Source organism: Phocoena sinus, chromosome 12, assembly GCF_008692025.1.
Source record: "Phocoena sinus isolate mPhoSin1 chromosome 12, mPhoSin1.pri, whole genome shotgun sequence".
Classification (NCBI taxonomy): domain Eukaryota; kingdom Metazoa; phylum Chordata; class Mammalia; order Artiodactyla; family Phocoenidae; genus Phocoena; species Phocoena sinus.
The window spans coordinates 66,368,213-66,512,391 of record NC_045774.1 but is presented as its reverse complement, the minus strand read 5'-3'; positions in this window follow the sequence as shown (position 1 = coordinate 66,512,391).

The following is a 144,179-nucleotide window of genomic DNA, read 5'->3' as shown; positions in this document are numbered from 1 at the left end:
CTATGATTATGTTACTGTCAATATCTCCTTTTATGGCTGTTAGCATTTGCCTTATGTATTGAGGTGCTCCTATGTTGGGTGCATAAATATTTACAATTGTTATATCTTCTTCTTGGATTGATCCCTTGATCATTATGCAGTGTCCTTCTTTGTCTTGTATAATAGTCTTTGTTTTAAAGTCTGTCTCATCTGATATGAGAATTGCAACTCCAGCTTTCTTTTGATTTCCATTAGCATGGAATATCTTTTTCCATCTCCTCACTTTCAGTCTGTATGTGTCCCTAGGTCTGAAGTGGGTCGCTTGTAGACAGCATATATATGGGTCTTGTTTTTGTATCCATTCAGCGAGTCTATGTGTTTTCGTTGGAGAATTTACTCCATTTACATTTTAGGTAGTTATCGATATGTATGTTCCTATTACCCTTTTTTTATTGTTTTGGGTTTGTTATTGTAGGTCTTTTCCTCTCTTGTCTTTCCTGCCTAGAGAAGGTCCTTTAGCATTTGTTGTAAAGCTGGCTTGGTGTTGCTGAATTCTCTTAGTTTTTGCTTGTCTGTAAAGGTTTTAATTTCTCCGTCAAATCTGAATGAGATCCTTGCTGCGTAGAGTAATCTTGGTTGTAGTTTTTCCCTTTCATCACTTTAAATATGTCCTGCCACTGCCTTCTGGCTTGCAGAGTTTCTGCTGAAAGATCAGTTTTTAACCTTATGGGGATTCCCTTGTGTGTTATTTGTAGTTTTTCCCTTGCTGCTTTTAATATTTTTTCTTTGTATTTAATTTTTGATAGTTTGATTAATATGTGTCTTGGTGTGTTTCTCCTTGGATTTATCCTGTATGGGACTCTGTACTTCCTGGACTTTATTGACTCTTTTCTTTCCTCTATTAAGAAAGTTTTCAACTATGACCTCTTCCAATATTTTCTCACTCCCTATCTTTTTCTCTTCTTCTTCTGGGACCCCTATAATTCGAATGTTGGTGTGTTTAATGTTGTCCCATCGGTCTCTGAGACTGTCCTTAATTCTTTTCATTCTTTTTTCTTTATTCTACTCAGCAGTAATTTCCACTATTTTATCTTCCAGGTCACTTATCTGTTCTTCTGCCTCAGTTATTCTGCTATTGATTTTTTCTAGAGAATTTTAAATTTCATTTATTGTGTTGTTCATCATTGTTTGCTCTTTAATTCTTCTAGGTCCTTGTTAAACATTTCTTATATTTTCTCCATTCTGTCCAAGATTTTCGATCATCTTTACTATCATTACTCTGAATTCTTTTTCAGGTAGACTGCCTATTTCCTCTTCATTTGTTAGGTCTGGTGGGTTTTTACCTTGCTCCCCTCTGCTGCATATTTTTCTGTCTTCCCTTTTGGCTTAACTTACTGTGTTTGGGGTCTCCTTTTCGCAAGCTGTATGTTCATAGTTCCCGTTGTTTTTGGTGTCTGCTCCCAGTGCGTACGTTGGTTCAGTGGCTTGTGTAGGCTTCCTGGTGGAGGGGACTGATGCCTGTGTTCTGGTGGGTGGTGCTGGATCTTGTGTTTCTGATGGGCAGGGCTGCGTCTGCTGGTGTGTTTTGGAGTGCCTGTGAGCTTAGTACAGTTTTAGCCAGCCTGTTTGCTAATGCGTGAGGCTGTGTTCCTCTCTGGCTAGTTGTTTGGAATGGGGCATCCAGCACTGGAGCTTGCTGGCCATTGGATGGATCTGGGTCTTTGCATTGAGATGGAGATCTCTGGAAGAGCTCTAGCTGATTGATATTATGTGTGGCCAGGAGGTCTCTGATGGTCCAATGTCCTGAACTCGGCTCTCCCGCCTCAGAGGCTCTGGCCTGACACCAGGCCAGAGCACCAAGACCCTGTCAGCCACAGGGCTCAGAAGAAAAGGTAGAAAAATAGAAAGAATAAATAAATAAATAAAATAATTTAAAAAATTAAAAAGTAATAAAAAAAAGAAAAGAGGAAACAAACCAATAAACAAATCCACCAGTGATAACAAGTGCTAAAAATTATACTAAGATAAACATAAAAATCAGAAACAAGTCAGTTGCAGACAGCACACCCCAAGTCTACAGTTGCTCCCAAAGTCCACCGCCTCAATTTTGGGTTGATTCATTGTCTATTCAGGTATTCCACAGATGCAGCGCACCTCAATTTGATGGGGGGATTTAATGCACTGCTCCTGTGGCTGCACAGAGGAATTTCCCTCTCTCTTCTTTGTTTGCATAGCTCCTGGGGTTCAGCTTTGGTTTTGGCTTCACCTCTGCGTGTAGGTTGCCCTCAGGCTTCTGTTCCCATCCAGACAGGACAGCATTAAAGCAGCAGCTAATTAGGGGGCTCTGGTTCACTGAGGCCAGGGGGTGGGAGGGGTATGGTAGTTATAATTGGAATGTGGGTGAGCCTGCGGCGGCAGAAGACATAACATTGTAACAGACAATAAAAAAAGTTTTTAAAATATAATCTATTTAGATAATACTTAAACTAGATTATAAGCTCTTTAAGGACAACCTTCTTTCCTTGTACATTTCATAAATTGTATCACATTGATATGGCAGGTACCCAATACATACTTTTTGGGGAAATGAATGAACACATACTTTCTCAGTACATCCTGAGTGATGTATCATAGAAATTCATATCTAGAGACTATTTTGAAAGTGAGTTTTAAATCCATAAATGAAACTGACTTAGCCTTAATGGCCTCTCATTTCAAAGAGTTTTAGTACTTAGTGACCATTTAATGTATGGATTATTGACCTATTCATTCATATTGCAGATGCTTTGAGCTGTCCAAGTCTGCCAACAGAAATCTGTTTTACAGACTTCAAGATAAATGACTTAGTAGTCTTTAATGATTGCTGTTATGGATGGCTGTGCCCTTAATTGATAGTTTAGCAGATTAACAGCTCGCTGGGTGGATTATTTCACACTTCTGTGCTTTTTATGGAATGAATGTATCGCTAATGGTTCAAGTCAAGTCAAACAAACATTTGCTGAACTTCCACTAGGGCAAAACCCTTTGTTTAATACCTAGACAATGGGGGTAGGGTGGAGGTGGGAATTAACTTTAAAAACACACATCAACAGCAACAAAATGTATGCAACAAAAAGGTCAAAATAACATGGTAGGCATCTATAATGGATGCTTTCCATGAAGATTGGCCAGTTTATATCAATGCAGTACTAATAAGAAATGATATCAAAATTATTATTCTAAGAATTTCTAAAACATATTCAGAGTGTGTAGGCACATTTGATTGTGCTAAGAGTTTCTTATTGAATATTATTGTTTATAAAACATGAAATTAAGAGAACATTAACAGCATTTGAGTAATTAAGAGATGTGTTAACAGCAGCAACAGTGGCAGTGGTAATCATGGCCATGGTTAAAACAAAAACAAAATACTTGTTAAATATCATCCTGGGTATGATTTCTTCCTGGCTAGTAATGTCAAGTCAAAGTAAGGATTTGTTGATAATAAGAAGAGGTGGACTCCTGGCTATTCATGAGATAGTGTGTAATGTTTAATAGTATGGGTATTTTTACAAAACAGATCCTATTTTGCATCTCTAATTTTTTGGTTAATCACAATATGAAGCTATGTAAGTAATTGAACCTGTCTGCAGTTTGGTCATTTATGAAATTGGTGTAATAATTACTTTGCCATGTAGTTACTTCAGCATGTAGTCTTAAATGCCTGGCATATACTTTGAGTAGCTTTGCATACTCAGTGTTCAATAAATAGTAATAATTATTATTCTAGTTATTTTATTAGTTGCAAATTTATGTGTCTGCCATGACTGTAAAAATCTAGCAATGCCATTTACCATTAGGGAAAAAGTGTTGGAAAAGTCAATGTAAACTGATGACAAAGTGGACTTAGGATGCATCTAGGAAATTAGACTGGGGAAAGACAGGCTGTCTGTATGACAAGTTGGTGAAAACAAGAGATAGAAAACTGTGGTTGTAGAAATTCCATGTTGGTAATTGTGGAAAGAAAGGGAGGCTTATCACTGTGGTGTTCTCCATTGAGCTCATGAAGACTGCTTGTTAAATCTAATTTAAAAGAGAGAAATATTACCAGAAAGCACACTAGAATTTGCTCTTTTCAGCTTGACATTTCCTATAGAAATAATTACAACTGCATTATTTTATTTTTATTTTTTAAATTTTTATTGGAATATAGTTGATTTACAATGCTGTGTTAGTTTCTGCTGTACAGCAAAGTGAATCAGTCATACATACACATATATCCACTCTTTTTTAGATTTTTTCCCCATGTAGGTCATCACAGAATATTGAGTAGAGTTCCCTGTGCTATACAGTAAGTCCTTATTAGTTATCTATTTTATATATAGTAGTGTATATATGTCAATCCCAATCTTCCAATTTATCCCCACCACACCTTTTCCCCCGGTAACCATAAGTTTGTTTCCTACACCTCTGACTCTATTTCTGTTTTGTAAATAAGTTCATTTGTATCTTTTTTTTAGATTCCACATAGAACGATATATGATCTTTGTCTGACTTACTTCACTTAGTATGATCATCTCTAGGTCCATCCTTGTTGCTGCAAATGGCATTATTTCATTCTTTTTTACAGCACAACTGCATTTTAATATCTGAAAAATATTTCAGGTAAGAAAGGGTGATGCTTGCACTGAGAAGGATAATAGATGTGAAGTTTCTCTGGAAAAATTAAGAAACACTATGCAAGCATATAATATGATTATTGTCCTTCCTAGCACCTGTGTGGACATGTATATGTGTGTATATGTGTGTGTGTGTGTGTGTGTATATATATATATATATATATATATATGTATGGCTTCCCAATCAAGACTTAGTTTTCTTGACTCTTTGGCCTTCCTGAATGTTACGGCAATTTACTGGAAGTTCAGAGGTCAGAGAAATTCATCTGGTGCAGAAAGCAAAATGAAGAAAGACTTTATTTCCTTATTAATGCATTTGCTCACATAAAATGGAAATGCTTGATAAATACAAATAAATCTTGGAGGGAGAGTTAGCAAAGTGACATAAACAAGTTTTCCTCATGTTTGTTAAAGGTGCATTTTGGCTGCAGCCATTTACAGGCTCTGGGCTTCACTGCCTCTCACCCAAAGCGGGAGCTATGAGTCCAGGTTGGCTCTAAGATTTCAACTCCAGTGTCAGCTTACATTTCCCAATAGACAGGGTAGCCTGTGATTCATTGCCAGTAGCCTGCCCCTGGAGGCATGGTTAATGAGGTTTGAAGTTTCATTTAAATTTTCTTTTCAAAATCCTTTTCTTTTCATGAGGATGAAAGTTAAGAGTTTCCAGATAGGCTTAGCCGGAGTGCATTCCACTTCTCTGAGAAGTTTAAGAGTGGTGAAGGAAATGTGGGTAGGAAGGTAGGAACCACATCTGACTTAACTGCCCCATTGCTACCTGCTGAGATGTTTCTTGGGCAGGTACCAATTTGCCTCAGGCATTTAGAGGGCTTATTTCTTCAGGTGGGCTGGCCCATTATCTCCTCAGGCACAAGCCTACTTTCCATTAGTGCTGATGTGAAGGGTGTGCTCTCTGAAACCTGCTTTTTGATCCTTCCTCCCCTTGTCCTTCTTTCCCCTCTAGATGGCTCCAGGAATTTATATCAACTTTGTGGCGACCACCTTTCTGATCCATGATTTCCGATTTAAGCCACCGGCAGTGTACTCATCCTATTTAAAACACTGGAGATGGACTTCCCTGGTGGCGCAGTGGTTGAGAGTCCGCCTGCTGATGCAGGGGACACGGGTTCGTGGCCCGGTCCGGGAAGATCCCACATGCCGCGGAGCGGCTGGGCCCGTGCGCCATGGCCGCTGAGCCTGTGCGTTTGGAGCCTCTACTCCGCAACGGGAGAGGCCACAACAGTGAGAGGCCCGCGTACCGCAAAAAACATTGGAGATAATTAAAGGTACCATTTGTTTCTTAATTAAAAGCATCTTCTTTGCCTGACTTAGCCCTTCCCGTAAACTTGGAGATGTATGCTTCCTACTGTGTCCCTGCTCTCAACATGGCCAGTTGGGAAAGAGAAGATAAATGTGAGAAATCCCTTTTCAGAAAGTATATGGACTCCATTTCCTTTTTGTCCCAAATGGGAAAAAGGTAATATCCATGTTTCCCTTTTGAGAAAATGAATGAAGCTATATCCTCTCATCAGTGTAATTGCAGAGTTTTGAGCAAAGATTTTAACTAGACTTAAGGACACCTTTGCTTATCTCTTGTGCTGACATTGTTGCTACCCCAGGTTAAATATCTCTGCCCTTGCATTAATTACCCAGAATCTTCTAATTGAACAGCTTAGATTACAAGGGTTTCGAGAGAGAGCGTTATATATCACCCTTTACCTTCATGTATATAATCATATGTAATCACAAAAGAGCCCCCAAGAGGCATAGAGAGGCCATGCTTCTTTTCTGGTACAATCCTTGCTTAGTTTACCAAAGATTTCTCTCTCTTCACTGTTACACAAATATTTGTGAAAGTTACCATTTATTTTTAGGAGTGATTTTGAAGTGTTCCTGAGTTACAATTTTAAATCCAGAGTATAGGTCACTGGCAGAATGCTATTTATATAGCTATAGCTATATCTATATTATAAATAATTTTAGCCCCATTTCTGGTGCTCCTTTAAAATCTCTTAATTTTGTAGACCAGAGCTGCCCAGATCACAGATCTTGAAGCACATCCATCTCTTTCACAGGCAGCCTTTGCTCTTCAAGATCTCTAATTTATGTATTGGAAAAATCCTATTAAACCAGCCTTGACAGGGCAAACAATAGTAATTTGCTTTTTCTGTTGATTGCAAATGTGGCTTCTGGGTTACCTGAGTACTAATAGTTTCTTTTCTTCAGTTTGAGGTGCACTGGGATTTTAAATTTAAAAGACAATTTAATTTGCAGTGCCGTTTGTTTTGAAAAGAAAAAATATAATAATCCAGGGAAGTTGGGGATCTCTGAGGTCTTTACACTTGATCTGAATGTGAAGTTACAGTTTGTGGCCAGTATGACTTTTAAAATTAATTTAGAAACAAAGTTAACATCAATGAAGAAACGAAAGAAACACAGTGGAAGGGACCCAGAACAGAAGAAGGATTCTGATTTTGATGTCGGTTTTGTACTGAGCTAATCTTGGGGTTCCAAATTTTTACCAGAAGTCAACTGAGGTGCAAAATCACTCATAAAGCTCACGATTTGGGTGTGGGCTAGTAGAAATTGATGCTCAGAGAATATGGTTAAATGACAATGATTCCCTGAATTTCATATGCTGTGGGATGGTTACTTTTAAAGACTACTGCCCCTAAGGTCAATAATGAGCTCAATAATTTGGTGGAAATTTGGGGTATCAACAGCTTCTGGGTGGTGTAAGTCTGTCTGCCACAACTTAAGCTTGGTGCACTGCTTAAATCAGATCAACACTTGAGTGATGTCAGCCTCAGGGAATGGGAGTCTTGGTCTAGGGGTAGAGGGAGTGAGTTGAGGGAAAGACATATTACCCAGAAGAGGAAGGAAGGAGAGGAAGGAGGAGGATGCAAACACTACTGATATTTGAATAGAAAAATTTAAAGTAGTGATTGTCTACCTAAGAGTAACTTGAGTAAATATTAATAAGTACAGAAGTCTGTAATAGGTACTTTACACTAATAAATGTGATTTTTTTTTTAAAGAAGATGTTGGGGGTAGGAGTTTATTAATTAATTTATTTATTTTGGCTGTGTTGGGTCTTCGTTTCTGTGCGAGGGCTTTCTCTAGTTGTGGCTAGCAGGGGCCACTCTTCATCGCGGTGTGCGGGGCCTCTCACTTTCGCGGCCTCTCTTGTTGTGGAGCACAGGCTCCAGACGTGCAGGCTCAGTAGTTGTGGCTCACAGGCCTAGTTGCTCTGCGGCATGTGGGATCCTCCCAGACCAGGGCTCGAACCCATGTCCCCTGCATTAGCAGGCATATTCTCAACCACTGCGCCACCAGGGAAGCCCAAATTTGATTATTTATTGGTCCTTTTGTCACAATACTTCTGTTGACAATCATAGGAGAATTTCCTCACAGTAATCCTGAATCTTCAAAAATTATATTCAAAGTCATCTTGGCTTAGAAATCCATCGTTTCTATTTGTTTCTTCCTTGACTCTTGGTCTAACCTCCACTTCATGTTTTTGCTAACCAAATTCTGAAAACCATAAAGTGACTCCATCATTTAAGCTCATTATTATTTCCCCACTGCCTGGTCTAGTATCAGGCATATATAGTTGGTTGTTGAAATTATTGAATCATTTTGTTTTCAAAGATAAAATAAAAAAGCTCTTGGAACACTTCCCTGGTGGCTGAGAGTCCGCCTGCCGATGCAGGGGACACGGGTTCGTGCCCTGGTCCGGGAAGATCCCACATGCCGTGGAGCGGCTGGGCCTGTGAGCCATGGCCGCTGAGCCTGCGCGTCTGGAGCCTGTGCTCTGCAACAGGAGAGGCCAGGGCAGTGAGAGGCCCGCGTACCACAAAAAAAAAAAAAAAAAAAAGCTCTTGGAGTACTACCCATCTTTCCATACACGGATGGAATGTCTTGACCTCTTTTTCAGTAAGGACTCAGGTTTGTTGCTCTGTATATATGGCACTGTGTGCATACCTCTTGCTCTTTGATGGGAGACTATCCCCCCCCCCCCATTACTCTATACCTCTTTAATCTTAGCCTGGCCAGTGCTACTCCATGAATGATAATGTGTGAAAGATTAAATAGAGTGGAGGAAACAAAGGGAGCTCATGGGCCATTTCATTTGGTGTTTCCCAGTGCCGTCCCTTTACTATGGGTACCAGGGGATGCTTTTACTCAAGGGGACTGCTAGCAACTGCCTGGGGCTCAAGTGTTTCTCTGAATTTTATGTAGGTTTAATGCAGATGTTAAGACTGTTCTCTAGAATCTAACAGTGCTGGTCTTACTGCATCTAACCCTAGGAGGAGTGTTCACATGGTAATAAATAACTTTGCTAGAGAAGAGAGCTGGGAGTTGAGTCCAGAGGATGCTGTTTCCATTCCAGGTCAAATTGTTTTCCTAAAGTAGGGGAAATGTTGTACTGGGAATAAAGTGTCCTCTTAAGTGTTCTCACCTCTGACAGGAAAAATTCAATTTCCCTGAAAGATATGTCACCTCTTTTCCCTTCCTGAGACTTTAATCTCTGTATCGCAATGGAAAAAGTGCTGAGGATCAAAGATGCAATACAAATGACTGGGTTACGTTTTGAACCCTACTTGTGTGGTCATCAGAATGTCTGAGACCGCAGGTGGCTGTTGGCAGATGGAGAGCTGTGGGAGTGTTGGAGGAACAGCAGGGAAGCCTGGTGAAATTATCTGAACACAGAATGGTGATTCTGATACTGTGTTCTGCCACCAAGCACAGGTTATTAGCTGTAAAAAAAAAAATCAACTTTCTTTGATAGTGTCTCTATGTCCCTTACCTCTTCTCTGAAATTTAGGTGATGACCAAAGTAACTTCAGACAGAATACTGTGTGGCACATTATGTGTTTGTGGCATTTAGTTGCTCTGGGCATTATAAAATCAATATATTATGATGCTGAAGCCAAATTTCAAACTAGATACTGTATTTTTCCTATCTCCTTTGTAATTTCAATCAGATAAGGTTTTTCATTTCTTGTCCAGCACTGTTTGGTGAGCATTCAGTTTCTTGCAGAAAGCTAAATGTAATATGTGGATATGCTTCAATCTAATCACAACATATTTATTTAGTTCATAATATGCGCCAAGTGCCTACAAAATGTTGTGAAAGGAGCAAACTTTGTTTTAGACACAGCGCTTTTCCTCTCTTACGGAGTTTACTCCTGTATGTTATAATGTTTTTACTCCTTTTTCAATATATGAGCTTATCTTTTTAATGATAAAATTAATATGACTACCTTACCAACAAATTGGAAACAAGAGAAAAAAATATTGTCCACACTAAGTTATCACCCTAACAAAAAAACTGCTAGCATTTTGGTGTTTTCTTCCAGCCTTTTTTTCTGGGCATCTGGGTTTTCCCTATAGTTGTTACAGTGTATATATATGCTTATAGCTTCTTTACATTTTACAATATTATGAACATTGTCCAAAATCTTCGCATCTTATTTGTGAAGGGTCTTAATACTCTGAAAAACACATGAGAGATATTCGTTTAAATAGTCCGTGGTTTTCATAGTTTTAGTGGCAGTGTGAGATGTGAAGAGAACATGGGCTTGCCCAGAAATTGGGCTTGAATGCAAGCTCAAATATTTTTCTCTGTGATCAGAGACAAGCAATTTCTCCTTTCTGAGCCTCAGTTTTCATGTCTATAAATTCTGCCACGTATTTAGTGAATATGTGATCTGTAAATGGTAGCTATTACCATTTAGGCTCTCTCCAATTTTTGTCATTATAAATAATGAAATATGGAGCATCTTTACATATACAGTATAACACTTCCATATTTTGTATTATTTTCTTTGGCTGTAACTCCAAAACAGAATTTCTGGGTTGATCCATTTAAAGATTCTTGACTTGCTTTATCACACTGCTTTCCAAAAGAATTTACTAATTAAAATCACAGTGTCAAGGTATGAGAAAGCCTGGTCTCACTTTCTATTTTTCAGATGGACTTTAAAGTCATCTTTTTAAGTCCCTGAAAATCCAAGTGAGAGTTTGATTGTAATATTCAGCCTTTCATTTAGGAATGCCATATGTCTGATCATTTATTAAAATATCTTCTATTTTCATAAATGTTTGTATTTTTTCATATAGCCCACTTTTCTCATCCAGAACATGCATTTATGTGTCTTATTGCTACTGAGAATATACAAGTATTGTAATAATTATAGATTAAATAATTGTAGATCATTATATTATGTGATATGATTATATCATATGATCTATATTTTCACATTCTTTAATAGTCATAACCCTATTTTGTTCTGCTTATATATTGTTCTTTTTTTTACATTGAATTATAGTTGATTTACAATACTGTGTTAGTTTCAGGTGTACAGCAAAGTGATTCAGTTTTTTGCAGGTTATACTCCATTATAGATTATCACAAGATAATGGCTAGAATTCCCTTGTTTATAAAATTTATTCTTTTTTTTTTTTTTTTTTTTTTTTTTTTTTTGCGGTACGCAGGCCTCTCACTGTTGTGGCCTCTCCCGTTGCGGAGCACAGGCTCCGGACGCGCAGGCTCAGCAGCCATGGCTCACGGGCCCAGCCGCTCCGCGGCATGTGGGATCTTCCCGGACCGGGGCATGAACCCGTGTCCCCTGGATCGGCAGGCAGACTCTCAACCACTGCGCCACCAGGGAAGCCCTACAATATATTCCTGTTGTTTATCTATTTTTATACATAGTACAGTAGTTTGTATCTGTTAATCCAATACTCTTAATCTGTCCCTCCCCATCCCCTTTGGTAGCCATGAGTTTGTTTTTTATGTCTGTGAGTCTGTTTCTGTTTTGTATATACATTCATTTGTATTATTTTTTAGATTCCACATGTAAGTGATATCATACAGTATTTGTCTTTCTCTAATTCTTCATCATTCTTCTTTTACCAGTCAGAGTTTCTAAATCAATATAAGTTGTGATAGAGATAATCCTACGTATTTTGTTTGAATATGAAAGGAAACCCTCTAGGATAACATTTCCCAAACTGGGTTCTGAGGGGACTAGTGCTTTGAACAAAAGAAGGTTGCAATCCATTGAGATCTGTAATTCACACTACCATACTAATGTTTCCAAGACATCCTGTAGTTAGAAATATGTTTAAATTTTGTTCAATTCAGCATTTCCTACACTTATTTGGACAACGAATCCTTATACCTACCCCATCCCCGCCCCCATTTTTTTAGAACTGCACATTAACATTTTAGACGACAGTATTTCTGAGGGACTTCCATTTGGGAAAAGATACTATAAAACATATACATGAAATATAATGTTGGGATCAATTTGGAAAAGATTTTGTTAATAATGTTAATGAAGTAGCCATTTAGTCCTTTTTAAAAATATCATTAACAGGAATGAATATTAAGTGTCTTTTAAGTATCTATTGAACAATTTAGTTTTTGTTATTTAGCCTACTAATATGATATAATAAAAAGTTCCTCGATATTGAAACTTCTTTAAAATCCTAGGATAATAACTACTTGGAATTGGTGGATTATTTTTTTAATATACATTGGATTCTCTTTGCTAATATTTTATAGCATTTAGGATTTTTACTTCTATATTCATAAGTGAAATTGGTCTGTGATTTTAATTTTTGTGTTAACTTCAGGGATATACATTCACTCCATTGAATAATGTGAGTACTTTTCTTTTTCTCAATACAGTAACTGTTTATGTTCAACGTGGGAGTTCTTTGCTCCTTGAATGTTTGAAATAATTCCCTGGTTAATGGACTGAAGCCTTTTATGGGGGTTGTTCTTTAATAACTCTATCAATAATTTCACCAGCATCGCTCTTGTCAGGTTCTCTTTTGTTGTTAAGTCAGTTTTGGTAATTTATATTTTTCTTCCAGAAAATTGTCTATTTTGCTGAGACTGCCTAATTTATTTCCTTATCATTATCCATAGTGTACTTTATAATTTTCAAGTATTTTCTGTAACTGTTTTTTTTTTACCTGTTTTTCTCTTTACCTGTGCTGTTTCTGCCTTTCTTCTTTAAGAGATATGCTTGACTTCATTAATTAACTCTACTATGTTTCTTTTTTTTAATTTCTGATTTTATGAGGATTATGTCTTTCTGTTTTCTGAAGCTCCTTGTATTTTTTTCTTAAATTGTTAATTTGATTATTTTTCCCTTTCCCTTTTAAATAATAAGAACCCTTGACTATAAATTTGCCTATGAGAAGACCTATGAATTCCATAAAGTTTAATGTGTTTTATTACCATTTTGTTGTATCTAGCTGGCCTATTGAGGATCTCAGGAAAAATGCCCTAAATGCGCCTGCTCTGTCATGCATTACGTTTTCTTTCTCATTTTAACTGCTAGGTCTCATAGGCTTAGATGACTGCTCAGAAGCTAGGTCTACTAAAGTCACTGTGCCTCACATACAAGTTTGACCTCTTATCTACTCAGAGATGGAAGTGTTACAGCCTTCAAAGTGTCTGTTTAAAGCCACTTTAAATTTATTTAACAAATATTAATAAGAACATTATTATGTACCAAGCATCATTTTAAGCATTTTGTGAATATTAATTTAATTGATCTCATGACAACCTTGTGCGACAGATATTATTCACCCCTTCAGAGATGGGTGAGAGAGGCTAGTGAGAGCTAGGGCTTGAACCCAGTAGATCTAGCTCCAGAGGCTGCAGTCTGAACCATCAGGTTAAACTGCTCTTCTCTTTTGAAATTCTGCCTGCTTATTCCTACCATACAAATATCTCCATAACTAAGAGAAAAATGTCTCCCTCCATACCTGGTTTAAGATTTTTTAAAAGGTTATAACTGCATGTCACTATAGATTTCAATACCTGTCCCAGGAAAGTAATGAAAAGTGTGAAGAAAATCAGGATGTGCCACCCCAAAATGTGACATCTTGGCATATTGGATATTTTAAGCTAAAGGAATTTGAAAAAGGGCAGAAGCAAGATCTCTCTGACCTTCCGCTTCTGCCCCGAAGCAGATCACAAGATCCTCACATGAGAGGTCCTTCCCTATGCCCGGAGGAAAGGAGCATCTTTACCTCAGAGGACAGAGAGACGCTGAGAGGAAGCTCAACGAACAGACCTTGCTGATTCCCCCCACTTAGCTACCCGTAACTCATACCCTTTGTCCTTCCTTGCATGTTCTCCCACGACTTTCCACTCTTCATCAAACCTAGCACAAAACAGCTCAGGCTTAATCATTTTTTCGGAGCTTCCTTAGGACGGCCCCTGTGTCACCTAAAATTTATATCGAATAAATTTGTATGCTTTTCTCCCATTAATCTGTTTATCAATTAGTTTTTAGGTATAGTCAGGGACCCTAAGAGGTCTGAAGGAAGAGTTTTCCTGTCCTCAAAGGAGTCAAAACACACCCCTCTACTCCTCACTGGAATCGCCTTCCCATCATTTCCCTCCGAGCCTTAGCTGCAGTCTACAGGCAAAACCTCTCTGTGTCCATGCCCACGGCCAAGCCAATCTGAACAGCTACAGAGCCTAGAATGTTCAGATCATCAGAGTACCCCACCACTGACAGAGGGTTGAAAGCATGATAGATAATACTGAGAAAGTCCTTGGCGTTACAGCCGGGAGGAATAAAAGATGAGGAAAGACGGACTGGTCTGTATTCTTGGTATTCTGTAGTTTCCATCTCAAACCTATCAAAGAAATGAAAGCAAACTGTGGTCCAGGAGAACAAGTGGTCCCAAGTTTGGAGTGTGAGACTAGGCACCGCTTAAGCGGCTTAGAACAAACAATGGAAACACCGCTGCTGGTCTTGGATCACTCCGCACAGGGGGCCACTGGAAGCGAGTTACACCTGGCAGATCAGCTCCTGTGATTCAGAGAGTCGTCCATAGGTATTGTTTTTGAGGTTTATGTTTACAAGCTGTTTTCTCTGACCAAGACATCAAAGTACACAAAAAACAGCTCTCTCTTCTGCCTTTTCATTTTTCTTTTGTTTCAGTGGCTCTGAAGGAAATAGTTTATTTCAAAAAGGTAATTCCTAGCATCCCCGCCCCCCCAAGTAAATTTTATATACACCTTACAATGTATATTTTACTTCAGAGCATGCCAATATAGCCTTTTAATTCTATAATAAACATACAGAAAATTACCTTTATTTATACAGATTGATTTCCTCCTTGACTCAATTGTTTTCCAGAAGATAGTTCTATTTTTTTCCCCAGTGAATGGAGTTTTCATTTAAGCATATCATTAGTTTTAGTGTGTTGTGGTCAGAGATCATGTTCTATTTTCCCCTGTGTGTTTCCATACACATATCTTTTGTTTTTAGTGCAAGTATTTGATTTAGCAAACACAGACGGCTTTTTTATGAATGGGGCAGTGATCAGAATATCACCCAGATTCAATGGCAGTATATGACATGACATATGTTCACTGTTTCCTATTCAGCTAGTGAAGTTCTGCATCCATTGTGGAGCTGCTATGAGCACACAGATCAGATTTAGACCATAGTGTCTTATCTGTTCCCCAAACAGTTTCATTTTCAGCAGGTCATTTGTTTAATCTGAGGATTTACCTAGTTACAGTATCACCTAGTTACACATCAGCTGTAACATATGGAAACTCATATTTCATAAGGAAAGCATCATATATTAATTGTAAATCATGTCACAATTCTTCGTGTCTTTTTTGTATCTTCATAATAAAGTCACAGAGAAACATTCATCCATTTCAATCATTCAGCCATTTCAGTTGCCTCCTTTGGTTCCTCATGACACCTAATTTCTGAACCAGAGTATTCTATTATAATGGACTAGAATGAGTAAATTTTCCTCCTACGATTCTTCTGGCTCAGGATGAGGACCGACGTGATTCCAGAAACGCTTCAGTGCCATTACCCTAGATTAGAGGGTCTCAAACTTTAGCAGGCATTAGAATCACCTAGAAGGCTTGTTAAAACAGTGATTGTTCCGTTCCGTTCCCAGTTTCTGGTCTGGCAGATCAGGGTGTGGCCCAAGAATTCGTATTTCTAACAAATTCCCAAGCGATTTTGAAACTGTTGGTCCCAGTCTACGCTTTGAAAGTCTTAATCTGGGGGGTTATCATTCTCTGACTTGGAAGCATGATTATGTATAGCCAATGCTTTGGCATGCTTTATTCCTGTGGCAGGCATCATTTGAAATACACAGACTCTTGTTCTCTCGAGCACCTGAAAAGAACTTTTCTATACTTAAATCTGTTTCCTTGCTTACAAGAGTGAGATGGACAAAAGGAATGCAGAAATGGCACAGCAAAGACCGGTGCTCCAGAGAAGCCAAACAGAACAAGTAAGAGCATTTAGGGCTGTCCAGGCTTTTGCAGAATTCCTTTGAATCTCTATTGCCTCTGGGTGTGAAACTTTTCTGATGCTCAGATTATATGATTTTTTTTCTATTCTAGACAAGAGAGAAGAATTAAGATTCTTTTGGGAGTCTTCTTGCTTCATTACATGCCAATCATATTTCTTGAACTTCATGGAGAATTAGGAAGGGTTCTCCATAGTAATCAATTCTATGTTATCGAGGAGAGACTTTCAGTTTGTATGATTAAGACCCTCATTAAACATGTTTAGAAACAGATCTTCCAATCATCCTAGGTAGCCTGTTTTAGTGTTTATTTATCTTTATATTGATGATGTTCTTTTCCTTATTTTGTACAAAGCCTTAAAATTTAAGCCTATTTTTTTTTTCTGATTCCACTTTTCCATAGAGATGGAGATCAGGTTAGTTGTCTCCTTGTGGTAATAGAAGCAACAATTAAATTACACTTTTTAAGGCAAAACAAATTAAGATTCTTCAGTTTTTTTAATGAGTCCAGCTGTTAATCCCATGAATTTTTTTCTTTTTAGTCTTCGTCATCTCCTTAAATATTTGTAAGTTGAAAACAACTTTTTAAAATAATAACATGTTCTCTTACTTGCTATGTGTCAGGCACTGTGCTAAGCACTTTACATGTACATAATGATATGTACATAATTACATGCTTTACCAAATTAGTAGATTTGCATTATTGAAACTTCATGGGTTTCTAAAAATTTATTTTGCCTAAAGATTCAGACATTTCTCTGAAGCAAATGGAAATAGTTTTTCCTGGTCATTATTTATTGTTTTCCTATCTTGTAAGGGTTCTCTGGAAATTTATTTTGTTTGCACATTTGTTTTAATATTCTAGTGTTTTCCAATTCTGTCAGTTGTTAGTAGCTTCAATGAATCCTGCAATTTACTCTTACATTCAGGGAAGCTCAATGTGCTAATTAAAAGATCCTGATCAGGAGATGTTAAATTTTTTTTAGGATCTCAGTTAAATATAACACAAAGATTTCTGACAGAAAAGAACTGGATGATAACAAATATAGAAGCAGGTGGCAGAAATTGTTTAAAAAGATCGCTAGATGTCATTCTAGAAGATTAAGCAAAATAATACTCTCTTGGGCTTCCCTGGTGGCGCAGTGGTTGAGAGTCCCCCTGCCGATGCAGGGGACACAGGTTCCTGCCCCGGTCCGGGAAGCGGCTGGGCCCGTGAGCCATGGCCGCTGAGCCTGTGCGTCCGGAGCCTGTGCTCCGCAACGGGAGAGGCCACAACAGTGAGAGGCCCGCGTACTGCAAAAAAAAATAAATAAATAAAATAATAATAATAATACTCTCTTGAACAGAAAAGTTTAACCCTTGATAATGATTGGAACTTTTTGTGCCTAACATAGGAGTTTGTTTGTTCATTTGGTCATTCAAGCAATAAACATGAGTAGTCTTTTATTGTTGCAGGTGGTTCTGTGTTGAGGTTGGGGTATAGAGACCCAGTCCTGGTTCTTGTCCTTGAGGGAGAAGGTCCCAAAGGGCAGAGGGAACAGGCAACTCTCACCTCACCCCTGCGCCTCCTGTTCTGAGAAGAATGGCAACACTTGTAGACTCTTAAAACCCGGAGAAGGGCATTTTTACTCAGGGGTTGTAACTGAGGACAAAAGGGAAATGTCCTCAGGGCAAGATGCTTTTTCCCTAGGGGGCTCACGAGAGGACAGAGTGTGAGGAATCTTGGGAGTTGTGGAGACGAGTGACTGCTGTGTGACCCAGGACCCTTCAGAAGTTCTGTCAGTGCCTTTGGAGGCTCAGAAGGGACCCCTCCCCCAAGCTGGAGCAGGTCCAGGTTTGAGAGCTTAAGAGGCTGACCCAGTCCTAAGTGTGGAGGCAGAATGTGGTCCTGCGCAAACAAGGCTGCGGGCTCGTTGTTGCTTTCTCTTAACAAAACCTCTTTCTACAACCTTTTCCTACTGTGTTTGTTGGGATTACTTTGAAGGATAGAATTTATCAGGTTGGGCAACAGCCTCGTGCTCTGGCAAATAAAGCAACTCAAGGTCTTCTGCTACAGACGACTTTGGCAATAGGTTCATGTAAATACCCAGTAAATTACCATAGTGTTTTCAGTGATGATACTGTTAAATTTTGAGTAGGAATTCCATTAATTGAACTTCATTGCACTATATAACACAACATAATAAACACAGGATAACATATCATCCCTGTTAAATCTTTGTCAATAAATGGTAAGATTAGAAGAAAAAAACTCTTTATTTTCTCAGTAATATCAAAGTATAAGATTTAAGCATATCTGCATCATTAAGGCTCAGTCATAATACATTTCAGGCCTCCCTCTCTCTTTCTGCAATTCTCTTTTGACCGCGTTTGACTGAATGCTATTTATAATATTAGGAGTAGACACCTGCTATGTGCCTCTTACATGTGCTCTTATGTATATTACTGCTGACATTCAAAGAAACTTTGCCAAAGTAGATATTAGTATCTCTTTTTTACACTGAAATCATAGACATTTGTCGGAGGGGCAGAGGTGGGATTCAAACCCAGGCCCGACAGGTGCCAGAGCCGGGCTCTACCAGGTGCACAGCCCCTCTGGGGAAGTGCTTTCTGCACATGTTCACGACACATCTAATTAGGGTCATTGTAAACCATCTTTGACAACTGATGAGATTTCGGATATGGTTGTAAGAATCAAAGGAGTCATTTTATCAGAAAATAAAGCACTTAGAAGGGAGAACAATGTATTAAAAGGGGCAGTATTTTCCAGGTATTGAGATTTAAATAACCGTTACTCCTGTGTGGCTGTATTTGAGATAGGGTTAGCAGGAATTCAGTAGTGCCAGGAATCAAATTTGACATTTACTTCGGAACCAAAGTATATATGATTCAGTTCCCTTGCCCAAACAGATCAGAATGACAAGTTTTCATGTCCAGCCTAAAGATCGTTTGCCTGCTATCAGCAAAGATTTGTCCAGAATGAGTAGTCTGGGAGATCTAACCTTGCCCCTGCTCGGCAGGCTCCACAGCTCATCGTGTCTCTAAATTCCAAATGCGGCTCAGTTTTTGGCCTTTAGATCCCCCTATGTTGAGTCAGAGGGGTCAGGGAAGTCATTTGGAATGTTTTGTTCCAAATCCCTGCTGCTGTTACTCAGAATAGATGCAAACACAGTGAAGCCACCGTGTGGGAGCTGGCCTCGATGCTTGCACGATGGTGGATGGGGCAGGTAGGATAATGCCAAGGATGGTTACCTACCCATGACTTTCCTGGAGACCTGGAATCAGAGTCATGGTCCCCCATGCTCCATCTTATTGCCACCTGGGAGTGCTCTGGACCAAGTGTCATCTGAGCCCAGAGAGAGCATGCCCACATCTTTATAAGCCTACCCTTTCTTTGTGTTTTTATGTGGGCCAGCCCTTGCACTGATGAGCTAATACTCCTGAGGTAAGGACATCTTGGGAGTCAAGTCACTGCTCTTCAGGTGCACAGATGACTTGGTGGAGGTAACCCTTGAAATAGGACCGTTAATTTTTTTTTTTTTCAAGGAAGAAAAACAGCATGATAAGGGCTAATAGAACACATATCTGAAGATGTTTTGTCTTGTAATATGTGTGCATCACACAAGGTGGCAGAACAAGCATACGGCGATCCTCCAGCTGGAGGTGGGAAGCTGCGTTGTCTGCAAGGCAGGACCCGGTCACCAGCCCCTACCTTTGCGGGCTGAGCTGCAGCTGCTTCTCTCTGTGTGTGTTCACACGTCTGTGTTTGAGTAGAGTATGGCACATAGTTTAATAACTTGCCGGCACTCAAATCCTTAGCTTCTGTGAGAAACTCTGTTAAATGATTAGACCTCATTGGTTTCTTGAAAATAGGCACCGACTCCCGGCTCCGATTTATATGCCTTCTTTTTGATTGAAAACACAAGCTTACTCTCCATTAGCATTCTAGTTTAACTCAAGGGCGTCGTAAAAGCTAAGCCATAAAACAGTTTTATAACCTATGATATCAAATTTTCACTTTTTTCTTCTCCATATAGGATGTGAATATGACGTTAAATATTTATTAAATATTTGTCAAGCTTATTAACTCTGTTTGTTTTTCTCCATAAGGAGAATTAAAAATCCCTGGATTTATTTTTAAATTTAATTGAATGGTTAATACTTAATTTTAATCATTATTAATTCAATTTTTTATGTAGGCATCTTTATGGCTGAATAAAATATTTTACCCCACTCAGGCTTGTGAACAAGGCCATTAGCAATAGACTACATGGGACTGTCACACCATGCATCAGAAGTGCTAGAGAACAAATTTATTTGTACTCTTGACCTATTCAGTACAAAGAAATGGGACATCTCTCAAAGTCATGGGGAGAACATTTGATCTCTAGAATAAAAAACAAAAGCTATGCATATGCCTCATTTCTCACATAAAATTTACATCTTAGCCTCAGAAGTTTTAACGGATACAGTTTATTTTCCCCAGTTCTTTAGACTATATTAGGATGGACTTTGGGAGGGTAAAACGCTCATTCTCAATACAGTGGTCAGGTAATTTAGGAAGCTATACCACCAGGGAGACAGGTGACCATGGCTGGTCATCTTTGGTCACTTCTTTCTTCTTCTCTTCCGCTCTGATTACCTTTCCAAGGGCTTTCAGTACTTCCGGGAAGTGCTGTTGGTTCTTGCATCTGTGTCTCTCCTTTCCCTTAGCCTAAATTATCATCCTTATCTCTGGGCCTTTGTACTTGGCTGCGTCTCATCACTTCCTCCTCCACCTACCAGCTCTGTGCTGGAGCTAGCTCACACTGGCTTGTGAGAGTCGATTTTGCATGTTTTCCCCCCAACTTCAAGGTCAGCAATGTCAGGTTGATAGCTTGGGATTGGCCATGATATAAATATATGCACACCACAGAAATCAGTGAACACTACAAAAAAGTCCAAGCTTTCCCCTTCTCCCCCTGAGCTAGTTTACCTGCACACCGCAGTGTAAGACCATGGATTCAAACGAATAACTCCAAATTGGTTCTGCCAGTCCACCCCCCAACCCCCGAGAATTTGTTGTCAAAGACACATTGTATGAATGTGGTAACTTCCATTAAGAGGGAAATAAATGTATTTATTTACGGAACTGATGGCATTCTTGTCCATGTTCAGGAATGACAGATGTTATGCAGCTGGTGTGTCACTGAAACCATTGTACATGCAGCAGCTAGGAAGAGATTTAAATGGAAAGTGTCTCCACCTTTAGACCATGCCAAAAATGAACTCCCGCGGAAGGAGCAGGTGTAGGGAGGCGTCCCCCGATTAAGACTGATCGCCGAACAGGGGCACAGCGTAGAAGGTCCAGCACCAGGAACATCCGTGGAGAGAAGCACAGTGTGGCTAAGATGAAGTTCCTGCTAAACCCAGACCTGTGAATGTGAAGAGAAAGCAAAAGGTGAGTCAACAGGAAACTGTGAGCAATGCTCTGGTGAGAGAAGAAAGTTAGGGAGTCAGAAGGTGGAAGAGTCATTTCAAATCAGTGGTGCAGCTTAGCAGGCTGGGCAGGTAAGAGCGATGGAGAATGAGGACCCCTGGTGTCCTCTGGTGAGTCCAGAAAGCCAGGCACTTGGGGGCTGGGGATGAAGGACTCCAAACATTTAGATGACCCTGAAAGAGGCACAAAAGAGCACTGCGTTTGGGGCTGGAAGAGTCTTCAGTGGAAGAATGCTGGAAATGCATGTGGTAAACCTTACATGCTAATCTTCCCCAGTGGCAGTGCACACTGATTTTGCCCCTTTGCCAAGTAGCACCCCGGACACCTGGGACCACTACCAATTCTGGTCTGAGCCACCATCATCCCCTGCTTGGATTACTTAACAGCTTCTTTTAAAAAAAAAAAAAAAAAATTATTGACGAATAGTTGCTTTACAATACTGTGTTAGTTTCTACTGTACAGCAAAGTGAATTAGCAATACATATACATATTTCCCCTCTTTTTTGGATTTCCTTCCTATTTAGGTCACCACAGAGCACTGAGTAGAGTTCCCTGTGCTATACAGGAGGTTCTCATTAGTTATCTATTTTATATATAGCATCAATAGTGTATATATGTCAATCCCAATTTCCCAATTCATCCCACTTCCTACTTCCCTCCCTTGGTATCTATATGTTTATTCTCTACATCTGTGTCTCTATTTCTGCATTGTAAGTAAGATTGTCTATATTACTCATCCATAAAACGGAATGAAATTGGGTCATTTGTAGAGATGTGGATGGACCTAGAGACTGTCATACAGAGTGAAGTAAGTCAGAAAGAGAAAAACAAATATTCTATTAACTCATATATGTGGAATCTGAAAAAATTGGTACTTAACAGCTTCTTAATTGGTCTTTCAGCTTCTATCCTTATCCTCTAAAGTCTGTTTTCAATAGAGCAAACCAGATTGATCTGCTTGAAACTGTAAATCAGATCTTAGTTCTCTTTTGCATAAAACCCTGTGACGCCTTCCCATATCACCCAGAGTAAAAGCCAAAGTTCCTACAAGGATTTACAAGGCCTTGTATGATCTGCCCCCTCCCCAGCCCTAGTCCTACCATGACTCCACTTCCTATGACTCATCCTCTTATTCACTCTGCTCTGGTTCACTGTTCCCCTTGCTATTCCTCAAATAGGCCAGATGTGCTACCTTCTGAGGGTCTTTGCTCTGGCTGCTTTCTCTGCCTGCAATGTTTTTCCCCCCAGATACCTACACAGATAACTCTGTCGCTTCCCTGGAATATTTGCTCAAATGTCCCCTTCTCAGGAAGACCTATATTGACAACCTTATTTAAAATTATAACCTACATACTCTCTCTTCTGCATCCTCTCCCCCTTTCATTCCTACCTTTCTCTACCTTTCCCTTATTTCCATAGCCCTTATTATTCTCTAATATACTATTTAATCTAGTTATTAGGTGTGCACTGTTTTCAGTCCCCCCACTGGACTGTGAACTCCACAAGGGCAGGGATTAATGGATTGTTCACAAATGTACCCTGAGTGACTAGACCAGCGCCTTGTCACACAGTAAATACTCAATTATTTTGACTGAATGAATGAATGAATGAATGAAAAATAAGAATGAACTAAATAAGGGTAGTGGAGAAAGGCCACAGAAGGAGAGAGTATTCAGAGGAACATGTGCATGTGTGTGGAGAAGGAAGCTTGGCATACTCAAGCATGAAAAACTTAACTTAGGTACTGGAAATAGCAAGTGATATGGAAGGGGTAAGACTGGAAAGGTAGGTGAAGGCCCTGACCATGTGGGTCTCATAGGTTGTGTTAAGAATTTTGGTTCAGGGACAATGAGAAGCCATTTAATTATTTTAAGTGGTGGTGATGGTGACACAATTAGACTTGTATCTTTCAAAAAAAAAGATCAATAGGTGAAGGGGGAAAACCAATGAAATTGCTGTTGCAGAAGACCAAGCAAGAGATGGTGGCGGCTTGGACTAGGAAGATGTTGATATAGAAGAAAGCAGTGGATGGATTCTAGAAATATTCAGACATTCCAGGATATAACACTGAACAAAGTTTGCAGGGGATAATGGAACAAAGCAGGAGATGGCCAGCTTGGCTCACAGCTACCTGGCTGGATGGTAGAGTGTCATTCATTGTGATGAGGAATGCTGGGAAATGATCAGGTTTGGGAGGAGAGGTCCTGAGATCAACTGCAGACAGGGTAAATGTGAGATCTTTTTGTGAGTTGAATTGCGTTTCCTCAAATTTATATGTTGAGGTCCTAACCCTCAGGGACCTCATTTGGAAATAGGGTTTTTGCAAGCATAATTAGTTAAGATGAGGTCCTACTGGAGTAGGGTGGGTCTCCAATCCAATATGACTAATGTCTTTATAAAAAGGGGAAATTTGGGGACAGAGAAAGACATACACAGAAGGAAGATGATGTGAAAAGACGCAGGGAAAAGACCACTATCCATAAGCCAAGAAGAGAGGCCTGGAGTAATAGATCCTTCCCTCACAGCCCTTGGGAGGAACCGATCCTTCCAGCACCTTGATCTTGGACTTCTAGTCTCCAGAATTGTGAGACAACCATTTTTTGTTGTTCTGCCACCCAGTTTGTGGCACTTTGTTACAGCACCTCTAGCAAACTAATACAGATCCCTTTTGGCCATTTGAGTAGAGAGATTGAATAAGTAAATAGACATACATATCTGCAGCTCAGAGGAGAGGTCAGGCCTGGAGGTACACCTTTGAAGTCATCTGTAGAGATAGTAATTGAACTAGCCTGCTATCCTGGGGGTGAATGGCAGGACTACTAAGACCTTCTGCAATGTCCACACCACCATACCCATGGAAACTCACTTTTCCTTGCCATCTAAAGTGATGAGAATATAGTCCACCCAATCCCCTCATCCTGCCTACCACTTCCTCTCTCAGCTCTGCCATTTCTATTTTGCTCCTGTCTCCAAACTCCAGCCAGAGTTCTGCATCATCAAACCTTCCTGTTTGGATTTTAGAGGACATATGTAGGGAGTAGATAATCACCAGTCCCTGGCTTAGTGGATGTGAAACCAGATGAAGATTCCCTGATCTTGATGGAGGAAGAGCACATTTGGAACACTCTTCTACTGCTTGATACAGGGAGGGTTGTTCCTTCTCAACTCTACTCCTCCCTGTGCCCCACAAAAGACCTCGTGTACCCCTTTTAGCCCTCCTTTATATCAATACTGGCAGCTGTTGCTGCAGTGCCAGATCTGATGGCATGAGGCTCCTGTCTACTAGCCTTGAGGAAGACGAGGGGAGAGGGGCTATTCTGAGCTCTGAATGTGGGAAGAGGTGAAGGGAAGGAGGGAAGAAGCTCCCAGGTTGTTTTGTGCTTTTTGTTTTCAGCAGTAGGCTCTACTTTTCAATTCTGGGAAAAAAGGAGAGATCCCACTTGGTACCTCACTCTTGACAAAATTGACCTGACAGAGAGGGACAGAGTGATATAGCCAAATGGACCTAATAGGTCATAGAGGGTTGAGGCGGGATGGTCAGAGTGGCCATGGGAGGAGGGGAGGAAACCCTGATTTTGGGGTAGGTAGAATATGAGATTATAAACACTGACTGTTCTGGAGATATAAGGAAGTCCATTCTACTTTCCTCCTGGGCACACAGCTAGATGACATTTCCGAGCTTTTCCTGGAATTAGTTGTGGCCATGAAATGGAGTTCCGTTCAACAGACTGCGGGCAGAAGTGATATATGCCTCTTCCAAGTCTGGTCACCCAAACCTCCCATCTAACCTTCTACCCTATATCTTTCCCCAGCTGGCCAAGCCACAAGAAGGAAAGAACTGAAGTTCTTAAATGTCCACATGGAAGGTTCTCTACTAACTACGAATATATATATATTGGAAATATTTCATGAGAAACAAGCTTCTATTAGCTAAAGCCCTGAGATTTGGAGCAGCTAGCCTTATTCTAATGAGTATACCTTGTTTGTGGTTTCTTCTTCTTCCTGCCCTATACTTTTGGTGTTCCCGAAGTTTCTAATTCCAACCGTGTTTTCACTCTATGTACTCCTGCTGGGTGATCCCATTCATTCTCCCACCTTTATGTCGATGAGCCCTAAGTCTACTTCTCTCCACTAGACAACTCCTCTGAGTTCCAGAGCCTGTATCCAGTAGCCTAACAGACAACTTTACCTGCTCATTGATTCCTCGGGCTCAAAGTTTCCAAAATTGACCACAATATCTTTCCCCAAACTGATTTCCCTTCTTTAATCTTAGTCTCTGTAATAGTACCGCCATCCAAACAATTTCCCAGCCAGAAATCTAGAAGTCACCCTAGATTCCAGGCTTCTCCTCCACCTCCTGCAACCAATTAGTCCAAAAGTCATATTAAATCAAATTCCTAGATATCTTGCTTCTACCTCCTTCGATCCAGTATCGCTGTTCCAAGGCAATGATAATGAGGATGAATAAAAGGAAAGATTCAGGATGAGACATTTTTTCTTTCTAAAAAATTATGTGTTATGTTGTGTAGCAGAAGAAGGGGTTGGGCTCTGTGCACATCACTAGAAGAGAAAAATGAAGAAATTGGAAATCTCTGTCCTTTCACTTCTAGGTTAGTACTTAACTAGACTCTGTCCTCCCTACCCCCTTCACCCTACACACACCGTCATTCTACCTCAACCCTGAGGAGGAAGTAATCAGATTGGTGAATATCTAGGTGTAGACCTCAGTTGCAGGGAAAGTCAAAGGTAACCTAAGAGAAGGATCATGTAATGAATAGAATATTCTTGGGGTTTTTGTTTGTTTGTTTTTGTTTTGGATTAACCTATGGCTATCTGAAGACATAAAGACCTTGTGGAGCCTTGGATTAATCCAGAAGATCTGGGTTCACTCCATATAGATATGAAAAGATCTTGCAGAGATGTGGGTTTAACGTGATGTCTTGCCCCTGAAGTCCAAGCAGAGCTAGTGGGGTGGGATCACTGACTGGCGGGATGTCCCTCCGGGAGTCCGTGGTGAGTGGAAGCATACTGGCAGCTGCTGGTAACCAGATCCCAGAGTAGAAGTCTAGTTCTCTGGTCTCTTTCTCATAATCTATAGTTCCTGAAAGAAAGAAATAGGAGAAAGCATTTGTTGAACTCCTTGAAAGCAGCTCTATTTGCAAACTAAAGAAGGCTGCCAGAGTCATGCTTTGTTTGACGTCCCAGCCACACTTCAAGCTGGTGAGACTGTTTGTCACTCTCTCCAGGCAGTGAAGGAGCAGTTTTCTCCTGGGCACGATCAGTGTGTGAAGGATATTTCTCTGGGGGAGTTGAAATCTCTCTTTTTTCACTTACTTTGTGAGCACTCCCCTGGGATTATAATTATCCAGTGAGGTGGTCAGAGGGCTCTGTCCCTGGGCAGTGTCTGCAGGGCCAGATTGCAGCATCAGCCCTATTTGAGATTCGCCACATGACAATGAGGAGTGGCCTGTCTGCAGAAATAGTAAGGTTTGCTTCAGAGCCTTTTCTAGAATTTTCAGGGGCTATTTAACCTACTTTGTACCGACTCTCTATGGCTTTCTGGTCTGAAGAGCAATTCTATTCCATTTTAGCATTCTAAATCCCAAATAAAATCCAAGAAGTGCAGTTATGCAGAGACAAAACTGTTTCAGCTATAGGAGGGGAATAAATATAAGTTTTCGCTCCTCCAAGTGGAGTCTCGATTAACATCTCCTTTAATTATGGTTTACAACACGCTAGACTTTCTATTCCTTGTCTTAGACTTTCCTTTGTTGCAAAAGATGAATCGCACAAGTCTTGTCTGTGTTCCTTTTAAAAACCATCTAGCCATCCCTTCGTCCCTCCAATTTCAAGTTCTTTCATGGGTAGAACTTTCAACAAGCCTGAAGGCTGACTGGAAAACTCTGCCATCTCGTTACTCTGTGCTTCAGTGGCTGATGATAGTTTCAGAGTGGATATCAAACTATCCACTCCATCAGTGCTTTTAGAAAAAGGGAAAAAGATTACAGTCCGTCTAAATCAACATGACACCTCTCTGACAGGTGTGTCTTGATCGCTTTCTCCCAATGTATCCATTCCTTTTGACTCCCTCCACTTCTCAATGGTTATCTAAGTCCAACAGGGCTTGTCATTTCATGAAAATTACTCCCCACTTTGCTTAGGTTGCTCTTAATTTTGTGTCCTTCTGTATTTACCTCAGGGCCAAGGATTCACCCATGGGCTTTACTTCCAACCGACACGGGCTGGAATTTCACAAGGCAGACGGAACCTTGGTTTTTCTTCTCAGTAGAATTCTATTTGCGGCACACGCCTCTCCTTCTCTGCTGAATTCCCAGCCACAGTTCTCAGGGAGGGCAGCTGCTGCTCTGAGCCTCTTTGGATTTTTCTTTCATACTCTCTTCACATATCGAACTCTTTCTGTCTTGAAAGGTTCTCAGTCTCCACTGGCCGGGGGAAGGTGGAACATATCAGAAGTTGGCAGAGTTGCAGTGCTCTGTGCTTTGAACTTGTAAAATTCTTTTTAAAAGTCTAAATCTTTAAAAGAAAGAAAAGAAGCTTCTGGTACATTTAGACAATGCAGTAACAGGGATGACCTGAGTTTAAAGATAAGGGTTAATGCTGTGATGTCAGTTCCTGGGCATAACTTCCAGGGAACCTTTAGCTTCGTCCAAGCTCTCTGATTTTAAATGTCTTTCAAGGTAATCTTTTTGTGTCTGAAAAAATAAGAAAATACAAAGCACAGGATTTATGACTCTTCAGTAATTTATCCTAAAGCATGCAAACATAATATTTTGTTGTACTCCTAGAAGCCTCTCTTCACAGATAAAATTCAGCATCATGCACTGCTACTGTTACTACCGCCCTTGCACTCTGACAACCTCATTAGAAAAAGGAAGTGCAGTGAAGATGTCCACTCTCTTCCCTCTCAATGACGCTGTTTCTGTTAAGATGCACAAACGGTTAGCACAGGCAGATTCCTCGTCCGGCTGTGATCGTAGGATCACCTCTTGACTGCTTGTGACTTAACTCAACAACCAGGGAATATAAATGCTGCCCTGCCAATGATTCACAGAGTGCCTGGGCAGAAGCCCTTTCTTCAGCTCAATGTCATCATCTGAAAAATAAGTATACAAATAATGTCATAGGGGTTTGGGATTAACAGATACACACTACTATAAATAAATAGATAGACAACAAGGACCTACTATATACCACAGGGCACTATATTCAATACCATGTAGTAACCTGTAATGGAGAAGAATCTGAAAAAGAATATATATGTGTATATACACATATATATACACACACATTATATATATACATATATGTATAACTGAATATATAGCTGTATATATATACATTATATATGTATATATACACATTATGTATAAACATATATGTATAACTGAATCGCTTTGCTGTACACCTGAAACATTGTAAATCAACAATACTTCAATGAAAAAAATAATGTCATAGTAATCATGACAACAGAACTTTTTTAAAAGCACATTACACATGTGACCAGTTGGTTCTAAGATATGTATGAAGTAGAGTTTCTTTTTTGCCCATCTGTCCTCCTGAAAACCTGTCCTTTGCTCCGTACGTGCTCAGGGACCTCATTCCACCATCACCACCCCCGTTCCCCCCACCTGTCTTCTCTGTCAATGTGTTTATCTCAGTTACATACTGAGAGAAAATATCTGATTACGTCAGCTGACACTGGAGTTGGGTCTCTTAACCTGGGGTTTATGAACCCCTAAAATTACATGCAAGATTCTCTATTTGGGGATCTACGTCCCTTATTCGGTAGAAAAGAGCCGCCACTTTCATTTGATTCTCAAAATATTCTAGGATCCCTAAGTGATTGAAATCACTGAAAAAATATTTTCATTAGGAGAATTTGCTAATTTAAATTCTCACGTGTTTAATGGTGGCATTTCAGGAAGTTTAAGGAAGATGGTTTGAGGCTTGTGGGGGGGGGGCAGGCCTCCAGTTCCCCTAGTAGCTGTATCATAATTCTGTACATTCATAGTGCTTTAGCATCTTCAACTTGCTCCATTTTAGAGCACTTTACTTTCTGAGCGATTTTGTTTGGCCCACGCCCTGTTAAATGTACATGTAGCTCTTGGGTGCTGAGTCTGTCCCTCATGGACTCAGCGGTGTGCACTGCGGGTCTGGGAACACTGCTGTTCTGCTACGAACTTCAGATTATTTAGGAAGTGGAGGCTTGGGGGAGTCGCAAGTCAATTTTTATTCCACTCCTTTGTTAATTTGGGAAAAAGGAATTTTGCCTAAATGACCCAAATGGCTAAAAAAAAAAAAAATCAATATTTATCCTTCGAATAAGGAAAAGAAAAACAAAAATTTGCTGTTTATATTTTGTAGGTTTTAGAGTCAGCAAGTCAGTACAGATTACTGAGAATCAACACTCTAAAACTTAGCCCTTAGTTTGATGTAAGGAATGGGTATGAATTAAGGTCCAGAGGCTGGGGCAATTGATGCAGCTGTACCAACATAGGCTTGGGGAGATTTCACAATGATGTGCTGTTCACACTAGCTTCTTTCATGGCAACTCCTAAGACAGAATGCTTTGCCTGAAAAACATATATTTTTAAAAAAGCATATCTTGATCCCATTTGTAGAAGAATTCTCTCTGGGATCTTCATGAAGCCCCTTGGAAGGAATCACCATTGTCTGAAGAAAAGAAAGTAGTCAGGTCTGACTTTTAATAGAGAAGGGCTGCCTGCCAATACTCAATTCCTCTTTATCTGTCTCAAATCTGCGAGGGTAGCTGGTTGAGGAGTTTGTCCTCGGACAAATTAATCTGAAGCCAAAGAATTGGGGGAGGATTGAATTTTGAGTCAAAGATCTGAAATAGTTTTTCCTTGAGTTAATTAGAACACTTATTCTAGGAAAAGTAAACTGTATCGGGCTTCCCTGGTGGCGCAGTTGTGGAGAGTCCGCCTGCCAATGCAGGGGATACGGGTTCGTGCCCCGGTCCGGGAAGATCCCACAGGCCGCGGAGCGGCTGGGCCCGTGAGCCATGGCCGCTGAGCCTGCGAGTCCGGAGCCTGTGCTTCGCAACGGGAGAGGCCGCAACCGTGAGAGGCCCGCGTACCGCAAAAAAAAAAAAAAAAAAAAAAAGTAAACTGTATCAAGAACATTCCTCCTCAATCATCAAATAATGACTGCTTGTCAGAGAGACAGCTTTCCTTACCTGGCTTTTGCACAGACTCGGAGTTTAGAGACAGATCTCACAAAAGCTTTTGTTGTGTGATTTATTTAAAAGAAAGAAATAAAAAAAAAAACTTGTCTGTTCATAACTGACCAAGAAAAGGGAATTCAGAAGAGATGGAAAATTCTGTCATATGCTTTACAGACATTCCAGACAAGGCTGGAACAACAGCCCATTTAAATAACCACTCTATAGATCCATCAAACCGAGTGGAGACATGCCTCAGCAACCTCTCTCTGTCTCAAAACCCAGCTCTTGGGGCAAAGAAGGGTCTGCAGTCAATTCATACCTGGGAACTCATCTGAAATGAGGAGGCTGGAAAGGGAATTGAACAGAGCAGGCTGCGACAGAGTTGAATTTTATCTCTGCTGTTACACAGAAGCATATGGTTTCCGCCAACAGGAAAAATCTGCTTCTCTTCTGGCTGCCACACTAATGCATGCATGAAGGGGAGAGACTTTGCTATCAAATGCATCGCCAGAGTTCGCATCTGTGATTAAGGCTTTCTGCTTGCCCCGCATCCACTCCCCCAGGAGGTTTAAGGGAACTGCCAAAACTTGTGCCTGTTTTGCTCAGATAGTGGGCAGTTGGGTGCTTGTTATTTAACAGTTTATAACATATCCATAGGTTGGGTCAGTGTCCTAACTTCATTCATCCTTTAATTCTGCTTTTGTGCTAACGAAATAATTACAGGACAGACTTAGAACTTGGAGTTTAATAGAGAAGTCTTTTATGGTAACTACTGGTGGCAACGAATCTGGTTTTATTGACCACAGATAAGGAAATTCTTGGCTTCCTCTGTTATTTACCATGAGGTAGTGATCTTAGTGCTAGGGGCTAGATGGAAATTCTGCTTTCTCCATTTTACACATGGGGAACATGGAGGCTGTGTTACGGGACATAAAATGTCTCAGTAGTTGTTGTTGAGGGTGAGTGTTAGCGTGCCCATGGAAGAAAATATGATGGAGGCTTTCAGGTAATGGAAGGAAAACTCTTTTAGTTGAACTCGGAGCAGAATTTGCTCTCTTCCTTGAAACAGCCAGAAAGGCTCATTTCAGCCGCCCTCCTAGTAGACAGGCGCAAGGGAGGGTTGGCATTTGCAGCAGGCGCATTTCATATTGAACTTTTAGGGCAAGAGTTATGTGCTCTGACTTCCTAGCATTTGCACGAATCCTTTCATTAGCATAGCACAAATAGCTAACGTTTTAGAAATGCAGTTGATTTAAACTTTTATCTCCATGTTGGATCTTGGAACAATTGTCCAGAGAGAAACCAAGAGTTTTCTGCTATCATCAGCACCAGTGCAAGGAAGGGACCTGTCACCTGGATGACATGGGATGCCTATCATTTCTGAGGCAGTGATGCAGCATGGGACACAGAATGGACTGCAGGCAGCTCTCATTTGAGAACTGGAAGCCTGCTGGAAAGGGACGTGAACACTTCCCCTCCTATAAGTCTTTTCTTGACTAGGGAATTCACCAATGGCCCCCTGAGGAAGGCATGCAGATAGTCCCAGAATTACCTTATAGATTTGCAAGATACTTCTGTTTTGTTTTTTTTTTAACATCTTTATGGGAGTATAATTGCTTTACAATGGTGTGTTAGTTTCTGTTTCTGCTTTTCTGGTGTGTTTTTGTACAAGTTAATTCTTTGGTAAACTCTATGGGGTTCATTTCAGAGTTTTCTCAGTTAATTTTCTTGGCTGCCTTTATAAGTTGCCAAATTAGCAACTTGGTTGTGAAGGAGAAGGGTCTGTACCAGTTGGGTCCCACACTGACATTCAAGTTAAAAATTTGTAGAGTGGGCCAGGTAAGTCGCATTCCATACGGATGGGAGGCAGAACAAAGGCTGAAATTATGATCATGTGGTGTGTCAAGTGAAGAACCGGCACTTACTCTGTTGCTGGAATTTTTCAGAGAGTCAAATTCTAAATACATGTTCTTTCTGCCACTGTCAGCAGCAGCCTTCTAATAGTTCTTCTGTCTCAACCTTGCCCCACTGGGACCTAAGGGATTGTGCTAATTTCTTTGCATGATACGAAAGGCTCTTGGTGGTCTGGCTCCTCTCTCACTTCCAGCCACATCTCCCTCAGGTCTCTAACCATGACACTCTCTGGCCCATCAATCCTGAAGCACTTGGAGTTTTCCCAGCATGCCCTGCTGTGCCTTGTCCCTTTGCAGATGCTCTTCTCCCTGCCTGGAATCCTTCCCCCTTTCCCACTGGCCACCTGGCAGGTGCCTACTTGATCTTAAAGCGGCAGCTCAGGCATTTGTCTCTCTGTGGACCTTCTAAACACATGCGCTTGCTCAAAATATGAATGAACAAGAAAATGAGTGAATTAGTGAACAAGAGTGAATGGATGGGCTGACTGTTGTGCTCCTCTTTCCTAAGAAAGGTCCTGCAGAAGTCCCAAAGGCAGTGCTGCCCAGAGAAGCATTATGATACACTTGTAATTTTTGAGTCAATGCTTTAAGGGTTGGAGGAAATGTGGCACTTACTGGACCAACTTGACAAACTGCATTTCCCATTCTGCTTCAGAATGACTTTAAGATTGATTTCTTCATCCTCTCTAATATCACTATCAGCATCTGACATCTAACCTTTACAAAATCAAAAATGATGAAAACTAAATAATTCAGCATGGAGAGCTCCCCGGGAGACAAATAGACTGTGTGCAGTAGAAGTGTGGTTGTGTGGATGTCATCTCTCTGTTATTAAGTATTTGTGTTCCTGAATAGGCTCTAACATCTCTGAAGACCAGGCCTTCAGAGCTCAAGTCAGAGATACTTTTTTTTATTTCCTACATGAAGAATATATGCCCTAATCATTTCTTTTTTCTTCTTTGAAAGATGCTCAGTTAGTGAAACTTTAGCCTGTTAACTGCACCGGTGCATGTGTCACAGAGCAGTGGAGCACCAGATATACCGAAGAGGCAGAGGGAGGGAGAGGGTGAGTCCACCTGTGATGAGGAAAGATGTTTTAAGACCTGGGGTGTGCAGTGCACAGCTGAGGCTGCATCTTTGTCCTCTTCCTCTCATCCTTTAGTTCAGTGTGATGCCCCTAAGATAGGTTGCCACGTTTTTTTACAGGGATCTTCCATATGGTCAAATTGTGATCTCCCTTCCTCACATGGCATTTTGCACATTTGGGATTATCTGTGGAACGTTAAGTCCTCAATCGATGTTCTTCCTTAACACAGCAGGCTCCCTGGGTGGGAGTGGGGACAAGGTGTTGTCTCTGGAATTTAGAATATTTGCTACAAATGAATTTTAACTCAGCCCAAGTAAATCACATGTGAGGGGTGTGGATAACCACCGTCTCTCTTCATGGTGTCCCGGAATAGGTGCACCATCCCACCCCGTTAGGCATTTGGGCTCCAAGCCCTTCTCTTAGGCTATGGGATGTTAAGAGCTGGTAGCACTTGGCTCAGAGCGAGTGAGACAGGGAATGAGCCATGTCCAGGGCACATGGAGGCATCACTCCTGTCGGGCAGTGCCACACCAGGAGCTGCTGCTCACGAGGGGCCATCCTTTGCCCTTCATGCAGGAAGGACCCTGCACAGTCACTACTCTCTGGGCCTCTGTGAAGGGTGGTGCTCCCTCCAATGAAGAGTGAGCATCTGTGGATGACTATTCTGCTCCCACTTGGCTCTTGGGCACTGGAAGCCTTTTGCTAAGATGTGGCTTGTCCTTGTCTGCATAGCTCCTGAGATCTTGCCCCTTCCCCAAGAACCCCAAACCCTTTTTTTTTTCTTTTCCTCCTAGTATCCAACCCAGTTGAAATATTCTTCTAGTTTTCACACCTAATATAGTCTCTTAACTGGATTTAGGCTTCTGGAAACCAAATCATATTTTTGAATGAATCATATTTGAATGAATCATATTTTGAATCATATTTGAATGAATCATATTTGAATGAATCATATTTTGAATGTCCCCTCCCCTGAGGCAGGAGACACAGAATTAAAAAGTTGTTTTAATAGGCAAGTTGGTGGGGGAGAAAATATTTTATTAATATTTTACAATATTATCCCAGCTTATAAAATCATGAATTTAATTCTGATATAAATGTACATCAGAATATGTAAGCATCTATGTATAATATCATAGAGTCCTGGTTAAATAGTTTGGGCTTAAATTTTGTTTTAGATGATTAGCACCTGTGTCTTTAATTCATTGAGAGGCAGCTATGTGTCTCCTTAAACAGAAGAAAAGAATCTGATTTTTATTCTTTGTATGGTTCTCCCATGTTTCAGTTTTACTTGATGGGTAGGCAATGCAAGGGCCGAGATGTGCTCATGGTCTCCAACATACATTCTGTATGCAGAAAATTTCTCATACAATTTCTAAGGCAATTTTAATTGGTAGACCCAAACAGACCTAGTTTTGAAGAAGCAGGGCATTTGAATCCCAGAGATTTATCTGTCTGAGAAACTCTACCATCCTTTAGTCACTGTGAAGGTGTGTGTTGAGTAAGAAAGAGAGATTTTCTGTGTGATGAGATTTTCTACGTATTTCTGCAGAGGGAAAATATATAGTTCCTTAGAAGAGAAAAATCCATGAATACATTTAACAAATATACATTCCCCACCTGTGAAATAAATCATGCTATTTAGTAAACTACCACCAAATATGTCTCAACATGTTAAAATATGAAAACTAATGACTATTCATAAAAATTGAAAGGAAAATATTTTGAGCAAAAGATCTATAAAGAAAAGATTTCACTTAAATTTAATAAATGGGACTTGGAAGATGAGTTATGCTCATATGCACTTTCTTGCATTTATAAAATAATAGGCTTATGAATCTTCTTTTGCCTGACAGGGTCAAGTAGCGCACAGATTTCCTTTCCTCTTTATTCCAACTATTTAGACACAGCAGTTGAGGTTCACTTGAAATGTCCTGGTTGCTGTGATGGAGAGTTATATCTCATGCCTGGTGGAAACATGAAAACCATAATACCCTTAACAACTGCATTCTAGAATTTGTCCCAAATGAGTCCTCAAGATAGTCTCCCTTAGGAGACTTAAATATACTATAGTTTTGAGGTTGTTTTTTTTTTTCATGAGGCCAAACAGTTGATTTTGAACTATACCATTTACACTCTGGTTGATTTTTAAAAAGTGTCCATCTTTAGTAACATAATAAAACCCTAGCCACAAAAAATTGCTATTTAAAACAAACACATAAAAATTCCTTTGTTTTAATCTATAAATCAAAAAAGAAAAGTATTTCTCTTTAGAAAAGATTATCTTGGGAGTTATTAAAACTAGAATGATAAAGTAATATGAGAATTATAATGACTCAAGGAGAGTCAAAACGTTTGCCTTTACAGCATATTGAGAAATCCAAACACATCATTAATTGCTGCATACAATTGCCAAGTAAAGAGAGGAAGATTTTTTTATTATTATTTTTGATGAAACCCCTTTTAATGATTTTTTTTGAATTTTATTTTATTTTTTTATACAGCAGGTTCTTATTAGTTATCTATTTTATACATATTTGTGTGTATATGTCAATCCCAATCTCCCAGTTCATCCCACTACCACCCTTTTAATTATTAAGATTCACTTTTTCCTAGCCATATTATCATCCCATACCCGGAAAGTAGTATAGCATCAAACTCAATTCTGCTGATCCTGCAGGGAATGTGGAATGTTGCAATACTATAGTATTGATTTTTTTTTTAAGATCCCATGCATAACTGTGTAGTGTTTTTTTTTTTTTTTTTAAGATGGAAAAGATGCAAGTGTTTAGTTCTCCTTCAGCATGAAAACGCCCTTCCCCCTGTCCCGCAGTGGCCTTTGCTCCCTTGTTTAGCTCAAATCCATTCCTGTCACTTTGAAATATTTTGTTGAGCTCATCAGTTTATTTTCTTCTGGACTAGTTGGGAGACTACTCTATTCCTTGCCAGCTTCAGGCCTTTCCACAGCCATATTTGTTTGCATCTCTGTGAAAAACAGGATTAGTCTTCTCAATTTTCCTGTAAAAAAGTGTCATGAATATATAACACACACACCTTGGGCTCTGCACTATATTTTATCATTCCCTGAATGCTCTCTTTGAGCCCAGCCACTGCATAGGTGTGTTCTTAGCCTCTAACTCATTGTCCCTGAATACTGCCTGAGTTCTCAGTGTGAGTCACTTAGGGAAGCTGTGGCAGACCATACCTATCTCATGGCTCTTGCTCTGCATATGAATTTCTGTGGTAGAAAGGCTCAGATCTTGAGGCGGTGTTTCTCTTCACAATGTGATGGGGTTTTTCTGTTCCTAACAATTTTAGTAGGGGGTAGAAAAAAAAGTAAAATAACTAGGAAATGAGAGTTATATTTTGAACCAGTAGGGGCTTTAAAAATCAAAAAGCATCTGATGTCATTTTAAAATTGAGGAACCAAACGTACTTATATAATATAGGTCATTCAGTAAATAGGATATTCTTAGTTCTAAGCATCTTGCTATTAGTCTGATCCACAACTGTATAGAACACTAAACCTTAGATAAAATACATATTCAAATATACTGGCTCCGAGGACTATTTCTTTCCCAATCTCAGAATATTCCAAGACTGTTCTCTCTCAGAAGTTGTTGGGCCTTTTCAAGTTCTCTTTTTCTTCTTTCCAGTCCCACTTAAGTGTATAAAATCTATATAATTAATCATCCAATACCATTTCCATTACTGTAAGATGAACATGATAAATGATGATAATCGCCAATGGTTTTATAAACATTCACGGCTTTGGGTGGATTTAGCAAGTTTGAAAATGGATCTGCCTACCCAAACTTGCTTCATCTGTTTAATTCCTTACGAGAGAGTGACTAGGAATGGTGTTTTTTGTTTTTGTTTTTTTCCAGCAGGCTGATAAATCTGGGCACCTGCTTACAAGTGTCAAGTCATGGGTCCTAGGTACCAAACGATTTGTGTTAAAGTTCATTACGCTAAAAAGTTAAGAACCCGCTACAAGTAGGGATTGAATTCTTCAATTATACCTATTTAAAGTAAATTAGTTATAGAATTGTTTTAAAATAGATTATTTGTTGCCTCGGGCTTTAATTAAATGAAGTGAACAGCAGTGAAGTAAAATGTGAGCAGTGTTAGGTGACCTTGTATGAAGGCAGAAATGGCCTCTATCACAGCTGGCGCCTCTGGCCGGGCAAATCACATTTCATCGTGGTCATACCGCCATAAGTGAGCAATACTCTTTAAAAAGACCCATGAATTTTAATAATACTTCTTAAGGATACTTTTAACTTAAGACGCGTCAGAACTTCCAGTCAACCGTTTAAAATGAAGTCGAAAACTAAAGGTTGAAAGTTCGTGTGCGCCACAGGCTTCTCACGGTGAGGGGATACTTCTTAGGTTTATGAATGGCAAATGCAGTTGCTGCTTTCTTCCGTCTCAGTTTTCTTCCTCACCGTTCACCTTCACTGCTTTGAAGGGTTTCATGTTTTAATGCCTTGTCTAATTTATTATCGATTCTGGAAAGTGGTCATCTGTGTGAATATTATGGGAGACTTATTCTTGGAGACACACAGAGCTTCAGGCCTGGGTTTTGAAAGATGGCGCTATTGCCTCCAGAAACTGCCAACGAATCTGCCATCGTGAGAATGAACTGGCCTGCGTTATGAAATGAAGCTGCTTGATTTTAAGCCTCTTCAGGGCGAGGATCACTTCTTGTTTGGAGGAGAAGTTCTATATTCTACGTTAACCTTGTGGTGACACCATAGCGGTGGTGCAGAATGAATGAGTTGGTTCTTGCCTCCAGCATTTCTTTTCACTGTTTTCTCTCTTAACGTGGGTCATTAATGAGCCAATGACTGACATTAAAGTTTTTGAAGCCCAGTATTTGACTTTTTTTCTATACTGGCTAATTAAAAGTATTTAACCATCTCTGAGAAATAGGATCCCATTGATTTAAGCTTTCCATTGTTAGACGAGAGCCTAATTTTTATAGTGGTGTACACTTGAACCTCTAGGATAGAGAGAGAAGTGAGTGGAAACACATGCTGGGTTTGAGATGGAGTAGTCTGGTTCCTCAACATGGTCAAATATTATGGTCTGATTTCCTTAGACTTTTCAGAGGATTATAGAGACTCATGGGCTTGAAGAATTTCAAGTTACTTCCAAGGGCACCCAAATGTACCCAAGTCATCCAGTATCTTAGGGTCCAAATGTTTTACTAAATGTCCAATTAAAATAATTGGAGTCCCTGTTCCACATACAGCGGTAGCGGGTATAACACTATTTTTAAAAATCTGAGGACTTCGGGTAAGGCAGGCCAGGGAGACGGGGTGGGAAATGTCAGTTATGTTCCTGTGGTGGCCACTTTTCTTCTCATACCACGTCTCCAACCTCAAATCATGACCCGTCTTCATCTTATATTTTCTGTTGCAGCCAGTTCCACTTAAGGGTGATCTCAATCTTTTCTCATTCCTCAAGGCAGTATAATACAAGGCTGATGTTTGAAGAGACTTTGAATGAAGGCTTGTTAAACTGAAAATACTGCTTATCTCTAATAACCAATACTACTCAATCGATTGGAAGGAAGATGCGCTCTGAAACATACACATCAGGGTGTGAATCCTGGCTCTACCTCTTCCTGGATGTGAGACCCTTCTTTCAAGTCTCAGTTTACTTTTCTCTAAAATGGTACTGCAGATATATATATATATATATATATATATATATAAAACAACAGATATTATATATGTTATATATTCATAACAACTGTAAAGTTGTTAGGTAAATTCCGTGGCATATAGGAGCCATTTGATGAATGTTTCCTGACACCTTTTCAAAGTTTAGACTTCAGACTCCTCCTTTCACCCAGGCAGACATTTTGTCTTTGTTCTTGCGGTGTGCATGCCTCTGTGTGCCCATGCTTGTGTGTTTTTTGTGTAGCTGAGGAAAGCGTGGGAGAGGGCAGAAAACAGTTGAGCTCATTTTAAAAGATTTAGTTCAAAAACTCTTGATATCCTTATTAAGTACTTGATTACATATTATGTGACTCTTCTATTTTTTATGTATTAGCATCTCTTGTCCAGTGGATTCCCTGAGGGCAACTCTGGTCAAAGTCTCCTAATGAAGCTATAGATTTTAGCATATCTTTTTCACTTGGCCGGAAGCTGCTCTTTGGGACATTGATAAACATTAAAGAATTTCACTTACCTGGGCAGGTTATGAAGCCTGTTACATAGCCCTCTTCTGAGAATATCAACTCCAAAGGTTCTCTTCTGCACAGGGGCTATGGCTCAGATCTTATCGTTTTAGCAATCTCAGTCTTGCCATGCTAGTCACAGCTGATTGCACCCAAGGTCTGGGCACTGTTGAAGGCAGCCGTGTAGGAGGTGGCCATCTCAGATGCCTGCCTCTGAATGGGTTTCACGTGAACTCTTCCTGAAGTGATATTCCATTATAGGATGGCGGGAATCTATGCATTTCCAAACCTCTCTAAGCCTCAGACTCCTTGTCTCCTAAATATGCATAATATCTTTCTCAAGGCATGTTGTAAGAGTTAAGTGAATGGGTTAGTGTAGGAAAAGACCAATCACAGTACTGGCTCATGGTATATATTTGATAATATTAAAGAGGTAGATGAAATTATCGGCCCCAAATGTCTTTACCCCTCTTTTCGTCCACACCCTGTTTTGACCCCAACCTGGAGATAGTGCACAGCCCACTCCTTAAATTTAGGTGTGGCCGCATGATTCAGTCTGGCCAATGGCATATGGGTGAAATTGACTATGGTTAGCTCTGACCTTTGGCATTGGAAGTTTTGTGTGTTTCTGCCTTCCCTCTGGACCACCACTGTGGAAGGAAGAGGTGCCAACTAGCCCCCTTGTCCAAGGAGGAAGAGAGGCACAAAGAGCCGAGTCGCCCAGGCCCGTAATGGGAAGTGGGGCCACCTCAGACCCTGCAGCCTGAAACAGAGCCACCCAGAGAACCCAGCCCAGATCAGCCGAACTTGAGCCAACGCACAGATGGATGAGTGCTAGTAAGTGATCACTGTTTAAAGGCCCTGAAGTTTTTGTGGTTTGTTATGCAGCAATAGCTAACCAGTGGAATTAGCTATTATTGTTATTATTTTTTGGAAAACAGGAGTGCTATTAGGTGGACAAAGAGCAAACAGACTCCTTGAGCCAGGTGATGGCTGTGACTCCTGCTGTGCTTCCATCCCCAGGTCCCTTGCAGTCAGAAGCCCTGACACCCCTAATGCTCCTGCAGCAGATGAGACAGTTCCCCAGGCCGCCTCCCTCTTTCCAGTGTTCCTGCAATCACCTCTCACCACTGTGGCGTCCTTTTCTTGTGAATCCAAGAATCTTGACTCATACACTCATGATAAACAGCAAAGGGAAGATAAAATACTTACAGGATAATTTGCATCCCCTTCTTTTTTAGTATTTGTTCTATATCACCATCCTGCTGTAGCGGATGCTTTTGTCCTATGAGTCGAAGCATTTCATTCTTGAACCTTTGCAGCACATAGTTGGGTTTCTTTGTGCTCCTGCTTCTCTAACTACAGTGGCCTAATAATACTTGCCAACACCCAACTTCCTCTCAGGGAGTGGGAGCGGATTAATGAGACAGTGTTTGCAAAGCACTCTGAGTCTCTCAGAGGAAAAGGCACAGTAGTCATATAAATGTGGATATCTGGAGTCGGCACTCATTTGTCTCTGTGTATCTATTTCAGATAGTTTGGTATCTTTGAGGCAATAATTTGGAAGGCACAACCTCATGCCCTTCTCTTAGTAAAGGACAGTGTTTTGCTTGGAGCCGAGATATTTTTTCCACCCTTTTGGCCTTGCCAAGCTTTTTAACGATCACTTCCATGCTGCCTGTCTCTAATCTGCTGAGAGATGCTGTCGGTACAAACTGTACTGTGAGACTGTGAGAAAATTACACCACAGCCCACATGGAAGCCCTGCTTTTGGTTCCAGGATGTCTGTTGGGACTGCTGTTAAGAATATGTGTCTAGAGAAGGAGCTCATTCTAATTCTTGGTGCACAGGTGAGTTAATAAGTGTGTGCATTGAGACCAAGAGCTGATGGATCAAAGATGTGGCTCTCCATCACCTCAGGGGTGTTCTTAATAGTGGTGCCGGTTTTTTTCCCCTTTCATTTTCGTCAAAAATGTATCAAGGGCTGTCACTGCTTCTCAAAGAAAGCATTTATTAATATGTATAAGGCAAGACTGCTCCTTTCTAAGAATTAACTTTACTCACAATCATTACATCCAACTGTAATGCATATGGAGAAAAAAAGAAACACACACATACACACACACACACGTGCGCACGCACGCAAGCATGAAGCCTAAAAATAAAACAACACCATAGCTCTGAACTTTCCCGAGGCAGAAAATGTCACATATTAATGCAAAATAAAGTGCAGTGCCTTGCTTCTTATTTTCCTCTCTGAGGTTTTAGCATTTGCTAGATAATGAGATATATATATATATATATATATATATATATATTTATATTTATATATATATTTATGTATATAATTATATATATATTTATTTTTATAAATAAATATATATATTGTTGTTGTTTCTGAGTCTAAACGTGCTCTACTTTATATGATATCTTGAGTACGTATCAGTAGCTAAATAATGGTATGTGAACGTTGTTAGAGCCCCATTTCCATTTATTTTAAATGAATGACTCCTCTTTGTCTTAGACTATGACCTGTATTTTATTCGTACTTGTTTTAACAGCTGGTTGGTCAGTGATTCAAAACATCAACTTTTCAGGCAGCTATGTGAACCTACTATTTTTCATGAATATTATGTTTTAGTTTCTCTTTTGTTGAAACTGTTCATCACGGGAATGTTTATTCCTTTATTTATTGGGAATTTACCAAATGTGGGTGCCTTTTGAGGAGTCACAAGAAGGTTGAAGGTCTGGTCTTCATTCTGAGTCATAATTATAGCAAACAATCCTTAAGTGCTTGCTCTGTCGGTGGTTCTTTATATTCATTATCTTGATTAATTCTCATAACAACACTTGGGGTTAAGTATTCATTATTATTATCCATATTTTATGGATGAAGAAATGGAGACACAGAAGGGCAAAGCCACTTGTTGAAGGGTCTCTCTTAACCTAAGGCCTGGGTTGACCATCTGCTTGGAAGGAAGGCTCAAAGTTCCTTTCCTTGGGGCTTGTATTGGTTTTTTAGGGTTGCCATAACAAAGCCACCAGAGGCCAAGTGCCTTAACAACAAAAATTTATTTTCTCACAGTTCTAGAGGCTAGCAGTCTGAGAACAAAGTGTCAGCAGGATTGGTTTTTCCACCCTTTTGGCCTTGCCAAGCTTTTGGTTTCTGAGGCTTCTTTCCTTGGTTTGTAGATGGCTGTCTTCTCCCTGTTTCTTTGCATTGTCTTTCCCCTGTGTGTGCCTGTGTTTTGAATCTCCTCTTTTATAAGGACACCAGTCAGATTGGATTAGGACCCACCCCAGTGAACTCATTTGACTTTAATCACCTCTTTAAAGACCCTGTCTCCAAATGCATCCACGTTCTAAAGTACTGGGGTTTAGGATTTTAACATGTGAATTTGGAGGGTGAGGCACAATTAGCCAATAATAGGACTCATCAAAGCTGAGTTTTTACAGGTTCTTCTCTGCTCTTTTCTCTTACTTCAGGGGCAAGAGACTCTGCTAGACTTAGAAGGGTAAGGAGAACTCCCCATCCTTCTGTGGAGCTCGAACTCTGAAAATTCAGCAGGCAGAGAGAGACTTGGAATCTACTTGCTTTCCGCACTGACATATCCTTCCACCGAGACCTAGTGGCATGTGTGAGGGAAAGGGTAAGGCCAGAGGACTGTATAGTGGCTGCACTCCTCTGCTGTGCAATCCGAGAGCACAGAATGACCTTGCTCCTCAAGGGACGAAAGGGAGAAGTTGTGAATGTGATGAGACACTGAGTCCTTCAGAAAAAGAACTCCTAGACAAATGAATAAGCAAGATCAGTATACCAGTTAATAATCAAAAGTGCCTTACTCTGGACTAACCCTGCTCCATTTGGGCTTTATCCTGTGCCACGTCACTTCTGCCTCATGTACTGTTGCATGGTCAATTGTCACTTCCAAGTCTACCTGCAGAAAAGGCCCATCCCAAATGGCGTTTATAATATTGGCACAGAGGAGGTGGCTCTAGCCTCCAGCTTTTTTCCTTTTTCATTATTATTTTTATTTGAGGCTAAAATAACATAAAGCAAAATAATGTAAAAATTAGAGCCATAAGGAGTTGGATATTCAACTTATGCCCTTGCTTTCATTGCTCGTAGGGAATATTACATGTTGCGGATGTCTCTGATGGGTTGATAATGTACTAGCAGAGAGAGAGGCTGGGCAGAGTCATCGGTGATCTAGGTTCTGATGTCATCTCTGTCACTAGGAAGCTGGATGACCTTGGGCAACTCACTTATGTTTTCCATGCCTCATTTTTCATACCTGAGAAATGGGACTTGTAATCCATGCCACACAGGTATGAGACCTGCCTTTGAGTGTTGTGCTGGGGATTAAATGGGATAACAAATAGGAAGACGTTTCTAGACTTTGACAGAGTGCCATTCAAATGAAAGAACTCTTAGAAAACTTTGCATTAGGACCACAAAAGTTTTGTCTCTTTCCTATTCTAGCGTCACAAAAATTGTTTCCCATGACTGGGGATCACTTAGGATTAAGGTTAGAGGTAGAAGTGAAGTTAGCATACAGCCAGGTGAGTCCTTGGGATCAAGATGAAGATAAGCATCTGTGCTGTCAGACAGCCAGCGTTTCTAGTGGCCAGTTATCTGTGTGGCATGCAAAGAGCTTTGCTCTAGGCAATCACATCCCTCTCTGCATATCTCAGAACATTTGACCCAGCTCCAGACTAAACATTTGAGCAATACATTTCTATCATTTCTATCTGGGCATGCAAATTGAGATCCTTTCCCCATTCGTTGGTTTTCTCTGGAGGACACATTCACATCTTAATTTCTTTCTGTTCCTATTCAAGGCATCTGGGGCAGGGGGTAGGTTACAGGCCTTGGTCATCTTTCCAGTCTCTCCGCCTCCTCCCCCGTAGTTAGTGGGCAGATCTTTTTCTGCCCTTTATCCTATTTGTGTGTGTGTGTGTGTGTGTGTGAGCAGCCAGGGGGCCTATTCTTCCAGAGGAGGTGAATCTAACACTGCCAATTTCATCAATTTACTCCATGGTCATTCAGAAGAAGGCTTGGCAGGCTCCTTGGCAAGGAAGCCTTCCCTGACACTGAGTGCATTTCAGAAACGAATCTCTGTTTGTTGGTGCCAAGTACCCAGCTGTTTGAGGAGACCCCTCTGTTCTCTTCCTTTCTGCCCTGACCAGGGAGCTGTTACTCTGGCCCTGGGCCTCTCCAGAGATGCAGTTCAGAGTGGAGCACACTGAGGATGCTCTTCCTTTCTGGAGAAGCCACGAGAGCCTGGGCTGCGCCCCGTGAGGATTTTGCCTTGTTGCATGAGTGCCTGGGATGCCCCGAGAGCCCCAGAACCCAGGGCAGCCTATGCTCTGCTCTAGCTCTCCCCTGGCTTTTCCAGAGCAGACACCTCACTGACCAAGGGCGGGCCAACCCCTGACCTTCCAGGAGCTCTTCTATTTGCGGCCCACACCAGGTTTTAAAAGTGTCCAAACTGAAGCCAGAACTTCGCCAGTGGGTCTGGTCTCCTTTTCAGACACCTAAAGTATTTTATTCAGGATTTGTGAGGGTTAAGGGGTGATGTGACCACTGCTCTATCCTGTTGGTCAAATGTCTATTGATGTGGTGAAATGAGCAGCTCTCTAGGTAATCCAGCCAGTTCAGTGATTGGATTGCCTTCATGACCCCTGATTTCCTGTGGCTTGCCTGTGTCCCACTCCCCAAAACACATTTCAAGGCTTGGGGTGAAACATGAGAAACACAGTCATCTAATATTTTCTCAACTTCAAAAATAATGATGTCGAATGATTACTTGGGATAGAGTTTCTCAGTGCCTAAAGAGCCATAAATTTGTCCATTTGTGGAACTGAGGCCACCAGAGAATACGTCTGGTAGTTTGTAAATTCAACATTCCTATGATGATCAGAAATTCATTTATGACTTCTCCCTTTGGGCACACCACCATACAGAAACGATTACTCAACGGGAGAGATATTTAATATTCTCCACTCTCAACTGTCAATGGCATCGCATTGTCTGTGGCTTCCTGTTCCAGAACTTCTTCATTTAGTTGAAAGGGAAACCTACCCACCTACTACTGAGCACCTGGTGGGAGAGCTCCCCATGCCTGGGCCCTTGTCCCCGAATCAGTTGGAGAGAAATATTTCCTCTGATGGAAAAGGCTTTGAAATCAATGGTGAAGGGACTCCGAAGAGTAAGATTTTTCTTTTCATGCTTTTTGGAAACTTTTTTTTTTTTTTGGTGTTTATTTCAAAGACTTAAGTGTACTTTGGGGGGCCCCTAATCATCATAAGCCCTGGGAATTTACTTCTCTGCAGCTGCTCCCCCTCCCCAAGCAGCCCTGCATGGAGCAAAATAATTGTCTGTTTCTGCAAGCAGCCTCCTGCGCAGATGGAGCCTGATTAGCATGCGTGCTTGCAGCAGTCCACTGCTCTAACCACATCTGGAAACCCAGCCACAGAGAGAAACGTGGGCTTGACACTCATTAACATTCCCTGGCTCCCTGGGAAATACACATAATAGGGTAAAATTGCCATTAAGGAGAGCAACACTTGAGGGAAATATCTGCTCAATAAAGACAGAGATTCTTCTCATCAACAGCTGAGGAAAAATCCAGTTGCCATAAAGGGCAAAAGAGACAGCCTCTTAATATTAGTGGAGACGACCGGGGTTCAGCTCGTCTACAGCCCTAACGAGTCCCATTGTCCTGCACTGGATCGCAACTGGCTTATTGGTATGCAGATGTTTCTCAGGCATATTTTGGTCTCGGCAGATCCCAGAAACAGCTTAATGATTTCTGTCTCTCCAGGGTTGTCTGTATTAATCTTAAGAAAAGGCAGACATGGAAGGAGCAATTCTAAACACTGCCGTGGAGCCCTTAGGTTGAAACTTCTGTTTTTCCTCGGTTGGGGGGATGATATTCTTGAATATTCTCTTTGCTTGGAACTTGGGGTTCTTAGCAGAATACGATGAGGTAAGCTGTGCCATGGATAATTCCCAAGTCAGACCCAGGTTCGCTTTTACATCCCTAGGGTGCTTTGATTTGACACTTTGGTCACCACAGCCCTTTGAATTGGAGTGATACTCTCATAACACTAGAGGATTGTGTGTTGAATGTGCTGAAACTGATAAAAGGAGTTATTAACATTTGGGAAGACTGTCCAAAGAGCAGCACTGAAGGGTGTTTAGACCAATCTAGATTCCTGGACATTTTAAACTTCCCTTTGAGGAGACTTGAAATGATATCTGAGTTAAGTTCTTATTATTGACTTGGACTCAGGTGTAGGTCTCTGACACAAAACCTTAAACCCCATTTTTATTTTATCCTCGCCTGACCAATGAAATGCTCCGTTTAGTAGTTCTTACAACAACTATCCTTGACGATTGGCTGGGAGGAGCGAGGCTCCTTGCTGAGTCCATGTCTTGCATAAAGTTATTGATGTATTGAATAAGTTATCTAAAGCAGCAGGTTTCTTAATGTCTGGTTGAGCAGTTTTAAATTCCTTCCTGGGATATAACACCAATTTGTGCACATACCATTTTGATTGTTTTATCTCCAAATGGCCTTAATCTGATGTTAGACATCTGCACTGCTTTTCAATTTCATAGGAAGCAGCACCCTGTGCTCCTTATTAATAACAACAATACCTCATATTTGCATAGCAGGTTAGGATGTGCGGTACTTTTTCATGCATATTCTCAATTCTCACAGTGTGCCTGTGTGACAGTGGGCATTGCTCTCATTTTTTAGATGAGGAAACTGAGGCTCAGGGAATACATTGCTACGTTTTTGCAGCAATTTATTTTGCAAAAACAGAATTTGGACTTGAAGCTCCAAGCCCTTTGTGTAATACAGAGCTACGTCTCATTGTTGGAGAATTTCTTTTGTTATAAACATTAATTTGTTAATGCAAAATCCAAGATATTGCCTTAGATATCTGTAGCTAGATTTGGCTGCAGTTAGGTGAATTTAACATGTTTGCTGAACATGAGATTGTGGGGGTAGGAGTTAATTAATTTATTAAGTTATTTTTGCTGTGTTGGGTCTTCATTTCTGTGCGAGGGCTTTCTCTAGTTGTGGCAAGCGGGGGCCACTCTTCATCGCGGTGCGCGGGCCTCTCACTATCGCGGCCTCTCTTGTTGCGGAGCACAGGCTCCAGACGTGCAGGCTCAGTAGTTGTGGATCATGGGCCTAGTTGCTCCGCGGCATGTGGGATCCTCCCAGACCAGGGCACGAACCCGTGTCCCCCGTATTAGCAGGCAGATTCTCAACCAGTACACAACCAAGGAAGCCCCCAGTGTTTCTTTAGTGGGCTGCAGTGCTAGTACTTCTTGGACTGGAGTGGCTAGTACTCTTAAATGCTTACACCTGCATCATTCTGCCTTTAGGTTTAGTGATGTATAGGATGTATCAATATTTCCTTCTCTTCAGGTCTAATGACACGACTTGATTCTGTAGTGAAAAATAGTCATCGTAATAATATTGTATCAATGCATGTTGTTTTTATTGGATTTCACTTTTTAGGATTAACCTATAGACAAAATATTGAACACTAAATTATAGTTAGAGAGCAAAAGGTGACTGCTATAAACCCTGACAATGTGAAAGTAATGGTAGAGGTGGCAGATGTCAGGAGGTAGGGATGGGTGGTGGGAAGATATGGAGGGAGGAGAGGGTTCTAATTTCTTCATCTAGCAAAATGGAAGGTCAATATATATAATTTAAAGTAGATGGAACAATATATGGAGTGTTAGCTAAATTATCTAAAGTTATAAAGTTAAGCAGTAGAAGGACTACACATAATCTAACTGATAAAACCTGATGGGAACAGAAAGAAGCGAAAGTATAATTGAGCTACTTTTCTCAGCTTTAATATTACTGAGTCAAAAACTAATGTCTATAATTAAGAAATCATGAAAGAGATGTTTAACATATTTATGACCTCCAACGACTGACTAAACTATAATTCCAAAGGGTAGTGGAACTCAGAGTGGAGAGTGGAGCAGAAAACTTTCCCTTTTTTTTTTTAATATTCTATACAATTTGATTTTTAAATAATGCACAGATAACACTTTAAAATTTTTTAATCAAGGAGGACTTGCCATTGTGTTTCTGCCGTAGATTGGTTGTGGTATCTGTGTGAAAGCCATAGTGACTGTCTAAGGGGACAGATGGACAAGGCAGGTCAGACTTTGAATGGACTAATGAGTTATGGCACAGCCCTACACAGCCTGTTCTGAGGTAGCAGACTCAGCAGAGCCCTGGACCGTCAGGTGCTGGCCTGAGCCTTGTGGCAGCAACAAGGTGACACAGCCACAGCCTGGACCAAGTGCCAGCAGATCACTTGTTAGTTGTGATTTTACCAATTACTGGCTCTGTTACTCGGCCAAGTTTGAGGTCTCAGTCTCCTCGTCTATGAAAAGTAGGGGTTCAACTCTAGACTCCCTACTAACTTGGACTTTCTGTTTTATTTTTATTATTTCTATAGTTCTGTTTTATTTTTATTTGCAAGATGTGCAAAGTTATAAATCTCTTGAACCTGGCATCACAACCTTAGCCAGATGATCAAAGAGGCTACTTTAGAATCACATGTTCTCTCTAGGAAAGATCCTTGTATGTTACCAAACAGTTATCAATCATACTTACGTCCTAAACAGTGTTAATCAGACTCGAGAATGTGTTAGTTTATCACCACTAGATTTCTTAATTAACTCACTGAAATGGTTTAAAAGAGTTTGGGTTTTGGGAATAGAATTCAAAATACATTCTCTTTCATCATTTTTTTTGGAGTTTGAGCTACTTATTACTCATTTAAGGTGTTTTTTGAATACGTTGTCAAATTGCCTTAAGGCAGGCAAGAACCTAAACATTACAGAAAGCTTGGTTTCATTGGTTGATCGTGTCTAACAAAGCAGCTTTGCTCTGTCCCATATGGGAATTAACCCAATCACGTTTTTCTCAAACCGTTTTACTTGTTATATTTCCACTATTTCAGTTATGAGACTTTCAGTAATAAATTTAATATGGAAGAAGATGACAAAAATGAGTTAATATTTTTTTCATGTTTTTTTCTTTGCTTCTAGGTAATTAAGTCTTAGATCAATTCTTTGAGAGTTTGAATTAAGATGAGGAAAGCAAAGCTGAATGAGAAGAATGCTATGTATATCAGACAATTTTTTTTTCCCTTCAAGTTTATTAGGGACTTTTGAAGTTTCCATTCATTTGTGCCATTGTTCACTGCAGTGACTTGGGAGATATAAGCTAGCCAGAGTAGCTTTCCAAATAATAAAGGACTACGTTTCTGGTTTTCTGGCCATTACTCAGGAAGCTGAAAATTGCCCTGTTCATCACTGGGTGTCGTTGGTTCCATCCCAGCAATTCTGGTTAAATGGACATTGCTATTTATGTCATTTCATTGTTCTCTTTCTCTTGGTGTTTTGTCTCCATTGATATTTAACTTCCCCAGGGAGCCAGATATCCATAGATCTTCAGGCTGAAATGTGAACTAAGACCTAAGTATGGGAGGCTGCGTGTATAACCCCACACCACCCAGGGTGGGGCTGAGGAAGACAGAGGTCAGGGCCACGAGGGGCTGGCTGAGGCAGGGTATTGGTTTTTGGGGGGAGCTGAGAATGCATTAGGGTGAAGGAGAGGATGGGAACTGGCTTCAATAACTGTGTGCCAAGCTTTTTACTTATGTTAGTCCTCTAAGCAACTAAGGTAGATATTAAAAGTGCTAAGTCTAGGTCTGGGAAGTTAAGTAACCTGCCCAAGGTCACATAATAATTATTGGACCCAGTATTTGAACTAAGTTCTCTCTGAGTACAAAGCCCTTACCTAAGACTGCACTATCATCCCTCCTCCCATCAGAGAGACAGGCAGCTGGGTGTTGAGGGCCGGCAAAACGCTCCTGTGTACTGAGGTGGAGGTTGCACATATGAGCTGGTTCTTTCGAAGCCACTAGATCTCACTCATGCTTGCTTGGCTGCTTGCACAAGCTGCAGTTGCAAGCCTCCATTTACAAGCAAGAAACACAGTCTGTGTTGAAAGGCTGGATGGGGTTGGGAAGTAGGTGGGCAGGGATGACTCCATTTCCCTCCTACCCCGTTACAAAGCTTATCTTAATAGCACAAGAAATACTTGCTTCTCTGGAGCCTAAGCAAGTTAAGGAAGCTTTGTTACTTATTTTTTTTGAATGAAATTAAAATCTTCTTTCATTTCAACTATTGAATGCTATGCTACTTAATTCCAGCTTGTTAAATTCAGGGTCTTGAAACAAATCCCACACACAAATGTTCTTGGGGCTCATGGCATTTCCATTTGATTGTGAATTGGATTAACTTTCATTTATCTTAAGCTCTTGCCTCTCATTCCTTTTTGTTTTTAGATACTTAAGCAAATGTTGACAGTTATGGTTGACTTAATATGCTGCCTCAGTTATGTAAATGATTTCTGTCAGTTATGTTATTGCTAGCTGAAGATAGCCTTACATTTTCTGGCATATTTTTAGGCCTTACTAGTAAAGCATTCCTGATAACTTTTAACATTTTTTTGCTTCTTCAAGCATCAAGTTGACCTTTTTTCTAGCTCCCTTTAGCCCTACACTTCCGTTTTGAATCTACTGTTTGCTTGCCACGAAAAATGAACTTATACAATTATAGACGCGTGGCCTTTTTTCGTCCTTATTCTTCTTGGCTGCTCTCTGCTACAATTGACACAGCTGCCTCCCCCTCTTTCTGGAAATGTCCTTCTCCTTTGGCCTCCATGACACTCGATTTTCCTGGTTCTTTCTTTCCTCTCTGACTGCTCTTTCTGCTCTTCATCCCCTCCACAATCTTTACTCTAGATCGGTGCTTTCCAATTTTTTGTTTCACTTTGTGACACTTGCAGAAGATGATAATAATGGTGCAGCTCATGGAGTTTCCAGATGAGGCTGCTGAAGTTTGAAGGTGACTAGAGAGTGGGCTGAGGACATCAATTTCTTGGTTTACTTGTAACCCAGTTGAGTACGCCAGTGTCCTTCTGCATACCAGTTGGGAGTTTTGTTACCAGTATTTGGAGAGTTGTGTTATTCACCTCCATACCGTAGGAGATAGAGGTTAATAGAATCGAGGTACAGGTAAATAGTGGGAAAACCCGGATTCTCAGTAATGAAGTACCAGAAATAGAAATGGGCAAAAAGTCCAGAAAGTTTAAGGAGGAGTCAAGGAGAGGGCATTCTACAGGTGGGAGAAACAGCAAGGATCGAACACCAGGAGTTTTAACATGGGCCCAGGAACATCTGTGGCAGCTGTCAGATATCAGGAACATAAATTAGTAACCCAAACTCTGAGTTGAGTTTGGCTGGAGTCCAGGGAGATACCAAGACACGGCTGAGCATCAGAAATCAGAGCACAGGGGACTGTTCGTTAAGAATTGGCCTCAGGTTTCTGTGAGAGCTGGTCTGAGCAGCAGAAGGGAACGGGGTGATGGACCATGGAGTTTTGAATGCAGGTAAGACTCATTCTGGGTGAAACAAACTTGGGGGCCGTGGCTGCAGCGAGGACGGGAAGCTCTTTTACTGCCACGTAACCTCCTGGAGTCATCATTTACTTCCGACTCTAAAGTGATGATTTCCTGTCCTGTCTTCTTACCTAAACTCTGGTTGGATAGAAACTAAACGTTTCCACCTAGAGATCTTGTCCCTTTGAGCTTGTGCTTTTCATATCTGAACACTGGCTCCACTTCCTACTTCTTGGTTTCTTCATTAATCTCTTAAGGGTACAATCTTCTCACCGCTGCCCAACCACCGTGCTGCTCAGAACAGTCTTCTCACTAGTTCATGGGTGTACTCACTCACACACTCACTCACCCACCAACCCACCAGAAAAACAGCCCCCAGAGGTTCTACATCTAATCCCCAGAACCTGTGAATATGTATGTTATATGGCAAGGGGGAACTAAGGTTGCTGATGCAACTGAAGTTGCTAATCAGCTGACCTTGAGATGGGGAAATTATTCTGGATTATCCAGGTGGACCTAAAATAATCTCCAGGGTCCTTAAAAGTGGAAGAGTTAGGCTGAAGAGAGTCAAAAAAGAGGTGACAGAAGCAGGGTCAGAGTGAGATGGACTTGACCTGCCATTGCTGGCTTTGAAGGCAGAGAGAGGGGGCCACCGGCCAAGGGACACAGTGACCTCTAGAAGCTGGAAAAGGCAGGGAAACAGATCTAACTCAGAGCCTACAGGAAAAAATGCAGCTCTATCAGAACCTTGATTTTAGCCTGTGTCAGACTTCTGATCTACAGAATTATGAGATAATAAATTTGTATTAAGTCACTGAGTTTACAGTAATTTGTTACAATGATAATAGGAAACCAATACACCACCCACCCCCAAAATAGTTACTGAGTTACTGAATGCTTTTTGGGAGCCAGGCACTCTGCTACCTGTTCCCCAGGAGCTCATAGTTGGAGTTCACATTGGGAGGTGAGGGGATAGAGACTCTTATTGACCTAACAGCTGTTCTATCTCATTCATCCATTCATTCATTTAACAAGTATTTAGTAAGTGTCTATTATATGCCAGTCACTCTTAGGCACTCTGGGCACTCACCATTCTGGAACTTACAAGCTAGTTGAGGACACATAATAAACACAAGAAATATAAAAATGTCAGTGAGAGATGAGTGCTTTGAGGAAAAGTAAAACAGGTTACAGGAAGTAAGATTGAAGGAAGGAGCTACTTTGGTGGTCAAGGACGGCCTCTCCAAAAAAGTGATACTGTAAAAATGCAAACGAATAGCTCTGATCATGTTAATGTTACCGTATACATTACAAATGATATTCAATATAAACTACAAATTAAATATCTGACATAAATATGTGCTTTATGAGTTTCCACTCTTTTTGAGCTTCTTCATTTTACATGTGCTGACAATCTAGGTCTTGGGCATGTGGGGATGGGTGACCCTCGTTTTTCCTATCTCTTGCTACAACCAGAGACATTACTGGAGTTTGGTTCAGAGTATTGTAACTTAATCATGTTTCTTCTGACCAAAAGTGTTCCTTATGTGGCTTTCTCTTCAATACATTTGGCAGTCTCTTTAGTGAGAAAACCTTCGTTTTCAACTCCATCCTCCGTGCAGTCACCAGGATAGATGGACAGCTAAGGAATTAACCTTCAGAATTTAATTCAGTTTCCTGTTTTGACCTCGTGTTGGAAGAGCTGTGAGAACACAATTTGCTGTACACAGTCATGACTAATAACAACATTAATCTACTGTAAATTCCTTAAAGTTGGTCTTTGGGACAAAACTTTTATGTTATGATGAAGTGTGTTGTATAATGGAGGATCTTGAGTACAGATACCTTTTTATTAAAATTGGTTTTTATAGTTAAAGGACCTTTTAGAGAAGGAAAAGGGTTGACTTCAAAATTATCTATGCTGTATTGACTTTATTGCACCCTGGGGTGCTCTTGAAATGCAAATGTGGGTGTTCATTAAGCAGAAATGGTTTCAAAGCTATTATGCTCTGGTATGTTAATGCAGGTAGAAATTTGAAAGCTTCCTGCCTTTATTATTTTTCCTCTTACTTTTTTTGGGGAGGGAGGTATTGGCTGGAGACTATGTATGGGTCAAGCTAAATACTAGAAAATCCCTCAAGGAAATGCATTTATATTTAAAAGTAAGGATTTGCTTTGACTCCCTGGCCCTGCTAGCATAGAAGCCACACCCCACTCCTTTCCTGCTCTCCCACACATGGAAGAGCACAGACATGTATTTTCAATTGCGTCAATTTCAACGGCTGCTAAGCTATTGTACAATAGGTAAAACAACTAACCCACCACATGTATAATCCACTATCTCTTCCCAATGCACATAGCACGTATTTTACAGGACTAGAGGAATTTCAGCTCTGATTCTTCCTGATTTTCATGTTCATTCTTACTGCTTCAGTTGGTTACAAATGTTTTAACTAGACCTACCTGGCCATTGGCTTGATATTGACTTTTAACATGCTTCAGCATGCATGCAATCACACAGATATGGTCCTTGATGTTTGCTAGTTTACAACTAGAGCAATGCTGAGGTGAGTAGAAAGTATTGCGGGGTCATACATTAATGGACTGCATGTTTAGTCCTCAGATTTATACCTTAATGAAAACAAAATACTCACCCACTTGGGATGTGAATGATGAGTCATCTGGAGATGCCTAGGTCATTGACGTCCTAGGGCACATGCTTCATTACCCATCATCACTATTACTGTCAGGGTCATGTCATATTTGGACATGCCCTTTGGACTCTGACTTGGCATGTTTTGCTATGAGATGGTGCATCATAGCGCTGTCAGAAGCATTAATGTGGGTACATGGAAGAAGCAGATCTGGCTGTTGCTTTGACACTGGGTAAAAAATGTTTTTCCCTGCCTGCTTACTTATTCCATGTTAAGAGAGCTCATGTCTTCTTCTTATTTAAAAGACATGTTACTATATAAAGTAGTGTCACTTGTACTTATAGAGCAAGGGCTGTACAAAATTACCTATGGAAAAACATTTCTAGCTGTAGAAATCATAGAACTTGTTAGTCAGTGATTGTCAGAAACTAATATGTAGAATGGTGTATTTGGGGAGCATTAGTCTTATGACTTCTGGAAAATGGATTCAGTTAGAGGCACACCCTGCCCTTCTCCACTTGGTCGTTCATTTGTATCTCTATGTTGCATCTGTTTATATGATCACTGCTTTATAATAAAAACACATTAACAGCAAATATATTTTTTATGTGAGGAGCTAGGAACAAAAAGAAAAGGAGACTAAGGAAACCTAAGATATAACCGGAAATGAGGGAGGTACACAAAATAAATGCCAGGGGTCCTCGCTCTGAGCCTTGATTTTGAACATCACAATAACCAAGGCAAAGAGAGAATGTCTTGCTAGCTATTCTTTGACTATATGAGATTTGTGAGTTCCTTTCCAGTCTTCCCCTAAGAAGCAGGTTAGGGGCCTCACAGCAGCCAACTTAAGCTTCCCAGTCTACTTTCTGATCGGCAGATCCACTGGACAACGGGCCACACAACTAGCCCTAGTGTGATGGGCTCTCCATGATCATGCCCAGCCTTTTGGGCTTCACTCTCACATTGCTTTCAGATTCCGGTTGAATGGAATTGTTCACCTTTCCACGATTGCACTCTGTGGCTCTGCCTTTTCACACACTGTCTCTCCTATCAAGGATATTCTCTGTCTCCATCCTCCAAGGCTAAATGCCACTTCCTCCATGAAGTCTTCCAGAATCCCCACAGCCAAAATTGATTTTTTCCCAACTTCTCACACTCCTGCTTGTTTTTCTCTTAGGATATTTAGCTTATTATAGTTTCTTATTATAGTTTAGTGACAAATGTACAGGTCTTATTGCCTCTGTTTGATTATAAAATTCTGGTTGGGAAGTACTATTCAATATTAATATATTCAATACTAAGACATCCAATTCAATACTTTACATATACTTGGTGCTTAATACATGCTTCTTTGAATGAATGATGAATGAATTAATGAATGAATGAACTTTAGCAGGTAAGATTTAAGATTCTTCCTAAACTGAAGTGGTTTGGCTTCTCCCCAACTTGGAGTGAGCTATTTTTTAGAGTTGTATTTGATTTTAAAAACAGAATCAGGGGACCATAAAAATAGCCTTCAATGAGCTATTTGAGCAGCCTTACTGTTTTTTTAAGAGTGGTAATGTTCCTTTTATGATGCTTTTCATTTACAGCATGGCCTTACAGCCAGCTCTTTTTTGAAACACAATCCCATTATTACGGCTGCCTTTAGCCTCAGACAACTTCCCACAACATTAGAGGTATAATATTGCAGGAATAGCTTCTGACAGAGAGGTTTCTGGTTTGCAGTCAGGGGGATACAGGATGTCAAATTGCTCATCATTTCTGGATCTGAGGGGAAGTACTTTGAAGATTTTATTTTACCTGTGTGTTTCTAGCCAACCATATCATGGAAAACATATTTCCCTATATAGGACAAGGAAATGGCTCAAATAATTCTCACACTTTGCTGAAATCCAAACACAAAATAGGATTGATCTTGTTTTCTTTCAATTCTTTAGATGATCCCAACAGAAAGAGTGCATGTAAGAAGAAATAAAAGGCTCAGATTCATCTTGAAAGTTTGTTTTTGTTGAAGTTTTTAAGAGTTGTAGGTATGAGACTTGAAGATTTCTACATCTGGATCTTTAAGCTGTGGGTGGATTTGGAAATGCTGGAAGAGCTGGAGAGAACAGTGGGCGGAAGTGGCAAGTGCAGAAAAGACTGGAGGCAAAACTTGAAAAAAGGCAAAATCTGTGTTTGGGACCCTCCTGCCTCCGGGTGCTTGGGTACCTCTGCCCTGTGGGCCCCCTTGGCACCATCCCTTCCATTTAAACTGACATTCTCCATCCAGTCACCCTGGGGTTACTCTTCTTTTGTCTGGGGGTCAGATTCCATGTCTTCCTGGACAGGACTACCTGATAAACCAAATTGGGATAATTGGATATGGTGAGAAAGTTGAAACCCAAGAAGTCTTCTTTGCTTCCTGGGCAAATGCGTGTGTGTGTGCGTGTGCGTGTTTGTGATGCTGTTAAGGTAGTAACAGGATTGGATGGAAAGAATGCAGGCTTTGGATTTAGCCATCCATTAGTGTATGCTCTTATTCAGCCGTGTACCTCATGTGCAGTGCTGGGCATATTCAGTATCTTCTCAAAGCATCTGTTGTCACTTGCCCCATCTGGAAGACTGGAAAGTCATTTTAAGGATTAAATGAGCAAAGAGTTAAGTACAGTACCTGCCCTATAGTAGGGCTCAATGAACACTACTTTTGATGGTTAATTTTATGTGTCAACTTGACTGGGCTAATGGATGCCCAGATAGCTAGTAAATCGTTACTTCTGGGTGAGTCTGTGAGGGTGTCTCCAGAGGAGGTTAGCATTTGAATCAGTAGACCGAATAAAGAAGATTCACCCTCTCAGTGCCAATGGGCATCATTCAATCCACTGAGGACTTGAATAGAACAGAAAGGCAGAGAAAGGGTAAATTTGCTCCCTTTGCTTGATCCGGGACACCCATCTTCTGCCCTTGGACGTCAGCACTCATGGTTCTCGAGTCTTCAGACAGGGCCTGATATCATCGGCCACCCAATTCCTGGGCCTTTGGACTGGGACTGAATTACACTGTTGGCTTTCCTGGTTCTCCAGCTCACCGACAGCAGACTGTGGAGCTTTTGGCCTCTATAATCACAAGAGCCCATTCCTATATTAAATCTCCCTTTATATCTATATCTATATCCTATTTGTTCTGTTCCAGTGGAGAATGCTGATTAATATGCTGCTTGTCTCCACTTTCCTCTGCCTTTCTTTTTGTTTGTTTGTTTTTTGTGGTGCGCGGGCCTCTCACTGTTGTGGCCTCTCCCGTTGCGGAGCACAGACTCCGGACGCGCAGGCTCAGCGGCCATGGCTCACGGGCCCAGCCGCTCCGCGGCATGTGGGATCTTTCCGGACCCGGGCACGAACCCGTGTCCCCTGTATCGGCAGGCGGACTCTCAACCGCTGCGCCACCAGGGAAGCCCCCTCTGCCTTTCTTAACAGAGGCCTGGCACATCCTGCTTACTTTTTTTCTTTCTGTGTGGTCCCATGTAGGAAATGGCATCTCCTTGCGTAGCCCATATGGCTCTTTTAACACGTGATTTCTGCATTTTAAGGTAAAAAAAAACCCACCACATTAGATAGCTAGGATTAATATTGGAAAATAATTTTTATGATACTAGAACTGTATATTTTTATATCTATTTTGTATATGCAAGAGAGAAAATTAAAAGTACAATTCTTTATAATTAGTTTTCAACTTTGTTATAGTAATATTGCATATATCCAAGATGAAAACAGAGAGGTATGAAAAATGAATGAATAAATGGATGAATGAACCTTATCCCTCATTCGTGAAAGAAGACACAGCGATTCAGCAATCGGAGTGATTGCAGCAGCACTGAGATTCCGTGGTATAGTGTTTACTCAGAGATAAGTCTGGAAGTCTTACCTACTATGGATATGAAGAGGCTAAAAATGATAAACTCCAGGTTCTGGGATAGCCTTGGCCATCTCCTTGTCATATGACATGGGCAAGGCACTTCATTTCTGTAGATCTGTACTTCTTACTCCTTATCTGAATCTTTCCAGTTTCTGAGTTCATATAGTAAGAGTTTAGTTCAAATGGGAAGAGCTACCTTAATAAAATAGATATGAACTGCTGTGTAATACTCAGGTTAATTTCCCCAATTTAATAATAGCCTGCTTGATACTCCCCTACGCCCTGTAACCCCCTATCCATTTGGGCACCTCGAATCATCCCTGTGGCCCCTTGCCTGTACTCCTATCAGCACTGCAGTGGTGTCCTGTGAAGCCCACACCTGGCCTTTCAAAGGAGTGCAAATCTAATAACTCCTCCCCCTTCAGGCCAGACCCAGGGCACGCCTGACAGCCTGATGAACTGCAGAAACAGGAAGCTGGATCTTGGAAATACCGAGGACCCTGTGTAATTTACCCCAAACTGGGGGAAATACTTTCCATGCTTTACCAGTAAGTCACCATCCCAAGGGTGATCTGAGGACTCTTGGCTCTTTCTCCTATTAATATGGCAATGAACAAAGCAGAGAAAATTCCTCAGGGATCATTCATATGGTTAAGGCTTCTCAGCTACACAAATATAAGGTATTCAATCGTACCTTGGAGCACACAATTCTAATTAGTTTTTCATCTGGTTTTTTTTTTTTTTTTTTTTTTTTTTTTTTTTTTTTTTTTTTTTTGCGGTATGCGGGCCTCTCACTGTTGTGGCCTCTCCCGTTGCGGGGCACAGGCTCCGGACGCGCAGGCCCAGCGGCCATGGCTCACGGGCCCAGCCGCTCCGCGGCATGTGGGATCTTCCCGGTCCGGGGCACGAACCCGCGTCCCCTGCATCGGCAGGCGGACTCTCAACCACTGCGCCACCAGGGAAGCCCTTCATCTGGTTTTTAATATTTGTGCATTTTAGAAGTTTGGGTATAAGTCTTTCTGATAGAGTGGGTGAGTAGAAGGACAAATTCTTCTGCTCATCCAACATACACATGTGCTTTTAAAGTTCACTAAAATAATTTTTATTTCATAATTAATTTTGGAACATATAGTGGGGTATTCACAGATGATAGACACAGAGGGGGAAATGTAAAGTGAGAAGAGTGGGCAATCGCTGAAGCTCAGTTTACACCTTATGGGATCTGCAAAGACCGGAGCTGAGGATCTGGCAGCTGCGTGTTGCGGGGAATTTGGGCCCCAGTTCCATACAGGAGTGCTATTCTGCTCCTCACATCGGTATGGATGTGCTGGTGGTCTGCGGATGACAGCTGTTCCAATTGGTTTTGACATCTTCTGTGATGGGTTGGAGACCTTTACTGGTTTCCAAAGGAAGGACTAGAGAAAATGAGGGAGAGGAAGTCGTTGAAGACATAATGTGTGAGGATTTTCTCAGCTTGAACAAAGACATGAGTCCTCACAAAAGCTAAAGCATATCAAGTCCTGAAGAAGATAAATAAAAACAAATGTTCTTTTAGCTGTGTCATAAATAAGCAGTAGACCATTAAAGCAAAAAAACGAAAAGAAAAGGCGACCAAAGATTTTTTTTTTTACAAAGGAATGACCATTAGACTGGTAATTGAATTCTGATCAGCAGCCATAAGTGTCAAAAAAAAGTTATATACCAAAAGTAAGAAGTTATAGAGACCAGGAAGGGATAAGTCATATTTCAGTAAGCAACAAAGAAATGAGAAAACACATTATAACAGAAATATGGAAAATGAAAAGGACTATTCTAATTTAAGTAAGCACATTAAAAATTTGAGCCCAACTATTAAAATAGTAGAAGCAGAAAGTGTGACTTCTGAGGTTGAGACAAAATGGAATAAAGAAAACTTCATCAAAAGGGTAGAAGGAGATATATGAGTAGGTTCCACTTTTTGCTGTTAGAATCAGAGCTGCAATACATATCGTAGATATGAATCCTGGCTCAAATATGCAAAGATTTTAACCGAAATATATTTAGAAGTAGAATTCATAGGTTATAGGGCATATGCATTTGTAGCTTTATTGGATACCTTGATGTTGATGGCCAAAGTACTTATGCCAATTTACAATCTCACCTCCATGGGTATAGAATTCCTGTCTACCCACATCTTTGCCAACATTTTTTTTTCATGCTTCTGAATTTTTGGTGTGAAATGGTGTCTTCATTATTGTTTTAATTTGCATCCCCTGATTAGGAGTGAGTTCGGGTACTTTTTAAAAAATAGTTATTGGCAATATGGGCTTCCTCTGCTGTGTATTGCCTCTTCCTATCATTTGCCCATCTTTCTGCTGGTTTTCTTTCATATTTTGAATTTATGCATAGGAGTTCTTTATATATTCTGAATTCTGATTGTTTATTAATTAGACACATCGCAAATATCTACCTCAGTCTGAGTCTTAACTTTCTGATTTCAAATTTTGAAGTTGCCGGGCTTCCTTGGTGGTGCAGTGGTTGAAAGTCCACCTGCCGCTGCAGGGAGCGTGGGTTCGTGCCCCGGTCCGGGAAGATCCCACGTGCCGCGGAGCGGCTGGGCCTGTGAGCCATGGCCGCTGAGCCTGCGCGTCCGGAGCCTGTGTTCCGCAACAGGAGAGGCCACAGCAGTGAGAGGCCCGCGTACTGCAAAAAAAAAAAAAAAAAAAATTTTTTTGAAGTTGCCAATGTTAACAATTTTTCCCTATGAATAGTGTTTTTGCGTGTTGATTTAAAACATCATCTTATACATTGATATTGTAACTTTACTCTCCTGCATTTTTTTGTGGCAGTTGAGAATTTTTATTTTTCTTGTTTTCACGACTTGGCTCTTGGTCCAATACGCTCTTGCTACTTCTATTCCCCTATCCCATGTGTTCATCAAAACAGAGCATTGAGACAACTAGCACATCCAACTTTAGCCCTGGGCTCAGTGTTAAGAGACATAGAATATTGAATAGCTGGAATTTGTTTTAGTGAATGCTATGAGGTAAGAATCTAAATTAATACTTATGTAGACAAAAATCTGATTGTCTCATTACTATTTGTTGCATATTGCCCACTGAGTTATAATGCCATCTTCTTATAACCAAGTTTCTATATAGGCTTTGGTTTCATTGATCCATCACTATTTCTCTGCATGAATAAAATGTTACGTCTTGAAATCTGATGTGGAAATCCCTCTCTCCATTTGTTCTTTAAATGAATTAACTTTGATATTATCAGACTTTTCTCGTCCATATGAATTTTAAAAATTGATTTGCCTAATTCTACCTAAACATCCTACTGGCAGTGCCTTGAATTTGTAGACTGGTTTGGGAGAAGCCTGCATGTCTTAATGATCATCCTCCCATCCATTAATATAGTACATCTCTCCACTTATTCATGTCTTAACTTATGTCTTTCTACAGCATTTCACAATTTTCTCTGTACACCTTTGGTTAGAGAGTTCCTCGCAGGTAACTCAAAGTTGTATCTTTTAGCTTTTGAATTGATTATTGCTAGTGCAAGGCTGGCTTCATGGGAAAGCAACTGGTACAGTAGCTCAGCGGGCACAGGGTTTCATGCTCTGTGGTGGCCATCTCGAAATTCTTAATAATCTTATCTTTGGTGTTGTACTTTAATAAGTGAAATCCGATGAGAAAATGGAGCATGCACCTGAGGCTTGGAGAGCTCACAATGTGTGTACCTGCCTCGTCTTTCTGCCTCCCCAGGACAGGTTACTGGCCTGCTGCATCCTCATCCCTTGCCAGCTGCAGCTGTTGCCCTCCTTCCCAGGTGGGGTCTGGACTTGGGAGGGTCTGGACTTGCACCTTGAGCACCGAGTTGCTGGGCAGGGGCCTGGGGCACTTCTGAGGGTCTGCCCTCTCCATAGGGGTATCCCCATGCACAAGGTAGTGCAACTTTATAGCCAACAGAAAACATGACAGTAAGTCAAGAGACTGCCAAAGAAAGGAAAAAGCTTTTCTTCCTGCAAATTGAGCAAGGGACCCCACATTTTCATTTTGTACCTGCTTGGCACATTATGTAGCCTGCACTGTCCTAGGGTTTGGGAATGCTAGAATTTGTGTATATTGATCCTTTCATGGTACTCACTATCTCTTCTCACTCATAATTTTATGTTACAATGGATATGTGTAATTTCCATACACATTTTAAGAGGAAGTTTTGGTAGCCATTTGAGAACACCTCCAGGGGCCAAGTGCCTTTGCAATAATTTAGTTCATCTGAACACATCAAAGCCTAATGAAATTTGGACATATTTTAAACCCTGCTATTTCAGAGATGTCTGTACCTCAGACGTAGGGATCAAAGTGACTTGTTCAAAGCTAGCCATAAGGGACTGTTCTTGTTCCTACTCTCAGTTCCAGTAGAACTCACACTATTTTATGATTCCAGGCAAAAAAATGAAATCAGTGCTGGGAAATTGAACCACCCCAGGAGAGCACATTTATCATGTGTTTCCCACAACCCTCACTCTTCTTCCAGCACCCCCATGGGGTGTCCAGGGATTAATGAATTAGTGTTGGGAACTTACTGATGCATTCTTGCATAAAAGTACCATAAAGAACAATGCATACAGTTATTATTTGGGGTCAGCAAACTAAGGTTTTTGAGAACATAAAGCATATTTAATATATTTTTTACTTCTTAAGGGAGTGTTCAGAGAAGAACTAATTTATTAAGCTAAATATCTTCGGTTGTATTTTCCATATTTGTTTTATATCCCAAAGTACCGTATCAAAATATAGCCTGCTTCACTTCAGATCTCTGTGGGGAGAGGTGCGTGTGAATATATAGTACAATTCACAGCCAGAAATGGGGAACAGTGCATGTGACCTCATTGTTGACCTCACCTCAAAGCCCATTACAGACATTTCTTGAGACTGTTCATTCTAGAAATAAAAAGAGTGAGACTGAACTTTGATTCCATAGAATGATGACATTCCCTAAGTTGTTTTTGTTGTTGTTGTTACAGCTTTTTCAGAGTCAGACCTGAAGAGAACCATTTTTGTTTATTGGATCCCTTTCACATGCTAATACACAACTTTTATCTCTTAGTAGTATTGTTGATCTAGTAACAGGCAGTTATATTCTGGGGTATTGAAATATTGCTCTATCTTTTCCAAGAAATATACAGCTATTTTCTGATATCTGGCATTCCATCATGAGAACTTTAGTCGTTTAGATTATACTTAACAGGGTTGCTTTTCCTTTTCTAAAATAACCAATGCCCTTAGGGAGGTTGGCACACTAAACCTTATCTGTCTTTTATACTTGAGGGTGAATGGTAGACCAGATCCTTCTCAAAGAGCACGTTTAATGGATGGGGGAGAGGGACATGTTTCCTGGGAGAACTAGTTAGATAAGACTGTACTAAAAAAAAGAAAGTAACAAGGGTAGAATAGAGGAAAGTAAGACGACAAAAAAAAAAAAAAAGTCAGGTCACAGACGCTAATTAAGGCACCCATCACCCCTTTCACAATGTTGCTTAAGCCTCCAAAATAAATAGAAATTTCTCTTGCTCCTATCTTCTTTTTAGACCTTGTTTCAAAATGATTCTAAGGAAAAGATTTAAAGCAGAAGTGTTTGACTTGTAGCCATCCACAAAGTGCAGAGAACCGCTTTGTAAGTTAACAGCAGACATGGCAAAAACAGTCTCTTCCAGCATTACCGTGAATAGCCATCATTGTTTGTTTCTTCTATCATAGTGTAGATATAGATTGCTGTATATAGCTTCTGGAATTCCTCAAGCAACTTCAACCTCTAACAGAAACATGGGAACTAAGGTGCCAAAAGTCCACCAACGTGAACAGGTTTCCGTCATCTGAAAGAATGACGCTTTACTAATGGTGCTGAAGCGTCCCTTGTTGAAAAGATGTTCAGGAATCCAATTAAAATTTGCCTCATTTTGAAAGAATGTTGTTTGCCCTTAATGCCCATAACATGATTTATTTTTGAATTTTTTCCTTTAAACTACAGTCTCATGCCCATTTTCAGCTTTAGAGAAATGTGTTAGGCACAACCTCCCAGGAGATACTGAAAACATCTGCGATCCAAGTCTTAGTAGTTTGGGGGATTAAAGTTGTGATCAGATTTCTTGGATGATGGTTCCTTTCTGTATTCTCACAGTCTCTGTTGACTTTGGTTTTTTTGTGTCACAGGAAAATTAAACCAGGTATGGTACGGATAATAGAGATCTAGATGTCTAAACCCTGACTCACATACTTATAATTTGTATTCATTATAAATTTTTTTTAGAAATGTAACCTCAAACATATGTCTTTATTATTAATCATTTTCTTCATTTACCGTGTAGAAGGTTGGGCTAAATGACATCCCAGGATCCTTTCAGGTCTAATATTTCTGACTTGAGTACTCTATGATCACCCAGAATTCCCTCCATTGTTAACCTGTGGCTTTGTTTAAAAGTTGACAGAAAATCTGTTAAAAAATGTTTCCAATTTGAAAAGAGAAAGTTTCCATATTTCACGGGGAAAAAAAGCATTGACTAGAAACAACCCAGACTTATTTCTGAGTTCTTGCCTTGTCTTCTTTTGCTCAGCATAAAAAAGGTAGATTAAAATTAGACAATGCCCTTCTATGAAACCATAATTCATAACAGGCTTAGAGGTTTTCAAAGATACGGTTATCTTTCCAATGTTTCTGTGTTAGATCTGATAACTGTGGTTGGTCAGATTGTAATTTACACCCCTAATATTTATCCTGAAATTCTTGGCCATAGACATTCTTGGGGAAAGGATAATGAGAAAATAATATAGTCTTCCTATGGTTCAGTATTTTCAAATTTACTTCTTGGTCAATAAATTCCACGAGCTCCATCTTCTTTATTGAGTAAAACAATGGCAGTTGACTATAGAATTGAAATAAGGGCTAAAATAAATTTGGGGTAAATGACCTAGGAAGTATACCAGAAGCCACACTCAGTCATATACTATTCTCTAGGCGGAAACATAAAACAAGCTCAGTATATTTGTGAGTCAAAGAATAATAGAGACTTAAGATGGAGACCATGAATCATGAGAACATTGTAAAAGAAATCATAGGCATAAAAGAGAAATTATAGGAATCAGAAGGCAAAGCAACATCTTTAAATGAAAGATTCTCAGATAATACAAATAAAATCTTCCAAAAGTGGAAATCGGAATTAGTATCTGGGGTTAAGAACTACCTCAAAATTTATTTGTCCCAACTTAATCAGTGACAAAGAATTAACTCACCAATTATTTTTGTTATGAGTACATTGTACTCAAAGCAATCTTACTTTCTGGCAGTTCAGAGCAGTGGTCTCAGCTTTTCTACCATGATTTATGATATAATAAAATGGGCAAGTTACTGGACTATTTCTTTGATGGCCATGAATTTACAAAAGGTTAAATTGGGCTCTTCTCAGTTAACAAGGAAAGATAAAATGTATTTTAAAAGTTATGGTATCTTACACGTACAACTTTGAAACATGGTAACCTCTCTGTATTTATAGTTCAGAAAAAGCGGGGAAAGTGTTATTTTTCTAATCTAAGAGTTGGGAAGATATAACCAGATGTCTCATGGAAGTTTCAAAAAATCAGAAAGTTAATTTGAGGAAGATCAATACTAAAACTCATTTATTTCCAGATTCAGGGTATGTTCTTTCTCCCATATCAAATCCTAAAAGGGAAAATAATCATCTTAGAGATTTCTTTCTTTCAGCAGAGGAAAAAAGATTTAAGAGTAGTTGGCTAAAATCCAACTGTGTCTGCATGAAAGGAATACCAAGTAAGTAAGAAAGACTGCATATTAAAGGATAACAAAAGCATTGTAAGGAAGCACCGAAAAGAATGGTTAAAATCTTAATATTAGATTGTACTGAATGTAGGGGAAAAAAGCATTAAACAACAAAAAGGGTGTTTTATATAAAGGAGTGAATCCACAATGAAGATCTATGTACCAAATAACATAGTATCAACATTAATAAAACACAAGTGACAAGAAATTCAAGGGATAATGTACAGAAACATTCACAGTAGGAGATATTAATTTTCCACTCATTTCATAACTAATCAAGTAGACAAAAATATGGATATGGAAGACCTAAATGTAAATGGTTAGAGACATACTTTAATTATAGACTTTGTTATTCTAAATGTTACGGTAAAATATTAAGAAAAACTAGTAAAAGAATAAAAATGGTGTGTATAAATTCCAAATTAACAAAGGGGGAAATGAAATAAGAAAAAATTTAAAATCAGACAGTCCAAAAGAAGAAAGAAGCAGCAAAAAAGGCATGACAAATTAAAAAATATATGATAGTAGAAAAAAATCCAAATATATAAATGTATTGGATTAAACTCACCAATCAGATAAGATTGTCAGATAGCATACAAAAAGATGAAACTATATACTGTTTATGAGAGATATTCATAAAATATAAGATTATAGAGAAGGTGAAGGTAAAAGAAGGAAACAATGTAAACCAAGCAAATATTAACCAAAAGAAAGCTGAGATATCTAAACTACCATTAGAAAAAGTAGATATAAAGACCAAAACGATATATGGGAATAAACAGGATCATCACACAATGATAAAAGATTCAATTTACCAGGGAGATGTGAGAATTTTCCCTAATGAAATTTCACCTAATGAAAGAGCCTCTAAACGCATAAAGCAAAAGCTGACAAATTCACTGTTATAGAAGGGGATTTCAAAAACATCTCTCTGGAAACAAGGGGTTAAAAAAATAGTAAAAATATAAAGTATTTGAACAACTGAATTAACAAGATGGATCTAATGAAACTGCAATTATAGTATATGTATTGTTCTCAAGCGAGCATGAAACTTTTATTTAAAAAAACCATAATTAGGCAATAAGCAAATCTTAGCACATTTCAAAAACAGGTATCACATAGATTACATTCTTTGATCAAAATGCAATTAAAAATCCGTAACAAAGGGACACCCATAAACAACTCTGTACTTACAAAAACTAATAAACTGTTCTTTAAAAAAAGTTACCCAAATAAGAAATAAAATATGAAAATTAACAGTACTTTTAACTGAATGTTAATGTAAACATTTTATTTTATAATGTTGGATACATCTAAAAATGTATTTCAAGGTATATTTGTAGCTTTAAATGCTTATATTAGTTAACAAACAAAGCAGCTGAAGGTTAATGAGCTAAGTTGCCAATGTTAGAAGGTAAAAATTAATTCCAGAATAAACTTAGAGAAAGTAGAATGGGAAAAATAATAAAGTAGGTTAAAAAAAAATGAAATGGAAAACAAAGGTACAATAGAGCAAAATAACAGAGTCAAATTGGTCATTGGAAAAGACTAAGGAATAGGTACAAAAATCTTTGGCAAGACTGGTCAAGATAAGAAAAAGAGAAAGAGAAGACACATATATATAGAATAAAACAGAAAACCAGCTACAACAGAGATTAGAAGATAAAATTAGACTACTAAACACAATTTTATTATTTTCAATAAATCTGAAAACAGAGTTTATGGAAAAATTCCTGGGAAAATATAAACTATACATTAAAAACTGACATCAGATAAAAAGTAAGCTTTAACCAGTCCCTATTATCATTGAGATTTGCATTAATATTTTAGCCATGTTCCACAAAGAAAACATTAGGTCCAGATGGTTTTATAGGTGAATTCTACAAGGGGCCCCAGTAAATACTTTATGCTTTCCGTTAAGATTTCTGGAATCTATACCGTAGTATTAAGAACAAACTCACAAAGCCCGATACTCAGCCTTGAAAGATCTTATTTCCTAATTGGATCAAGGTGATCTGCCACAAGTCTAACTGCCAGCCAGCAGAAACTCGTATCTTCCCTAGAGAATGAAACATCATTCAGATTTCCTCCAATTTTGCATCACCATGTCCAACATTCAACAAAAACTGATCAGGCATGTCAGGACGTAGAATCCAATGAATGAAAACCAAGCCAAAATACAGACAATAGGAACATACTGAGACATGGCCCAGATATCAGGGTTATCAGAAACAGAATCTGAAGTATGTTTAAAAAGGTAGATAATAAGACAATTTTATTATTTGTGATTAGTGACAGTTTTGTTTCCCCCTTTCTAATTCTTATATCTTTTATTTCTTTTTTTTAAATGGTGCTTTGCAAGTATTCACCTCCCACCCCCTCCCCCCCACCCCCGCCAGTCTGTAAATTATATTTTCTGTCTTACGAGTATCTTCTGCAGGGCAAAAGTTCAATTTATCAATTTTTTTCTTTTATGGATCATGCTTTTGGTTTCATATGTAAGAACATTTTGCCTAGTTCCAGATCATGCTTTTCTCTTTTTGTCTAAACGTTTTATAATTTTACATTATCCATTTGGGCCTATGATACATTTGGAGTTAATTTTTATATGAAATGTGAAGTTTAGATCAAAGTTTATTCTTCTGCTTATGAATATCCAAATTTTCCAACACTATTTGTTGAAAAGCTGACAGTACTCCATATCACATCACAATATATTTTAGTTATCTCTTTCCATTCCTGTCTTCCTATTGAACTGTGTATTTCTTCTGCATTGAGTCTGCAAGTCATCTTTGTATCTGGGAATCTTAGAACCTTGAAAAGTAGTGCTTCGTAAATATTGGTTTGACTTATAAATAATAAAACAATGAATTCAGACTTTTCGGTGCATGGTAGAAGCATTCAGATATATGCGTAATGGAGATCTTTTTCGTTTGATTGTTTGCTTTCTTCTATCCCCTTCTTAGAGAGCATATCCAACCCATAGCCCTGCTGGAGGCAACATATGTGTCCTGAGACTTTCGCCATAAATGATTGGACCAGGGGCAGAAACATAAATCAAACTGGGCCAACTAGTTTTTCCATCCCCAAAATTCAGATTGGCAAATGGATAGAACAATTCAGATTGCTCTGGGTTCTGAGTCTGCAATACTATGTAGACTCAAGGGCTGAAGTCACAATGTTGAGGTGGCAGTGATGAACTACATGGAGGTGGAGAAGAAAATGGAACAGGCACTTGAGAAGCAAAAGTGAAAACTGGAACAGAGGGGTAGATGCCTGACTTTGCAATTCTCCTCAGGCTGGGCTGAGATTTTTGAGAATCCCTACTTTTTTTTTTTTTTTTTGCGGTACGCGGGCCTCTCACCACTGTGGCCTCTCTCCCGTTGCGGAGCACAGGCTCCGGACGCGCAGGCTCAGCGGCCATGGCTCACGGGCCCAGCCGCTCCGTGGCATGTGGGATCTTCCCGGACCGGGTCACGAACCCGTGTCCCCTGCATCGGCAGGCGGACTCTCAACCACTACGCCACCAGGGAAGCCCGAGAATCCCTATTTTTTAAGTTAACTTCCTTGGGAGTTTGTCTCATTGCAATTAAACCATCTAACCAAAGCAAGGTAGTAAGAACAATGCAACAAAGAACACTTAATTAAAAAAATAACCTAGAGGGTGAGTAGATGCCATGAAATTTTTGTAATTCCCAAATGACTTAGTATATATAAGGTTTTATTAGGATGGTTATAACATTCTTATAGCTAATAATGCAGCCATGTATGCTTTATTTAATTAACTTCAGTGCCATTGCGAGTAAAGGAGTAGTCTTCTTTTTGAAATGGTCTCTGCTCTTCCAAAGATTCATTCATTTAGAGTCAGTCCCAAGCAATGGATGCTGGTGATAAAAACATGGATGACAGGGCTTCCCTGGTGGCGCAGTGGTTGAGAGTCTGCCTGCCGATGCAGGGGACACGGGTTCATGCCCCGGTCCGGGAAGATCCCACATGCCACGGAGCGGCTGGGCCCGTGAGCCATGGCCGCTGAGCCTGCGCGTCCGGAGCCTGTGCTCTGCAACGGGAGAGGCCACAACAGTGAGAGGCCCGCGTACCGCAAAACAAACAAACAAACAAACAAAAACATGGATGACAGAGTCTGCCCTTCTAAGCTCAGAGACTAGCATGAGAGATGGGAATTAATAAGTAATTATAGTTAAGATTCTGACATAGTAAACCATACTAGTCAACACATAAAGCCTGGAAGTGTTATGAGTACTCATAGCATTGGAAGACCCCTGATGTTTGGTGTAGTTAAGGGAAGGCTTTGGAAGGATTTGAGATTTGAAGACTAAGGTATATGTGGGTAGAGAAGAAAATGGAGGTATGAAAAGTAGAAGAGCTTCCTTTACATGTACCAATATTGACAAAAATGTAAGGATTACTGAGCTATTTTTGAAGGGTCTGGGCACACTTTCAAAGTTACCTACAGCTTTCCCATGCCTTTTTTGCTTGGAATGAGTAAGGGCAAGATGAGGAGAGGCGAGTAAATTTAGTCTAGAAAATGTTCTCAGAGTTGTAACTCTCAAAGCTACAACTTTTAGGAAGCATAAGAGCAAAGAAAAGATGTTATTGCCAGAGCCTGAGGAAGAAGCTGTTCATGGTGTACTGACAGTAATTTAATCAAAAAGGTTATCTTCTGGATTAGCACTCAGATTTCCTTAGTCTTGCCTGATGATCAAGGGCATTCTTTGTTAAGTCTAATGTGCTGGCCCTCAAAATTGCCTAGTGTGCAAGGAAGCTGTCAGTCATATACTTTAAAAAGTGTAAAACAGAAGAGTTCTAAAGGGAAATCAAATTACGGTCCATTTGGAAATGTCACAATCAAGTTGTACCAGCAAAAATAAAGAGGTTCATTGACTATTTAAATTGGTATATAAAGAATTGCGTGTTTTTGCTGCTAATCAAAGATAAAGCTGGCCTTTGAGCTGCCTATGTGGAGCCTGAGACCACCCAGGCTTTAGCTAATGTTAGTGTTTACCTGACATGTTGGAAACAAACTGGGCAATTACAAAAGCCCAGTCTAACTAGATCCTAACAGGCAAAATGCCCTCTGATCCAAATGTTAATAGCTTTGACCTTCATTGGTTTTTAATCTCATTCTGTCTGGCAGAGTAAATGAACTCTAGGTTACACTCTACAGAAGAGTCCTTTTTGTTTTTCATTCTGTTTTGTACTTTTTTTTTTTTTCCTGATATTGCTGGGGAAAATGAAAGTCTGTCTTTTTTCAGTTGGGTATATCACTGAGTGTCTGCACAGAAAGTCAGCTGATTGACGGTGCTTCAACAAAGGCAGATTCAGTTTACAGCTGATAAGGAGCAAAGTCATCCACGCAGTGTTTACAAAGTAGGTGAGGAGAGTGAAAAATTAGTGATAAAAGAGCTAATCTTATTGTTTTGCCAGATGAGAGAATGGCACTTTTGTGCTTGCTTAAAGAGGAGCTGGCGTGTTCTCCTCCTTCCCCCACTATGCTTTGGCAGCAGAACAATTTCCAGATTCCCCAAAGTGGTACAGATTATAAAGGACACGGTTGTGTTGGAAGGGTTTCCTAACATTGAGTAGGGTACAGACTGCACTGGCTGCTTATTCTATGTGCCCGTGACTCTTACTGCATAAACTTCTATTTTCTCCCTTTGGTGTTTCTAAAGTAAAAGATAAATATTTGGGCTGTCAGACAAATTCATTAGTGTTTAATTTTCTAACATATTTAACTGCTTGGTTGTGCTAAAACTGAAGTTTGAAATCCCTTCACCATCTGGTGTAGGTTCTGGAAGTGGTAACCAGACCTCTTTGAGTATCAGGTCATGCAGCTGAAGGAAAGGATCAGGGAAGAAGAATGTGCCTTTGTTCTTGTTGTTCATGACTACTTAGTTGTAAGCCCCACTGAGGTGGGGAAGCAGTAGCATATAGCAGAGGTCGCCAACCTTTTTGGCACCAGGGACCGGTTTCGTGGAAGACAATTTTTCCACGGACTGGGGTGGGGTCGGGGGATGGCTTAGGTGGTAACGGGAGTGATGGGGGGTGATGGGGTCGATGGGGGTCGATGGAGAGCGATGGGGGCGATGGGGGGCGATGGGGAGCGATGGGGGCAATGGGGAGCGATGGGGGGCGATGGGGGGCGATGGGGGCGGTGGGGGGCGATAGGGAGCGATGGGGGCGATGGGGAGCGATGGGGGGCGATGGGGGGCGATGGGGGCGGTGGGGGGAGATGTGGGGCGATGGGGAGCGATGGGGGTGGTGGGGGGTGATGGGGAGCGGCAGATGGAGCTTTGCTTGCTTGCCCGCTGCTCACATCCTGCTGTGCTGCCCAGTTCCTAACAGGGCATGGACTGCCTGGTGTATAGTAGCTCTAGGGGCAAACATGATTAAAAAGTTGGTGTCTCTGAATTTAAACTGCTTCTGGTCTTAACTTCATCATCCACTCAGTTTTTATAAAGGAGAGATAGTAGATGATGTTTTGACCTGAGGCATATCCCAGCTTTACGATTCCTCACTATGCTGATTTCTGCATTTGGTGTGATCTGCAAAGACCCATAACAATGGCAGCCATGTGTCTATTCCAGATCACCTGAATCATTCACTCATTTATTCTTTCAACATGATGTTCATTCAAGCCTACCACGGGCCAGGTGCCGGTGCTCTTGAGGGGAACAAAGCACAAATCACTACCTCCAGGGGTTTCCAGTCTTGTAGGGAGGACATAGAAGCAGACAGATAATTATACTACAATATACTAAATTTCATAATAGAGATGCTGGGAGAACATAGGAGAAGTATCCCTCCCTTGAGCAGTAGAAGAAATCCTTCAAATAGATGACAGTTAATTGTATCTTGAAGAGTGTGTTGGAATGAGTTAGGAGATGTCAAACAGCTCAGAATGACCAGAGCCCTGATTCTCAAGCTTTTGTACAAGTTCTGTGCCAGAGATAGATAAGGGCACAAAATAGATAATTTTCTGCATCCACTAAGAGTTTATTGTTTACTCATTTGTTCGAAATATTTTTTTGAACACCTAATCTGTGCTAGCCACTGTAACAGACACTAGGGATAGAGAAACCAGTGAGACAATCTTCAAACTCATCATGGGTTATCAATTCTGGGGAAATACCTCTCAAAACAAATATGTACATATTATTGAATAGAAGTACAGATATGTGCAATCGAACATGAATATTTCACATGAACTTTGCGCTTGCAAGCGCAGCTTTTGGCAATGCCCCTAGATCCCAGAAGAGTGTGCTCATTTTATGCCAGCGTCAGGGATACTGTGTTCAAAGACTCTGAGGTAGTGCTAGTAAGGTATGCCTGAAGAATTGAGTGGGACATGGGATTGGAGAGGTAGGGAGCACTAAGCATCTATACGTTTGCATTTTATATTAAAGGAAATGGAGTGCTTATAAAGAGGATTTGAAGTAGGAATGGCATAATCAGTTTAGGGTTTTAGAAAGATCACTCTGGTGAGAAGTACCCATAAGTACATCTGAGATCACGATTTAAAAATATGGCCCCTAAACCTGTTTTTCATTTGCCCACCCTATATTGAATCATTCCGTGGTTTCCATCAATGTCCCAACAGCCAAACCTAAGGACCTGAAATGGATAACCTGCAAACAGTGCATACACAAGAGAATTTGCCTTTGTGGATTTTCTCTTAAAGATGAGGTCACAAAAACCACAAATTGAATCTGAAAGTTGGAAGCACCTTTATTCATATTTTGAATTGATTTTGCTTTTTATTTAAAGGATCTCAAGTTATTTCACATATACTAGATGGGCTGTTTTTCAGAGAGAGATTGTTTGGTTGCAGGTAGTTGACACCCATCCACACTAGCTCAAGCTGCGAGGGGGGGGAATATATTTAATGACTACAAGGGCAAACAGGGTAGCCAGGACTTAGGAGGCCTATAACTGGGATATGGAATGAGAACAAGTCTGAGACCAAGGGAGTTTTGTCTCTCTGTGTCTCTTTGGTACATATTGGATATTTAGCTTCATTCTTTGTTATCTCTGCAAGATGTTTTTTCTTTGCTGGTTTGATTTATTATTTTTTAATGAGCATGTGTATATAATGTCCACACCAAGTTATATCCTTTCAGTCTAAGCATCAATAGACACTAGACAATATCAATTTTTCAGGAGAGAGAATTGGATCAGCCAATTTGAGTATGGTGCCCACTCCAGGTAAAAGTGGAGTGCCCACTCCACCTGTTGACTGGACGGCAGTCCTGTAACTCACTGCCCCTTCATCAAGGCTATGGGAGCAGGCTCTGGAATCTCAGGGGGGTTAGATAAGTTCCATTAGAAGAGGAGTTGTGGCAGGGTGCAGTGCTTAGATGAAGGGACCTCTACCAACTTCCACAGTGAAAGCCTGCCAAATCCCCAATATTAATGAGTGTGTATATTTTCCATAGGAGGAAGACCACTCCTTCCTTTTTATATCTTTCCTTTCTCACCTTGATCTTATAAAGCATAGATTCATGTATTAGTCATGATTCTTCAGCTTACAGTGCTAGAAACTGAGCTCAGATTGCTAAAAGACATTGTATTGCCTGATTCACCTGAAATGTTTAGGTAATAAATTGGTTTCACAGCTGGATTTAGGTACTCTGGTAATCTAAGCAGAAATCTGTTTCTGTCCCTCTCTAGGCTCTGCTTTTCTTGATGAAGGCTTCATTCTCAGATGGGGTCTCTACCGTGTGGTGGTAAAGAAGGCCACTATAAGCTCTTGACTTACATTTTGCTTAAAATGTTGGTGGATGTTGAGGATATTGCTACTTCTGCTCCAAAACGATCTAGACTCCAAAATTAAAACGCAAAATTAAAGTCAGAATTGATGTTTTATTCTCATTTTCTAACTAGTAAATCGGATTTGGGGGAAAAAAGTAATTTTTAACATGAACTTTATGCAAGTTCACTGCATCATATCTGAACATTAAAAGTAGGATAACAATGTAGAAAATATGAATATTGAGACTGAAAGCACTAGAATGCAAGATACCATGATATCTTACAATACCTGTAAAGGTATTAGTATAATGCAGATTTGTTTATTTATGTCCACTATACACCACAGCAAAACTGTTTTTATATTGATTTTTTTTAATTTACTTCTTTGATATGCCTTTTTCTCAATTCCAAAATATGAAAATACCTATCCAGCCGCTTTCAGAAGTGTTTTTTTTTAAATTGGAGGTATAGTTGCTTTACAATGTTGTGTTAGTTTCTGCTGTACAACGAAGTGAATCAGCCCTATGTATACATATATCCCCACCCTCTTCGGCCTCCCTCCCATCCCCCCTCCCATCCCACCCATCTAGGTCACCACAGAGCACCGAGCTGTGCTCCCTGTGCAGGTTCCCACTAGCTATCTATTTTACACATGGTAGTGTATATATGTCAATCCCAATCTCCCAATTCATCCCACCCCCTTCCCCACACCTGTGTCCACACTTCTGTTCTCCATGTCTGCATCTCTATTCCTGCCCTGCAAATAGGTTCATCTGTACCATTTTTCTAGATTCCACATATATGCGTTAATATACGGTATTTGTTTTTCTCTTTCTGACTTAACTTCGCTCTGTATGACAGACTCTAGGTCCACCTACATCTCTACAAATGACCCAGTTTCGTTCCTTGTTATGGCTGAGTAATATTCCGTTGTTTTTAAATGTAACATTTTATATCTGCATACCTGGGCTGGGATTTATATTCTCTACCTATTGTTTAGAAAGGTTGCCTAGTATTGTGAGAACTGAATTGAAGGGTATTGGTGTTATAAGTGAGGGGAATTTAGGAGGCTAAGGTTAGAATTGGCAGTTGTCTAATATAGAGGTGACAAAAGCCTGAACCAGACAATAGCTATGGAAATAGAAAAAGAGGATAGATGTGAGAGACATAGACATGAAAACAAGTTTTGTCCAATGCTTTTGTTGCATATTGCTGCGTTCTACATTTTTATTGTTAGCAAAACAGTAAAACTGGGTCTAAGTGGGCTAGCTAATAATTCCATACAATTGGTTTTAGAAATTATTTGAATAAGAGAATTCATATTAGCATATTTTTTTTGAAGGAAATAAGAGGATTGGATGCAGTGGGAGCAGGGGTGATTCATGCCTGATAGGAAGCAGGGAAGCAGAGCGCAGTTTAAGTAAGAGATACCCAGGGCAAATGATGCTAGGGGGTTGTGAAGCAATGTGAAGCTTGGTTCTGAAAGGAAAGCGGAGACTCATTCTGATGACAATTGACTGCTCAGGCCCCGTTGGGCTTCTCTTTCATGCTGTGGCCTTAGGAATGTGGACATTTTGTTTTCCTTTACTTTTCTAGGTTAGCAAATCATCACAGCAGCTACATGCTCTTAGGCTGGTTTTCTTTAGTACAGTCAAAACCACTTTATTACAGATGTGAGATAACCCAGGTGCAAACTACATAAGGAGTAGGTAAATACAGTATTACAAAACCTTGTCCTCTTTTACTCCGGAGACTCTTCTTGCTGATCTGTCTACGACTGTGTTTTTCTGTTCCAGACTTCTTAGTTTCTTGTTTCATTTTACTTATTCTGAAATCAGCTTACTTTTCTATTTATCTGTCTTGTTCTTCTCAGTTAACAAACTTGATTCTCTCCTAATTTAAAGATCTCAAGGTTTTGCGCCTTTTAGGAAGTAAGAGATATTTTATTTAATAATAAGTGTGTGTTGATTGAATAAGGCCATACAGCCAGGTTGTTATGGCATAGACAAGGTGCAGTATATCATCTATCACAATAGTGCATATCCACAGACTCATGATAAAGGAATAAGTGGAGAAGGATGTGTGGATGGAAATTACTAAACCTTGTGTTGCTCTAGTACTTATCCTTTTCTTTTTCCTCTTTTTTTTTTTTTTTTTTTTTTTAGTTTTCTTTCTCTTTGTTGTCCTAATAGAGAGAGAGAGGAAGGGATATAAAATGTTGGGAAAATTTCAGAAGTGGGAGCAGGCAAGAAAGAGAACAGGAATCTAAGCTTAAAAATTTGTCCCCTCATCCAGTGCTCATTTAGAAACTCTAAATTCATTTGGATTAATAAATGCCTTGTTCGGGATGCAAATAACTACTTACAGGTTAATAACATTGACCATTCATACAATCTTTGTGTTGATTACTTTAATCTCATTAACTTTTGTTAGTGGAAGAGGCATTAAGTTGGTTTGCTTTTGCCCCATAGGGCAGAACTAGAATCTATAATAGAAGGAAAGTATTGTCTAAGATGGAGAGTTGTGGGATGGTGAGTTTCCAGTTTCTTTTGTTGTCTACTCGGGGTTGAGCAAAGAATGTGTTACAGGAAATTCAAATATTAATAAAGAAGTACGTACACTAGAGTTCATTCATTAAAAGCAAAATTAAATAGCCTAGGAAACTTATGTAAGAAGGGAATGCATTGAAAGGATCTGAGAGAGCTAGGAGTTGGCTAAGACAGTCTAATGGACCAGGTTTGGAACAGAGAAAATCCAGTTAACTCCAAAAGGTCTAGTTAGCATAACCACTTCACAATGCAGGTCATCACTTAAGTGAATAAATTCTTGCTTTATTTAACTATTTATTGAGTATCTACAAGAGCTAGGAACTGGGGTACTACAGAGAATGAACAAAGACCCTGGTTTTGTGTAGCTTATATATTATGGGGGGAATAGACACTACACTAGTAAACAAATAAATATATAACACCTGGAGTAGTGATAAGAACTGAGAACAATAATGAAACAGGGTCTGACAGGAAATATAGTAAGAGAACAGAATAATGGGGAAGGTCCTAGAGACCTGGATGGAGTGAGCCATGTGATTTCCTGGAGCAAGAGTCCAGCAGAGAGAGGGAAAACCAACTGCAAATTGTATAGAAGGAAGGAGTACGGTCAGAACTGAGTGAGTGAAGGGGAGGGAGGTGGTAGAATAATGCCAATTGCTCCTCTGTCCTTAGTCTCTCCCCTTAAGATGTAAAGTCTTTGAAGAGAGAATCATATCAACTGAACTTAAAATGTGTGCTCACTTCTTGGCTGAATAAGGAAGAGAAGAGGCACAAGCTGGAAGGAGGACCTCCTTTCTAGAGACCCCTTCAGCATCTTGAGAGAGGAATCAGGGCAGCTGTACTCACCATCCTTCCCAAAGGAGGAGAGATAGAGTTTCCAGAGGAGAAAACGGAAGTGCAGTAAGGCAGGGGGAATCAATGGCAGGAACTGAATAACAAATTTCCCTATGGATAATTAGCTTAAGTGACCTTTAAGGTCCTCTTCAACATTAAAATCAACTGAGTGGTGGAGGTGGAAGAATGGAGGCAAAAGGGAAAGAGCTGAGGAAGAAATGAGGTGCTCTTCCGTGGCTCAGCCCCCCCCCCCCCCCCCCCCCCCCGCTTCTCCTACCTTCTGCTCTCCATTACCACGTTAGTCATGTGCAGGTTGGTCACAGCACACAGAGGCACACCCTGTGGAGGGACACAACAAAGGACAACTGTTATGGGAAACAAAGAAGCACTGGCAATTGGCTGTTCACAGCTGGACATCTAGGAGACCTGACAGGTTCTAGAGAAGCAGTAGCAACTCTAGGGGCCACACCTTGGAGTGGGTTTGTCCACTGCTCCCTCATTGTCAGGAGTCAGCTTCTCTCTGCCTCTTCTACTGAAACTGTTCCTATCCCATTCTTGACTCCTCTTATTTTGGCTCTTTGAGGGCTTCTGCATGCCCCCTTCTCTCCACACATCCCTTCACATCGGCTCTGCTGCACATCTCATCTCTGGGTATCTTACCTTCAAATTCCCAGAGAAGATCTGGGAATTTGAATGTAAATAGGACTGTTTAGGTGTTACTCTTTATTATAGTCTTGCTATTGGGTAAATTCCTCACTCTAAGTAATGCTACAGGCTGCTAGCCAACCCATGTACTGTGGCCTTGATTCAGATGATAACTTTGATTTAGGCATCTAGGAAGGATAATGGGTCTTAGAAACCAAGGATCTTACCTAAGAAGCCGTTTACTGATGCTTTATTCAGAAGGAGTTGATGAGTATGGTAGGTGCTCAGGGTTTCTTAGACTTTTTTTCTAGTGCAAAAACAGTACTTATCTCAACATATAGAATGCCTGCTATGTGACAGGCACTTAAAGCACATTATTTCTGGCTCTGAGAACAACCTTATTATGTAAGTATTGTTATTTCTATTTTTTACTTCCAACATCATACAACCAGTCAATGGATAAGCTAGAATGTAAATTCAAAGCCTATATTTTCTTTGATGACATTAAAAGTTCTTTTAGTATATAGAGGTCTGAGGAAGTGAAAGGCTTTTTGAAAAGAAACAATGACAGCGTAGATGGTCCATATTCTACAAAAAGGTCAAAATAATTTTTGATGAACCATAGGCTTGAAAGCATTCATTAATCACTCATTTAATCCATAAATGATTTTTAACGGATACTGTATACAAAAGACTAAAGAAATAAAATGATGAGTAGGAATAATCTTACCAAATATAAATCCAAATGGTGTCATAAAAATATTAGTACTAATTGTGCTCTTTTGCAATCAGAATGTCTGAATCTAACTATGAAAATCTGGCAAATGCCTTTGCAACGTGCAAGATAGAGAATGGCTTAATAATGAAGGAACAACAGCGAAAGGAATCTTATGGGGAAAGAATGTTCGAGTAAAATATTCTATGTAAATGTTAAAGTAATAAGAGAAAAGGATAACAATGTTATCTTTTTCCTGGAGCTCATGAAAACCCACTGTCCCAGAATAGTTCCTCAATGGTAACAGGATCCTATTCTGCAAAACCAAGTGAATACATGCTAAAAAATAAAGCTTTCTTTTAAAACAATACCATTTATTCGTGAAAGAATTGTCAATGAGAACAAACATTTACAATGCCAAAAATTACAGATGCTCTAGCTTTTTCTGGCTTTTCTTTTTTTTCATTCTTTCATTTTTTTTTTTTTTTTTTTTTTTGGTCAAAAGCAAGAAAGATGATATTAACAGGAGACAGATGGTTGTACATGAATCGTAATTAAATAGGTGTAAATTCATAGGCACCCAATCAAATTGTACCGCTTTAGCTGATAGGTGAGACTTCACTGTGCTCTCCTTGGTCAATGAAGATAAACCAATAGAAATGGAAATGAGGAGCTGGCGCCCCCTGACTGAGTTGTGGTGTTGTAATAAGTTTTCAAAATAACTCAGTTTTTATCATTGTAAGGCAATTACTTCACCTACATGTGGGATAAATGGCCAATGGTGGGTATAAATTGAAGCAGTCAGGAGGAGTTGCTCATAGCTCCACTGGTGTTGCAACTTTAAGCGCCTAAAAGTGCCCACCATGGCCTGCCTTGCGTCTCTCGACTTTTTTCTCCACAACTGAAAGCCACATTTTCTCTTAGCCTGTGGTTGGCCGGGAGGTTATGAAATGTTTAATTTCAGATTACTTTTCCACTTTTATGTTCTTAGGCCACTTATATTGCTGCTGCCTTTACAGAAATAGACAGCACTATAAATATATATACCAGGTATCAATTAAAAAACATAATGACACATGAATCAACAATAAATTCACATCTGAAAGTCCTGGGTCTCACCTCTCCATGATGGGCTAAGGTAACATTGACTGAGAATAAAAATAATAGTCACAACTGAAAAAACTATCCCATCAGAAACAGAAGTTCTGGGAGGAGAAGGATCATAACTCAGGTGAATTTTGTATGTTTCTTTTAGCACATGCATTGAACATTAAAAATGTCTATTATTTTGCACACTGGAAGTTTTCCTTACTCTTTCTCAGGAATGCTGTCACCTACATATCTTGTAGTGGCTGCCATTCAGTTAACAAGAGGATACTGTGAACATAAGATGAAGAAGAAAGAGTGCATGAATCATAGGGAAAGTAATCCATGGCACTCTGCTTTGTGCCATCTTGAGGTCATGGTAGATAAAGAAATGAAAGATCTGGCTGGTTTTGTCCAGGAAGCTGGCTAAAGATGATTGAAACGTTGATTAGCCTGAACCATGGACAGAGGGAGAGCTTTGTCTTTTTCTCCCTCTCTCCAGCTTAGGCAGAAAATACCCACTTTTGTGTTTGAAGATTATGAAGAGAATCTGGACCTGGTAATCTTTCGAATGGTGACATGAAGTTAGGATTAAGATGTTGGAGACTTCTTTTTTAAGACCTATGGGGGAGGTTCAGTAGAGGGCATATCAGAAAGGCAGCTGGTGCCTAATCGCCAAATGTTTGAGGTCTTCAGGCAATGCTTTGCTAGAGGAACTAGGATTTTGTGATTAACTTTTTAGAAGAAGTGTCAGAAATGCTTTTCAACACACAGGTTATGACATTAACTACAGCATAAAGAAACCTCATTATGTCTTCTGGGTCAAGAATTGGAGGGGCTTAGCATTCTCCAAATCCCCAGTGATGATGTGCAAGGTGGATTTCAAAATTAAGACAAATAATCTCCTAAAACATAGTGTCTCCATTCTGTTGCTTCAGAGTAAGTTCCTAGAACTGACAATGTATGTGCTGGGGTTTTTTTATTGTCGTTGTTTGAAACCAAATAATTAGGAGCACCAGAAAAAAAAAATTCTTTTGAGAATATAATTTGCTCTTTTCTACTTTTTAATTAAGTTAATGGGGAGATAATTACAAAAACCTACTCACTTTACCTTGTCTTTCTCTCTCCTCTTATTGTTTATGCAGGTAAATTCTGAGGGCATTTTTGATAAAGACACAGAGGTGTCCCAGAAACCTTGGCCGTTCCAATCCTGTCACTGTATGTTATGAGTTTGTTAAAATAATATTTGTTAAGTAGAGCACAGCATGCTGGATGATGAGCCATGGTACTACAGAAGACCAATAGAGAAATTGAAATAGAGAAGTTTATTACTCATAGGTCCTGGAGGAAGTACCTGACAAACCTCAAGGGTCCGCATGGGGAGGTCAAGGCTGAGGCAGATAGAAAAGCAGGGCCTGGGGGACATGCCTTTATTAGGGTCGGTGGGTGGAGTGCTTTGGGTTTCCTGGGCTAAGGCCAGATTGATCAATTCACACCAAAAAGCACAGGGTTTCGGTAAGCTCCCGCTCTACCAAGGCCATGAGCTCTAAGGCAAAGAGATGCAGCATAATTAGCTCTTCTGATAGCCTCTTGAACAAAATGTCAGTTCAGAAACCTGAAGTGTTTGCTAATGACAAGGGCCCAACTGTCCCATAAAACTAGAAAAGTGGTGTTTGTTGTCTGATTCAAGAACTGGAAATGAAAATCTTAATGATACAGGAAATGCTCTTCAAAGGCCAAGAAGTCTTAGTACAAGATAAGAGGATCAATCAGTCTTAAATATGAGTTTACTAAGAGTAGGAGACGGGATGCTGCCAGCGTGGATATGTATTTCAAAAGGCATGAATAAAACCCAGAAATAGTGTTAATTTTACCTTGAAGTATATAATGAAACCCCTCAAGTACCCAGACTTCAACACCCCTTTCCCAAAATGACCAAAATTTCCATTTTTGAGCGTTTTATCATTCCGCCTTTTTCCGTTCCCCGAGTCTTAACAGAATTTTAAAAGGAGCAGCTAATAAATGAAGTATACTTCAGTTTCATGTGATGGATTTGATCAGAAGGGAACTGATAAGATGATATTGGAAACGCAGGGGGGTCGAAAAGCTTCACAAGTGCTAAGCTGTGTGGGTTCAATTGATTCCCAGAGTGCAGGCTGCAGTCCCTGGTTAGTCCAGAAAATGGAAGGAGAGCCCTCCCTGCTCTGTTACAACTGAGGCTCTTCTCCAGGGACTGGTTACCAGCAGGGCCAGAGGTGATGAGGGGGAGATAAAGCCAATTAAGAATTCTGACTGGGGAAGCAGGAAACAGAGCCACGGGGGGAAATCCAAAGGGGAAGGCGGGAAATGAGACTTTGGGTCACTGTAGGCATTCAAGGTAGAGTACAAGTATGAGTTTTAAACTCACTCTAGAGAAACTCATTTTAGCGAAACTCATTTTAGCGAAGACAGGATCAAAGGAGGACGAAGCTTAGCAGTGTGGTTTCTAAAAGCAAGGCCCAGGGGCAGAATAACCTGAGTAGAAACTTATCATTAAAACCTAGTTTGGGGCTTCCCTGATGGCATTGTGGTTGAGAGTCCGCCTGCCGATGCAGGGGACGCGGGTTCGTGCCCCGGTCCGGGAAGATCCCACATGCCGCGGAGTGGCTGGGCCCGTGAGCCATGGCCGCTGAGCCTGCGCGTCCGGAACCTGTGCTCCGCAACAGGAGAGGCCACAACAGTGAGAGGCCCGCGTACCACAAACAAAAACAAAAACAAAAACAAAACCTAGTCTGGTGTTTATCATCCTTTCTGTATTCTTGTCACACTTTGGGATATTAGACATTTCCATGGTGTACTTGAAGGAATTGAAAAGCTCAAAATAAAACTAAGAAGCAATTCAGGAATAATTTCAACACAATCACGGCAACACTCTAAAGATAACGGTGCAGTGTCTATAGTAGCGCCCCAAGGATTGAGAGCTAAGAGGCAATGGTGAGGAGACAGAGAGAGGTCTGGATACTTGGCTCCATGGCCTTGGGCCCATTACTTAAGGACTCAAGTCAGCAGGTTCTGCAAAATGGAGAAGAAGAGTAGGACCTCCCTCATGGGGTGTTAGGAAGATTAAATAAACGACAGCAGAGAGGTCACAGCCCCTGGCGCTTATGAATGCTCATCATCATACTGTCTCCTTGCCCCTCAGCCCCTGGCATAGTCCCCTGTCCTGCTAGCATTCTCTTCTGCTCCAGAGGCCAACGTCTCATCTGGTTCAGTCAATACGAACTCTTCCTTGAGCAAAGTCCTGCTGTTTCTTACCTTACTCACAGCAAGCTGTAGCTCTGCTCTTATTAAACCACATGACTGGCTCGCCAAAATGTCCTATCCACCAGCCATTGTAGTCAAAGTATGTATACACCAGACTAGGGAAGACCAGTTTCATACACTGAACAAATTTGGGGGCATTTCTGAAAAAGGTTCATAGCGTATTAGGGTGCCTGAACTAGCCATTCAAGGCTTAACTTTGTAGGGAAAAAATAGAAGATTTGTTTTCCTCCTAAATCAAGACTTTCCTTCTCCCCTAAATAGTGGGACAATAAATTATTTAATTGTTCTGTCCACAAGCTGAGTACTGCTATGTGAAATACATAGAAAGTGTTTCACATATATCATCACATTTTTCCTTTTTTCAAAGCAGCCCTTTAAGAAAGATAATATTATTTTTAAAAATCATTTTATAGACAAGACACAAAGGCTTAGAAAGATTAAGTAACATCAAATGTAGGTCTTTATGTCTCCAAAGCTCATGCTTTAGAATTTACATTTCTAAGTTCTCTGTGATGCTGAAGCTACTGGTCCTGAGATAACAATTTGAGACATTCTGCTGTAACATCTCCTCAAACCCTAGTTGAGTCCCTCCCAAAACCACAAAAAATGCGTATGCACACTCCTAAAATGAAAACATAATACTTTGAAGGGAAATTGGAAATAACTCTCTACCAGGAAAACACTGATGACCTCAGTCCTAAGTTAGATAGAGGTACAACCACCCCTGTGTTAGATGACTTCTCCATTGGCTGAAGGTATTTTGTGGTGAGCTTTGCATTTCTCACCATGCCCAAGGCACATAACTTTGGTCCTACATTGCCTAACTCTGTGATTTATTGCTGTTATTTGAAATAAAATACTTCTATGCATAGTAAAACAAAGCAAAAATGAAGGCTTGGAAACCATTGTGGTTTGTCAATGGTAACGCCATTGGTATAACATTTGCTTGTTTCTGAGGTTTTGAAAATTGCTTTAGAAAGCCTTGGGGCAGAAAGCTTCACTTAATTAAAATATTTTAAATCAAACCACAGGAACTTCAGTTCATAAAGCCTCAGGGTACAGCCAGCAATTGTAAGCAACTTAAATGGAATAAGGTGGATAAATATAATAATATAGGGTATAAAGTTTTATTATTTCTGTTTGCTGGGTTGAAATAATTAGGCAACAGAAAATCTTTGGTTAACTATTGGAATTCTGAGGGTAATCATTAATTGCTACACAGCTGGTTTAGTGTTTCCCAAAGAGTGTTCATGGAGCATTGGGATAATGCTCCCAGGTTGCTTTGTGAAGAAGGACTTCCTTTTAAAGTAACTTTAGAAAGTACTGCACCACTCTCTTAAAAGTTGACTTGCTTAGAAAAGGCTCTTAGAAGACCTGATGTACAGCAACCTGCTTAACTTGTTTAAACCATCATTTCCCCAAATGTTTTGTTTTTTGTGTGTGTGGTACGCGGGCCTCTCACTGCCGTGGCCTCTCCCGTTGTGGAGCACAGGCTCTGGACGCGCAACCTCAGTGGCCATGGCTCACGGGCCCAGCCGCTCCGCGGTATGTGGGATTTTCCCGGACCGGGGCACGAACCCGTGTCCCCTGCATCGGCAGACGGACTCTCAACCACTGCGCCACCAGGGAAGCCCTCCCCAAATGTTTTGACCACAGAGCTTTCCTCCCTCTTCCTTTCTCCTAACCCCATCTTAATGAACACCTTTTCACAAGCTATGGAGCTAAAAAAAAATTTGAGGAAACACTGATATATATTTTAAAGACAATATTGATACTGAACCAGTTGTAGGTATATATTGCCAAGCTGGGCTCCTCCCACACTTAATTCCTACTTTTTAAATAAGTGTTGCCTATATGTCTATTTACTCTTTGCTGAAATAAAGATCTGAACATTGTTAGATGTTCACAAGCAGTAAGATATGCTAGGGGTGCCTTCTGAGTTTATCAGTAGATTTGGTAAAACCATAGAAATTTGGCCTAACTGGAGGGAAGCGCTATCAGATTTGTGGAAAGTTTGAAAAGAAATTTGATTTCATTACCTTCAATTGATAACTTTGAAGCCTTGAGTGATGTCTAGGAAAGGTCCTTGGGGGAGTCTACTCTAATGTCTAGAGATTATTTATAATTACAGTAGCACTTGTTGATGTGTTAAAAGTATCGAATAGTCTGAAAGCTACCTGCTCAATGAGTTAAATGTTTTTTCTCTTTGAAAGTATTAATAATGCTTAGCAAATTCATTTTTCCTAGGTACAGGAAAGTAATTTTCAACCACTTTTTCCCCAGCTAGAGGAAAGGTAAACTTTAACCTAACCATTTTTCTAATTATCACACATTTTGAATTAATGGGGTCCAAATTAATTAAGGTTTTATTATAGTTTCATCCTTAGGAGACAAGGTTCCATTTCCCTCTTTTGAAGTATTTTCAACCTGAATCAAAAGAAGATTAACCTCACCCCTCTCCTTGCTTGAAGCCAGTGGGTTTCAGCTTCTTTTTTCCTTCCCCAACATACCTGAGGGCTGTGAAACACTCCCTCTGTAAGGAAAAGATGAGGTGTGAGGGGGGCTATAATTAGCAAGGTCTCCCTAGATGATTCTGATGAGCTCCCTGCCCCTTCTTAAGAATTTCTGGCTTTATGCCTTTGATTAAAACCTTGTAACCCTCAGGCAAGCGTGGAAGTGGGGCAGGAGGGCAGTAGAGGCCCTGACAGGACTCCAGCTAAGCTAGGGCTCTGATGGCAGGGGTTTTTGTTGTAAGTGGTCAGATAAAGCGTGGAGAATCAAAAGTATAGCAGGCGCCAGAAGCATTACCAGTGCTGTGAGCTGTCTCCACCATTTGTACTGAATACTGGGTGTTGATAACCCAGGAGCAGCCAAAAGGAAGAATGAAGACCTTTGGTGCAAGCAGGGGCAGAGACAGTTAATCTGTTTGACGCTGGATCTATGAATGAGAAGAAAAAGAGAACCCCATCCAAGTGCTTTCCCACCTTTTCTCCAACCTAAGCCATAGTCTTCTGAAGTCACTGATAAAGAAATATGCTACAGGGCTTCCCTGGTGGCGCAGTGGTTGAGAGTCCGCCTGCCGATGCAAGGGACACGGGTTTGTGCCCCGGTCCGGGAAGATCCCACATGCCGCGGAGCGGCTGGGCCCGTGAACCATGGCCGCTGAGCCTGCGTGTCCGGAGACTGTGCTCCGCAACGGGAGAGAGGCCACAACAGTGAGGCCCGCGTACCGCAAAAAAAAAAAAAAAGAAATATGCTACTAAATGTGGGTTCATGGATGAAATCACCATAGTCATTGCTTTGAATTCCTATGATGGTCTATATTTTGAAGGTTTAGATGAAATAGAACAGCTGGTGAAAAGAAACAAACGCTAAAAAACTTATTTTTACTTGTAAGCAAAATATTAAATGTGGGTAAGGTACCCATTTCCTTTGATATTGATGTACTGAATCTTGTAGGCTGTTAAAAAGCCCTTTTGGAAATAAGTTACCCCTACCTAATGCTTCTGTTGTTTTACTGTGTGCCAGGACGAGTTGAATGCTTATTTAATTACATCTGTATTTATTTAAGTTCCTTTTAACAGGTTGTCCACATTTGATAACATTCCATCTGTCATCTAAATATTCTAACTTGAGGGCAGATCCTGGTGATTAGAGGTGAAGACTGATACAAAAGATCCCCTCTTGTTGCTTTTTCCTCCAACACATTCCAGGATGTTGTTAAGAACATACGAATACTAAGTGACTGTTACATTCATTTGTCACTGAATTGGGTTTGGATCACTAGGGTTGGGCTGGTTGTCAAGAAATCTGTTTTCTAATAGCTCTGTGAGCGTAAGCAAAAAAGAAAAAAAAAAATCACTTAAGCTTTCAGAGTTTCATTTTCTTATCTGTTGAATAATGGTTTCTTCCAGAGGCTCATGTGTGATTTTATAGGTCAGTGACATCTGACTCAACTTTTAGGTTTTAGACACTAGATGGTGATGTTGTGCTGCATTTTAAGAGGTCTGGCCCCATCGTAGCCAAGGTCTATATTAGGTTTCTCATTTTCTAAGGTTTTAATAAATATGGCATATGACTAATGAAACCCTATCCATGAAACAAACACACTGAGCATAGAAGTAATGCAAGGAGCAAGAAGAAACCAAAAATAACCTCTGCATGGTTTTTGACAATCTTGATTAGCTTAATCATTCTCTGGCTCCAAAGTCCCTAGCTCCTTTTCTCATCTTATTTTTGTGTTGGGCAACTTTTTGATCTACTGAAGCTTCACGGGCAGGTCTGCCTCTTGATACCTACTTCTGTTTCTCACTCATCTCTTCTGTTCAACCCCTCAGATTCCTGGAACTATATAGTACTCTCCTCAGAAATACTTGTGAGACCTTAGGCTCTCGGTCGAAAAGCCAGACGTATACAAATTAACGTAGTTTTTGTTCAGAAGCAAACTCCTTAAGAATACATTTCCTTATCATAGTTCTAAAACCTGAGAACAGCTCTCTCAAAAGTTTCTTCGAGGACCCTTTCTGCTTGTTCACAAAAGCAGCTATGGGAGGAGGAGAAAGTGTTCACTAAAATGGTGGGGGCTCTCTCACTCTTCTTGAGAGTGAGTTTTTTTTTTTTTGAGCTCAAAACACAGAAAGAAATAACTCCTACTTGAACTCCTTTTTCCGGGGGCCTTGAGTCTGCAGACTTTCTGGATGGCTCATGTTGAGCAATGGTGATCACTCAGCCCAAGCTCCTCTGCTGCAGAAGGCCAACTTGTAGATGAAAGGAGATGTCTGGTTAAACCCCTGCCACCCCCAGGCCTGGGTCTTCCCAGCACCGACTAGGCATTTTGGAGTGGAATATGTTCATTTAAAATATCTTTTCAACATAATTATATCCCACTTAAGAAAATGCACCTATATTTCTTCCCCTATGGTGACATGAGTAATTGGAAATGCGGCGGGGGGGAAATCCCCTCACTAGAGATTCTGTGTGCTGTCTCAGAAAGATTCTGTGTGCTGTCTCAGAAAGACAGCTGTACCATACAGGGCTGGGGAAGTCGGACCATTCAGATGGGTTACTGCTGCCCTCAGGTGTGATCATCTTTTTTTTTTTTAATTGGAGTATAATTGCTTTACAATGTTGTGTTAGTTTCTGCTGTACAATGAAGTGAATCAGCTCTATGTATACATATATCCCCTCCCTCTTGGACCTCCCTCCCATCCCCCCACCCCATCCCGCCCCTCTAGGTTATCACAGAGCACTGAGCTGAGCTCCCTGTGCAGGTTCCCACTAGCTATTTATGTTACACATGGTAGTGTATATATGTCAATCCCAATCTCCCAATTCATCCCACCCTCCCCTTCCCTCTCTGTGTCCACATGTCCGTTCTCTACATCTGTGTCTCTATTCCTGCCCTGAAAATAAGTTCATCTGCACTATTTTTCTAGATACCACATATATGCATTAATATATGATATTTGTTTTTCTCTTTCTGACTTACTTGACTCTGTATGACAGACTCTAGGTCCATCCACATCTCTACAAATGACCCAGTTTTGTTCCTTTCTATGGCTGAGTAATATTCCATTGTATATATAGTACCACATCTTCTTTATCCATTCGTCAATGGACATTTAGGTTGTTTCCATGACCTGGTGATTGTAAATAGTGCTGCAATGAACATTGGGGTAAATGTGTCTTTTCTTTTTTAATTTAATTTTATTTTGGAGTAGAGTTGATTAACAATGTTATGTTAGTTTCAGGTGTACAGCAAGTTGATTCAGTTATACACATACATATATCTATTGTTTTTCAAATTCTTTTCCCATTTAGGTCATTATAGAGTAGAGCAGAGTTCCCTGTTCTATTCAGTAAGTCCTTGCTGGTTGCCTGTTTTAAATACAGCAGTGTGTGCATGTCAGTCCCAAACTCCCAGTCTGTCCCTCCCCGCAACCCTTCCCCTCTGGTAACCATAAGTTCGTTCTCTAAGTCTGTGAGTCTGTTTCTATTTTATAATTAAGTTTGTTTGTATCATTTTTTTTCAAGATTCCACATATAAGCAATATCGTATGATATTTGTCTTTCTCTATCTGACTTATTTCCCGTGATCATCCTGATTTACCGAACTGGCAGTCGTCGTGGTTCTCATGACAGGTTGGGTCATCCTATTACAGGACCCAATCCTGGATCTCCACCACAGTCTGTAAACCTCTGCTGTCTTTTGGCCAGGTGACACAATAAATCGTCACTTTACTTTTTTCCACTTACCCTCCAACACATTGAAATATAATTCATTAGAGGCTTATGAAAATTTGAAATGTTCCACTCCAAATAGATAAGGCTGAATGAAAATTAACTTGACTCTTATAATCCTCTAATTTAAAGCCAAGAGAAAAGAGGCCTTTTCACAGTCTAGAAACATCCACCTCATGGAGCATTTTTATTGCTTGGTCTAAGGAACCTGAGGCAGAGACAGGCTCTCTGAGGACCTGAGACTCAGAATTTACACACTGAATTCTTACATGCTTTTCCCCCCATTCATTGAGCGATAGAAGAAATACGACTGCAGAATACAAAGAAACAAAAAAACTTTGAGACAAAGGCAAAGGGAACTCGAGTTATTTTATATAGCCAGAAGAATGTACTCAGAGGGTAGTACAAAGACCACTTTTTTATGAATTAAACCTGTATGTGGGTGATAGCAAGGAGATAAATATAATGTGGAACTTGGCACAAATGAATAGAAATCCACACAGCTATTCAAACCACATCTTTTTCAGTTTTATTGTATAGCTACAACAGAGCAGTTTAAAAGACCAGAATAAACGTGACCTAAACATTTGTCTATCTCAAGTTTTACAAGTACAGTTTGAACTAAACTGTGCCAAATAAGTAAAGAAAGCCATGAAAGTAAATACATAACAGTCTAGCATTGTACCTACGATGGAATAGAGAACACTAAGCAAATAGACACTGAATTTAAAATGCATTTCAAATATTATTTAGGGAATTTTAAAAATCATTTTATTCCAGGTATGGCAGATAATGGCAAATTTAGTAGGACTTGGTAAGAGAATTTCATCAAAAGCAATAAATAGGTAGAATGAAACCTGAATATGTTCTGATTTATATAGTTCATTCAAGTTCTGGGCCATTTGTTCTGGTAAATGTAGATTCCTTGATTCTAAAATTTCTATAAATGTAATTTGTTTACCCCAAAAAGGCTTTATACTAGGTTACTAACTGGGGTACCGTACATCTTTTAGTTGTATTCTTTATGTTCTGCTTTGTGTCTTCTACGTCTTCAGTACTATTGTTTTCCAAGGGGAATTTTTATCAAGAAAATTATGTAGGGGTTGGAAGAACATTCTTAACTCTTACAAGAGGGGGGTTTTTGCTTTGTTTTTGTAAACCATAGAAATTGATTTTTCACAATTCTTGAGGCCCCCAAGTCCAAAACTGACGTATTGGCAGGTTTGGTTTCTTCCGAGGCCTCTCTCCTTGCCTTCCAGATGACAACTTTCTCGCTGTATCTTCACTTGGTTGTCTCTCTGTGTGTGCCCATGTCTGGTGTCTATCTGTCTGTGTCCTAACCTCCTTTTCTTATACGGACACCAGCTATGTTGGTTGAAGACCCAGATATATGACCTCATTTTACCTTAATTACCTCTTTAAAGGCCCCATCTCCAAATACCATCACATTCAGAGGTACTGGGTGTTAGGACTTCAGCACAGGAATTTGGAGGAGGGGGCAGCACAAGTCTGCCCCAAACACAATTCTATGTTTAACTTTTTGAGAAACTGCCAGTTTTCCCAAACAGCTGTGCCACTTGGTATTCCCACCATTGATGTATGAGGGTTCCAATTTCTCCACATCCTCAACAGTACTTGTGATTGTCTTTTGATTGTAACCATCCTAGTGGTGTGAGAAGTGGTGTCTCCTTGTGGTTTTGAACTGCATTTCCCTAATAAGTGATGAGGTCAAGCATCTTTCCATGTGCTGGCTTGTTGGCCATTTGCGTATCTGCTTTGGAGAAATGTCTATTCCAGTCCTTTTGCTATTTTTGAGTTGGGTTATTTGTCTTTTTTATTGTTGTGTCGTAAGTGTTCTATATATATTCTGCATACTAGACCTTTACAAGATATATGATTTGCTAATTGTTGCTGTTTATCTAAGCTGGTTGGGTGAAGAAAAAAACCTTCCCCAGACAAACGTAGTATTTGATATTTATGGGTAAAATAGTCATGAGCCCCTATCTAACGCACGGACAATCATTGCGGTGGGGAGTGAGATTCCCTTTACCTCACTGTGAGAAGGGAACTTTCTTTACAATGTCTGTGTGGTGGTTGAAGAGAGGGCTTTATGGGGAAGCTGGGCTCAGGTGTCATGCTGAAGTCAGTCACTCCTTCAGGTATGATTCTGAGTCACTGGTTCTTAATGCTAAGGCACAACACAATGGTGAATAAATATACCACTTAGAAGAGTCAAGCGTGGAACAACTGAGTACATGAAGAACGAGTGTTGTGGAGGTCTGCAGGGCTCTAAAGAAGAATACAGAGGTTAGGAGAAGGGATGGGAGATAGTTGGCTAGGTGAGCGAGGCAGGTGGCAATGATGGGTGTTCCAGCTGGGGAAACAAAAGCATGTGGAGACAAAGCGAGTGGGAGAGTGGCCTGTGCTGGTGTGGTAAGCAGGACCCAGGCAAAGCTGGAACATAGCAGGTTCTATTCAAACTATTCCTCTCTAGCCGAAGAATAACAGGACACCTTAGACAGAGGTGTATTTTAAACAGAGGAGAGCCATTAGCAGTTTTGCTTCTATAGTAATACTCTGATTACACTGTACTGTAGTCAAAAGTTCTGATTTTTTTTTGCTGTTTTGAAGTTTCTGGGGAAAGTCTCATTATAGCTCTTATAGAATAGCACAAATTCAAATTGGGAATTGACTTTAGTACCGAATCCAGAGAAGGCCATTAGACTTTTATACGGGGATAGAAGTTCATATTATAGTAAGTAAAATTGTAAAAAGATAGTCAATTTATAAAGAACTGCTTGTTGTAAAAACCTTTTTAAAAGCATCCTTTGTAGTGCTTTAATATTCATTCTAAAAATTTTAAATATAGTTTTGATAGGATAATAGTTTGATAGGATCAACTCTCACAATTTCCAACACTATAATTTTTCTCATATGATTTGTTTAATCTTAAAAATCCAATAAGTAATTTAAAAATAGAGTTATAAAAACTCATTACACTATATGGACCCGCTGGAAAGTCAATAAGCAATCGACTTGCTGAGCCCTCTGAGATATGATATTTTTAAATGCAGTAATATGAAGGGGAAAAATTTATTGGAAGTTAGATCAGTTTAATCCTGGTTTGTATGAATACTGTGAAGAATAGATATGCCATTATCACTGTCGTCTCTTTGCTTTAGTCTCTAAGAATTCCATCTTCTCCTAGGATTATCAAAGTGAGAATAAATTTTACTAATTGATAAATATATATGTGCCTGTATATATACGTGCATATTTGTGTATGTATATACACACATATATGTATATATGTGTGTGTACACACATGATTGTGCAGGAAATGTCATATTACTCTTCTAAGAACTGAGAGAGTGTTCTCCTGAGTGCCCACCACACCCAGGTGGTGGGTAATTCAGTCCCATTCATCACTGAGTCTCCCCTCCTGAGTAAGTTGATAAGAAAGCCCAGAATTTTATATACAGCAACAAGTTCAAGGAGAGCCCTTTAGTTTTCAGCTTACCTTGGTCAACATGATAGTCTCATGGTTCTCAAAGATGATGGTTCTGCTTGTTCCAGGCCACTCATGGTTCTGGGAATCTTTGCTGAGCCTGGAAAGCCCAACCCATCTTCCCTTGGGTGTCGTGAAACAATTGCTCTGTGAGGTCCTGAGACCTTCCCGGGGCCCTTGGGGGAGAAGAACTCAGATTCTGCTATTTTCGGTTTCCTGCCTGATCTTGGAAGATCTCTGAGAAAGCCCTCTATGAGTTTAAGCTTTTGAAACCAAAAGCCAGGGAGTGATCAAGGGATGTTTTTCTCCTAACACACAAAGGCATTCTCTGACCACGAAAAGGAAGAATATGGTGAGAACGAAACAAAAGATTACCCTGTCATATGTGTGCTTCTTGTTTTTTTCATCTAGTCAACTAACTGGGTACTATGAGTTCATGTATGTAGCAATGGAGATGTTTGCAGTAACAATTAAAATAATAATGAAAACAAAAGCAAGAAGTCAGCATTTGCATGGTTGCTATATGCCAGGCCAATGTGAAGCTGAGAGATTTACAAGCACTAATGTCTTTTTCCTCACAGCCCCATGAGGTGGGCACCACGTTGTCCCCATTTTGGAGGTAAGGAGGTTGTAGCTTAGAAAGGTTACGTAACTTGCCTGAGGTCCCTCAGGTCCTAGGTGATGGGGCTGAAATTGCTCGGCTCCGAAGCCCAGCTATTAACCCTCTGCTTAACTTTTGCTCCTTTCATAGGAATCACTCTTCATGCTTTGGGAGCTATGAGGCTTTTCACTAAGTTACACTGCCCTCTGTCAGCAACAAAGCAACAGGAAGGAAACTCGAGGAGCACGGTGGTCCTTTTCCTCACCACCAGAGTTCTTTTGATGTGAATTTCCAGCGGATTGCACATCATGTAATGGTATGTTAGAGGCGGTTAGAACCTGAAATTGAATTTAGAATAAAATAACGGATTTTAGAGACATTGATTACATTGCTGGTATTTAAACATGGACTCCAAGGTAGATGCACTTGCCAACATGAAATTACATGTATCTACGTTTGTCTTCATGTTTTTTGCCTACATGTTTTTGCTTGTTTTCCCAGTCTAGGGCAGGTTTTAGCTTTGAGCAGCTTTATGTAAGACATTTAAAGTCAGGTTTAAAATGAGATGACTCAGCTGTAAATTTGTTTCCTAGACAAAAATGCTAGGTATCACTTTGCAGAAAGTTTCTCTTTAGGCTAATGAATGAAAAAATACCTATGTCAACAAAAACTCATTTATTAACTTGCTGCTTTGCCGCCTCAAATAATTTCCAAACATTTCAAATTATGCCAAATTTAATATACATATATATGAATGTATGTGTGTATATACATACATACGTATATGCACATATATATCAATGGGTATATATGTGTGTGTTCTCCCCAGTTGAAACCTTTGACATGTTTCAATATATTCATGATACTTATTATAATGTTTCAATAATTTGTTATTTAGCAGTTATGCTTATTTGTGACCCACATTGTTTCAACTTAATGAATGTTAAGAATATTCTGATGAAATATATTTGACACCTGAATGCGTTCTTGCATCCTGTTACGGGAAAGGACACATACGACAGACTGGAATCAGCTTGGGATTTTGGCAGGCACTTCTTCCTGTGGGCCAGCGAAGATCCCACTACCTATTAGAAGGGGATTTCATGCCTAATTCTGGTGTGATGGAGTCATTAGGAGAACACCTAGTTTCCTCAGTTGTGTTGAGATGTGAGGCTAAAAAGAATTCCAAGCTCTGAGGATGGAGAAGATTCCAACCATTAGAAAGCAACTCCTAAACATTTTTCTACTGTAAAGTTGGCTCCTGTTGCCTTAGGTTTTTGAGGAAATTCCTTTTGCTTCATTCCACCGAGGATGCTTTAATATATGTTATTTCATACAGACCAAATCCCAGGTCTATACAGAGGAATCAGCCGCGGTTTGGGAAGCAGCTCTATGGGGACTGAGATAATAGGTCATTACCTCCAGGGAAACGTGATTGTATTAACCTGTACAGATGCATGAATGTGATCTTGCTAGTGTTGGTTAGGCCTGTGTGCTCATTCCAGGCAAGAATCCTTGCCCTTGGTCCAGTGGACCCTTTTAGTATGACATCCATGGTATCAAAAACTGTGTGATGTTCATCTCACAGAATTTTGAAAATGATCCTTTTCAATGCTATTGAATCACAGCCCTGAAATATCTTTGACATTTAAATACATTCACATTGCCCTTAAACAGAATTGGTGTTTTGATGTTTAAAGTATTTTTGCTGCCTCTGATAACATTTTTCACAAGCCTTCTCAGCAGAAAGTCCATCCAGTTTGGCTATCCACAGGAGGAATTTGCTTGAAAATTATGTTCTCCCCTGTTTCTTTTCCTAATCATTTGTGATACAAGTCCTAACATGAAATTAAAATTCTTTTATAATTTCATTATCTAGGAAGCGATTTTACAGCCTGTTGAGGATCCAATGTTGAAGTACAGCACAGTGTACAAAATAATTCTTGTTTTAATACATCGCTATGGCTCTCACAGGAACCTCTGCTCAGCTCAGTTTATCATTAACCTCTATGTTACTCAGGTTTCCAAGTCTTTAATTCAAAATGAAAATTAAACAATATTCATTTTGCCAGGGCAGTTCGTAGAGAAATTGGTTTTAAAAACCCTATATTTTTCAATTAGAAAGGCTCTCACTGTAACCATGTCTAGTTTTCCTAATTGTTTAGAACCCAAACACTAGAAGCCAGAAAACCTTCAGAGAATGGACTCAGAGCCCCCCAGGCCCCCATTGCAATACACACCATTACTCTTGACGGGCACTAGTTAAAACCTTATGAAACCACAGAGCATGTCGCAGGAAACCCAAATCAAACAAATATCTACCCCCAGTGAGTTTTTCAGGAGATCCAAAAAGCATTTTTAGCTTGTATATAAATTTAAAAGTGAGTATTTTTAACTAGGAGCAATTACGATATTATGGCTTATTTAGGTTAGGCCATTTTCATATTCAATTATCATAAAGCCGTGTGGCATGTTGGAAAGGCATAAGCTTTGCAGCTTCAAAAAAGGTGGACTGAATTCAGTTCTGTGCCTTAATGGAACCAGCTGGTTTAGCCACTCGAAACCTCAGTTTACTCATTTGTAAATGGGAAATAACCATACTACTTCCTAGGGTTGTTATGAGTATGAGATGAAACATAAACGAAAGGACCTAGGATACAACTTGGCATAGACTAGTCTCCTATTAAATTTTCCTTTCTTTTCTTTTTACCTATCAATTATTTAAAAATAGAACTGGGTAGAAAAGCATAAAAGTAGAGCTTCCTGAATTTTGCTGCTGAAAGTCAGGCTCAGATTCATGGATCAGGCTTTATAAAATCTCACCAAGCCCTCAGGATTGATATTTCTATAACATTAACAAAAGAGAAAAATGAGACCTTTTTTTTTTTTCTTCCTCGGGCCTATTATTTTTTGATTCTCTTTTTGTTCACTCACACTGTATTTAAGTGGAAATCACTTCAAGCCCTTGAACCACCCTCCAGAAGCTTTGCTAAATCCCACATTTTTGGTTTCACTCCAGACACAGTACTGTGTCCCCTACCTTTGAAGTCTTTGAAGTGTCCACATTGTAGGCTGAACCTGTGGTGAAGCCCAAACTGGTGGTTTCGACTGCACAAGCCCATTTAAAGCTGGGACGTGGCGGGGGGAATTGAAGCGGGATATGAGAAGGGGTGGTGTTGGCTTCCCTTTCTTGACCCCCACCTCTCTCCACTCTCAGTCTCTTCAAACACTCCTGCTATAGTCGCAGACATATCAAAGCCTGCTCTACTATGGCTGCGGTCACACTGAGGCTGGAAGTGACTGCCTTACCGAACCACAGCTGTTCACTGCCGGAGGGGAGTGAACTGAAGCGGGAAGTGCATCGTGAGGTCTTCAGTTGCAGCCAATGACCTCATGTTTCTTTACCTGGGAGAGATTTGAATCAGGGGTAAAAGAGCAAAACACTTAGAATGTGGGATTTATGTCATTAATTTTTATAAAATATCATTATGATAAATTATAAATATATATGATTTATGTTTTTATAATTCTATAACATACCTATATATTTTTCAACATCATATGATATGGTTTTACGGTTTTTAAAATAAATATAAATGGCATTACACTATACAATTTTGAAAAAATGTTCAGAAGGAGTATAGTAATGAAACTGAGAGCTAAACTGGACTGAAAAACTCCTTTGTCACTAACGAGCCATACGGCCTCAGGTGAGTCACTTCACCTTTCTATGCCTCAGTTTCCTCATCTATTAAATGGGGTTGTAATAGTATCGATCTCTCAGGCTTGTGGTGGATATTAAATATGACTGTGAAGAAAATCAAATAATGTATGTAAGGCACTTAGAACAACACAAGGCACATTGTAAACACTGTATTTGCTCTTATTATTGTTAACAAGTTTTTGAAGTTAATATATTTTGACAGATTATTTGAAATGCCATATCATTGCTCATTTTAACTGTTGTATCATACACCATTGCCTACATATGTCATAATATATATTTATCCATTCTCCTGTTCACCGATAATACTTCTTCCAATGAGAAGTACAAACAATAAGAAAATGAACACTTTTGCACTCATTGCTTTGAGTACAATATGCAAAAACATCTCAAGATAAAGAATTCCTGGCTTATAGGGTATGATGGCCAACAGATTTACTCAATATTGCCAAATTGCCAAATTGCTCTCCAAACAGTTGGACCAATTCATGCTCCTAACGTCAATGCGTGAGAATTTCCATTGCTCCACACCCTTGCCAACTTTAACATCTTTACCAATAAGGTGGGTGTGAAATGGGAGTGAATGGCATCTCATTGTTTACATTTTATTACCAACTGGGCTGAGAGTCTTTTTCATGTGTTCATTGGCCGTTTTGATTCCTTTTCTGTTTCTATCCTTTGCTCATTTTTCTACTGAGTTTTTTCCCGTTATTGATTTCCTTACCTATATTTTTGGATAATAATTATCTGTTGATTATATGGGTTGCAAATATCTGTTCCAAGTCCATGACTTATCTTTTAACTTTGATTATGCTGTCTTTGGTGAACAAGTTTTACATTTTATAATAAATTCAGTGTATCAGTTGTTTCTTTTATGGCTTAGGCTTCTTGGCACTTTGTCTAGGAAATTCTGCCCTAAAATTACCTAAACCACATTGATAAAGTCAGATGTCTACATTTTCCTTGAAAATTGTCAAAGTGTTGATTTTTGTATACAGATCTTTAGTTCAGCTGGAATTTATTATTGTTTATGGTGTAAAGTGTGCTTCTGTTTTTTTCCATCTAGAAAACCAATTATCTCAGCAAAATTTTTTGAGCAGGGTGTTTTATTTTTTCATAGCTGTGTAATGTCAGTTCTGTCAAATTAAAAATAGGCAATTATGCAAATTTTCTTTGTTTTATGCATCAATGTGTGTATTTTTGCATCAATACAATATTGCAAAATATCTTCAAAAAACATCTTAATATCTGTTAGAAATAGTTTTCCCACTTTGTTCTTTAAAAAATGATCTTAGCTATTCTTGCAATTTTGTACTTTCATGTGTCAGGTTCCATGAAAAATTCTGTAGGCTTATTAATTCGAATACTTTGATTGTATAGATTAATGTGGGAAGAACTGATATCTTTATTATATGATGTCTTCTAATCCATTATCAAGTGACAGTGCTTTATTTATTTAGGTCATACTTTATGTACTTCACTCATATTCTCCTGACATTTTATAATTTTTTTCCATAAAGTTCTTGAATCTCATTTCTTAGGTTTATTATGAAGTAGCTAAAAGTTTTGATTGCTATTATAACTGGAAGGGCTTTTTTCCACTTAAATTTTTTATGTTTGTTTATACCAGCATATAGGAATGCTCTATTCTTTAAAAGCCTTAATAGTTTATTTGTAAGTCCTCTTGAATTTTCTGTGTAGGTAATTATGTTTTGGTCTTTCTTCCCAATCTTTAAACTTTTATTTCTTTTCCTTATCTTATTGCATTACCTAGGATACATAGCTCAGTGCTGAATAGAAACCAGAATGGAAGGCTTTCTTGTCTTTTGTCTGACCTCAGTGTTAATTTGGTCACAGACTGCTGATTGCTGCAAATATTGGAATGATGCCTTTGATCAGATTAAGGAAATTTTCTTCCACTAGAATAGCACTATATTTTGCTAATAATTCTGTCTTAAATCATGAATCTTGCAAAGAAATTTTTGCAACTGCTGAGCTAATCATTTACTTTTTTCTAATTTAAATTGTCCATGTAGCCTATGTCGCTATTAGGTTATTTTTTTTATGAATTATCTTTGCATGCTTGGGATAAGTATGGCATGGTTATGGATGCAGAAGGGGAGAAAACCATGTAAACATCTAAGAGAAGAGCATTCTAGGAAGAGGGGCCAGTGAGGGCAAAGGTCAGCAGGATATCTGGTCTTTTTGAAAGATGACTGAGTAGCATGGTCGGATGTGGGACATCTAGGACATCTCTGGCAACAAATTATCCAGGTGTTGTGTTGGTTCCAGGCTATGGATAGTCATGCAGTTGGCTAGGCATGCTTGCACACTCGCCCGGGCCCGTCTTACTTGCAGCGAGCCCCGCAGACATTTCCCCCACTGGAACCAATGTTGTGGCTTGACCAGCCCTTGCGGTTCTTAGTTTGACTGCAGGATGCACCTCAGCATCAACCACTGGGGGACTTTGAAGAACAAGTTATTACTCACAAATCCTGGAGGGTACACTGAATGTCCAAATTAAGCAACAAGGTCAGGATAGAGTGAAAAGGAGGGGGCAGGACCTGGAACTCTGCCTGTATCAGTGTCCCAGGGTGGGGTATCTAGGAGTTCTCAGAGCTGCTCTTTATTGGTGAACTTAAAACATTAAGAGCAGAAACTAGGGAGTCAGAAGGGAGAAGCAGTGTCATTGAAGCAATCCATTATCTGGGTTTCCCACGGCTTTCTCTGAGGGGAACTTCATGGGTGGAGGAAGCCTTGTTCCTTATCTAGTTGGTTTTTTAAAGCTGTGTCATGTAGCTGGCAGTGTGCTTATTCAAGGTGGATGTCTTTGGGATGCATGCCTTGGCAATCAAAAGCTTAAGGTCAGGCACTTGCACTTATACTGCCCCAGGCTAGGAGCTCGGTGCTTCTCAAGGCAGTGTGTTCTTTGCACACATCCCTGTATATTCCACCCTAATTCTATCCATTCAGGTCATACTTGTAATCCTCTTTCAGCTGTTTGGAGGCAGAGCTAAACTCAGTCTTCTCTCTAGTTCATAAAGACACATCTCTGTGGGCTGACCTTCTATGATAAAGTTGCATACTTTGCTTCTGGGACCTCTTGGCCAACATTCAACCCCGGTTTATATCCAGTGATGAGTGAACAGGAAGCCACACTCTAACATTGCATGGGTCTATACTGGTGAATACTATCTTTTATAAGTGATTTCAGAGAACATTAGAAGAAGATCCAAGATGTGCTAAGTTGATCCTGAATGTTGTGAGAAGCAAGAAGAGGCTACTACTCTCTTTCAAGTGAGTTAAATTAATGGAGATATTATATATTTTTAAATTTAGTTCAAGAGTGCGATATCCTGCCAGTCTAAGGACAGTAAAAACACTCCTTGTATACTGAGGATCTAAGGTTGCTTTTTCAGTGCTAAAACTGGAAGGCAAAGAAATGGAAATACTGAGTGGGACACATGCAATACATTTGAAGAAAGCTCGAGGAGGGAAACACTGGAGCTCTGTCTCACCTATGTGTGAGGCCAGAGGCAGAACAACCTCTATTTGCCTTTTGGGATAGATATACCCATCCATCAGGCTGCATCTGGTACACAGACCGAGGCCTTGACACCCACGTGCTGAAGGATTGATTGGTGTTGTTTAGGGACTCGTAAACCTCCTTCTGGGCTTCCTTTCTCTGGCTTCTTGTCCGTGCTGTACTTGGACTCACTAAAGCCTATTGGTTATGCTGGTCAGTGTTTCAGTCCTCTCCTTTGTGAAGGAGACAGTGTTATACTTCTTGTGCCTTTGAGTATCTCACAGGCTGAGACAAAGAAATCTTCTCCTTAGCAAAGAAATCTTCACACTTGTCAGCAGACAACACAATAACAAACCCGGGGGATTGTATTTTCTCTCCTTACCTTCTCTCTCTCTTCATTTGTATTTTTTTGTAGAAACACATAGCTTTGTCTTGCTAGCTAGATGGCAATATTTTTCTTTTCTCTTAGGCTCTTCCTCGGAATAGGTGACTGGCTGCTTGGTTGATGATCATGATCATGTGACACCATCATTCCTCCATCATGGCTCTGTGGCCTCGGGTAGCCAATAGCTCAGGATGTGTCTACCTTTGTCTTTTGACATCATCCTAGTTTTGCTCTGCCCTAAGACTACTAAGTATATATTTACACGGGTAGGTAAGGTAAATGATTCTTGTTTCAAAAGAGCTATTTTTCTGAGAAAGAATTTATCTTGGGATTTTTTTAAATGTTACACTCTCCAAATGCATTTCAAATTAATTTTACTTGCGAAAATTCTATTTAGATACTCAGTTGATGTGTATTGTGTGGATTAGTACATGTGCCTATTGCAAGTTACAAGGGACAGTAGACTTGAAACATGCTTGAAATGAATTATTTTGAAACTGTTCAAGTTGATGTAGTATTTTAAAATGATAAGCTGTCCTGAGATGCACTGAAAATCCCTTGAAAGGTGTGTGAGGAATGTGCCATTAGAGGGAGAAATGTGCCTGGTTTTAAAACAGTAACGATAGGTACATATTTGAACTTTAACTATTCCAAGTACCTTCCTTGTAGCGTCTCTTGTGATTCTCACAACAACCCTTGGAAGTATGCACTACTTTTGCCCTAGGGAGAAGCAGAAGGTGTAGTGAATAGGAGCATGTATCTTGGATCCATGAGCAAGATATTTAACCTCTCTTTGTCTCATAGTCCTTAGCTGTGAAATGGGTACTTATCTTTTATGATCACTAAATGAATCAAAATTTTAAAGCTCTTAAAACAGTTTCTGGTACATAATAAAAACACAAATGTTAGCTCTGATGATCTAATCTTACACATAGGTTAGCATTTTTACAGATGTATAACTGAGGTATCAAGGCCCAGGGTGATTAAATAACTTACCTGAAGTTACACAGCAAATATCAGAGCTAGGATATAAACCGTGGAAAACTGACTGTACAACACAAGTCTTTCCACTGGTACTCATACAAGGCACCATACTGTTCCTTGTTGCAGGAGATATTTTATTGAAAGATATCAGTTCTATAAATGGGCAGGTGGTGCCACTCACTATTTTCTGGATGTACTAGAAATTGCAAAAATAAATTCTGGTTAAAATTTAACTTTAGGCAGAGTTAGGTTTAGTTGTAGGTGCCAAATAACTTCAGGTAACCTGTTTCTGGGGGTTTTTTTCTTCTTTTTTTTCTGGAGGAGAAGTCATTGCTTTGACAAGATCTGTTAAACAATGTATATGGATTTAAAGGCCCACGACAAGGACTCCAAAGACCAAATGTGTACTTGAAATCCATGTTCTCCATCAGCATTCCAAAGCCTCTGTCTTTTTTTCTTTCACAGCCTGATTTCCCTCTTATCAATATCTTTTGCCACAAGGCTCTGTTTTTCTTTTTTTTACAGACTCAGTATTTAATAAACTATAATATACTGCACTCTACTATAATGTACTGTATGATACATACTAAGAGGAAAGCAAAGAATACTTGTTTCTGAAATTTATGATTACAAATAGCTGAATAGTGAATATGCTAGACTAGAGTTAAAATGATATTGATAGACTAAGGAAGAAAGAAATGTACCTAGGAGATAGGTATCCTAAGCCAGTTTCATGAAGTATGTTGCTGCCTTTGACATGATAGCAGTTCACATAAAATACATCATGATTTTCATAATTACACATTCAAACATCAACAGAGACACTCTTGCTCTAAGAATTCACACACGTTTGGACTCTACTGTAGGTCAAGGAAAGTCAGATACCAGCTGTGTCCAGCCATGCTCAGTGCGTCCTGGGTTTCACTTTAGAAGGGCCTTTGATACACTGGGGATTTCAGGCATTGGTAGCTAGGCGGTAATAAGAGAGGTGATTGGAGAAGCTGAAGGACGATTATTTTAGGGAAGGACAAGTGTGATGTGCGCTTCTGTTGGTGCGTTTCCACAATGCCCCAGTTCACGGAATTGGAAGGAGGCCCCGGAGCAAGCAATGAACTGGCTTTCTGCTGTGTGTGCTGTCTGTTCAGTGCAGTGGCTGTGGATCCAAAGAATCAATCAGAATCGGGAGATAAATGAAAGAACTGCTGGAGACACTTGACCTCAAACGGAGCAGGAGAAATCTTGGAATTACCAAGAAATCTCTTTGCCTAGTCACCATTTATTTATTCAAGGATGTTCTGAACTTCTTAACACAATAATTTTAATTAATTTAGTTATAAGTACTTTTTTAAATATCATATCATTCTGGATGATTTTCAACTTGTCCTGTAATTGAATAAAGTGACTCAAAGATGGAGAGTCACTTTGGGAACTGCTGAGAGTATGTTTCAAGACAAGACACAATGTAGTGGAGCCAGAAGCAATTCTAGAAGCAATTCAGGGTGAAAGTGTATGCTTGTGCTTGTGTGTTTGTATAAGAGAGGATGGTTAATGCCGTTTTTTTAACAAATGCAAATCGATACCATCATTTTAATGGCTGCATGAATTTTCTATTATATGGATGCATTTTAATTTTTAAAAACAAATTCTAAATTGAGAAATTCAGGTTCTTCTCAACTTTTTCTTATTATAAATAATATTTTTCCCCACATACCTTTGCATGCATCTTTGTCTGCACGTGCAATTATTTTTTAGGACAGGATCACAGACATGGAAATTCCGGGTTAATGGAATATATCATTTAAGGTGTGTTTCTGTATTACCTGCTCAACCCATATTTCTACTAGTATTCCACAAGTATATCTTTTCCCCCAGAGTATTAACAGTCGTTTAAAATGTTGCCAGTTGGATCAATGTAATGTGCTATTTCCTTAGTCTTTTAATTGTATTTCTTTGATTACTTGTGAGGATCAGCATATTTTGTTAGGTTCATTGATTATTTCTACTTGCTTTTGTGAATTGCTTGTTTATCTAAAAGCATACTGTTTTTTTCGTTTAACTTAAAGAGTGCCATAACAGAAGACACTGACGCCCCACCAGTGTACCCTTAGATTTCTCTTCTTCGTGTGTCCATTTTCGTGGACACCGGCTCTGAGTATGTTTTTACCCCTGACAACCAGAGCATGTGTGTCTTTGCAGATGGACTGTATCCAGGTTTCTGGAAGTAGCTTTGCTTGTGTGCTCGGAGGGATGGGTATGTGTGAGGGGGTAGGAGATAGTGTCATTAACCTATGGCTGACTGGCCAGGGTACGGATACAAATACTGCAGCTTCCTCAAACCCTGAGGGAGACAACTCTATAGAATGACCTGAACCGTGGTCAGAGTCCCCAGCATGAATGAGCCCAGGTTACCCTCTGCAAGTAACCTTGCCTGGCTTCCTTTCCTTCCCTATCCCTCTGCCATTATTCCCCCCTGGGAACACTTACTAATAAATCACTTTCACATACATTTTGGTCTCAAGATATGATTCTGTAAAAAGTAATTTAAGACAAACACTTTACTTATTAAAGATATTTTCTCTCTGTGATTAGAATTAATCTTTGCCGTTTATTAATCTCGTTGTCTTTTGGGAACATTTGATCATGTAGACATTGTGGTATTGTTTTGTTATATGCAGAGGCAAATCTGATGTTTCCCTTTCATAACTCATCTTTTGCATATTTAAAAAAATCTATTTCTTAGCCCCATATTATATAAACATTCACCTTTCTTTATTTTGTTTTCCAAATAAATCCTTAGATTGACTCTGCTTGTGATTTGTTAAGGTTCTTAGATCAATGGGTTTAGAGATTTCATCAAATTCAAGGAATTTTCAGTCATTATGTCTTCAAGTATTTTTCTGCTTCCCTCTGTGACTTCAGTTTCATGCTTTAGACTGCTCGATATTTTCTCACAGGTCTCTGATGCTGTGTTCATTTTTTAAACTTTTTTTTCTTTTCATATTTTTAATGAGTTTCCATTGCTATGCTTTCAAGCTCATTGATATTTTCTACAGTATCTAATCTGCTTTTAATTATATTCAATGTGTTTTTAATGTCAGATACTGTAATTTCCATCTTTAGGAATTTTATTTGTGCCTTTTTTTTTTTTTTTTTTTTTTTTTTTTTTGCGGTACGCGGGCCTCTCGCTGTTGTGGCCTCTCCCATTGCGGGGCACAGGCTCCGGACGTGCAGGCTCAGCGGCCATGGCTCACGGGCCCAGCCGCTCCGCAGCATGTGGGATCCTCCCAGACCGGGGCACGAACCCGTGTCCCCTGCATCGGCAGGCGGACTCTCAACCACTGCGCCACCAGGGAAGCCCTATTTGTGCCTTTTTAAACATCTTCTGTTTGTCTCCTCATCATATTCATGTTTTCCTCTGGCATCTTTAACTTTTGGAATGTGTTTATAACAGTTGTTTTGACATCTCTGTCTGCTAGTTTTGTCACCTCTGTGATTTCTGTGTCTGTTTCTACTGATTGATTATTTTTCTCATTATGGATCATATTTTATTGCATCTTTGCATGTATGGTAATATGTAAAGAGTATTACTATTCTTTGAGTGCCAGATATTGTGAATATTGATTGGATGACATCCATTGTGAATTTTACACTATTGGCTGTTAAACAGTGATGACGTTTATTCTGCTGTGCAGATACGTTATATGGACTCAGTAGGATCATTTTGGCTTCCTTTTAAGCTTTTACATAGCAGATCCTGAGCTGCCTGCCTTTGATCTGGTGCTAATTTAGCCCCATTGCTAAGGTAATCCTTTCTGAGCATTCCAACCACTGCCCCATGACTTATCACTCTGGTAGGTGAGAACAAAAACTATTCCTACCTTTCTCTGTGCAAGTTCTACATATTGTTTAACAACTCTGTTCTGGTGGGTTTTCTCTTGCATGTGCCGAGCAGGGCTCAGCCAAAGACTTGGAGACACCCTGATGCAGACCCCCAGAGCCTTCTCTCTGCCCAGCTCCCTCCTCCCACCTACTTTGTCCTGCACATTCTAGCTGCTGTGGCCTTTCCAAACTGTAATCTCTTCCTCCTTAATTCAATGTACAGCTGAACTTTGTAGTCTTTCTCTCTGCCCTGTGGCCTGGATGCTCTCTAGACAGTAAGCTGGGACCATAGCAGGGCTCACCTTATTTGTTTCCCTTCCCCTGGGGATCACAGTCTTGTGCTCCCTATAGACGGCTTTGTGAAATCATTGTTTCACACATTTTGTCCTGTTTTGTAGTTATTTAATTTGGTGGGTGTATGTGGTCTCTGTTATTCCATCTTTGCTGGAATCAGAAATCTTTGGTCAATGCCCCTTGGCAGCACTCTCTTCCTCAGTTCTTCATCATCATTTTGCCTGCCCGAAGGCCAGATGAAAGAAAGGTCAGTTTTTAGTGAGAGATCAGTATATGTTAATGGAAAAGGTAGGGAGAAGTGTGATGAAAAGACAGTTTTAAACAAGGGCAGGAGAGGGACTTCCTTAAGCATATTTGTTCTTAGAATGATCTCTGTGCCTCTTTACACTTCTATGTCCCATTGCTCACCAGCTGTACTTCTTAAAGATCTCCAGGTAATAGTTGTCAACCTTGTGAGAAGTAGGGACTGCCACATCCCTCAGAACTCCTTTAAGAGATATTTGAATCTCAGAAATAGCCATTTGTGCCATTCTCTCAGCATTCAGCTAACGAGAATTTTCTGTTTTACTCCAGACACTTGATTTTCTGCCTCTCTTCACAGGTAAGGGAAGTTACACATTGAAAGACTGGCTAATGATTCAGTTCCACATCACTGAACTACCTCGGAGGAGACTTAAAATGCTGCAGAATCATGATTACTTATCCAAAGAGTATATGGGTTTTTACAAATACATTTTTAGTGCCTGGATGAATCTGTTGATACAATGGTTACTTTAATCTCCTTCTCGCCTCTGTAAGAAATCTACTGGCTTGTTATGTATTACACATATGGCCATCCTGAGTGGAGATTCTGAAGAATAATAGCATAGCTTTTAGGACTGACCCACCAGAGGAAAAAAAATAAGTATAGGACAGTCTTTTTCACTTAAGTTTAAAAAATGTTTTCTTGTAAATAGTTTAATAAATAATAGAAATGGAACATGCATGTTTCCATGGCCAAGGTCAAGAAATATAACACTGCCAAGACCAGAAATATCCTCTGTGCATTCCTTTATTATTAGAACCCTCTTTCCCTCCCCTAAATGTAATGAGTCTTCACTCTGAATTGTGTGATAATCACTTCTGTGTCTCTTTTTATTTTTGTCATGTATGTACTTATGCATGAAAGTAAACTGAAGTATGGATGCATGCATAAAATAAATGTAGTTTACATTTATGTATTTTTAAAACTTTATTGAATTAAATCAGTGAGTCTGAATCTTGCTGTGTCTTCCTTCTTTACTCAGTATTGTGTTTATGAGATCCATCCATGTTGTATGTAGACAGAGTTTATTCATTTTTACTGTTTTAGAGTAGCTCCTAATATTGCATTTCAGTGTGCCATTATTATTTACCCACTCTATTGCTAGTGTATATTCAGGTATTTTCAATTTGGGGCTCCTAAGAACAATGCTACTATTAACATTTTTGTACAGGAGCCAGAGTTTCAGTTTGTGTTTCGCAGGCTACCAGTGAAGCCAAGCTCCTTTTTGTACATTTATTAACCATTTGGATCTCCTTTTTTAAAAATGCCTTTTTTAGTCTTTTGCCCATTTCAAAATAGTGTGTGTATATGTTTAAATTGTGAGTCTTCTGTTGTATGTGTTTTCTTCCTTCTCTCTGTATTACCTATTCATTCTCTTTGTGACGTCTTCTGATGAGCAGAAGTTCTAGTTTAACGTAGTAAATTTGTCCTTTTGGGTAGTGCTTTCTGTGACTTGCTTAGGTAATTTTTCCCTACCCTGAAGTCATGCAGATATCCTCCTCTATTATCATATAAAAGCTTAATAGTCCTTCATTTAAAGTTTAAAAGTTTAATCCCCCTGGAATTGATTTGTGTGTACGGTCTGACTTCATGGTCTAACTTAATTTTTTCCCATATGAACATCAAATTTTTCCAGTGCCATTTGTTTAAAAGTCTGTTCTATCCACATTGCTCACCACTAATATGCCTCTTGGACTTTTTATCTTGTTTCATTTGCCTGTTTTTCTCTATTTGTACCAATGTTGCACTTTATAATGAATTTTGATATCTAATTGAATAAGTTTTTAAACTTTGTTTTCTTATTCAGTTGTTGTCTTGGCTCTTCTTCCCCTTTTCTGGATATTAATTTTAATAATCATTTTTCCTTTTCTGCAAAAAAATTTTAAAAAGGACTGGGTTTTTAATTGGGATTACATTGACTCTAAGGATCAGTTTGGGGACAATGGTCATTTTTATAATATTGATTTTTTTCTAATCCCTAAAGATGATTTATTTTCTGAAACATTTAGGTCTTCTTTAATATCTCTCAATAAAGTTGTGTCTATTTTTTTTTCTCAGAGATTCTCCTATCTGTGTTAGATTGATTCCTAGTCACTTGATTTTTAAAAATCTAATTGTAAGTATTTAAAATTTTTATTTTATCAGATTATTTTTTCTGCCCCTATTGAGATGGTCACACTATGAGTCCCCCCCCACCTTTTATCTGTTAATGTGATGATTTACTTTGATTGGTTTTCAACTGTTAAATCAAAGTTAAATTCCTTGAATAAATCTGGCTTAGTCACAATGCATTATCTATTTTAATAGGTTGGATTTCATTTGCTACCATTGTATTTAGGAGTTTTAGGTCTATGTTCATAAGTGAGTTTGGCCTGTACATTTCTTTCTTGGATTGTCCGTGCAGATTTTGTTATGCTGGGCTCATTAAATGAGTTGGGAGACTGTTTTATCCCATGCCCCCAAGTTTCCTTCTGGATGAGTTTGGGTAGTATTGCTTTTTGAATGTGTGGTAGAAATTGCCAGAGAGGTAATCTTGGCCTGGAGTTTTCTTTGTGGAAAGATTTTTGAGTATTGATTCAATGTTTTTAATAATTATATAGCAACTGATAGTTTCTATTTTTTAAGTCTATTTTGCAAAATTATTTTTTCTAAATAGTCATCCATTTCACTTAAATTTTCAAATCTATTGGCATTAAGTTATACATAATAGGTTCTTTTAAAAGGAAATTTGCAGGAGAGTGGTGTCTTCTTTTTCATTCCTAGTAATGATTATTTGTGCTTTCTTTAATATTTTCCAAGAACCTAGTTTTAGATCTTTTTTTCCTATCTATTATATGTTTGTTTGTCTCTTTTATTAATTTTTTATATTATCTTTATTCTTTATCAGCTTAATTTTACTTCTCTTGAGTTTCTCTTAACTCTTTATATAGGTGTTTACTTCACTAATTTTGAAACTTTTTAAAAACTAATAAACATGTGTAGTCAACAATTGTTCCCTAAGTACTGCTTCAACTGCATCACCACAAGTTTGATATGTAATATTAATGTGTTATCATTCAGTTTAAAATACTTCAGATTTAAAATCATAAATTCCTTCATGATTTCTTCTTTGACCTATGGAATACTTAGAAGTTTGTTTATTTCAACATATTTTCACATATATAGGTCTTTGTTTTTTATTTTAGAGTAATTCCACTTTGGTTAGAGAACATACTATGTTATTATTTCAATCCTTTGAAAGCTGTTGAGACCTAAGATCCAGGTTATGCTAACCTTTTGTAAATGTTCCATGTGTGCTTAAAAAGGATGTGCACAATGCAGTTGTTAAGTGCAGTGTTCTAAATATACCCATTAGGTTAAGGTTTTTTTCTATTCTACGTGTTACTGAAAGAGAAATATTAAAATCTGCCATCATGAATGTGGATTTGCCTATTTCTCTTTAAAATTCTTTCTTTTACTTTATATATTTTGATAAATATACGTTAGGTGCACACAAAATAAAAGTTGTTACATATTCTGAGTGAATAAATTCTTTTTATCCATACGAATTAGCCCTCTCTATCTCTAATAAAGTCTTTTGCCTTAATGGCTATTTTTAATATTAACATAGCTATACCAGTTTTATTTTGGAATGGTGTTTATGTTCTATAGCTTTTTCCATCTTTTTACTTTCAAGCTTTCTGGATTTTATGTCTTAGATTTGTCTACTCTAAAGAGCATGTAGTTGGACTGCAGTTTTTTTTTCCCCCAGTCTGAAAATCATAGTCTTTTAAGTAGAGCACTTATTGCATTTGTAATTTGTATAACAGCTTATATATAGGGGTTTAAATCCAACACTTTATTTTGTACTCTCCATTTATCATACTTGTTGAATATTTAGTTTTGTCTTTCAAAATTATTTTTTATCTTTCCATCTCTTCCCATAATGTTTCAGAATGTATGCACTGTTTCTCTTCTTTTAGTGAGGACTCTGGAAATTAACATATGCCTCCTTAACTTCCCGATGTCTAAATTTAATTGTAGATAAAACAAAACAACTTCAAATACTTCAATTCCATTTATCTCCTCCCAACTTAAATATAATTGTTGCATATTTTAATTCTATCTCTTTTGTACATAGAGTACTTTTGTGTGTGTGTGTGTGTTACGCGGGCCTCTCACTGCTATGGCCTCTCCCGTTGCGGAGCACAGGCTCCGGACGCGCAGGCTCAGCGGCCATGGCTCACGGGCCCAGCTGCTCTGCGGCATGCGGGATCTTCCCAGACCGGGGCACGAACCCTCGTCCCCTGCATCGGCAGGCGGACTCTCAACAACTGCGCCACCAGGGAAGCCCTAGAGTACATTTTTTAACACTCAGTTTTGAAAGAGTTTCCTAAATGTTACAACTTATTTTGCTTTTCATTCCTTCTTGTTTCTCAAAACCTACATCTGAGCTCAATTTCCTTGTACCTGAAGTACACCCATTGGAATTCCCTTTAGTTGAAATGTATTGATAGTTTGCTCTTACAGTATTTTGTTTGTTTGAAAATATTTTTAATTTGCTTTTATTCTTGAAAGATATTTTCAACTGGTACAGATTCTGGGTGGACAGAAGACATATCAATCCATTCTCTTATGGCTTCCATTGTTGCTACAGAAGAAACCAGCAATTAAGTAATCACATATTGGAAGATGATTTTCTTCTCTGGATGCTTCTAGGAACTTCTGTTTGGCTATAGCCTTCTGGAGTTTCATTGTGATGTATATAGGCATGAGTACTATTTTTATTTATCCAATCCTGCTTGGAATTTCTTGGGCTTCTTGGGTCCATGGTGTGATCTCTTTTGTTAGTTTAGAATATTCGGAGTCATTATCTTTTCAAATATTGCCTCTGATATACTCTCTCCTTGCTTTCAGGGATTTCTGAGATGGTATGTGGGGTGGAGGAGGGAGAGGGTGCAGGGGAAAAAGCATCCTGATTGGGAGATAAGTCTCATCGTCATTATTAACTAGTAGAAAGCTAACACAGTCAGCTTTGTGGTGTGTCACATACACCACAAAAATATTTTACATGTGTATATGAGTTATCCAGTCTGCAAAACAAATTACTCCCAAACTTAGCAATTAAAAACAAGTGAGTGTTACTTCACAGTTTTCGAGGTTTAGTAGTCCAGGAGTGGCTTAGCTGGGCGGGTTTGGCTCGGGATCTCTCACAAAGTTGCAGCCAAGCTGTTGGCCAGGGCGGTAGTCATCTGAAGACTAGATCGGGGCTGAATGATCTGCTTCTAAGCTCATGCACTGGTTGCTGGCAGGACACTTCAGTTTCTTGCTGGCTGTTGTGATATGAGATTCAGTTCATGCCCAGTCTCCTTGTCTCCTATTCAAGACGCTGCAGGCAAAAATAAGGTGCTTAAATAGCATTAGCTGCCCTGAGAATAAAGCCAAAGTTAGCACTTTACAGAAATGAAAATTTATAAAAATGACAAAGGTCATTTATTTCTACCTTTGGTTTAGCTGTTATTTAATATTCATCTGTATTAATTTTATCCTGAATGTGCACAAGAAATGCTATAGATCAGAAACAGATTTCTTATGAATAACCTCACAGTAAATAGCCCCTCTGCTCTCAGGCCTTATCCTTGGGGCACAATGATGAAAACCAGGTCAAATGTCTTATGTGGGTATCCAGACACTCCATAGGTGAGGACTGAAGGATAAGGAGGCAGCTGTCCCCTCCCCTCCTAGAAGGATTTCCTTGGATGCATAATGGGCCTGAGCCCTACCTCCAACCTTTTGATATGCCAATAAAAATCTCTCCAGGAGCCAGATAGTCCCACAGGTCTCCAACCTAGAGATGTCTTCAAGTTCTAACCTCCCTCTTTTGACGTGCAATCCCCCTGTCATCTTCACTTGGAACCTAGATGCCTATCCTGGGATGTAACTTATTGGCTTTGGGGGAGACAAAAGAAATTTTATTATTCTTTGAATCAGATGAATTAGGTAAACATATGGCTACAGATCTAACTATTCTGTATGCAAAAATGTTTCTATGAGAAGTGAGAGCAAAAATTCTCTGTTTTTATAGATTATACATTTCCGTGGCTCAAGAGGTTAGGAATTTTTACAGGAACACAGAGGAGTCCTGGGAAGTTTCATTTCCCCATAGTTGTCCTCCCCACTGCCCTGAGAAATGTCTGTGTGCCACTTTGGCCTAAAAAGTGAACTCTGCAATTTGTGTTTCCACCTTTTCTCCATGGTTCTTGGGCTTGTTCCTGGAGAGAAACTACTCCCCCCTAATAATAAAAGGCAATGAAATACTTTTCCCAGAACTCTTAAAAAGAATGAAATTCTCCTAGGCACATCAATGGAAACATCTTTTTCTTTTCTTTCTTTTCTTTTTTTGGCCAAAATCTTTGGTTTCCTTAAAATCCAAGCTGGTCATTTTGCCCACAGATTTCCTCCTAGAAGACCAGCTGTTAATTACCTATACTCATAGAGTGATCAAATCTCATTGTATTAGTCAACTATTGCTGAGATACTGCTACCTAACAAACAAGGTCCCAAACCTTCATGGCTTACAAGACAAGCACTTATTTTTCTTGCTCCAGATTTTGTAGAGTTTGGGTGAAATCAGCTGGGGTTGGTTTCAGACTGCAGGTTGGATCCCAGTCAACTCCTCATAAGTACTTGTTCTGGGAAGAGTGACAACTTGTAGCCTGTACTTCTCATGGTGGATGGCAAAGAAACAAGAGGATGAACAGATAAATATGTTCAATGCCTTACACAGAACTGGCACCTATCACTTTCTCCTACATCCCTGGCCAAAGCAAATCATCTTCTCACAGCCAGCGTAAATGGGTTGGGAAGTGCTCTCTGCCCATAGTGGAAGACAATTCATAGACTCATGGCAAAGGGCAGGGTTGTATGAATCTTTTAAGGGAGGGAGCAAAATGTTGGGGAAAAATAATCTACTCTACTCATGTTTTGAAGTTTGGGATGGCTTAGAAGTCTTCTAAATTCAGCTCACCAATAGACATTTGGAACTGGAGTTTGTTATTTAGAAGATATGTAGCAGAAAAAATGTGGCAGAGATGATTAACCGTCCCTCAAAAATGTTTGGTCTCCCTTCCAGGGAGTTGTGTTTTTTCTGGTGCCCTACAGATGCAGATGCCCTACAGGGAGTATATTTCCCACACCCTTTTGCATCCAGGTGCAGCCACGTGACTAGTTTCTGTCACTTCTGCTTTGACGCGAGAGCGTCTTGTCCATCTCATATCCTCCAGTAGCTACAAGCAGGGAAACCCTGAGATAGATCTACAGAAGCCTTGGTTCCTCATTCACCCTGCAGAGAAAGGCTACTTGCTATCCAGACACACCCACTCCGGACCGTTAGATGAATGATGGCTATGCTGAGCTCATGAAATTTTGGAATTTATTTGTTACAATAGCTTGTAACATCTTCACTATTCTAAGCATTTCAGGAAGAAAAGTGTTTAAAGTAATGTGACAGCTGTGTGAGGTAATAAGAAAAAAATAACCACTTAGATTAGAAATTATAGCTTCTAATCCGGCTCTGCTGATAAGCAACTTTTTTTTTTTAAATTCATTTATTTATTTAATTTTGGCTGCGTTGGGTCTTCGTTGCTGCACACGGGCTTTCTCTGGTTGTGGCGAGCAGGGGCTACTCTTCGTTGTGGTGCGTGGGCTTCTCATTGCAGTGGCTTCTCTTGTTGCAGAGCATGGGCTCTAGGCATGCAGGCTTCAGTAGTTGTGGCTCGAGGTATCAGTAGTTGTGGCTCGCAGGCTCTAGAGCGCAGACTCAGTCGTGGCGCACGGGCTTAGTTGCTCCGCGGCATGTGGGATCTTCCTGGACCAGGGCTTGAACCCGTGTCCCCTGCATTGGCAGGTGGATTCTTAACCACTGAGCCACCAGGGAAGTTCCTGATAAGCAACTTCTTGATGCTAATGACATTTTTTAAAACAATGGGTTTGGGGCTAGTTAATGTTTAAGGTCTCTTTCAGTTTAAAATTTTAGGATCTTGAAGGGCTTTCCATAGTCTTCAGAGAATAGGGAGCAGAAACAACATCCTCCCTTAAATGTTTTATGGAGTTCCCTGAAAGACAGAAAATTGGCAAGCACTCTTCTGCAAGAGAAAGAGCAAGTGAAATTTGGTTTTCATCCCTAAACAATGCCCTACAGTTATGCTAGCTCCAGCATCAGAAATGAATTAGAAGTGCGGTGCAGCTACTTTAAGTGGCCTTGGGTAAGTCATTTAAACTCTTTGAGCCTTGGTTCCTATTCATAAAACAGAGATATAAGTGTGATTTTGCAGCATGATTTTATGGATTAAATGAGCTATTACACATACATTTCATGGTGCAGTGATGGGCAAATAAGGAGCATGCAATAAGTACCCAATATATTATTGCAGTTATTTTTGTCTAGATTAGGATAGAGGATCAGGCTCTCCCTGGGTATGGGCTACACATGGGACTGTAGAATTGAATGATTAAATCCCAGGAAAGATTGAAGAAGCGGTCTTTGTGGAGGCCTCGATTCATGATGATGAAACCAAATGACATAGATCTATCGCTGCACATCCAGTGGGCTTGGAAATGACAGGAGAGGGTACTTGTAGGGTCAGCATCTTAATACATCAGAGAACTTTAAATGAATTTTCTGGCCTATGCTGTCCAAGCATACAAGGTGATGCTGAGAAACTGCACAGGGAGGCCATGAATTTAAGCAATCATTAGGCACTTGTCTGCCTTGATGTGCTTTTGATTGTCACCCAAGAAAGCAAGGAAGCCAATGGGACTTTACAATTAAAAACAATAATCCTGGGATAAATATTAGAAAAAAAGATATTCAGGATACTGCAGATCTACTGTTTTTAATGACGATTGGAGCCTGGCTAGCAGAAAGCAGCCCCCGCCTGCTTCTTCAGGAGAACCTCATTGTGTGACTCTGGGCCACATAGAGTGAGTTGCTTATTGAGGGCGGACGGGAGCCATGGGCCTCTTTTGCCCGGGAGGCTCTTAAACACGAGACAGACTGAGTTCTGCTTGGAGATCAATTAGGCAAAGTTAAAAATTCTCTTGAGAGAACATATGGGCTCCTTGAACCATATCCAAATAGCCAAATCCTTCCCAGCATTAAGGATACTCAGTGCCATCTTTCCATCTTCTTTGTTTCAGTTTGATCTTTTCCCTCCCTAATAGTGTCAGTTGTCACCTTCGGTTCTAATTTGTGATATAATTTTGATTTGTTTTGCATGCATAAAGGCTTCCCTATGTAGAATGCAATGTCTTTGAGAGAGGGGCTCTTTCATGTAATTCTAGAGATCTTCAAATGTGACTAGCAGAGGGCTAAATAGCAGGAATTCATTAGTAAAGACTAATTGAAATGAGTTTCTAACCACCTATGTAGTATGTCCTATACTGCATTTTTCATTTGGTAAAATTGGGTCATTTTTAAGGCAACATTGAAAGTCTCTTAAGGATGCAAATTCTGAATTAACATTTCTGTTTTGTCCTAACTCAGCAGTACATGATTCCCTGAATTGCCCACCATGTATAATGAGACTTTTGTGGAACTCTAGGAGTTGAGAAAAAGAAAAGTTAACTTAGCAAGTTCTTGACTCTCTGAGTCCAGCTCTGAATAATGAATACTGGAGCCACTATTTTCCAAACTGCCAGCGATAAATGCGATAAGCATTTTCAAAAGCCTAATTTTTAAAAAAACGATGCCAGTTTAAAAGATGTAATTTGAACATAAGTCACATGTGTTAGTGACGTCTGGTAGATAACTTTTTGTATGTGAAATATTTTTGTAAAAGCAGAAGAAAATGGGAGGAAAATGAGCTTTCTGATCAGGCATGTTCAAAAGACTAATTCTACTGTCTTGGTGATTTATTTTCTCGAAAGTATGCTTCCTTTGAAAAGGATACTTGTTTAGAAGGAAAAGGAAAATTCCTTCTCATAGTGTGAGAGTTCTTTGAAAACCTCTTTCCCTATAGACCCAGAATCCTTATTTCACTTCCCCCTTCAGTGCTAAATTATCTTTAACTACTATCACATTACAAAAGTCACATTAAGAGTCACCTTGATTAAAGAGGAATGATTGGGTCAAATTTTGCCTCTAGGTTCCTGAGCATACCTTTGGGAACCGATTTGCTCCCAGATTTGTATCTTCTGTTGACTCCTTAGGTGACACAATTTCTTATGTCCATAAATGGAGGACTGGGGGCACGTCCAACTAGTTAACCAGCCCATGGTCTTTTCATTGCATGACAGTCTTTGATCAAACAATGAGGAGAGTAATTATGATCTGCAAAGAGGACAGATAATTACTATACTGATAGTAACAAGGCATTGTCTTGTTATAGGGTAACTCGGTGCGTGGATGGAGTTCTGGGAGTGTCTTTAGGATTTGCCTCCTCAGGTTAAAATGTACCCTTGATTGGGTAACACCTATCAATCCTGTGTGTTTTTTGAGTTTGTCTGAAGGTTGAAGAAAGAGATTCTAATGGTAGATAGGAAATTGGATTCAATGTTGGAAAGAGCTATTTGAAGGGAGTGTAAGGGACACCAAGAAATGACTTGTTTAGGTGAAATAAACATGTGGATAGAGGGCTGGTTTTGTGCTTTCAAAAATCTCTAGCAATTGATCACTGCAATAGCTGTAATTTCTTGGGTGATTACAGTCAGCAAGGTTTTTCCCAAAGGACAACAATGGTCTCAATTGAAAAGTCTACAAGCAAGTTAGTTTGGACTTTTAAACATGGCCCTTAGCTATGCAAATAATGAATTTATGTCTTGCAGAAAACAAACTGAGTGAGGCGTTGTCCTTTCTTTGGCTACTTTTCTTCTCTCTGATGCCTAATCCCAACCACAAACATATAGCCTGAAGTTTGATTATTTAATTCCTTTTGCTATCCATTTTATAAAACTATAAAATTAATTTTACAGTTTCTTTCATTGGGCTTCAGTCAAGCTTGTCTTAAAGTAAGGACAGTGTTATTTAAGATTTCCTTCTGTCATGTGAGACTAATTGGTCTAATTCATTATGTAAAAAACTGTATGGGCTATGAGACAAATGAGGTAATGTATTTTGAACACTAGTGTAATTGCTAATGAGATCTAATGTGAGTAAACTGCCTGTAACTTAAGAGTTTCAACATGATGGATATGTTACACTTTACTAAGGAAGGAGCTGAAATAAGTTATAGCCTCAGTTAGCAGTGCACTTACAGAGGAAAATAGAGAGTGAGGGAGAATACAATTTAAATTAAGATATTTCACTTTAAGGTTAGCTTTTTTGGTGTGTGGTCTTCTTCCAACATGTTGGATTTGAATAAAATGCTAGCTGGTGACCAGCTGCTCCTTTTAATTGCCTGTGAACCAATGTAGCAGCACATTCATTTTGAGTAGGGCATTTTTTTTTTAACATCTTTATTGGAGTATAATTGCTTTACAATGATGTGTTAGTTTCTGCTTTATAACAAAGTGAATCAGCTATACATATACATATGTTCCCATATCTCTTCCCTCTTGCATCTCCCTCCCTCCCACCCTCCCTATCCCACCCCTCTAGGTGGTCACAAAGCACCGAGCTGATCTCCCTGTGCTATGCAGCTGCTTCCCACTAGCTGTCTATTTTACGTTTGAATAAAGACACAGACCTACTAGAGAATGGACGTGAGTAGGGCATTTTGAGAAGGATTGACGTCACAACAAAGCCAAGGTCCAGAGAAACCTAGGGTGTTTATCAGTCGTAATTGAATAGACTTGCATCCCATTGTTCAGTGACAAACCTGGGATGACAGCTTACAAATAGAGTGTAGTATATGTCTTTGAAGGGATGGGGAGACAGATGCAGAAGTTTCTTTTGCTATAGTTTTACCCACAATTTTCTTTTTTTTTTTTTTTTTTTTTTTTTGGTGGTACACGGGCCTCTCACTGCTGTGGCCTCTCCAGTTGCGGAGCACAGGCTCCGGACACGCAGGCTCAGCGGCCATGGCTCACGCACCCAGCTGCTCCGCGGCATGTGGGATCTTCCCGGACCGGGGCACGAACCCGTGTCCCTTGCATCGGCAGGCGGACTCTCAACCACTGCGCCACCAGGGAAGCCCACACAATTTTCTTTTTGATAACACAGATATGAATGGATTAACAACAGACAGCAGGATGAGGAGAGAGATGTTTGTCCCAAATGTGGGAAATGAAAGAGGATGTTCAGTCAAATAGAGAAGGCATAGAGACCATGAGGGCTTAGCAATCTCTATGGATGGTCAGGAAAATAGTCAGCTTTCACAAGTCTTATTTGAGGTATCAGTGGGTCTCCACTGGTGATTTATGTATAAAAGTAAGGACCTAGATATATGATGTTCAAAGACTAGATGGGCCAACAGTTGCTGGATACTCTCCTCCAAACTTTGGACTATTTGTAGTTAACAAAATGTTAACTCAGGAAACTGGCAAGAATTGGATGTGATTCAAGCCATGGGAAAGAACTGGAAAATAGATTTATTAGAGTCGAACCTTCGACTGGAGCTGAAAGCTAGGAGATTATCTTATGAACTATGGGACTTGGCTTGGGAGCTCAAACATGCAGGTCCTGCTATCAAAATGGGAACCTGTGATGGAGGGGAAATATATCAACTGACATTTGAGAATCAATGTGGGAAGCTATTGGTTAGCACTCCAGGTTAACTCTGTAGTAAAGATAATTTAGAAAGAAAACCAGTAAAATGGAAATTCTATGGGCTAAGACATCTTGCCTGCCTTTTCATGGCTGCCTCTCTGGTGCTTAGAAGATAGCCTGGTGCATAATGGGTGCTCATTGTGTATTTTTAAGGAGTGTAAATGTGGGGTGCAGAGTTCTACAAGCATGTGAAAGTGGTTTAGATAGTGCAATTTAGGTGTAACTTACCTGAGAATGAACCAGGGTTGGAGAAATTCCTGCTTTATCTGATAGGAGAACCAATGGGTACAGGGGGAAGTTGGAGAAGAAAAATATAGGAAAGAGATGCTGGCTGACACAGCCAATGACAGAGCTTCCTTTCTCTGCATCTCAATGTTAGGGTCATTGTCATACCTTGAGACTAGAGATTCATTTCAGTTCTTTAGTATTTTAATAGTAAATTAGATTAAATTCCCATTCAAGCCCTATAAAGACCACTATCAGATCCCAGCAAAAATTATGTATGTCATTTTAGCAAAATTGGATATAAACCAGTCGCTATCTACTCACCTCACCTATCTTGCCACTTTCTGGCACCAGCCAGCAAGGTGCTGAGGTGGGAGAGGGAGCCATTGGCCATATATCTTTTTTTTTTTTTTGGCCATATATCTTTTTTAATCTCTTCTACTTAATCAAATGACTTAAGGGAAGATATATTTTTTTCAATGAATATGCCACAGATTCACAAAATGTATGTAAATATATAATGTAAAGCAGTTGCTTTATAAGTGCTTGATGGTAATAATAAAGAGAAAAAACAGATGTGTAGCTCATCCTTAGGTAATTCATAAGTCACATGTCTAAACACAAGAATTTTCAGTCAAATACTTTCTTGACAGTTTAGAGCAATGAATGCACAGGAAATAGGTAATTTTATGTGAAGCAATAGAAATTAACCAGAGAAAGTTACTAGAGTTAGTAACTAGAATTAGTTCCTAGAATAGAACTATAACTATATTAGTTACTAGAATAAGAACTATAATAAAAGTATGCCAGTAAAGAATCTTCCATGGTAAAAAGCACTGTCAAATAAGGAAGCAGTAGGACTTGTAATATGGTATCCAGTAATACAGTTATAGATATCCCTTGCTATTTGATGCCTTTCTGTGTAAAACTCAGGAACAGATAGATTTGGCTTATTCAGCATCCCTCTTTATCTGAAACCAATATCCAAACTCTAGCAACCTAGCCTCAGGAACTGAATATATTCACGCAGAGAGGAATATTTGTATATATGTAGACTTAAAACAATTTTAAATGATATCAATGATAGTCCCAGAACATTCTCCTCAGTCTGAAGGGCACAGCAATTAATAAAAGTAATAGTCACAGTTGGTCTCTGGCTTAGCATCCATGGGCCAGATGCTTGGAAACCCAGCTTTCCTGTCTTCTACACTTGGGCTTGGAGATTCCTTCTCATCTCATATAGGCCTCTGCTCCCACTTCACCGTGGGTAGCTGACCATCCTAGCAATGTCTCAGTGGTCCTCCTAAGCTGCATTCGGTGGTCACTATGCACCGTTGTTCTCATTTGCATCATCTCTATCTCTTAAGTGGACAAAAATTGGTTAGGAGCTGCGACAGTGCTTTGGGGACAGCCCACCTCCATCTCCACCTCTAGTCATGACTATAACCTCTTTTACAAAATACCTTTTCCTAATTTGTGTCAGAAACTTCTGATTGCCCTCCAATATTCACTTAAACTTGGCAAAAGTCTATCTAGCAAGAAACTACATCTTCTAGCTTCTTGCACCTAGATGTGATCATGTGACTACTTTTTGGACAATGTGATAGGAGTGAGAGAAGTTTGTTCTGTTGCTGTGTTATGCTAGCTGCTTTCCGTTCCCTTTCTTTAACTGCCTTTTCCTGAGAAGTAACGGACAGTGGAGCTGCTACCTCACACCCAAAGATGGAAAGCGGTTGTTAAGGATGGTAGAACTCTTCCATTTACCCTGAAATGTTTGCCTCTGGACAGTTATATGAGAAAGAGTCTAATTTAGTATATGGGGACTCTTTGTTATAGAAGCTTAGCCTGACTCCCAACAGCAGCTACTTTCGGGGAGTTTTGTGTCTTTGCACCAAGTATTGGATTTGAGCAACACTTGCTAGAGCAGAAGACTTGAATCATTACCGTGTTTTGATTTTTCTATCTCGGGGGAGCCTGTGGACCAGTGTGTCCTTTCTTTCTCTTGGAGTTCATGATAACAACCCTGCTCCTCTATAAAACCAGTTTCACTCTCACAGCTGAGCAGATTGGTTTCTGTGAACCTGATGACAGACTTACCTGTGGGTCTTTGGCCGTCTCTGTGGGGATTCGCTGCCCAGAGCTCATCAGCTTTCTCCCACTTTGGGACCCTGTGCTTGTGCTTTGTGTCTGCAATGCTTTCTCTCCAGATCTTTGCATCATTTACTTCTCAGCTCAAATATTACAGGTCCCAAACCTCACCCCACATTTCAGTCTCTCTTTCATTACCCTGTCATATTTCCTGTATAGCATTTTCTGCTACCTAAATGATTCATGTATTTGTTTACAGGTTTATTCTATTTTGATAATAGACACTTTGAGCACAGGGCATTCATTTATTTTGGTCACTGGCCTATCCCTGTTTCCTAGAACTGTGTCTAACAGAAAATAGAGTTTCAACAAATATTGGTAACGAATAACTGTTGAATGAACGAATCTCCTAAAGGACGTTAAGGTTATAAGTTATAGCCACCTCAAGTAGGTAGAAGTCTCAATCTAAATACACAGAGTGATAGTCTAGCCTGATTGAATTTTTAGTAAAGTTCCAACTGGATCTGGGAAGCTTCTTTTCTGAAATTTTCCTTTATATTTAACAGCTTATACCTATTGATTGGTGGAGTCTGAAGACCCCACACAAAGTGATTCAGGTATTGAAAGTTTTAGAAATTAAAAAAACTAACAATGCCTAGGAAAATAGTGTGTGTGTCTGTTGAATAATGAAATATTAAATTATAATTTCAATATTAATTTATTTATCAGCATGAAGAAATGGACTAAATTATACCAGAGAAATTTTTTTAAAACCCTCTTTGCCTGAATATGTGCATCCGTTCCATTTAAATTGGTTATATTCCCTCCAATCTCTTATGGCTCTGCATCATCTCATCAGGGTTTAAGCCATGTGGGTCCCATTACTAGGCGGTGTAATAATGTACACCTCTTCTACTCCTGCTACTACTTCTACTACTTCTACTTTTAGTCCTGGTGTTTCTATGTTTTGGTGATGATGATTTGCTGATTCTAAGTTGTTAATAGTGTCTCTAGCGGTCTTTCAATTTTCTTCTCTTGGTTTTGTCTTTTCCTCCTGGTAAGCATCTTTAGTAGGTTGAATAGTATTCTCCTAAAACGCATGTTCATCTGGAACCTCAGAAATAGGATATTTGCGGATAATTAAGAAAAGAATTGAAATGAGATCATCCTGGATCAGAGTGGACTCTAAATTTGACGAGAGTGTCCTTATAAGAGTCAGAAAAGGAAATGTGAAGAGGGATCAGAGATTGGAGTGATGCATCTACCAGCCAAGGAACACCAAAGATTGCTGGCAGCCGCCAGAAGCTAGAGGCAAGGCATGGAACAGGGTATTCCCTCAGAGCCTTCGGGAGGAAGCAACCCTGCTAACACTTTGATTTCAGATTCTGGCCTTCAGCGCTGTGAGAGAATAAAGTTCTATTGTTTTAAGCTACCCAGTTGGTGGCATTTTATTATGGCAGCCACAGGAAACTGCTACAGTGTCTTTCTGGCTTATCAGGCCACAACGTGAGTTACACCTGTGAGCTCTGCCTTGGGTAGGGCAGGCTGATGTTGTTACTTAGACTCAGTTGACTAATTTATTTCTCTCGGGACTATCTCAGACACAAACTATAAGCTATCTACCTTTGAAAAGAGACGCATTCTTTTAAGCTATGAGAGACAGTAGAATCAATTATAGTCCAAATTCAAACCTCTCCTATTTAATTCCTTGATCCATAGTTTTGTGAAAATAGACATATTTAACCTTTCATTATTTCTGATAAGTATAGAAGAATTAAAACATGAACTCAAAACCTGATTTTTAAGCTATGATTTTCTTAAGGCATTTTTTAAAATTACAAGGCCAGCTGTGTCCAGTGTAGCTCCAGGAAGCCTAATGTGCTTCTAGAAAGAATGTGGGATCCATAACTTGTCATTTTCTCCATTTAATTTTTGCTGAAGAATTTCACTCTATCCTTTGGGTATCTCCATTTCATTCATTAATGAGTCCTGAGCTTATGAAATGAATGATGGGACTAAACTGTCAAGCAGGAGAGAAATACTGTGTTTTTTTTTTTTTCCCTGTGTGACATTGCTACTTTCATCTTAACTCGTTTGCTTCAAGTCCCTGTCATATTAGCCCCATATATCAAAAAAAGACTAAATAAAACCTAGTGCTAATTTTATTTTGGTTTCCTACCTAGTGTTAACTCATTCCCACTTTCAGTTTTGGGTTTTCGCTTCTTGTTCAAAGTTTTTTGGCAGGTTATCATGAATTGCTTTAAATTATGATGGTTTGGGTTTTTAGGCCTTTGGGGTGAATTGCTAAGATGAATAAGCCTATTATTTAGTTTTATTTTTGATAACTCCCTGTGAAGCATTTCTTGAGTAAATGTTAGGACGCAATAGAAATGGTAAAGTAATTTGCATTTAATAGTCCATGTTCAGGATTTTGGAAGTATCTGCATAGCATCATTTTTTTGCCGCTTTTCTTTTGTAGGCCTAAATTGCTGTTTTACTGTCACAGTAGCCCTATAATCACTTAAATGAATGGCGTTGCATTTTGTTTTACTTGGAGAACAAAGAGAAGCCAACTTCCAACAGTGGTGTGTTGACTGTTTTACGTCCTGTGATATTCTTGTTCCTTCATACAACCTATGTTTATTGGTCAAAGTTTAAGTGTCACAGCCCCAGCTTTGACTACCCCAGACTGAAATTAAACCTGTTTAACTCTGTTTCCCCAACCTACCCATCAGTCCTATATCTCTTATTAAGACTGGTGTTATTGTTACCCACCAGGTTGTCCATGCTAGAAACTTTCAACTAATCCTCAGTTCTTTCTTTTACCCCACCTTTCCACATCCAAGTGGACACCAAATTCCTGTCAGTTCTGCCTTTTAAGTATCATTCAGATTCTGCCTCTGTCCTCAACTCTGCTGTGCATGTCTTTATTTTTTTAACATCTTTATCAGAGTATAATTGTTTACATTGTTGTGTTAGTTGCTACTGTATAACAAAGTGAATCAGCTATACGTATACATATATCCCCACATCCCCTCCCTCTTGTGTCTCCCTCCCACCCTCCCTATCCCACCCCTCTAGGCGGTCACAAAGCACCGAGCTGATCTCCCTGTGCTATGCGGCTGCTTCCCACTAGCTAGCTATTTTACATTTGGTAGTGTATATATGTCCATGCCACTCTCTCACTTCATCCCAGCTTACCCTTCCCCTCCCCGTGTCCTCAAGTCCATTCTCTAAATCTGCGTCTTTATTCCTGTCCTGCCCCTTCAGAACCATTTTTTTCCTTAGATTCCATATATATGTGTTAGCATTTGGGTCCCATTATCTCTTGCATGCTTCTTTAACAACTCACACCTAATGCTTCCCTTCCTAGCCTACCTACTTCCTAGTGATTTTCTGTAATTAAGAGAGTATGAAGTCTTAAATCACTGAACTTTTCTCACCTTCAGTGAGACTTTTTTATTTGAAAGCTTGACTTTGTTGAGTCATCAAAGGGTTTTCTAGATTCTCAAATATCCCTTTATAGATTTGGCCTTTAGACACCTAACCTTTGTCCAGCCAGACCAAATAGCATCGCAGAATTTTACCTGCTATACATTTAGTCATAGATTTTTGTTTTAAAGTTAGTTGTGCCTCACAATTCACTTAAATGAATGACTATCCATTCTATTTTATTAGGAAAAAGAAGGAAGCCAGCTTCTGACACTGACGTATTGACACCACATTTCATACCACAGTACTGGAAGAGCAATCTGGAGGGGAAAAGAGATGCGGAGGAGTTGAGATTTGAGTGTCTAGGTTCCTACGTCATGGCTGCAACTCTTGAGGTGGGAACATTCTAGAACAACCCAGATAGGTTTTGAAGAATCAGGGAAAGCTGGAATTAGTGTCTGCCTTTCTAGACACTCCTGGGGAGACTGCAGGTCTCTTGGAGAAGATCCCTGTCCAGCATTGGGCTGCTACCAGCAGGGATGGTGAAGGAAGTTATGTAGGCAAATGGACCTGGATAGTCCTCTCAGTTACCCAGGGTCAGAGTGTGTCTGCAAGGGACCAAGGACGTCCCACCTGCCCCAGTGGAAGTGCGTGGGAGCTTTGCGGGCACAGGTACATCAGGTACAGTGGGTTGGGATAAGGTGATCAGGGGCATGTGCCCCCAAAGACCAGGAAGCGCCACATTTCAATGCACACCAGCACAGCCATCTGAGGGAAGGTTGGCAAGGACTCAGAAGAAGGCATGCTCCCTGGAGACCTGTCTTCCTGCCTCCTTGGAAAGCTCCAGTGTCCTGGGCAAACCTAGAACTGAGGAGGCAGAGAAGAAACTAAATTATCTTTAACTGGCACAGTTTTATCCTTTGTTTTTCTCATCAGCTAGAATGGAGATTTATAGGAAATAAAGACAGCTACGTTTCCTGGTCCTGCCCTTCTCCCCACATCAGAGCTATTCTGAATAAATTTAGTCCCAGCTACAATCAAGTTGCTGTATACACACCTCCACAGGATCTCTGTAGTGTAAAGGTCACACATCTGTCATATAAAAGTCATAGGCTTCTGTGAGCCACAAACAAGTTCTCTATTCTCTCCTCCTGAGCTTCTCAATTCCTGCATCCTAAGCTCTCTGAATTTCTCTCTAAATCTGGAACCCCAAAATTGCTTCACTCTTTTGTGCCATTTGTATATGCTGTCTCTGGACCTGGGGTGTCTTTCTCCTGGACTGCACCTGGCAACCGCCAACTCATTCTTGGAGACCTAAAGAAAAGAGACTGTCTTCTTTGTGCCTCTGTTCCTGCATTTACAGTTTGCTGTGCCTCTGTTTCTACATAGCTGCCTGTTACCACACGCGCCTTGCTTCTGAGTGCAAAGTAGGGAAGAAAACACCACCAACTATGTTGGTTGAATGAACTAACTAATGACACAGAAGACGAATTGTTGTCTTCTGTTTGTAGTATACTTTCTCTTAAACACCCCATTGAACTTTCCTATAGACTTGTCAAATAACTTGTTTTAAGTCCAATCTCTTAGTTACAAAAACAGTAAAGCTATGGTTAGTGAAATTTTAATTCGGATGAAAGCATTTAGATGGATGACGCTAATGGCCATTAATATTCTCTCTGTAATACACGTCTCGATTTGAAGCGGGGATTTTCAAATCAATCATTATCATTTAATAAGATTTCTATTACTTAGAGCTCTATGCTTTGACCCTGAGTAAAAACAAAAGGTTCAAGCCTTTTTTTCTGGGTGTTTGTGTGCCTGACCTCTCAGAAGATAACTTCTATGCTTAAATGAAATAAACCAGAAATTGTTATAGGAAGAAGAAAAGCAGAGTGAATAGTTTACCAAAATGTGACTTCAATATGCTCCACAGTACTGCCTCAAAGTTCAAAGGAAAACATTAGTCCCAGGAAACTTGACATTAAGGACTTATTTTTAAACTACTGGCTTTATATGAACCAGAACATAACAGTGTTTATGACATAATAACTTCAAAGACCAATTTCAATCAGAATAGATTAACTAGGTTGAGGTAACCTCACACATTTTGTATATATATGTGTGTGTATTTTAGAAGGACTCAAAATGATATGAGGAAACTTGACCCTGTAGTGTGCTAAAGGACACCGTATTTACAGGCAGAGAACCGGAGGTTCAGTCCCAAATTTACTATTAGTTAGCTGTATGGCTCTGAGCAACTAATTCCTCTAGGAAGGATGTGATAGAGGATCTCCAAGTTCACTCCATGAGTTGTAGTTTGTTGGCATCTAAATCAATACCACAAAGTAACAGATTGAAGAAGGAGAGTAAAAACAGCAAATGTAGAAATATAAAATGGAAAGAATAAAATTAAAAGGGTAAATGGCATAGATTTAAAAACCCAGGCACTAGGTAAGCAACCTGAGGTTTTGAAAAAAATACTATACCTTCAGGCATATTTTCGATAAAACTAATGCTGTCTCAGCTTCTTCTCCTTGAAATTTAATAACATATTTTTAGACTAGGGCAATATTTTTAAATTTTTTTAAAAATCTAGGTCAGTCCTAATATATATATGTGTGTGTGTGTGCGTTCTAGCTTGCATTCTAATTGTTAAGAATTTTGTGTTGAAAATTCCAGGATAACAGTATCATACCCTTTCTTTCATAATCCTTCTTTTTTATTTTTTTTTTCTTTTGTTGTTGTTTTGCAGTCTAATTCAGGGAAACTCAAAGTGGAATACGTGTCACCCTGTGGTGGACACGATAATGCATTGGGGTGAAAGCGTTTGAACTTCCAGTAATATTTATTTTATGCCATTTTTCTAATTTATGTCAAAAATAAGTTTTATAGTGTTCATAATAATATAAAGTAGTACACATTTAACAATTTAAATAAATCATATACACAAATCCTGGATACGTGATTGAAAGATGTGTACTGATAGGACTGTGTATAGCAGCCGAAACCTACTCTGGGAGAGATGTCGACCATCAGAGATTTCCTCCCTTCTGAGATCTATCTATCAGTTTATACATAGATATACATCCAGTTTATATATCCATGTTTTATTTTAAATTTAAATATATTCACTAAAGAAAATTTGGAGAGTACAAAAATATGTAAGAGGAGGTCAATGACATAATCCTCATGTTTCGCCCTCCATGTACACATACAAATCACGATTCTTTCGAGATCATAATGTCATAAAAATCTGTTGTAATTGTACATGCCCAAGATAAGTCACATAAAGATGAAAAATTTCCAAAACTACCCATGATTATTTCTTTGGGGAATTTTTTTTTTTTTTAAACATCTTTATTGGGGTATAATTGCTTTACAATGGTGTGTTAGTTTCTGCTTTATAACAAAGTGAATCAGCTATGCATATACATATGTTCCCATATGTCTTCCCTCTTGCGTCTCCCTCCCTCCCACTCTCCCCATCCACCCCTCCAGGCTGTCACAAAGCCCCGAGCTAATATCCCTGTGCCTTGCGGCTGCTTCCCCCTAGCTATCTACCTTACTACTTCTTTGGGGAATTGAATGAATTGTTACAACACTTTTTTAGTTTCTGTTGGAATGTGTTTTTAGAAGGTGAGGGCTCCTGTTATTTAACTAGGTTAATAACCTAGTTTAGAACACATTTCAGAAATATGGTACATAAGGTTGCAACTAAAAGAGGTGACTTTCTTTTTTAATTCTAGAAAAATAATCAGAACGAGGATAACCCGTAGTTTAAGCAGTTACTCTTATGTACACAGTGGACATAACTCCAACACGAGCAACTAGAACTCTTAATGGTTTTCTCTCTATACAATATCTGATCCTGGTTCCCAGAGGAGCAGGTCTTCTGTTCATTTTTGTTGTGATTTTGCTTGTTGTTGACATTAGGCATCCTGTTCTCCAGATAAAATAAAGATATTTTGTTGGGAAGGAGTAATTTCTCAGAATGACTTTTACTTGTACTTTTCCTGCCTAGAAAAGGGGACTCGTTTTCATTCTCCTTTATTCATGCATGTATTTAATGCAATAAATATTTAAGTGATTCAAATGTACAAAGCACTATGCCAGATATAATCTGGATATCCGGGACAACCTTTTCTGTCTGTGTTTTACTTTCAAAATATCTTGACTCACTATTTTCCATGGACTTTGCTGTGTATCTTAGTAGCAGCCTATGAGCATGAAATTTACCTTTCTGAGCGCTCTTGGGAACAAACGTATTTTAAAATTGACTTACTATAATATTTGGAAAATTTTTAGTTTGATTTGTAAAACATATATTCTAGAAGCCGTTTATTCCTTCTGAGATACTTTGGCTTCACTCAGGACAGGGTGAGCCATGAGGACTAGAGTAGAGTTCCCAGCCTGAGTGACAAGGCCTGAGACTGAATCTGAGATTGTAAGCAATGACATTCCTGGCTAGCGTCTTTTTAAATATAAAAGTTAAAGCTCTCTTTTCTTTCCCCACTTTTAAAATTATTTTTTTATTGAGATATAATTGACATACAACATTATATTAGTTTCAAGTGTTCAACATAACGATTCAATATTTGTACCTGCCATGAAATTATCACCACAATAAGTCTAGTTATCTCTCACCATATATAGTTACAGAATATTTTTTCTTATGAGACCTTTAATGATCTGTTCTCTTAGCAACTTTCAAATATGCAATATAGTATTATTAACTGTAGTCACTATGCTGTTCATAATATCTCCAGAACTTACTTATTTTATAACTGGAAGTTTGTATGTTTTCACCACTTTTGCACATTTTACCCACCCCCTCTCTCTGCCCCAATCACCAATCTGTTCTCCAGATCTATGAGCTTGTTTGTTTGTATGGTTTTAGATTTTACATATGCATGAGATCATATAGTATTTGTCTTTCTCTGCCTGATTTATTTTACTTACTAAAGCTCTCTTTTCAAATAAATTGCAAACTTTGAAAATTAAAAAGTTATTAAATGCAAGAACTACCTAAGTCCATTTGATAACTTTCTCTCGAAACATTATCGTTTAAATTGGTAATTCTTAAATTATGCACTATTACTCTGAAAACTGAACTATAGATGTTCCATTGCTTAATTAAATAACAGTGACCGTTCTCACTTTTCTGAAAGTATTACTTCAATGGACATGATGTTTTGAATTTATATTTCTCTCCTTTGTTTCCTCATCTGTAAAATGAGGATAATACTAAGACCTGTTTGCTAGGTTTGTTGAGAGGACTAAATGAGCAAAGTGCTGAGAGTACTGCCTGGTCTGTATGATCCACCTATGTATATTTTTTCTTAAACTTTTGATAACTACTTTTACCTACCTGACTATCAAAGGAAATAATAAAATTTACAAGCTGATGTCAAATGAATACAAAGGGAATTAAGAAATAGTCATTCATCTTCAATCAGCATCTTGTTTATTTCCATTGATAATCATGCCACAAGAATAATATTTAAGAGAGTTAAAATAACTTAGATAACTTAAAATAATTCAACTGGTTTTAAAACTAAAAATTTCAGTGTCTTTTATTTGCTTGTTTGTTTCTTTTTGTTTAATTTCAAGCTGACGATTATATTGGAATCATGTGGTTTGACAAATGCCATTTCTCTATGAGCTATCCTGATTTCTGGATCCTCACATTTGGAAATAATTGACCATTATCAAATACTTAGATTTGCTACTCTCTAAGCTTAGATTTCAATGAAAATTGTAGGAAAAAAATGTTTTAATATGAATGAGAAAGAAAAGCTGAGAGAGTCTAAATAGTTTAAAATTAGGTCCTGGGCATATTGGTCACTGTTTATTTTCATGGTTATAAGATCCTTGGCTTATCCAATGTAGTGAAAATCCAATACCTTTAAGCAGTTGGCCCAAGTTTGATTTTTAGGCATTTTGATTTATAAATTGAATTCTATGTAACCTTTACAGGATTCCCAACTCCATTATCATGTATTACTTTTGTAATGTGTTTTGAGCACTGCCAATGTGTTCAGAATTGAAAAGCATATTAAAGTGAGCCTACTCCCACAATGGTCTAAACATTTTAGCTGAACATTTTATTTTTCTACCTCTGCACATTTGGAAAATGCTGCTGTACATTCTTTTCCCCCAAAATACATAGACGCTCCTTTCAAAGTATTGTTGGAGAGTTCTCATTTGATAATGTTGCTAGACTCTGGATGATGTTCTCTGGGAGTCCTTAGTGGCATCCTAAGGTGACAGCAACCATCCAATTATCACTCTTGTTTTTCAAAATGTTTGGGCCAGGGACTTAACTGGCAGTCACGTCCTCTCCATGACCTCCTCCAACAGAGATCTTCATATATTTAAAGGATTGACCCATGACAAAAAGGAGCTACTGTTCTGGGAGTATGACTAGGACCAGGGGGAGGAAGTTGTGGAAGCAGTTTTCTGCTGAAGAATCTCCAGTACAATGTTGAAGAGAAGTGGTGAGAGTGATTGATCATCATTGTCTTGCTCCTGAACTTACCAGTAACACTGTTGGTTCAAAATTTTCTGGAGTTCCCTGGTGAAAGCTGAAATTGGCCACTGTATACAGAAGGCAAGGAGAGACCAAAGAAAGAGGCAGACCACTCCAGATTGACATGTAGCTGACAGGATCTTGGTGCTCCAGCTGGGTGTCAGGCCTGAACCTCTGAGGTGGGAGAGCCGAGTTCAGGACATTGGACCACCAGAGACCTCCAGGCCACACGTAATGTCAATCAGCAAGAGCTCTCCCAGACATCTCCATCGCAGTGCTAAGACCCAGCTCCACTCAACGACCAGCAAGCTCCAGTCCTGGACACCCCATGCCAAACAACTAGCAAGATAGGAACACAACCCCACCAATTAGCAGAGAGACTGCCTAAAATCATAATAAGTTCACAGACACCCCAAGTCACACCACCAGACGTAGTCTTGCCCACCAGAAAGAAAAGATCCAGCCTCATCCAACAGAACAAAGGCACCAGTCCCCTCCACCAGGAAGCCTACACAATCCACTGAACCAACCTTACCTACTGGGAGCAGACAACAAAAACAATGGGAACTATGAACCTGCAGCCTGTGAAAAGGAGACTCTAAACACAGTAAGTTAAGCAAAATGAGAAGACAAAGAAATACGCAGCAGATGAAGAAGCAAAGTAAAAACCCACCAGACCAAACAAATGAAGAGGAAATAGGCAGTCTACCTGAAAAGGAATTCAGAGTAATGATAGTAAAGGTGATCCAAAATCTTGGAAATAGAATGGAGAAAATACAAGAAACGTTTAACAAGGACCTAGAAGAATTAAAGAACAAACAAACAATGATGAACAACACAATAAATGAAATTAGAAATTCTCTAGAAAAAACCAATAGCGGAATAACTGAGGCAGAAGAATGGATAAGTGACCTGGAAGATAAAAAGGTGAAAATAACTACCACAGAGCAGAATAAAGAAAAAAGAATGAAAAGAATTGAGGACAGTCTCTGAGACCTCTGGGACAACATTAAACATACCAACATTCGAATTATAGGGGTCCCTGAAGAAGAAGAGAAAAAGAAAGGGACTAAGAAAATATTTGAAGAGACTATAGTTGAAAACTTCCCTAATATGGGACAGGAAATAGTCAATTAAGTCCAGGAAGTGCAGAGAGTCCCATACAGGATAAACCCAAGGAGAAACAGGCCAAGACAAATATTAATCAAACTATCAAATATTAAATACAAAGAAAACATATTAAAAGCAGCAAGGGAAAAACAACAAATAACATACAAGGGAATCCCCAAAAGGTTAACAGCTGATCTTTCAGCAGAAACTCTGCAAGCCAGAAGGAATGGCAGGACATATTTAAAGTGATGAAAGAGAAAAACCTACAACTAAGATTACTTTACCCAACAAGGGTCTCATTCAGATTCGATGGAGAAATGAAAACCTTTAAGGCAAGCAAAAGCTAAGAGAATTTAGCACCACCAAACCAGCTTTACAACAAATGCTAAAGGAACTTCTCTAGGCAGGAAACACAAGAGAAGGAAAAGGCCTACAATAACAAACCCAAAACAATTAAGAAAATGGTAATAGGAACATACACATTGATAATTACTTCAAATATAAATGGATTAAATGCTCCAACCAAAAGACACAGACTGGCTGAATGGTTACAAAAACAAGACCTGTATGTATGTTGTCTACAGGAGACCCAGTTCGGACCTAGGGACACATACAGACTGAAAGTGGGGGATGGAAAAAGATATTCCATGCAAATGGAAATCAAAAGAGAGCTGGAGTAGCAATTCTCATATCAGATAAAATAGACTTGAAAATGGAGGCAATTACAAGAGACAGAGAAGGACACTACATAATGATCAAGGGATCAGTCCAAGAAGATAATACAATTGCAAATATTTATGCACCCAACATAGGAGCACCTCACTACATAAGGCAAACACTAACAGCCCAAACAGGGGAAATCAACAGTAACACAATAATAGTAGGGGACTTCAACACCCCACTTTCACCAATGGACAGATCATCCAAAACGAAAATAAATAAGGAAACACAAGCTCAAATTGACACATTAAATAGGAAGAACTTAATTGTTATTTATAGGACATTCCATCCAAAAAGAACAGAATACACTTTCTTCTCAAGTGCTCATGGAACATTCTCCAGGATAGATCATATCTTGGGTCAGAAATCAAGCCTTGGTAAATGTTAGAAAATTGAAATCATATCAAGTATCTTTTCCGACCACAACACTATGAGACTAGATATCATTTACAGGAAAAAGTCTGTAAAAAATACAAACACATGGAAGCTAAATGATGCACTACTAAATAACCAAGAGATCACTGAAGAAATCAAAGAGGTAATCAAAAAACACCTAGCAACAAATGACAATGAAAACATGACCACTCAAAACCTATGGGAGGCAGCAAAAGGAACTCTAAGAGGGAAGTTTATAGCAATACAATCCTACCTCAAGAAACAAGAAACATCTCAACTAAACAACCTAACCTTACACCTAAAGCAATTAGAGAAAGAAGAACAAAAACCCCCCAAAGTTAGCAGAAGAAAAGAAATCAGATCAGAAACAAATGAAAAAGAAATGAAAGACACAGTAGCAAAGGTCAATAAAAGTAGAAGCTGGTTCTTTGAGAAGATAAACAAAATTGAAAAGTCACTAGCCAGACTCATCAAGAATAAAAGGGAGAAGACTCAATTAAACAGAATTAGAAATGAAAAAGAAGTAACAACTGACACTGCAGAAGTACAAAGGATCATGAGAAATTACTACAGGCAGCTATATGCCAATAAAATGGACAACCTGGAAGAAATGGACAAATTCTTAGAAAGGTATAACCTTCCAAGACTGAACCAGCAAGAAATAGAAAATATGAACAGACCAATCACAAGCACTGAAATTGAAATTGTGATTAAAAATCTTCCAACAAACAAAAGCCCAGGACCAGATGGCTTCACAGGCAAATTCTATCAAACATTTAGAGAAGAGCTAACACCTATCCTTCTCAAACTCTTCCAAAATATAGCAGAGGGAGGAATACTCCCAAACTCATTCTACGAGGCCACCATCACCCTGATACCAAAACCAGACAAAGATGTCACAAAAAAAGAAAACTACAAGCCAATATCACTGATGAATATAGATGCAAAAATCCTCAACAAAGTATTCCAAACAAATCCAACAGCACATTAAAAGGATCACACACGAGGATCAACTGGGGTTTACCCCAGGAATGCGAGGATTCTTCAATATACGCAAATCAATCAGTGTGATACACCATATTAACAGATTGAAGGAGAAAAATCATATGATCATCACAATAGATGCAGAAAAAGCTTTTGACAAAATTCAACACACATTTATGAAAAAAACCCTCCAGAAGTAGGCATAGAGGGAACTTACCTCAACATAATAAAGGCCATATATGACAAACCCACAGCCAACATCATTCTCAATGGTGAAAAACTGAAACCATTTCCTCTAAGATCAGGAACAAGACAAGGTTGTCCACTCTCACCACTCTTATTCAACATAGTTTTGGAAGTTTTAGCCACAGCAATCAGAGAAGAAAAAGAAATAAAAGGAATCCAAATCAGAAAAGAAGAAGTAAAGCTGTCACTGTTTTCAGATGACATGATACTATATATAGAGAATCTTAAAGATGCTTCCAGAAAACTACTGGAGCTAATCAACGAATTTGGTAAAGTAGCAGGATACATAATGCACAGAAATCTCTTGCATTCCTATATACTAATGATGAAAAATCTGAAAGAGAAATTAAGGAAACACTCCCATTTACCACTGCAACAAAAAGAAAAATATACCTAGGAATAAACCTACCTAAGGAGACAGAAGACCTGTATGCAGAAAACTATAAGATACTGATGAAAGAAATTAAAGATGATACAAACAGATGGAGAGATATACCATGTCCTTGATTGGAAGAATCAACATTGTGAAAATGACTATACTACCCAAAGCAATCTACAGATTCAATGCAATCCCTACCAAACTACCACTGGCATTTTTCACAGAACTAGAACAGAAAATTTCACAATTTGTGTGGAAACACAAAAGACCCCAAATAGCCAAAGCAGTCTTGAGAAAGAAAAACAGAGCTCGAGGATTCAGGCTCCCACACTTCAGACTATACTACAAAGCTACAGTAATCAAAACAGTATGGTACTAGCATGAAAACAGAAATATAGATCTATAGAATAGGGTAGAAAGCCCAGAGATAAACCCACACACATATGGTCACCTTATTTTTGATAAAGGAGGTAAGAATATACAATGGAGAAAAGGCATCCTCTTTAATAAGTGGTGCTGGGAAAACTGGACAGCTACACGTAAAAGAATGAAAGTAGAACACTCCCTAACACCATACACAAAAATAAACTCAAAATGGATTAAAGACCTAAATGTAAGGCCAGACACTATAAAACTCTTATAGAGGAAAACACAGGCAGAATACTATATGACATAAATCACAGCAAGATTCTTTTTGACCCACCTCCCAGAGAAATGGAAATAAAAGCAAAAATAAACAAATGGAACCTAATGAAACTTAAAAGCTTTTGCACAGCAAAGGAAACCATAAACGAGACAAAAAAGCCTACCCTCAGAATGGGATAAAATATTTGCAAATGAAGAAACTGACAAAGGATTAGTCTCCAAAATATACAAGCAGCCCACGCAGCTCAATATCAAAAAAAAGAACAACCCAATCCAAAAATTGGCAGAAGACCTAAATAGACATTTCTCCAAAGAAGATATACCAGTTGCCAACAAACACATGAAAGGATGCTCAACATCACTAATCATTAGAGAAATGCAAATCAAAAGTACAATGAGGTATCACCTCACACCAGTCAGAATGGCCATCATCAAAAAATCTACAAACAATAAATGCTGAAGAGGGTGTGGAGAAAAGGGAACCCTCTTGTACTGTTGGTGGGAACGTAAACTGATACAGCCACTATGGAGGACAGTATGGAAGTTCCTTAAAAAACTAAAAATAGAGCTACCATATGACCCAGCAATCTCACTACTGGGCATATACCCTGAGAAAACCATAATTCAAAAAGAGTTATGTACCACAATGTTCATCACATCACTATTTACAATAGCCAGGACATGGATGCAACCTAAGTGTCCATCGACAGATGAATGGATAAAGAAGATGTGGCACTTATACATGATGGAATATTACTCAGCCATAAAAGGAAATGAAATTGAGTTATTTGTAGTGAGGTGGATGGACCTACAGTCTGTCATACAGGGTGAAGTAAGTCAGAAAGAGAAAAATACTGTATGCTAACACATATATATGGAATCTAAAAAATATATATATTTCTGATGAACCTAGGGGCAGGACAGGAGTAGAGACGTAGAGAATGGACTTGAGGACACGGGGAGGGGGAAGGGTAAGCTGGGATGAAGTGAGAGAGTGTTATGGACATATATGCACTACCACATGTAAAATAGATAGCTAGTGGGAAGCAGCTGCTTCGCACAGGGAGATCAGCTCAGAGCTTTGTGACCACCTAGAGAGGTGGGATAGGGAGGGTTGGAGGGAGACGCAAGAGGGATGAGATATGGGGATATATGTATATGTATAGCTGAAACTCACACAACACTGTAAAGCAATTATTCTCCAATAAAGATGTTTAAAAAAATTGTTCGGGCCACATTATAAGATATGATCTTTGAAGTATCCGTATTTTCCTCAAATATCTAGGTATGGCAACTGGTTATTTTTACTTGCTGGCTTGTAGATTTTCTTGTTGCTCTAAGTCCATATTTTGCTAATTAATATGTCCACCTGGATATGTTATGACTTTCTTAAGATTAGAAACCAGAATACACATCTTTGTCTTTGCAATGTTTCTCTCTTTTAACTGTCCTCATCATTGAAGATGATGCTCCCGTTGTTCATTTCCCAGGGAAATGAACAGGGAAGCATCCAAGGGTTACTTTACGGTGATTTTCTTTTTATCTTCAGGCTCACTGAATCATTGCATCCTTGCTCTGCTTCCAGGCCTACAAGACGATTATGCCTGAGATTTTGACTATATAATAATAGATTCAAGATATCCAGGGTTTAGTTATAATTTGTATGTCATTCACTTAACTAAAAGGCACAGAATCTTATACTGACTTTCAGTTTTCATTTTGTCATATTAGGCCTGTCAAATTTGGGAAAACTATTACTTAGGTTTCATCTAGAACCATTTAGGTTGATTTGAAAAACAGATATATTCAAACCAATTATGGCACATAGTTTTTCCTTATTTTTTCACTCCCATGGCTCAGACCTACATTCAGGTGCCAATAATCTTAGAAGCATTTTATTAGTTTATTAAATGGCAAAGACAAGAATATGATAAAAACAGAATTTTTTAGTCACTATTTGGTAACTTAAAAACATGGCTCCTGAGGTTTATTTTACCTGTTCAAAGATTAAACTGAAAAAATAGCTCTGTCATTGTTTTTACACTGGCAGTGATCAACCACTGAGCCATGCTTGACCTTTATAAAGTAATTAGTTGAAATAAGCAAAAAGCACTTTCTAATTCTGAATTGGATGTTTAGGACCAATGGTAGAGCAATGTCTGTGATTAATGAAGGTGATCCCGACAATTATGGTTCACTATTTTTTCCTCATTCTTATGTTAAAATAACACTTAAAACCTTAATGGTGTCTTCACATAAACAAAGTTTAACCACTTCTTCATTCTTGTGGCATATTTTTATTTTTATTTATTTATTTTTTGCTGTACACGGGCCTCTCACTGTTGCGACCTCTCCCGTTGTGGAGCACAGGCTCCAGACGCGCAGGCTCAGCGGCCATGGCTCACGGGCCCAGCCGCTCCATGGCATGTGGGATCCTGCTGGACCAGGGCACGAACCCGAGTCCCCTGCATCGGCAGGCAGACTCTCAACCACTGCGCCACCAGGGAAGCCCTTGTGGCATATTTTGAAATGAAAAAATCTTTATGGTAGCTGCTGAAATTTAAAGGAGATGTAAATAGAAGCATGACTAAGTAGCTGAAGAAGTAATCACTAGCTAAAAAATAAATCTTACTTAGTATGTAGCATTGCTAAAAACTGATAAAATTGGGGAGAATGGAAATTAGCTTACTATTGAAAAATATTATTTATTTAGTGATTAGACACATTCATCTGTGACCAATTTGCTTTTGGACTTTTCATTTAGAGACAGAAGCAAAATTTTAACATTCCTAAAATGTTGCCAGATAATTTGAAGATGAAAATTAGTCTAAAAATTAAAAGCCTGAATGATTAATAAAAATTCAAAAAGCCCAGGAAGGCTACAAAAGTATCTCAAGATTTTGCTGAAATTATCTGTTTTTCTCAGCCCAATTATATTAATTGTGCTTTGATAAATAAACAAAAATGCTCAGAGGCATACACAAATTTGCCCTTCATCAGCCCCATGATGCACCAACATTATCATCCTCTCCACTACTTCTGAGACAGACTCACAGATTATATCTACCTATGAACACTGAATTCAGGCCTCAAGGCGTATATATATATATATATATATATATATTTCTCAAGGTATATATATAAAAATATATATTTATCTATTTATAAATATATTCCTCAAGGTCTCAGGAATTTCTAAGAATTCTGCAATATCAAACTTTGGAATTGGGTGGAAGTAGATAAGGATGACAAGGTCTTGATAATGAGAGTTTCAAACAAATTGGTTTTCCCATGTATTGAATAATAAAGGGGAAGGGAGTGACGCAGTAACACTATAGGGAAGCAGGGTCTTGCAGGGAGGTGGAAAGTACAACAAGGCTAGGGTGAAGTAGTCCTCTTACGTATTAGTCTGCTATGTCTGCCATAATAAAGTACCACAAACTGTGTGGCTTAAACCACAGAAATTTATTCTCTTAACAGTTCAGGAGACTAGAGGTACAAGATCAAGATGTCGATAGGGTTGGTTCCTTCTAAAGAGTGTGAGGAGGAATTTGTTTCATGCCTCAACCCTAACTTCTAGTGATTTGCTGGCAACGACTGGCATGCCTTGGCTTGTAGAAGCATCACCATGATCTCTGCTTCATATGATGATCTCCCTATGTGCATGCATATTTCCCCTTTTTATAAGGATGCCCTTATAAATTCCAAATTTCCCCTTTTTATAAGGATGCCAGTCATATTGGATTATAGCCCACCCACTACCCTCATTTTAACTTGATTACCTCTATAAAGACCCTATCTTCAAATAAGGTCACATTCCCAGGTACTGAGGTTAGGACTTCAACACAGGAATGTTGGAGGGATATAATTCCACCCATAACACATTACCTGGGCAAGGAGAGTATGATGGTGGTACTTAAGTAACTTAGCAAGAATGAGATTTCAAACAAATTAGAGAGAACAAATTATCCCTGTTCCTAGGTTCATTCATCCAACATCTATTTAGAACCTACTGTGTCCCAAGCACTGCACAACTGCTGGAATACAGTAATGATGGACTTTCATGACCCTGCCCACTTGACCCTTATAGTCCAATGGCTGAGTCTCTGATTTTCAGAGACAGTGTAGTTATAGTCACAGGCAGAGTCATAAACAAAAATACCTTCAGGTGCCTGTCATAGAATGTAGTGAGTCAACTTCATTAGATATAACAAACCACATTGCAAACTCAGTGGCAACTGGCAACTGAAACTCAGTCTCGGGGTGAGGGAGACAGAGCAAATGGAGTGGGCTGTGGCCCTGGGGAATGCCCAGTGTCTAAAGCAAGGCATCCCTCCTGGTTGCTGATGCATGGGCTATGGTAGAGTTTTGACATATGCTACAATTTTTCAAAAGATATCAGAAATCTTTATTTTTATATAAAGTCACTTGCTTTTTGTATGTTGACATGTTAAGCAGTCATCGAAAAAGCATCTGCTGGTGCAAGTGATATTGCTTTGCTGATTTACATCCTCAGCTTAGAAAGAATACATCATCTGGAGTCTGATGGCACAACAGTTGTAATTCCCAGTAGTATCAAGAGGGGAACTTAATGGTCTCTTTTTAACCCTCTGCCCAAAGTAAATGGAGTGTGTTCCAGTTGGTTTGGAGAAGACCACAGACAAGGGCTGTTCTGCTGACCTTATCAGAGGAAGATGGCAGACAGGAGAGACAGATCAGACTGTCAAAGGAAGGTGGTTTGTATTTCCCAGGAGGGTAGAAATCACAGTCAGAGGCCAGCATTCCTTATGATATATCATTGCCTGCAGCCAGCATCTAGTCACGTTAACGAACTGAGATATTTTCCGAGGTGTATATGTAGGACTTGCCTTAAATAGGTTAATAACACCCCCATAGCCACTAAACTCTTGTCTTTTTTCCCCATCCATGAAAGTCTGCACATGTATAAACTTTGCTTGATTTGCAGAGTCTCCAAACAATTAGGGGTTTTTTTTGACATGCTAATATACAAATTTTGCAAAGTGTCTATTTTTTTCACTTCTGGCTAAAAAAAACTTGCTTATTTAAAGTGGATTCAGAATGTCTCATGCTTGTTTTGGCAGCACAGATACTAAAATCAGAATGTCTCCATTATACAGATATACTGGTTATAGATGTGTTATAACTTGAGACAAAATTGTTTTGCATAACAAGGCAAGAATCCAGCCATTCCAGCTTTCCTTTTGTGTACATTTCTGGAAGGAACATAAACCTGGGGAACCAAAGAGATGAAAAACCCTCTGAGAAAAGGGTTGGAGGTTGTAATGACCCATCTTTTACCCCATTGTGGCAGAGTCAGGAAAAATGTTGAAGTGGAGACAACACATGAGTTGATGGGATAAGTAACTTTGGGAAACAGTAGGCTTTCCTCTGGACAATCCGGTTGGAAGCCATAGGGTATGTATCAGTGTAACTAGGCAAGTGCTTCTCAGCATCCCTTTACCCTGTTTAATATTACCTGTGCCGCTGGTAATATGTGGACTAATGTCTCATTACACTTGTGTATAAAATATGTGCCAGAATTCAGCTGCTGATTTGAATGAATCTAAATAATGGAATGAGGGGGCTTCCCTGGTGGCGCAGTGGTCGGGAGCCCGCCTGACGATGCATGGGACACGGGTTCGTGCCCCGGTCCAGGAAGATCCCGTATGCCATGGAGCAGCTGGGCCCGTGAGCCATGGCCGCTGAGCCTGTGCGTCCAGAGCCTGTGCTCCGCAACGGGAGAGGCCACAGCAGTGAGACGCCCGCGTACTGCAAAAAAAAAAGAGGAAAAAAAAAAAATGGGGGCTTCCCTGGTGGCGCAGTGGTTGGGGGTCCGCCTGCCGATGCAGGGGACGCGGGTTCGTGCCCCGGTCCGGGAGGATCCCACATGCCGCGGAGCGGCTGGGCCCGTGGGCCACGGCCGCTGAGCCTGCGCGTCCGGAGCCTTTGCTCCGCAACGGGAGACGCCACAACAGGGAGAGGCCCACGTACCGCAAAAAAAAAAAAAAAAAAAAAAAAAAATGGAATGAGGTAGTACACAACCGAGGTCCATTTCAGTGTGATCTGTATGTCTCAGTGTTTTAGCAGATTAATAGCTTCCTGTGGAAATTGTTTCATTTAAGTGTTTTCATCAGAATTTGGACGTAATTTTGTTTTTACCAAATGGCAATAAGAACTTTATTGGAAACTGCATTTACTTTCCATCTTATATCAGTTAATCCCTTCACAAATATCAGTGCAAATGAGCTAAGTTTCCCAGCAATGATGTAGTGAAGAAAACAATTCATTACATGGCGATTGCACAGCTGGTAATAGATTAGTTGCTGTAGAAGATGAAAAACACATACTGATGCCCACGCACACCTGACAAAAACTAAGAGATAACTCTGGCTTCAGGGATTTCAAAATATAATTTGTACATCAAGAGGTAACTTCAAGAAACATCTAGAGACAAGTGAAAGATAATATACAATCAATTAAATAATAGAATGCATGTTGCAGATTTGAATTGCTTTATGAATTTCTGGGCGCTAACAAAAATCATGAGCTGTGTTAATCAGAGGAAGTATCGTAAAAGAGATGCAACTTGAGCTGTGCCTTGAAAAAAGTAGAAAATTTAGGTTGCAGGGGATTTGGGACACTTAATGCTA